General features: G+C 36.6%; 7 protein-coding genes across 7 annotated transcripts; 5 read left to right on the top strand and 2 right to left on the bottom strand.

The window, feature by feature from the left end:
* Positions 1–19,760: 19,760 nt before the first annotated feature.
* LOC150079501 (uncharacterized) lies at positions 19,761–27,959 on the bottom strand. The gene is made up of 5 exons (XM_090382530.1): positions 27,798–27,959; positions 23,369–23,592; positions 22,998–23,172; positions 20,521–20,640; positions 19,761–19,999 (listed from the first exon to the last, which is right to left on the bottom strand). The coding sequence occupies exons 1-5, from the start codon at positions 27,871–27,873 to the stop codon at positions 19,827–19,829; spliced, it is 768 nt and encodes a 255-aa protein (XP_090238656.1). The 5' UTR covers positions 27,874–27,959; the 3' UTR covers positions 19,761–19,826.
* Positions 27,960–28,324: 365 nt separating this feature from the next.
* On the top strand, positions 28,325–40,513 carry LOC150079500 (uncharacterized). The gene is made up of 5 exons (XM_090383343.1): positions 28,325–28,648; positions 32,798–33,021; positions 39,313–39,478; positions 39,852–39,977; positions 40,227–40,513. Exons 1-5 carry the CDS (start codon positions 28,570–28,572, stop codon positions 40,430–40,432), a joined length of 801 nt encoding a protein of 266 aa, XP_090239469.1. The 5' UTR covers positions 28,325–28,569; the 3' UTR covers positions 40,433–40,513.
* A 19,334-nt stretch (positions 40,514–59,847) lies between these two features.
* On the top strand, positions 59,848–71,000 carry LOC150079499 (uncharacterized). Its single transcript, XM_090383091.1, has 5 exons — positions 59,848–59,896; positions 67,734–67,951; positions 68,985–69,150; positions 69,743–69,862; positions 70,455–71,000. The coding sequence occupies exons 1-5, from the start codon at positions 59,848–59,850 to the stop codon at positions 70,739–70,741; spliced, it is 840 nt and encodes a 279-aa protein (XP_090239217.1). The 3' UTR covers positions 70,742–71,000.
* An 18,032-nt stretch (positions 71,001–89,032) lies between these two features.
* On the top strand, positions 89,033–92,506 carry LOC150079498 (uncharacterized). The gene is made up of 6 exons (XM_090383090.1): positions 89,033–89,154; positions 89,230–89,462; positions 89,873–90,038; positions 91,181–91,312; positions 91,418–91,595; positions 92,149–92,506. The coding sequence occupies exons 1-6, from the start codon at positions 89,040–89,042 to the stop codon at positions 92,504–92,506; spliced, it is 1,182 nt and encodes a 393-aa protein (XP_090239216.1). The 5' UTR covers positions 89,033–89,039.
* An 8,454-nt stretch (positions 92,507–100,960) lies between these two features.
* On the top strand, positions 100,961–108,159 carry LOC150079497 (uncharacterized). The gene is made up of 5 exons (XM_090382441.1): positions 100,961–101,173; positions 105,375–105,607; positions 106,000–106,168; positions 107,150–107,278; positions 107,398–108,159. Exons 1-5 carry the CDS (start codon positions 101,077–101,079, stop codon positions 107,976–107,978), a joined length of 1,209 nt encoding a protein of 402 aa, XP_090238567.1. The 5' UTR covers positions 100,961–101,076; the 3' UTR covers positions 107,979–108,159.
* Positions 108,160–112,020: 3,861 nt separating this feature from the next.
* Positions 112,021–116,308, top strand: LOC150079496 (uncharacterized). Its single transcript, XM_090384003.1, has 5 exons — positions 112,021–112,240; positions 113,405–113,637; positions 114,014–114,185; positions 115,216–115,344; positions 115,464–116,308. Exons 1-5 carry the CDS (start codon positions 112,144–112,146, stop codon positions 116,135–116,137), a joined length of 1,305 nt encoding a protein of 434 aa, XP_090240129.1. The 5' UTR covers positions 112,021–112,143; the 3' UTR covers positions 116,138–116,308.
* A 468-nt stretch (positions 116,309–116,776) lies between these two features.
* On the bottom strand, positions 116,777–120,958 carry LOC150079495 (uncharacterized). Its single transcript, XM_090383449.1, has 5 exons — positions 120,851–120,958; positions 119,696–119,922; positions 119,335–119,506; positions 117,319–117,444; positions 116,777–117,216 (listed from the first exon to the last, which is right to left on the bottom strand). The coding sequence occupies exons 1-5, from the start codon at positions 120,933–120,935 to the stop codon at positions 116,813–116,815; spliced, it is 1,014 nt and encodes a 337-aa protein (XP_090239575.1). The 5' UTR covers positions 120,936–120,958; the 3' UTR covers positions 116,777–116,812.
* Between the last annotated feature and the right edge of the window lie 19,695 nt (positions 120,959–140,653).

Below are 140,653 nucleotides of genomic sequence, written 5' to 3'. Positions count from 1 at the left end.
AGGGAATGACCACCGCCTATCCCAGAGCAATATGGCCTTAGTTGCTAATGCTCCTAAAAACCAAACAACAAACAAAGAAACGAACAATATGTATAATGTATTTAAGGAAGATAGAAGTGGTGGATGGGGTTATGCTTCTTATCAAAAGCAGCCTGAACACGAAAAGAGCTTTTAATGAGTGTAAAATTACATCTGCCAGCATAGAATCTGTGTGGTGTGAGTTAGTTGGAAGCAAAGGAACAATGATAGTGGGAGTAATTTTCCGACCAGAAGATTGTGAAGAATATGATGAGAGCCTTGCATGTTGATGGAATGGGCAAGCAAGTATGAATGTCTTATTATGAGTGACTTTAATTTGCCCCAGATCGATTGGAATAAGTGGAAGGAAACTTGCCATGGGGAAAATCTTTTTTAAATAAACTAGATGATTATTCATACCAACATGTTGGAGAAGGTACTAGGGGTGACAATATTCTTGACTTCATCATTACTAATGAATCAGATGACATCATGGGGCTTAAAGTACAGGAACCATTGTTAGGATGTGAATGTGCAATAGTCAGTTGGAAGATGAAGAAAGGTGTTGCAGTAAAGGTAAAAGGCATGGGTTTTAACTTCAGAAGAGGGGCAACTTTGATAGTTTAAGGCATTATATGGCATCTGTGAATTGGGAGGATTGCCAAGGGATGGCAAATACATTTGAATTATGGAATACTTTAAAGCAAAAATCACAGAAGCCATGAATGCATAACATACTTTTAAGAAAATATTGGAGGAGCAGGGTGCCAAAATGGATGACTGCAGAGCTGAATGGTCAAATAGAGCAGAAAAAGATAGCATGGGACAATTACAGAGCAATGAAGAATACTGAAGCCTACAGCAGGTACAAATTGATCTGTAATAGTACCACAAATAAGGTCAGGGAGGGGAATGTCATGTATGAGAAAGCACTGGCTAAGAGAGCAAAGAATGGGGACAAGGAATTTTTCATGTATGTGAATACAACAAAGAAGAAAGCTTATCAGATCGGAGCCTTGTGCACAGGGTATGGGAAAGTCTTAAAATAACCCAGCTGAAGTTGTAGATGAATTGAATAGGTACTTTTCATTGGTCTTTATTGACAAAAGACCCTTTGTGCTGAGAAGAGACGGATTGTTTGTTTGTTATTTGGTTTTTAGGAGCATTAGCAACTAAGGCCATATTGCTCTGGGATATTGAAAAAGTTCAAAGCCTAGAAAATATGGATTGAGATCGTCTACGATTATCTCAGTACAAGAATAGAATCCCAAAGGGTGTTTTCTGCTGCTAATCAAATACTGTATGCACAAAAATTAGATCCATTTTAAACGATCATACTATTGATTGCTTATGTTTCTTAAGAGCTCACTTTATTCGGACAGGTAGTGTGGATGCTTAAACATAACTAAACTTTGCAGTAACAATATGTATTTTTTTTGTATTTAGAATAACTATTTTTAATGATTTTTTTCAGAATATTAATTATTGCAATAAAAGTTTTTATTTAAAAGTTGAATTCAAGGAATTACAGTACAGCAGACTCTTGATTTACCGGGATCGGATTAATCGGGAAGCGGATTAACCAGGACACTTCAAGATTCCAAACTAAAAAAAAAAAAAAAAAAAACCAGAATCATAAAATTCAAGTAATAACTAGAATAGGTATAAATGTTTTGCAAGTCGTAAATAAGTGATAAGTGGCATTATAAGTCGTCATTGGGAGATTAGTGTACCTATTACCTTGCAACCCTGCTGTCTTCACATGCGCCGCTCAAAAAAAAAAAAAAAAAAAAAAAAAAGAAGAGAACAAATGTTTAGTTTGTTTTAGTCACGTTCCGTTGTTTCGTTATTTATGTCAGGGATGTTAATTTTTTTCCTTTTTTTTTTTTGTTTAGAAATCACAAAAATGATGGGTAAATGCAAAAGATTTGCACTTTCAGTTAAACAAAAATTTGAATTTATTCAAAAGTTTGAAAACGGTGCATCCATTAAATCTCTAATGAACCATTATAATGTTGGTGACCAAACCATACGCAACATCGTAAAAAATATAGGAAAGCTAGACTTAAAATCGACATCACAAAATAAAGGGAAGCATTGTATTGGACGCGCGAGTACTGCGTGGTAAGTTTTTTTTTTTTTTTTTATCTATTGCGATATTTTTTTACGTAGGTTGCTGAACATTTTTCGATGTGGTAAGTCCTTGACTTACGCAACTACGGATGTACATAATTTTTTTTTTTAGGATTGTAAAATTTAAAACAAAAAAATAAATAAAATAAGCAATCAATAACGACGATCACTGCACGCACAAATTGCACAAGTTAGATATGGAGTAACAAGCAAAAAAAATAGGAAAGAAGAGAAGGTTATTACAATTTGTTTTTTTTTTTTTTTTATGACTGAAGATTTCAGTGAACGGGCAACACATTTCACTATAATAACGTAAAAACACACAATTCCTGCTATCGGTATTATCGCAAATACAGGCAGTTCTCGCTTTACGAATTCTCGGGTTTACGAGTTTTTTCCCCCAAGAATCAAGTATCAACAAAATACACATGCATGGTATTTAAGTACCATGCATGTGTTCTTTTTTTTGTGTCGAGGGAGAGGATGCTGGAAACTTTGCTGTGGTGTAATCTTTTATTGCCTCATATGACTATGCAGAGACCATTATTATTATTAGTAGTAGTAATAGCAGCCAATGCTAAACAAAACCTGTAACTGACTTCTTTACTGTTATGATTTTTTTTAAATCTCTTTTCATCAAACTGTTTTATCACAAAGTGTAAAGGTATTCTGTACCACATCTCATCATTTATCAATTTCTGGTCTATGGAATCTTATGTTTCAGGAACCTAAATGCATAGATTGATTTAACAGATGAATTGATGTTCAGAAATTTAGAGACTATTGTATTATTTTATTATAATATTTTTAAAATGTTAAAATTTTCTCTCTCTCTCTCTCTCTCTCTCTGTTATCTTATTATTCAGATTTTAAAGAATAATCCACTAAAATCTCAAATAGTCAAAAGCTTTTGATATTAAACCACTGGCTTCCTTGCATAAAGTCCACTTAAATTGAGCCTTCTTAACAGTCCAGTGAGAAATGTTTTCACTGGTGTCCCCAGCAACCTCAAGAGATGGTGACATGACATTAGAGTTCTGTTTTGCTCTTAGAGCCAGATAATGATCTGTTCTGGCTGACATGGCCCTTGGGCGACCTTGGCCAGTTCTTGTAATGGTTTCTCTCCTGAAAATGCCTTCGTAGTGCAAGATGACAGTGACACATTAAGCCAATGTGCCACCTTTGTCTGCGACTGCCGGGCTTCAAGTTGTCCAACGGCCTGCCATCTCAAAGAATCATCTACATGATGACAACTTGCAATCCTGAGTACTGGAGATGCAGCTATCCCACTGAGCAAGCCAAAAAAACAGGAAGTGATGTCACTTTTTTATAGGCATGAATAATTTTTTGCATAATGTGTGTCACTGTAAGATAGTAGAATGATTTCTATTGGATACTCTGAATTTGCATGCTAGAATGTCTGTTATATCAAAATTCTCCTTCAGCAACTATTCGCAATAAAATATTAATGAGAAACATTTTATGCTGTTAATTTTGTCAAGCAGTGTGTATACTTAAAAACCAGAATAAGAGCACGACTTACCTGAAAGCGGCTAAGTACAGTTCGAGTGAAGAGACAAGAATTACTTTGGTTATGAGTGGGGTTGACACCCTGACCTTCAAATTGTGACAGCTGGGAAAACCACTTTCTGTCACTGTGACAGCAAATTTGAAGGAGACATGGATATTCCACAACATCACGTTGACTTACTTTTCATTACAACGGTAGCAAGATGTTACCAGATAGCATTGGCTAAGTCGTCCATGTTGCTGAGGGAAGTTAAAATCTTTACAAATTAATCAGTTCTCAAGAGCACCCCATGAAACACCAGTGATAAAATATCTTCCCTAACGTTTATAATGTTATAAACGTTTATATCTTCCCTAACGTTTTTTCAGAGAGCATGACCCAATACTGGGTCATGCTCTCTGAAAAAACAATTTTGTGGAAATCAGCTGAATGAAAGAATGGGACAGACATTTAAAGTTGAATTTGCAAATTCAGAGTAATCAGGAAATGGGACCTTTGGCAAACCCAACCGAAAATCGAAAGAGAATGTGGAAGGCGCTGAGGTTGCACTGCAGTAGCCTACTCTTAGTAGCAATGTTACCAAAAGTATGGAATCATTTAATGTTTACGGAACAATATAATGCAGTGTAGGGCCTTTATACTGTGACGCAACATCAGCATCTTCTCTACATTCAGTGAGATGTATAGAAAGGGTCTTCCCAATCTAACGACTCAAGTCACACCTGAAGTTAAAGGGCGCATATTCACAGCACACCTAAATAGTGATTGCCATCGAATTCAATGCAGTTTTTCTAATCTTGTGGCACACTAATCAAAGGGCCATGGCATACGATTGGGAACCACTGTTCTATGCCACTGAAATTTTAATATTTTTATTTTAAACAAATGACTACCACAAGAAATAAAGATTTATTCAAATTTTTTGAAAACTCTTGCTGACCTGTAGTTTTCGTATAGTTTTTGTTTCTTGCAAAACGGACAGAAATAAGTCACAAAGCTATACATCTGTGGTTTCAACAATCATATTTTGTCAGTGCTCGCAGTTGCACATCTTATCAAATATACCTTCATAATGGTAGAAGAAATGACAAGTGCCATTTCAGCCAGGACAACATAAGAGCACTCGTTATTTAGTATTTGTGCTAAGGCCACTAGGCAGTGATATAGCCCTCACAAGTAGCATAGTTGATATAATCACTATCCTCTCCACACCGGGTGGAAAATACCTAAGTGCGAATCCCATCAATGATACAAGTAACTTTTATTGGCTTTTATCATAATGTGGCTGAGTTGGTCGGTCTCAGGCTATGATAGTATGGTTTTTTCTCAGAAACTGTATTTTGCCCGTAAAGCAGAAAACTGATTACAGAACATAATAAATATAAACTTGGTGGAGTCACAATATACACTTGATGGGGTCGAAGCAGGGCCATTAGGCCCAGGGCCTACGAAGGAAGGGGAAAATTTTAAAAAAGAAAACACTTCAGTCTTTTCACTGTGACTAACGAAAAACAAGCTGATAAAACGTGCGCAATTGAATCTAGGAGCTTCAATTTAATACATACACCAGCTAGCGATTGTTCTCGAAACTAGAATAATCGAAGTGATGGTTGCCCCGTCAATTATAAGGTGGTTTATCATTTATTATGCTTGAAACTCGAGGCACGTTAATTGACGTGATTTGCAGCCAGAGTGTTAAAATATAAGAAACATTTTAAACCCCCCCCCCCCTTTCAGAACATTTCAGAATAAAAGTGCCTAGGGCCTACGAAAACCAAAATCCAGCCCCGTGGTGTTCTTTTGATAATTCATCGAACAATATTGTGTACAGATGGGGAGGTCATAATCTTACTGTACAAGGCAATTTTAAAACTACATTTGGAATGCTGTATCCAAGTATGGAGACTCTGTAGCACACAGTGTGCTACAGAGTCTCCATACAGAGTTTCCAAGCTCTGCAGCACACTATGTGCTACAGAGCTTGGAAACCAGGCACATTAGTGTGCACCTTATTGAGGTTTATAAGGCTCTGAGAGAGAAGTTAGTGAAAGGAATGAAGACGAATTTTCACTGTTACAAAGAATTTCAGAAGTAGTGGCCATAAATTTAAATCACAGGAGAAGAGTTTTCGACTACATTTTATGAAGTTTTCTTTTAGCCAGCGAGTTGTTGATTACTGGAACAAGTTGCCATCGCAGGCAGACAGTTTGAAGAAATTCTAAAGTTAACTAGATAGTTACTTACATGAGGAGAGAGGTGAATAATTTCTACTTTCTCTCTTTTTTTTTTTTTTTTTTTTGCTGGTGCAAGCAAAATCCTGTGGCTTTCTTGCACTATATTTCTAACACTAACTTGCTGATGCACCTAAAATCCTACAACCAAACAACCCATCAAAGAAGCGAGGAATTTTTATAGGCCTCTATCACAACATGGCTGTGTTATTTGCTTTCAGGCAAGAGTAGTATGTTTTTCCTCTTGAAAACTTGAGTTTTTCGTGGAGAAAGACAAATCGACCACAGAACCCTCAATTTACAAACATAATACAAATATACGGCGCAATATGAGCTATGCCGTTGATGCGCCTAGAAACCTAACAAGGGCATCAATACTTAATGGCTATAAATTGCTTGTATTCTTTGATGGGCTGACCGGTTTCCGCTTACCACCATTAAAAATACGAATTCAGAAGACTATTAAAGCATTTTGGGTTAACGAATACATGACAACAGTTTGCAGTAAATTTGGCTGTAACCTTTATATTATGGCTAAACAATATTTTGAGATATATCCAAAATTAATGATTGGCATGTCTACGTTCACTATATGCCAATTCTTGTGAAAATTTGCAGACAATATGAGAATAGTTAATACACAGTGCCAAATAGCGCTCCACCAGGGGTGGTTACATAAGTAGCAGCTATGTTTTAGTGTTGTAAAATGCAAGGCTTTATTCTTGAGAAGCCTTGGTAAGTAGCACAGTGTATACAAAATCACCTTCCTCCACCACACTGGGTGGAAAAGACTTTCACACCCAGAGTGAGGGGTGACGCTGATTCTAACCACTGTCCTTCAAAACTTTTCCACAACTTTGTCAGCCAGATTGTGAAAGGTTTTTTTTTCCCCACAACATAGTATGCCACTCAAAGAACACACACAAGCAATATACTGACGCCGCAGCTTTAGTTGCTTTGAATCCGAAATAACTCTTAGACGCGAGAGGATAAAATAAAAAGAAAACAGTAGAGGAAGAAAAGAATTTAGGGTTGAAGAGATAAGGTGGTTATAATTCCACTGAGTAAGTCAATTGTAACATTACATTTTGAATACCATGTCCATGTAGGAACAGAAGAGACGTCGAACATGTAAGCTATAAGGCTTGTTAAATACCGTAGAGTGGAGCAGATTAAGGTTTATAAGAATCAGGGGGATCAGTAAAGTGAATAAAGATCTAATTTTCATGATATTAAATGATGCTAGAACCAGGGAGCATAAATTCAAAATGAAAGGCAATGTTATAGGAGTGAACTACACTGTATGAATGTTTTCTTTAGCTACACTGGTTTGCAAAACTTAAAGACCAACACTATTTCTAAAGGTTACAACCACAAAATCTTTACTGATGAGAGCAGATTTAGTTTCGGCAGCTATTCTGGCCGTCAGATAATCTGGCGAGAGGTTGGCACACAGTATCACCCCGCAAACATCACTGAAAGGGATCGATATAGCGGTCGGGATGTTTTCGTCTGGGAAGGCGTTATCTTGGATGGACGTACACAACTCCAAATACTGGAAGGCAGTACTGTAACTGGTGAATGCTACTGTACTGAGGTAATCCTTCCCCATGTGTTATTCCGAGGTGCCATTGGCCCCGAGTTCGTGTTTATGGATGATAACGCCACACCTCATCGCACTACAGCTGTGATATGCTTTTAGAAAGTAAGGACATTGTTCGTATGGATTGGCCTGCACGTTCGATTGATTTAAATCCCATGGGATGCTCTTGGGAGATGCCTAGTGGCACGTCCACACCCACCAGAAAATGTTCACCAGCTGAAGATGGCGCTGACAGAGGAATGGACGATGTTACCGCAAGAACTTATTATTAACTATATAGTGCAAGGAAGTCTGAGGCTTATGCTGCACTAGTCAAAAAAAAAAAAAATTCCCGAGTTACCCTGAGAGAGAGAGAAAAATAGAAGAGAATCACCAAGAAAGAGAAGAATGATGATATCCAGCTCAGGACCCTGGGTGTACCAAGCCCATACTCACCAGATGTGAACCCCGGGGAACACAACATTGTTTTAAGTATGGACAGACGGTGCAAAGCCCGCATCGACATTAGGGGTGGTCATATCTCCTACTGAGGACCACCTCTTCCCTTTGTTCCATCTTTGGCAGTGATGCATCTGTATCGTGGTAGCAAGCAAGTGCTATGTTGCCATTTTTGAAAAAAGTCCCTCTGTACCGTTTTGTTTCCGTTGTGTCGGTGTTGTTTCCTTCATCATTTCTGTGCCTCACGAGGTTCCTTTGGTATGAATTTTTGTATTGAATACGGAAAGTGCAATGTGTACAGAAAAGACAAAAAAAAAAAAAAAAAAAACCCTGTTTTTATTAGGATCATCCGAAAACTAACTCATCTTCCCACGTGTAATATGTCCATAAATTGTGTGCTCTCTGTTCGATTTGCCTGTTTTTCTGGCGAAAAACTCGAGTTTCTGGGAGGGGGAGGACTTATTTTCACCAGAGAGCAGCTAACTTTGCCACGGAGGGAATAAAGCCCATAAAAATTCTTCGCCTCATTGACGGGATTCGCATACGCGCAGATTTTACTCATATGACTTGGTTTATAGAGATGTGTTCTGCATAGATTTCTGTAAAGCCAGTCATGTGAGTGAAATGTAGTGTTCGGTAATGTTTTTTGTGATGTCGCTTGACTACTTAGCTACAAGGAAGCAAGCAACCAGCCAAAAGACTTCTCGGCACCGTCCTTGCCACGAGGAGGTAGGTCTCGACAAATGCGTCAAGACCCACCGCCCGAAGGAATAAGAACAAACAAAGAAAAATATCGCACGAGCAGGCAAGTGCCACCTCACACACTTTCACACCCTAAATAAAAAAGAATGAAACAGGAGAGAATAAAAGAGTAAAAAATAATAAATAAATATACAAAAGGACAGGATGGTGCAGGAGATATACTTGTAGTTATGACATGTTAAATCTAAAGTAGTGCACCCAGTCGACATGGGTGGCCAGTCCAGTCGATATGGTGTGACATAAGCACAGGAAAAGGAAAAAGGACTGGGGTATAGGCCTAATGATTCTAACGAATATACAGAGAAACAGAGGGCCAATAAATCAGAATGTAATATAATGACAGATTTTACTTTCCAGATATTGACTGGAACATGTGTGTTGGTCACTCATATACTAGCAAGACTTTTGTGGATTCATTAATATTAGTAGTGGTAAATAATGCAAGAAAGCTTATATATAAATATGGTGCAGACCATATTCAATAATTTTAATAATTATCAACCAAAAATAAATAAACATTACATCATCTGACCATCCTCTCCAACTGTTCGCTTAGTTCTTCATTGAAATTATTCAAATTACTCGCTTCCACAATAATAGACAGAAGTTTGTTCCAACAACCCGCTGGCTGAAGGAAACTTTCCACATGTCTATCTTCCAACCATCCTTCCCAATTTGAATTGGTCCCCATTATGTGTGTTTTCTGATCAAGAGGAAAAATGCCATCAGCAATGAGATTAGTGAAGGTAACAAAAGGGTGGTCTTTCAAAAAGACTTCAGTTCTGCAAATTGAGGCGTATGGCGAGTGAACAACTTCGAAGAGATCAGATTGAGGTGCTTAAAGCTTTAAATGGATTGAGAAAACTCAACGCTGATGGCATTCTTCTTCTTCTCGCTCAGACTACACACACACATATGGGGGCATAACTTGAAATTGAGGAAGGATGGTTGCAAGGTAGAGTGAAAAAGTTTGGCTTCAGCCAGCGGGTGGTTGATTGTTAGAATAAACATTCATTTATTGTTGTGGAAGTGGGTATTTTGAATAAATCCAAGAAAGAACTATACAAACAACCGGAGAGAATGGGCAGGTGATGTTGTGGCAGTTTTTTTTTTTTTTTTTTTATTTTGGCTGATGCTTCATAAGCTTGCTTTCTTGAATCATTTGCCACTACTATTACTAATACTTATACACCACTCAGAATCTTCCAAATTTACATTTACAAAGAGAAAACAAAATGTGACGGATGTTCTGTACTGCATTTAGATCAGAAATGATTGCTCCTTTTGCAGTGTACGCTTGGATAGACTCCGATCTCCAGATTCTGGGGATTAAATCATATGGGAAGCCATATTCTAATTTATCAAGTTAAATCAGATGTTAAATTTTATTAGAGCGATGTCTAAAGTTTAAATAACCTTTTTCTAAAAAAAAGGTTGTTATTTAACCTTTAGATATCGCTTTGCAGGATAATTCACTGCGGGAATATATACTTCTGAAGTCTGCGCTTGTGCTTTCCTCTTCAGCAGTCCAACTCCTGAGGAGAATCATCCTTCTAAAATAGTTAAACTTCCATTTCCAATCACGCACTTCTGAAAGCCAACACCACAAAGCTAGTGCTTAACTTGGGCGGAAGGAAATGAAAATTACCACGTGCAACGTTAATTCACTGAACGTGGAGGGGGATAAGATTCTTCCATCCTGTACTCGCCGTCCTTTAAGACAAACCTGAGACGTCTCCTTATTACAATCAGATTCTCACATATTCAAATACTTGATGTAGCACAAGGATCGATATCGATTTACAACCTTTAGTACAGGATGCAAAATGCAGGAAGGATTTTGTGTAGTTTGCTCCCTGTTCTTGGCATAATTTGATTGTTTATCCCCTATCTGAAATGCACTCTGCTGATTAATGCCTTTAAACCCACCTAAACCCCGAAGAATGACCAGACTGTACTGAACCATCAATTTTGAATTTGCATTCCAGAAGGGAAGCTGGACACCTTGGTGAATAAGTTGTATACATCGATCTCGTTTCCTAAGCTAAACACACGTTCTGACAGATTTGAACCTTATGGTCCTGCTTTTTCTGAGCTAATGTCCCCATCTGTAATGTCCCCATTTGTGTTTTCACTCATTTTAGTGATATATTGTAACACGTACATCATTTTATACCTATACTTGCACAAATATACAAGAGGCGAGCTTTTTTAACGAGTTATTTAACATATAATTTGTGTTTCCTTATTACATTCGAATAGGGATAACACTCAAAAACACGAACTCTTCTTATATGACTTATGGTGATAATTTCATACCTTTTATGAATCATTTCGAAATTATCAGCATTTTAATTTTATTTTGATTATATAATGAGTTTTGTTGGGTGTTCAAATACATGTGTGTGTGTGTTTTATGTGGTATTTTACAATGCCATCGTTTCTTCAACTTTTTTGTAGTGTGCCATATTTTTTATTTTTCCATCGTTTTCGGTCAGTGATCAGTAAAATAATCTGGAGTTCCCTATCGCGTTTGTTTTATCTGTCTTATCATTTACGTGGTGTTATCATCCTAGAAGTAACCTGTTCCATTTCTCTCTAGTGTGAGTTTAGAAGATATCAAGAAGGGGATGAAATTTACTCGTGACTAGAAGTATTTTTAGGTGTCCGTGGTGATGTAGAATGGTGTCTCTGCCAGCACTGTATTGCACATGTTTGGAGTTATTATTGCTAGCTTGTTACGCATCATCAGTTGACAATATAAGTAAGTTTTTGCTCACTTAATTTTATAAATGGTAATTGTGTGTAGCAGGTAAGTCTGTTTTTATTATTTCTATTCTTATTCCCACTGGTTAAATAATGTACCTGGGACGTACGCTGAGGGAGGAATCAGGAGGATAACCCCACCCCCCCTCCGTGAATACATAGGTATATATGTATCAATGTCCTACTTGTATTATTATCTCTTTCTTCTCCTTATGGGTTTTTGCAAATTCCGCGACGGGTAATGGTATCAGGTACGTGGGGAAATTGTTATGCCCAGTTACTACTATTGGTAGAGAAGTGCCTGACTGTTCTACAGGTGTTTAGGATCACGGCTTTCTGGAGTTCCTTTTAGGTGTTCTCTAGGAGGCCTGTTGCTGCTAGGTTCTTTTATGAGCTATTTGGCACAATACCAGTGGTTTGGCGCAATGATCGGGATGGTTGTTATTTGTTTCATTTGCCACATCTCTTTGACTCCCTGTCTAAAGTCTGTGTACTTCCTGATTTTTTCCTCATAGGTTTTCTGGAGGTTGCTAGTGTTGGGTACCGCTATATCCATCAGGTAGGTAGTCTTTTCCTTCTTGTCAGTAAGAGTTATGTCCCGTCTGTTGCGCGGATCATCTTCTTCGTCCTTATGGCGCGGTTGGTAGTAGGAACCTTTGGACGGCCTGAGGTTCGTACTTGTAATATGTTATACTTTCCTTGACCAACTGGTATTTCTTTGCTAGCTTTCGTTGGATATATTATCCTTGCGACCTGGTCGTGCCTATGAGTACACTGTGTATGGGTGAGCACTCGGCACCCTTCGGTGATGTGCTGGATCGTTTTTGGGACAAGGTAGGTGGCATCATCAATATGTGTCATCTGTCACTCCGGAGCCCTTGTAGATGTATTATTATTATTATATTATTTCTCCGGATGGGGTTTTAACCCTGTGACTGATACTGATACCAAGTGCACAGGGTGGCAGGGTGGTTGTTATGCCTGCTATTACTGTTAACCGAGGAACTCTGTGACTATCCTACAGGTGTCCAGGATTGCGACTTTCTGGAGTTCCTTTAGAGTATGGCTTCACACCAGGGCAATCTATAGAAGAGGCGCTGTTTGACTTCGTCCTCCATCTTGAAAACTCCACAGCTAAATTTGAACTGGCCAATCTTGGTGGATTTTGAAGGTGCCTTCGACACTGTCTGGTGGGACAGTGCATTGGCACGCCTCCGCCTAGCTAACTGTACCTCCCATCTCTACAAGCTCTTCCAGAACTATTTCACAGAGCGCACTGTCGTGGTTAAATCCAATCTTCTGCATATAACTAGACCAACCTCTCGGGGGTGACCACAAGGGTCTGTACTGAAGCCCTTCGTGTGGAACATGGTCCTGCACAGCTGGCTTTCTAAATCTTTTGAAGGATGCAAAATTGTGGCGTTTGCAGACGAGCTGACAGTGGTTGCTTCTGGGAAATCACGCTCCGACCTTGAAAACAAAGCAAATCTTGTCCTAGCAGATCTCTTCTCCTGAACGGTTCTTAACAAGCTTCAAATCAGTACCAGCATAACAAAAATGATGCTTTTTAAATCAAAGCTTGACCTATGCCGCCCACCACAAATCAAGATCTCCGCGAAACAGCTTCCTATTGTAACACAGGCTAAAGTCCTAGGGGTGGTCATTGACCATAAACTGAGCTTCCTTCCACATCTACAGTACCTAGGGTTCAAAATGAAACGATTTTCAGCTGCAATCATGAGGATCTCCAAGGACAACTGGGGACTCTCCAACAAAACACTGTATTATAAAGCCGTTTTCATCTCCATTGTGACCTACGCAGCAGGAGCGTGGTTTCACCGGGTTCAACGAGTAAATATAAAAGTCAAGGTCAACTGTATTCAAAGTGCTATGCTCCTGGCCATGCACAGATTATGCCGAACAGTATCTACAGCTGCCATCTAGGTGATAGCTGGAACTTTGCCGCTTGATCTATTTGTAATCTTCAGAGGGCTTAAGTTCAGAATTAAAAAGAAAATACCAACGATGATACAGGGTCTAGAACTAAATCTCAATGCTGACCCCAAAGCAGAAAGAGCTCGCTGTTATAACGAACTCGTCAACATTTGGCAGTCTAGATGGAACACCTCAAACACAGGTTCCATTACCAGAAAGTTCCTCCCTGATGTCACTTTCAAAACCTCAAAAACGGTTAAGACCTGGCTTTCCCTCACCTTGAAATCCTCCTACTTGCTTACCGGACACGGGTCCCTCAAGGAAAAGTTACATCTACTGGGTTTGCTACCAACAGATCGCTGTTTATGCGGCAGGTCAGAAAATTGGAAACATCTTTTCGAATGCAGGTACGACGTCTTAAGAAGGACCCTGCTGAAGGCTGTGCCAGGTATCTTGGAACAACAACCAGAGCCTCTACTCCAAACACCTGACAATCTAAAGGCATTCCAATCATATGCATCCCAAGTCTTTGAGCGAAAGAAGCAGAGCTACATAGGTGTTACTGCACCTAACTATACCTCTTCAGTGACTTAGGGGTTCCATATTCGCATGCCACCACCTTCTTTCTTCTTTTTTCCCCCATGTACTCTTGTCTAGAGTTCCCACTCTAGTGCAGCTAGTTTATTTATTCATTTATTTTTATTATTATTTTTTAATTTATTATTATTATTATTTATTATTTTAATTTTTAATTAATTTATTTTTTAAATTAATTTATTTTTATTATTTTTTATTATTTCTTTATTATTATTATTTCGTTTATTATTATTTATTTTTTAATTAATTAATTAATTTATTATTATTATTTATTTTTTTAATTAATTAATTAATTTATTATTATTATTATTATTTATTTTTTTAATTAATTAATTAATTTAATTTTATTATTATTTTTTTTTCCTAACTGCACCACGGGTGGTTGTGTTTTTTTTTTCCCTTCCTTTTTACCTCTATTTTCCCCCTCTTCTTTCTTTTTCCTCCTCTCTCTGGAATGGGCCCCCAGAGGAATCTGGCCCACCTTCTGGCAACACTAGGTGGGTCAGAGTCTCTCTTGAGACAGTACGTGTTTTGCTGGGCCCACCTTCCCGTGGTGTGGACGAGTACCCAGAGTCATCTGTCCAAGTGACTGATGCTTCTGGGTAGCCAAGTGGCCAGAACATAACAGAACACATACATAATACACACAAACCTACGTCACACACATATCTGGCCCATTTGTAGTGATACTCTTCTTCACAGAGATACAAGGCGGAGTTGAACAAACGTGCTAGGTGCCGCCCTTACATATACACATGTCCACATGTAGGTGTTCTCTGAGAGAGCTATTGCTGCTAGACTGTTATGTAGGGGTCTTTGGCACCATACCAGTGGTTTTCACGATGATCAGGATGGTCGTTACTTATTGCATATGCCACATTTGATCTCCTGTCATAGGTACGTATACTTCCTGATATCTTCTTCATGGGTTTTCTGAAGGTTGCCAGTGTTCGGCACCGCTATATCAATCAGTTAGGTATCCTTTTCCTTCTTGTCGACAAGGGTTATGTCCAGTCTGTTGTGCGGGATTGTCTTGTCTGTTATTATGGCTCGATCTCAGTACAGCTTATGGGTTGGGGTATATGGTATGGTTTGGGGTTCGTATTGTCATGCGGTACACTTTCTTTGATGAACTGGTATTTCCTCGCTTATTACTATTATTATTAAATAGAAAAAAAATATAATAATTAGACAGAATTTAAGTCATTTATGATAGTATATTTAAATGTAAAATATTGCCATTTCCCTCACGGTTAGTAAACTGAATTTTCATCCAGCAAACAGGCAACACGACAATCGAATACGCGCTATTTACCCCTACATAATTCTACAAACATCAGTAACTATTACTTACTACTGTATTTCTATACTTCTGATCATAGTTTAATATTCCTGTTGCGCGGAAACATTGCTATATTTCCTAAACCGAACGATGGAGATAATTCCAAAAAAGTCTATTACCTATTGGAATCCATACTTGAAAAGATACAGTGAATCTGGTATTTGAAATGGGGAACGTCACTTCGAAGCCATAAGGGGGGGATCGTTTTATATTCCACTTCAAAAGTTTATAACAGAAAGTGTAGATATCAGTTGTAACAATTTATGCTTAGAAATAATATTTTAAAAACAGAAATTAAAAAAAAAAACAACAGAACAACAATAACAATAAAAAGGAGTCTTTTCAAACAGCAACTGAATATCTAATGAAATTCAATCAACAATTATATTTTGCCTTATTAGAAAAATATCAATGCCCTCCTCTAGAGGATTATTTCTCTAATAAAATACCAAAATATTAAAGAATTCTTTTATTTTTCAATATATTGGAATGTAGAAACAAGTTCATGTTCAATTATAGCCAATGCGAATGTCAACAATTCCTTCTAACCTACAGTTATACACTTTCCACTTTTGATTTTACAATGAATGTGCCTTTTACTGAAACATGGTCTAAAATTAACTTTATTTTTTTAAATAATAATAAGAATACTTCAATATTTTGTAAATTAATTTCTGCATCTTCCAGTATGATTCATTACATCACTGATACATTGTTTTCCTTTTTGCATAACAGTTTACTTAGAAGACCGATGTACCAAGGAAAATTTACGAATTGTTTATGAAGTCCACAAAACTGGAAGATATTCTGCTGGAATTTTCAGGCCCAGAAGGACTGAAACGTATTCACCTTCGAGGTCATGTAAGGTGACTTTCCAACCTCCTCATGGATTTGGAATTATTGCAGTTATGAAATCTGTGAACTTCACCAATAAGAATTGTCTTGATCATTTGCTGGTATGAAAAATATGAATATGAAATATCTCCTTTCCTCGATACTTCGCGACAGCATCGTGAGTCAACGTTCTATGGCGAGGTGAAGTTTTGTGTCGTTATGCAAGACAATATAATTAGATGAGCTTTGGTATCTACTGAACCGATTTGGAATAAACAATACCACATTCATAAATATTTGATCAAGTAACACCTTATCTATACCAAATCATTACTAAAAGTTTTGCATACAGCATGAGTAAAAAGTATAGAAATAATCTATACATAACAAGCTTTTTGTATTTTTAACAAGGGGACCAGTTCTTCGAATAGCAACTTGTTCAGTTTTCAATAAAGGTGTTGAATTATCGCATCAAGCGTAGCAAATTATCAACTTATATTCCCTCCATAAATATTTCCATTTATAAAATCCAATCATTGGAACTACATTTGGAACTAGATAAATAGGATGCTTCAATAGATTCAATATTGACTCACGATGCTGCAACGAAGTATAATTATGATATATTCAGGGCTGTCTTTAAGGAAAGCAATATTTACATACTTCCCCCACTCCTCAATAGGGAGTCGGCCATGGATGTACATAAATAGCTCATACGATTACTGAACTATTTTAAAATTATTTTTAGATATATCTTGAATATTGGATAAATGAATCTGTGGTCCAGTCTCCTTTGAGCACCGAATTCATACAGTAGCTATTTCAACATGATTATTTGGGTCATTTTATAGGTTTTAAACTATTTCATTAAGGAACTGTTGAAAAATAATATGCAATGAAGCTTAAAGTGCTCCAACACAACATAGAATTAAAGTACGTGTACTGTAGTATCATTAAAGGCTGGTCATAGTATCATGGCGATCAATATCTTCAATTTTTTCCCTCTTTCTTTCTTAGATCTATAACCATACAGATCTGATTTGGTTTTGCGGATCTGACAAGTATTTCAATGAGACAGTTTGGCTATCCACGCCGGGTAACATGACCATGCTATATAAAACCTGGAATGGAAGCTCATTACACGAATCTATTGGATTTCAACTAAGTTATTCTGCTTATTCCAAAGGTACGTATATTTTCAAGCGAATTTATGCAATTGCATTTCTACTACTAAAAGGTTAATAAAAATATAGCTTATAACCAAGTACAAAATAGTACGGTATATTTAACTGGCAAATTTAACGCTGAATTTATACAATATTATCAAATTATTTTTATTAAAATTACTTGAAATAAAACGAAATTATAATTTTAATATTAATTTTTAAAATAATTAAGCAATGTTTTAATATTTAAAATACTTTTTGAGTCCATATTGTATGTAGTACAGTAACTATATTAATAAACGTGTGGGGGGGGTTAATTTTATTTTTATTATTTTTATTTTTACAAGATTTGCCGTGCAGTGGATATGACAGATTTAAATGTAATAATGGCAACTGTATCTGGGAAGGACTTGCTTGCAATGGACAGAATAACTGTGGAGATGATAGTGATGAAGTCAAAGGATGCCCAAAGGGTGAGAAGTCTCACATTTTATACTGTAGCTCTAAACTAAGCAGAGTCGGACTGGTAGATTTTGACCCTGGCAACTCCCTAACAATGTTGGTCCCCCTTTCAATCACTTGTCATATCATGAATACCTAAGACCCTAATGGCCCCGAAGATGATCACTTTCGACTGCCTGGGCCAGTCCGCCCCTGCAATAAAGTATTTGTGTAAGGTTGTCTATGGATTGTGTTTTAAACATTGCGATTTTATTAAACTCTGTTTGGTTTGTATAATCTAATGTAACCGAATTCGATCTGTACTATTTTTGTAGGCAAGCAATATTACAGTATCCTTGTTATATCAGTGGTTACTATTGCGGTACTGGCTGTTGTCGTGGCCTTCTGCATTACCGACTACCAGCGTCGAAGGAAAACTCAATCAACTGCTGGATGTGGAATCATCGAGTTTCCTTTGAGAAACAGAAATCACAGCTACCAGCCAATTCCTTTGGACATTGATGACGAGCTGTGATTAGGAGTTACAGGTTGATGCCTATTTGGGATGGAAGAAATGCAAAGTGCGCTTTGTGGGAAAGATTTTTTGTAAGATTCATAAAGGAAAATGGATAACAGACGTTTACTTTCTATGATATATTATTGAGATTTTTCATTCTAATAAATTATGAACAACCAAGTACTTGTAATGTCCTTCTCTCAGCACAATAAATTATTTTACAAACATATTCTGTATATGTCACTTGAATTTTTTTCTGGTGCTCCACACAATCAACAAAACTTATAAGAACGACTAGAGATTGCGGCATATTACTTTTACTTTTCTTCAATCAGTTTCAAAACAAGTTCATTTGACAAGATTCTGTGCGTCTAATTCAATACGAGGTTAAGCGAAATTAGTTATGTCCAGCACGTATATAAACACAACATTCTACTCTGATCTCAACTCATTGGTAAAGGAAAAATTTACATACGTCCATGAACATAATGGGGAATTTGAATCCGTCTTTATCTTTTGAAAATTATAAAATTTTCTAATGATAAATTTTGATATGAAAATCTAATTTATTCTAAAATCTAATGTTTGATAATTTCTTATTTTTATAACTGGAATACCGGTGGCGAATATTTCGCCAAAACTGTTTCTGAGAAGAAGTAAAGATTAATATCCAAGTAACCACTCCCTCGGCTCCCTTCGCTGCTATCTAAGGTTAGTGGGACGTTAAGTTAATTTAATTAGATCCACAGTTAGTTAATTTAATCCAGAGTTAATTTTTAAACACGAAATTAAGTAATTGATTTGTTTGCGCAAATGACCAACTGAAATTGCAAATCAGATATTTTAAGCACTTCGATGTATTTATCAAATCCGGACGTAGACTTATTTCCTCCCCCCCTAACTCTTACTTTTTTAACTATTCCCTAACTTTTTGATCTTTAATATTACTGAAATCTTTAATTTAGTAATAAAATATTTTTGAAAATTAGATTTTTTTGAAAGCTATTGAGAATGGGTTCTGGGGGAAATGTTAGGAGTTCGCACTACAGTTATGAAAAAGAAGTTCAACATAAACATAAAAAAGGATAAGGAGGGGTTAACTTATGAATAAACGTCTTTAGTAACGTTACTAATTTCGTTACTATATTTATTAATATAGTAACGAAATTAGTGTTGCATAAAAGTTCGTAGTAGCCTACATGCATGATAATTTTCCCCCACTAGCACTTCAAATTGTATTGCTGTTTATCATACATTTATTTCATCTGTAGTAGTCATTTGCTGATAACCTAGTGATATCGCTAAAATTTCAAGAGGAATGTGTATTTAGTATTATCCAAAGAGTGCAAAGAAGCCACAGGCTTTTGATGCACCCGCAAAAAAACAAACACACTACTGGCATCGATGAGAAATACACCAAAACACCAAAGTATAACAAAATACCGAAAGATTGTAAAAATATATTTATTCCATACAAAAATGTACATTTACATTTGCATTCGGAATCTCCTATTATGCAACTACGGACGAATATTTAGATGATCTGCTCGCTGTGCTTAGTAAAGGAGGGCTGTATTCATTTCTGTGCGTGTGTCTGTACCAGAAAAAACCACAGATGAACGCGATAAGAACAATCAGCACCAATATGCAGCTCACAATAATCACAACAGAATGGCTCTTTTGGGCTGGAAGAAACAAATAATAAAGCAACGTTATGAAAATATTTTAGAAAACTAATTACCAAAAAAGAAAAAATAATAGAATTTATATATTGGCGACCTTTTCTTATCTTGGAGTGGGATTAATTTCTGTATTTATTATTAAATTACCATTTCCGGATTATAAGATGCAGAGATGTTTTAGAAGGCGAATTTTGGAAAAATATTTCATTGCATGTACCCAAAACACAAATAGCGAACAAAATGTTAGTAGAGAATGAATTTATTCGTCGTATAATCCCCAAAATACTGCCGCTCTCGTTATTTAGGCAACAGAAAAAAAAAATGCATCTTATGGTCCAAAAAATACGATATCAAAGATTGTACAGAGTACAACCTTCTCTCATTCCTTTTTTTACATTGCTTATTTTACAGAGTACAACTTGGAGATATTTAGGGGCAGGCATAGCAATGAGAGGAGATTTTACTCTGTATAATTAAGTTTAACAAGGTTCATTTGTTATACAGGAACCAATCTATATACTTACTGCTACATCCTTGTTCGTCACTGAGATCCCCACAGTTATTGTGTCCATCACATTTCAGCCCTTTCCAGATACAATATGCGTTTTTACACTGGAAATGATCTTCGCTATTGCATTTTTCATCTAAGAAACAATAACAAATATACTGGCGTCAAAGGATAAGGACCAAACACAAAACCTAAATAAACAGAATACCATTCATTACAATGTGAGAAAACTTTAGTAAGACATCGTTTAATTTATTTTAATAATGTCGAAAGACTAGACAGATTTCGATCCGAAATTAAAGACTTATGCAAGTGAATTCACGAGCAGCAAAACTTTGTCAATCGAAGATCCATGAAACACCCTGATAAGGAGAGTAATTTCCGTGGGCAGACATAGAGACGTGACATGACTCAGCAAGTTTTCTTGGGTATAGGATCAAGGGAACACAAACAGGTCGTCGTGCATACGTAAATGCCTATCTCATGAAGTTTTATTTAGACGGTACAACTAGATAGAGGGCTTCTTGTAGATTCAAAAAACTCGTAAGAAGTTACCATGGTGAAAAATGTTTATGACAACTAACTCTGACGGCAATCTTCTTGGAGCTGACACTAGGGCAAGTCATCGAGAGTCAGTCTGCATGTTTTGCAACTGCTTCCACAGTCTTCGTACAGAGTTGCGGGTCACATTCAGCTACCAAGGTATTTCAGGTTGAATTTGTCTTGCGTTCATTCTCCATATTACTCGTCAATTTAAAACATCCACATCCACCAACGCCAGAGTAAATAGGAAATCTCTAAAATACTGGTGTACCTGGTCTGCCTCCAGGAGATATAGTGTGGGCAACGGTGGGTCCCATTTGGGACCCAACGGCTAATAGACCACATGAACAATGGTACAAAACATTACACACCATAATATCCATACACTTTTAAACCTCTGGCCTCTACAGTGTTCTGTATCACACCACAATGTATACTACGCGGAGATGGGGGAAACCCCTGGTGATGAGGGGAAACTCCTAAATACACTATCCTCCATTGTGCGAGCGATAATGGCAAAATAAAGAAATTCAGAAAGGCCGCTTTTATCTGATTACACAATTTTCATGGTTCACGAAACCAGTTTACCAGTTTCGCATCACATAATACCACGGGTCCTTTCACTAATGGCATACGCGGAAGCAATTAAACCACGAGATTCTACAAAAAGCAGGGTTTACAATGTTCAACAAGCGTCTTAAATTGAAATTTTTGCTTCTTTATACCAAATACAATTACGATGATGCAAATTATATGAGTTAGGAAAGAGTCCATGTTAGAGAAGTTATTGCATTTGTTAATTATACTTCTGTAAAAAGGAACAGCACAGAAATATTTTAAGATTCCTTTCAGGGTTTCTTCTTAGCCCAAACTACGACGAAGTTAAAATGGCTTCCAACAAGAACATAAAAAGAAGAATGAGTTTATCGAACTCAAAAACAAGTAGAATTTTAACTGTATGTTTAGTTTTGGAATGATCACTATAGCACGTTTTATATTAAAAATAAATTAATTAGTAATATTTATTGTAAATTAATGCTATCCACCATGGTTAACAAGCACAGGAACATTACGTATTCATTAGGCCCAAGGTAAAAACTAACACAGAGTGTATTATTATTTTTTATTAAAGAATAATCAGAAAGTTAATATCAGGAAATCTCTTGAGACATTGTTCTGCTAAGAACAAAACACTTTTTGAAAATTTATAGGTGATAATGAATCCGTATTTTTAGAGTTTAGATGGGGGCAGCTTTCTTTGGCATACCTTAGTTTAAACCTTGAACTCGGGTAATAAAATTACAAGGATATTCAAATATTAATAGTATTAAGCTATTCAAAAATAATGACCTCCCAAGTTGATCAACAAAATTATACAATAAAAACTGTTATAATAAGGTAATCCGAGAACGAACTCATCTGCCCATGTAAGTTCGATAGAGAAACAATGAGTGTTTGAACAATAGTTTCAAAATTCCATATACGTTTGCTCCTTCCTTGAATACCATCCAAAGAATGTTAGTTTTGGACAGTACTTGGAATGAATGATAATTCCAAATCAATAAATATAGTTGAACTGTTTTTTTCTCTACGCCTTTTTCCTTTCATTATTACTTATCTTGATGTTATTTTCCCACTACAAGAGGGGTTTTTTCAGTAAAATTACTCATTTCATGAAAACGGAATTTTATTATAGGGGTAGGATTATTTAAAATAAGAAAAACAACTAAGAAATTCTAAATTTGTTCTTCCCCAAATTTAAAGAATATCCTTAATGACCAGAAGATGGATATTGAATGAAGAGCACTATCTGACAATCCCGGTGCCCTCACCAGGTTCGTAAAAAGACTAAATAAAAAACTCAAGTGCTTAGAAACATAAAGTTAGACTTCAGTTATCATAGCATATGTATACTGTACAATCTTCACAATCTGTCTAAACTTAACTTACTTATGGTGTAAGAGTTAAACGTAAATTGAAATCCGGTTGTGTTCCGGGTAATATTGTTGGATTTCGTCGAATAATCTACTTCAAGCATTGAGTTCATAGAGTATGAGCGACTTTCATCGGCAAAGAACTGATGGCCACACAAAACTGCAGGCTTCCTGGCATCGTATCGATAGACCTAGATTGGAATTTAAAAAAAAAAAAGCAATTTTACGGAAAACGTGGAAGAGGTAAAAATTACAGAAGATATTCAAACTTCCAAAATTTGATACGTCAGTATTTTCTACCTGTCATTATTATTTATATTAAAATGGACATTAAATTTTCTGCAGTGTTGGTTTTAGTTGAAGAGTCTGCGGTGCAGTGGTCCCTACCTGTAAATAGTCTTCGCAATTGGGATATTGAAAATCGATGAGTTTAATCGACACCACTACGCCATACTCCACTGGAGGAACCAAAAATGCAGCACATTTTCTGCCTGCACTGTAATTATTCGTTCTTCTGGGTCTTAAAATTGCCGTTGAGTTGATGCCGATGGCATCCAACTTGTATGAAATATTGTAAATACCGTCTGCAGTACACAGATCTTCTAGATAATCTGAAAGTAAATTGCTCTTATCAAAATTATTGTATTCAATTAAATTTAATTTTTTGGCTAAAATTTAAACTATGACAGCATTTTAACAGAACTTTTTAAATCTTCATTGTACTTACCTGTATTTTTCGTTTGGATTCTTGTAAACAAAATGTCGTGCTTTAGTTTCCAAGATTTCCGATTTTAAAACAGGTATCACTGCTACATGGGAAAAACTTTTATAAACAAGTTTATAGTCATTACATTTATTTGGTCTCATGTTTTGAACCTTTACAGTAACTTCTTCATAATGACCATTGACATTTTAATCAGCTATCACGAATTTCTTTTGGATCATTCCTTCGTTATCAGTTTGATGTTAACTCTTTGTTCCATTAAAGCAAACTTTTTCTGTATCAGGCAAAAATAAATAAATAATAATAATAATTCAAATAAAACAGAATATTCATACCGTTCCCATTCCCAAAGGTGAACATGTGTTGTATCGTATGTAGAGCGGTTCCTAAACGTTAGTTCAACGCCACCATGGTACACTGTGACGATACAGAACTTTGTAAATTGGCCAAGTGTGTGTGGTGCCATGTTTGTGAAGTGTGTGTGTGTGTGTGAGCGTTGTTAGTGGCTACTTTTCTACCAGGAAGGCGATCAACTGGAAAGCATGTCCAGTACCCGTACATGCCACAAGGAGGAGGGCCACAACTGTCACGTACTGACTTACGAACTCCAATTCTTCTTTAAATTTAGTCAGACTCATTGCTTCTACCACACTGGGAGGCATCTTATTCGAATGTTTGACAACTCATTGCTTGTAGGCGAAGTTCATGAGGTCATCCGATATTCTGTCATTCCCTGAGATTTTATACTTTGTAAATCTTGGTCCGTGTCTCATACATGAGAGCGAACAGATCTGCCTCATTTATTTTACTCAATTCCTTCAGTGCCTTATACACCTCTATTAGATCTCCTCTTATATGTCGCCCTTGTGAGTAGCAGAGTTGGTATAATCGCCGTCCTCCTCGCACTGCGTGGAAAAGACCTGAGTTCGAATCCCGTCAAGAATTTTTAAGGGCCTTTTTCGCAACGTGGGTTAGTCGGTCTCAGGCGAGGGTAGCATGGTTTTTTCTCCCGGAGACTAGGGTTTTTCGTCCAGCAAACAGCAAACGATCACAGAACACACGCAATTTACAAAAATATTATATACTGCGCAATATGGCCTAAGTTGCTGATACACATACAACAACAACGTCTGGATCTTGCCCCTTATATGTCGAGTACAGATAAGGACGTCATAATCCCATTATATAAGGCTATTGTTAGACCACACTTGGAATACTGTGTTCAAGTATGGAGACAGCAACTAAAGAAAGACATTGTGCTTCTTGAAAGGGTCCAAAGACGGATAACTCGCCTGGTGAGATCGGCAAAAGGGCGTCCTTATGAAGAAAGACTTCGAATATGTTGGTTGCAGAGCTTGGAAACTAGACACCTTAGAGCAGAGCCGTGCCAAGGGTGAGGCGAACGAGGCTCTTGCCTCAGGTTAAAAGATTAAATAATTTCTGAAATGAATGACGCATAAATAAATCTGCTATATATTTTTAATAAATACTGCTCATAAGAATAAAAATCATTTTAAACAGTTTTTATTTTATTTTTTGTCATCCTTTTATTTTTATTTAAACGTGTACCAGAAATGTATTTTAAATAAGTAATATTTTTGTTTTTAATTTAAATAATTTTTTTTTAATATTTTAGGGAGGGGGAAATTTTTCATTCTTGCCTCAGGTTCTAAAATGGCTTGGTTATAAATGGTTCTAGAACTAGGGGCCATAATTTCAAGTTTACGGGGGGGGGGTGATGTTTAGACTGGATTGCAGGAGGTTTTATTTTAGCCAAAGAGTCATAAATTACTGGAATAAGTTACCTACGTGGGTGGTTGAGGCTGACAGTTTGGGGAAATTCAAAGGTCAGCTGGATAATTACCTACGGGAGGAGGGAAACACATTGGTTGTTCGTTTCCTTTTCTTTTATTAATTATTATTATTTTAATTTTCTTCTTATTATTATTTATTTTTTTATTTTTTGGCTGGTGCAGCTTAAGCCATAGGCTTCCTTGCACCATATGGCCATTGCTAATGCTAATACTAATACCATGGCTGTCAAATTTGCAGTCCATGCCTTCTAATTCTTTCCTCATAGGTGCACACCTTTGCACTCAAATTCAATCTGGTCGATAGGACACATCATGTGCCTACCTATTTCCGTGTTTAAAATGTAAACTTTCATGTCAGATTGAATCATAACACCTAAATCTTTTTTCTTCTTGAACCTAACTTATATGTGACTCCAGGATTTCTGTACCACAATTTTAACGTTGTCTTTCCTTCAAGAGTAATTAAAAAGTATGCAACATTATGAAACTCATGTATGTGCAATTTTCGAATATTTTTTACAATAATTTTTCTTAAATGCAAGTAAAGAGAAACATTTGAACCTAAATAGTTTTAATTTGTTTTTGATATTATGTAACTTTAAATGCTCTAAATTTAAATGCTTTAAATTTAAATTTAATTCGTGCATTTTCATAGTTGAATGTAGAAAGGATACTTTTAGTAAAGTTAAGTAGCATTAAAAGCGCATTACTCAACAAATATTCTTTCATCATACACTTTACTTTTCCAGATGTTTTTAGGTTATCACAAAGTTAAGAATGTACTCTGAGAGAATTTTGAATTATTATTAACCTTTATTTAATAAAACTTAACAGCTCATTAGAGTGCAAGAGAGGATGAAACAAAAGGGTTACATTATAATAGTTTTTCTACAAAAATACCATAAAACATTGTGGAGAATATTGAGATCTAGAATACTAAAGGGAAAACGTCATGGTGATTGAAAAAAAGTCAATATCTATGGCATTAACGTCAATGATTAGCTATTTAATCATATCACGGAAGTTAGAAGGCAAAATACCGATAAAAATTCCACCTGGCAAAACATGCTATCCAGGATTGGGTTTTGATGCCTTTTAAAATTTCAGAAGGCTTTAAGTCATTTTTCTTTGAGCAATCAAGCTGTGGTTATTGTGAATATTTAAAATATCGATTTTAATTTTTGATCAACTTGCTACTATAACAAATTATGAGCGTACTTCTGAAGAATTCTATTTATTAAATTTCTTCTGTAGCTTTTTCCGATGAAAAGTTTTAAGAACGTATTCATCCAACAGGAAAGATTTTATCACTCAGGCAACCGGAAATTCAGTTTAACCAGGCCAACTAACACGATCAACGATTGCAATGATCACGATAAATATTCTTTAAAATAAGTATCGAGTTAGTTAAGATCTCTGTGATTACTAAATTGTGTATGTAAATTGTCTTCTGTGTTCGGTTTGCCTTTTATTTTGATTAGTGATTCATCGCATCACTAATGTTTCATAAATTGAAAGCACATAAAACCAAAACATAAAACCAAGTCATGGAATAATTCAAATTTCTGTCAATGTATTTCAACGTAGTGGTGTAGTCTGGCGATAATCTAAGCCTAACAAGTAGTAACAACTTTAAAAAGTACGAAAAACACTTACCACTTTAATTCCAACTATTATCCAAGAGATGACGTTGTTGATCGTTTGTGAAAGACAATTTATATAAAAGTATATTTATATTTACCCTTCTAAATAATTGGCCATATTTATCAACAATTAGTGCAAAACAGGAATTATTACAAATCAACACAGCGCCACCTCAATTTCATCAAAAACGAATGAAAACGTAAAGAAAATAAAGTAAATAATGTAGAAATGTTGAGAATAATTAACTGTAATCACATATATTGTAATAAATACTTAATCAAAGGATAAATAGCCAATAGACACCATAATTAATGTTAAGAAAAGCAATGCAAAAGTTTCTTTAGAGTTTCGTGTTGTGGATTTAACTGTGTCATAAAGCATTTTTATAGGAGATTTTTGTTCAAATTCTAATTCAGGCCACAAAGAAACTGCTGCTAATTATTCGATAATTCAAAGATATTCTATTGATTTTAAATGCATTAGTGCATTAACGCACAAAAAATGTGACCTACTTCGAATATGCATCATTATTTTAATGATAAATTGTCGTATTAACGCATAAAATGCTCACAAACACAATTCTCACAGCATGCATTTTACACGAATTCCAAGAACACTAAATTTAATGACTTACATGTGTTATAATTCAATTCTGATCCTACGGTAAGGGAAGCTGCCAAGGCAAGTTGAATTACAAATAAATTCATCATTAGCACTGAAGTCGAAGACCATGCATGGCGTTCATCTCATTGACTGCCCGAAAGTTATTTAAAAGTTGTTGCTGTTTAAAAGCGCAACTTCCTTCATCTGAAGTGCTTCTCATTATTTACGGAGCAGATCAAGAGCAGTGACGTCACCGGATTTCCTTTCGACATCACGTGTTCATTTAAAACTTCCCTCCGGCGGTTTGTTGGTTGTAGTCAGAAACGAAACTGTTTTTTTTTTTGTTTTACTAGAGCTGAAGAGTAAAACGATGTCACGTGTTTGTAATGTCACATTTCTATGAGTTTTTTGGTAGATGGTACATATTGTGGCTTCCAATAGGATTTCATTAGTAGACATGATTGCCAGCAAGCAGTCTTCTTAGCAGTTTCGCTCTCATAAAATATATCTTTTATTTTTCGACAAACTCTTTTATGTTACCAACTTATAGGAGAAAATAAACAAAAATGTTTCGTTAAATAAGCAGTCTCTTCTATCTGAAATGATGCTTCAATGTCTGTTTTTTTTAGGACTTTTCCATTTCTACGTGGAGGTAGGTAGCAAACTGCGGAATGATCCTTCGTAGAAATGATAATAAAATGTTTCCATAGATATCCAAGATAAATTGCTTCTTCTGTGTTGCGGCTAGACAATTGATTATCTCCTTCCTTGATGGGAGTGTTGAAGAGCCTTTTACACTTGTGATGTTCTCTTTGGGAGTGTACTTTATTACTTTTATTGCAATAAAGCATCATGTTGGTTTATGTGCGGATTATTCTACATGTGAGTAATAAATGCTATTAATGTGATTTTTTAACGATATTAAGTAATTACATTTTAACTGGTTCTTATCTTCTCTTATATTTCATTTTTAATGTCCCAGTTAGCTCACCGGATTGTTGATTTAAGAATTAAATCTTAGTGAAACCCCTTGAATTGGTGAATAAAGGAACACGCAGTTGGAGAGGTCGGGAAATCGAGTCGAATTCTAAAAGTTCTCTTCAGTCGAGGCTATAGTCGGATGATCTCAAGCGTAGAAAATATGGTTCCCTGAGTAATTCCGGATTTTCCAGCTCTTTTAAAATCCAAATCGTCCGAGAATACACACCTGTAGAGATTTATACACGATAAACCGTATGAACTGGAGTGCCATGTTTAACCTCCCTTTATTCCTGAACTCTGACCCATTCGCGAGTAGAATGCTCTGCATGATTTTATCGCTAATCTACAGTATGCTATCGTTGTTCTCCTTGTATGAGTAGCTAGGTGGTTCTTATTGGAAATTATCTAAATGTTTGAAGGCCCACAGTCATTACTTCATGAATTCTTTATATGAATATCTGTTGACTAATACATAGCCGATAATTGTAAATATATAATAGGTGGATAAGCAAAAAGATAAATAGTCGCAAGATACTAAGGGGGTGATTGGTGGGATAAAAACACACTATTCTGAAAAACCCAGCATCATATGATTGCAGCTATATCCTCGTCTTATAATTGCAGTAGTTGGCCGTGACAATAGAATTTATCATCGCTTATGCGTATATAAATGTCAAAAATATGTAAAAGTTGACTAAAACTTTTGCGGGAGTTTGATGAGAACAGTTTGTTCCCAATATTATTTTAATTTTTCTGAATCAGGGAGAAGGGCAGGGAACGGGTTGCTTAAAGATACATGAAGTTCTTGAATCACAAAATATAGAATACTTATTAATTAAAGTGTGCCATTTTTGAAAGCTTGTAAACAGAGCATAAGAATGTGATGCACCGAAATTTAAAATGAGTGATAGCTCCTAGCCCTTGAATATCCAGCAAACAGGAAAGCCAAATTTAGCAATGAACGCTTCATGCTGCCTCATTGCTTTTTTTAGCAGTCAGCAAAAATTTTTTAGCTGACTGCTAAAAAATTTTTTAGCAGTCAGCAAAAATTTGGCATCCTCCAAAAAATGATGAAGAAATAGTGGTCCCTTAAAATCAACTTGGAGCAAAGAGCTGATTAATCGAAACTTACTTGCATTTAGAGTTCTGACCAAGATGGATTTGGATGAGAAGAGGCCTTGGATTATTCAGTCGGACAAGGTCATTTCTAACTAGAGGAGCCAAGTGAATACTCGTAATTGTCGGATATGAGTAAACATCACAAGTTCTTCACAAAATTCATTTCAGACCTCATGTGTTATTGTATCGTGACAAGGAAATGTTATCATTGGACCGTTTTCTTTACGTCATGCTTCTGTGAAGGTATACGCCATTGTCATCTGGTCAGAAATCAGCATGATTCATGTTAGCTGAGGAAAGTGAAGGAGAAATTACTCCTTTGGGGTAATTTCCATTCATCATATTGTTAATGGCAAAATACTGCTAAAGGAAGGGGATTAAAAGGCACCTTTAAAAACGCTTTCTTGTTCACTGAAATTTAAACAGACATATGCAACAAACTTGGCCAAATATTTCAACAGTAAGTTCTAGCACCATTTTTGTCTTTGCGGTCCAATTATTTATTTTCATTTAATTTAGGTGCAGATAATGTTACTCAATCTCAGCATTGCTTACGAGAGATATTTTAATTTGGTATGAATGCGATCTTTCATACCGTAACTGAGTTAGCCGTTCTCAGGAAAAGACAACAAGTTCTTTCTCACGATATCTTGGGTTTTTTTATTCCAGAAAAACAACCAAACCGACCAGAGAACGCATGTAAGTGTAAACATATTACAGATCTGCGTATGAGTTTGTTCTTTCGGCAAACTCTAATAAGAAATGTTCATTTTATTTTTAATTAATGCGAACTTTCTCAGAAAATTTCTTCATGATAACAAATGTATAACTAGTGAATAATTACTATTTGCCTGTTTTTGATGCAATGCTGTATAGTCTAACTGCGATCGAATTTGCCCATCCGTGATGTACAGCGGGAACTTTGCAAAACGTGAGAGTTGCACTTTAGAACAATGGTTTTAAAGTCCCGAGTGGACCAAAAGAAGAAATTAGAACTTCGATTTTGCATAGCTTAACATCCACAACATCTACAGCTTCCGTTCATACCAGCATTCGATAATTATTGAATCCCATGAACAAACGTGCAGAGCTCGAGCAGGCAAGGTACGGTGATATAAAATGATGTTTTTCAATCTAAATTTACCAACCCAGATAAAACTTTCAAGAATTTAAAATCTACAAAGTGTGAATCGCTTTTTAGCTGAAATTCGACACAAAAAACAAATTCCCTCGCAGGACATCTTTGATACATAGTCCTTACGAGGAGTTGCATTTAGGGAATGGAAAACAGTTCCACAAGACTAAAAGAATAGAATTCAAGACTAATTATAACTTGCAGTCGAAAAGATTGAGAAAGAGAATATGTGCCAAAAGTACACCTAGTTTCTTATTGAATAAAGACACTAGATGTAGACCCAGCTTTGGCTCGAATGACAGCATCGATCTAACGTGGAACACTTCCCACAAATTCCTTGTAGAAAGAAGGAGGAATTTATGTCCATTTGTCTTAAAAATTTTTATCCAAAAATTTCTATTGCCTATAATGGTTCTTCTGTTGTTTTGCCTGTTAGATTGAGTCTTGGCAACTGGTTGCTGGAGAGAGGGGGGTTAAGTACACTCCCTTCCTTTAAACGATTGAGATTTTTGAATTTGTTTACTTGGCAAGGAATTAATCAATCTGAATTATGAATGACAGACCTTCCAGCTCGAAATTCCAGTTTCTTTCTAAAAGACGCCATCCAAACTTTAGGACATGCAACTTAGAGACTTAAACGCAGCAGGCGTGTTAGATGTGTCCTGTGTCATGGCATGCTTGTTGCCTTTATCTGGATAATCACTAAAACTCATAAGCAGAGTTCTTGAAGACATTTATGAAATTTATTTTTAAGCGCATTTCTCAATCTTAATAATGACTTTGAATAGTAGTTCTTGAAATTTCAGCTTTAGAAATTTTTGCGCAAATCCAAACTTTGAAAAGTATTTTTGTGCTGTAATTTATTTATTTTTAATTATTTATAAGAAAATTTGAGCATTATTTGTGAATCCCCAAAAATAATGCTAACAAATATATTATTTTTGCTAAAATTATAAAAAAAAATTAAATTAGACATAAAATAGAAACATCAATCTCTTAGTCTCTTCCATTTTAAATTTAAAAGACCGTTATGTGAGTGAAATTTCAAACTGCGCATACGCATATATTTCTGATTATTATGCACATTAATATTATTAAAATTTTTAAAAATATATTATGTATATTCAGTACTATTTGCTACTTCCATTTTCAGGTTTATTTCAAATTTGGTGCCCTTCAGAGCGCGCGAAATTCAAAACTACCAATGTTGCTTCCCACAGGGTAGCGGCCATTTTGAAAAAATACCAAGTTTCGTATTATCGTCCTTATGCTGCGAAAACAATAATAAATCTTTCAAAAACAACTAAGGCAAGATGGTGCATGTTAATCAACTTAGTAGAAAAGAAAAAAACAAGTTAACTGAAACTGTGAACAAACAGAGCATTGGCGTTTGCAAAAACGATGGCGGGGCATCTGACAGGTTCCAGCGTCCAATTTCTATAGGAAAACTGTAAGAAAATCAGTTCAAAAACTCCTGTACTTAGAATTTATCTATATTTAGGAAGATATTAAAAAAATCAGAATTTTAACTATTGCCTAATAGTTAATACGGGAACGTTATTTTCGAGGAGCACCTATGAGGTGCCGCGCCACTACTGGCGGGTGTACGTTCAGCGCACTTTACAATAATTGAAAATGGCATATAAAATCATGTCTACGTGTCTCCCCTTAATCACTTTTCTGGTTTTGGGGTTGTCCAAACCAAATTTACACTATAGACGAGAGTGCCAGGGTATCTATGTGCGAGCATTTTTTTTTTTAATAAATTTATTAAATTTCCTTTTTCTCATTTTCAGATTACTTAGAAGATAACTGTAAAACGGCTGAAGGGAAAACTTTTGACTATAATTTAACATCCTACGGTTCAACTTCCGCGGGCCTATTAAGACCAAGTAAAAATGACACGTATTCACCAAACAGACGATGCAAGGTTAACTTGAGGAGTCCACCAACTTATGGAATACTCGTGGCATTGGAAAAAGTTAACTTTTTAGGGAATTGCACTCAGGATAATCTAACAGTAAGTATTTGGCAGCTATTACAACGTATTAACGCAACTGCTTGCAATTTTAATGTCATAAGAAACAGAAAATGAAAGGCAATAAAATGTTAGCATGATTGAGCCAAGCCGAATAATTATTTTAAAAGAACTATTCGATCCCGAGTATCAAATGTTATATTTATTAACATAACTAAATATGAAGGCAATAATTTTCCTTCATATTTAGTGTCTAATGTCTGTCTTTTTTTTTTAATCTCTTTTGTTTGGTGTTTCCCAATTCCTCGCTGATGGAACCAAGATTTTCTGAAGAAAAAAAAAAAGCTACGTGGGCCTGCAAGGATTGAATCTACGTGCTCATCCTGCAACTTAATTTTTTAAATTTATTGGGACTACATTTTCGACAATACTGTCAGCGTTGCAAATCTTTTTGTTTTCCCATGAAGTTGTTGATAATATTTTCAGTCAATCCAGTCTTTTTAAAATTTTGTCATTCAAATTGCTCGTCGCATATTTACTCTCATCTGTGGCCCAAAGAAAATACCTTTGATTTGTATCAGTAAAGTTGGAAATTAATTGCAAAGATACTTAAAGAAATTACCATCCATGTTTAAATCTATTACAGCTTGCTTCATTAACTCTAATTTGACATGATGGGGAGATAATTGAACTTTCGTTAGGTCCGCAGGACTTTTCGAATTCATAATTCGAACCCGGTACAACGCTGTCTCTGGGTGGACACTGCTTCTTTGTCCAATGCAGTCAATGTCTACAGGAAGGGGTGGAGGGGTTTATGCTCTTAGTTAAGAAGCATATTAAATCTAAGGCAGTGCATCCAGTTGACATGAGTGACGAGTGCAATGTCGAATCATTTTGGTGTGATATAAGCACTGGGAAAACAAAACTGAGAATAGGAGTGTGTTATAGGCCTGATAACTGTGATGAGTATATCAAACATCTATTAGACAAATAATAGAATGGGCCAGTAAATCAGAATGTCTTAAATTGGGAGATTTTAGCTTTCCAGATGTTGACCGGAATTTGTGGGTTCATCACTTACAGACTAGCAAGACTTCTGCAGATTTCTTGATGACAGTTTTCTACAGCAGCATGTTAGAGAAAGGCAACAAAAGAAAGCAATACTCTTGATTGGCCATCAGCAGTGATTCTACATGCATTAAGAATCTGAAGGTAAAAAGACCCATTGGCTGGTAACAATCAGTGCGTACTAATATGGAATTTAATTAAAAACATAACTATTATCACGGATAAAAGCAAAGGCTTTTGCTTTCGAAAAGGTGAATACAGTAGTCCCAGATAGTTTTTAAGTTCTATGCAGTTGGACCAAATGATTACGTTACCAACAGTAACTTCTAAATGAGATGCATCCAGGGAACTAATCATAGAAACTACTAGGTTTTTATTCATCAATCAATCTCTTTTATCTTTGAATAGTGTTGGCATCAATACTGTGGTCATATGAATACGAAGAAATACTCTTCAATGCTTAGACCTAAATGGACGTCAGATAAACTATTGAGAGGCGTGGGAGAGAAGAAAAGTGTATGGGTTGCGTATAATTTTTATCGGGTGTAATATATAAATTAGCTTATGGTATATATAAATTACCCACAAGTCACAAAAGAAGTTGGGAAAGCTAAGGCAGATTATTAGAAGTCTGGTAAAAAGAATGCAAAGAAAAGCACCAAAGGCTTCTATGCTTATATTAACAGTATAAGGAAGGGGGTTGAACCATATTGGCACACTTGATGCCAATGCGTTAACTGTTGATGACCCTGCTCAGGTCGCTGAAAAATTGAATAGGTATTTTGCATCTACATTCACACTTTTGGGGAGGCAATGCCAGAAGTATATCAAACTCTAACGGGGAGCTAAATGACTTTGTGATAACTGAAGGAAAATGGAGGAGAAATTGTTGAAGCTGAAAAAAAAACAAACATAATTGGATAGATTCCATCCACTCGAGGATGCAATCTATCCAATTATATTAAGGGAGGCAGCAAAGGAGGTAAAAAAACCCTTAGCCATAATTACGAGAGCATCCTTGGATTCAGGGGAGATCCCTATGAACTGGAGATGTGCGAATGTATCTCCGATTCATAGAGGGGGGGGGGTAATTAAAGGATTCCAAGAGTAATTATAGACCTAAAAGGATGGAGTCACTGGTTAAAGAATTAATACAGGGCCATATGGACAGGAATGCAATTATACTGTAGACACAGCATAGGTTTGTTAAGGGGAAATCCTGTCTGACCAATTTGACTGGATACTACGATGTGGTCACGAAGGAACTGGATGAAAAATATAATTTTGATATGATATGCTCGGATTTCAGAACAACTTTTGATACTGTTGCACATAAAAGGCTGCTGTACAAACCGGAGCAATATGGCATTAAGGGCAAGTTACTGCTGAGAATAAAGGGATGATTAATTGGGCCAGTAAATCAGAGCCTTATAATGGGGGATTTTAATTTCCCAGATATTGACTGGAATTTGTGGATTGGTCACTTGCACACTAGCAAGGCTTTTGTGGATTTATTGGATGATTGTTTTCTACACCAGCATGTTCGTGAGGCAACAAGAGGGAGCAATACTCTTGATCTAATTATCAGTAGTGATTCTTCATGCATTAAGAATCTGCAGATAAATGAACCACTAGGTGGCAGTGATCACAGTGTGTTGAAGTGGGATTTACCCAAGGAGGTAACTACCATCAGAGGTAAAGGGAAGGGTTTTTGTTTTCGTAAAGGCGACTATGATGGTCTGAGACAGTATTTAAATTCTATACAGTGGGACCAACTGATGATGTTACCAACAGCAAACTCAAAATGGGTAGCATTCAAGGAACTAATCTTGGATGCTACCAGGCTTTACATACCAACTAAGAAATATTGTTCAAGGTTTAGGCCTAAATGGTTGTCAGATGAACTAATGAGACATGTGGCAGAGAAGAAAAATGCATGGGATACATACAAATTAATGGGTGACATGGAAGCCTATGATAGATATAAGTTGGTCTGTAACCAAGTCACAAAGGAGATTAGGCAGGCAAAGGCAGACTACGAAAAATCCTTGGCAAAGGATGCAAAGAAAAACAGAAAAGAGTTCTTTACCTATTTAAACTCAAGAAGGAAAGGGATGAATCAGATTGGTCCACTGGATATTGATGGTTCAACAGTTGAGGATCCTGCTCAGGTGGCTAACAATCTAAACGAGTATTTTGCATCTACATTCACGCATGAGGAGTTATTCAGGAAGGAGAATGATGTAGGTAAAGTAAACATTGGCAGTGAGCTGGATGATTTTGTAATAACTGAGAGGAAAGTGGAGGAGAGATTGTTGAGGATAAACATAAAAAAGGCACCTGGGGTGGATGGGATCTATCCAGTTATATTAAAGGAGGCAGCAAAGGAAGTAAGCAAACCCCTAGCCATAATTATGAGAGCTTCTTTGGACTCAGGGGAGGTACCCATAGACTGGAGATGTGCAAATGTAACCCCAATTCACAAAGGAGGATCAAAGGCTGACACAAGTAATAATAGACCTGTTAGTTTAACTTCGGTTCCAGGAAAATTAATGGAGGCACTGGTTAAAGAAGCACTGCAGGATCATCTAGACAAGAATTCAGTTATAGCTCAGACGCAGCATGGTTTTGTTAAGGGCAGGTCTTGCCTGACCAATTTGATTGGATACTATGATGTAGTCACAAAAGAACTGGATGCAGGGAATAACTTTGGTATTATATATTTGGATCTTAGAAAGGCTTTTGATACTGTTGCACATGGAAGACTACTGCACAAATTGGAGCAGTGTAGCATTGGAGGCAAATTGCTGCTATGGATAAGGGGATAGTTGAGTGGCAGAAGACAGAGAGTGGTAATCAATGGACACTGCTCAACGTGGACTAATGTTATTAGTGGAGTTCCTCAGGGTTCAGTGTTGGGTCCGTTGTTGTTTTCGGTGTTTATGAATGATATTGATGATGGGATATCAAGTTTAATGTCCAAGTTTGCAGATGATACAAAGGTTGGCAGGGTTGTTAAGGACACTACTGACGCTATGCTGCTGCAACAGGATCTGGAAAGGTTGAACAGATGGGCTGAGAGGTGGCAAATGAAGTTTAACATTGACAAATGTAAAGTACTACATATGGGAAACAGTAACCCCAGAGCAACATATCAACTCTGCGGTACTACACTGACAGTGGTGGAGAATGAAAAGGACCTGGGGGTAATTGTGCAGGCAGATATGAAGTTCTCTGAGCAGTGCAGACGTGTCTTGGTGTCTTGTCAATGATATACAGGAATTTTTCTAGCAGGGATAAGGAGGTGATTATTCCCTTGTATAAGGCAATGGTTAGGCCACATCTTGAGTACTGTATACAGGTCTGGAGGCCTCATTTCAAGAAGGATGTAGAGCTGCTGGAACGGGTACAGAGAAGGGCAACAAGATTAGTGAATGGAACAAAGGGTTGCTCTTACGAAGAAAGGCTTAAGTTTTGCAAATTACAGAGTCTGGAGACTAGGCACCGGCGAGGTGATCTGATAGAGGTGTATAAGGCTTTGAATGGTTTGAGCATGCTCAATGCCAATGGTATTCTTCATCTTGCTCAAAATAATCACCTCAGAGGGCATAAATTCAAATTGAGGAAGGACGGATGTCGGATAGATGTGCGGAAATTTGCCTTTGGCCAGCGGGTCGTTGGTTGGTGGAACCGACTTCCGTCACTTGTTGTTGAAGTTGATAGCCTAAACAAATTTAAGGCTCAACTGGACAGGTATTTCGAACGAACGGAGGGGTGAAATGGGAGTGGTGTGTTTTTTTTTTTGGCTGATGCTGAATAAGCTTGCTTTCTTGCATCATTGCCTCTACTAATGCTAATGCTAATGCTAATTAATGGAAGAAGACAGAGAGTGGTTATCAATGGGCACTATTCATCCTGGACTAATGTTATCAGCGTAGTCCCGCAGGGTTCGGTGCTGGGCCCATTGTTTTTTCAATATTTATTAATGATATTGATGAAGGTATATCAGGCTTAATGTCTAAGTTTGCAAATGATATAAAGGTTGGCAGGGTGGTTAACGACAGTAATCAGGGTGAGCTATGGCAACAAGATCTAGGAAAATTGTGTGGATGGATTAGGAAATGAACGTTGAAAAATGCAGTTGGAAAACGTCGGAACGTTGGAAAATTTTAACGTTGATAATTTATCAACTACGTGGGACTACACTCAGACTAGTGGAAAATGAAAAAATACCTGGGGGTAATTGTGCAGTCAGACATGTAATTCTGTGAAAGTGTAGAAATGCTGCCAGGCCAGCTCATAGGGTTTTGTCAATGATATTCAGAAACTTTGCTACTATGGATAAGGAGGTGATTATACCATTGTATAAGGCAAAGTTTAGGGCAGATCTTGAGTACTGCAAAGAGGTCTGGAAGCCTGATTCTAAGTAGGATGTAGAGCTGCTAGAACGAGTACATAATTATTATATTCGGGTCACCCGTAATTTAATACATCTACCCGTATTTGTGTTTGTAAATTGCGTGTGTTTTCTGGTCGGCCATGGAATGAAAAAAAGGCCACTAAAGTTCCTCGCGTCATCGACGGGATTCGAACCCGGGCCTTTTCCACCCGGTGTGGGGAGGACGGTAACGATACCACTGTGCTACCCACGCAGACTCTGGAACGAGTACAGAGACGCGCAACGAGATTGGTGAACAAAGGGGTGCTCTTACCACGAAAGGCTTCAGTTCTGCAAATTGCAGCGTCTGGAGATTAGGCACCCGAGGGATGATCTGATTGAGCTGTAAAAGGCCTTGAATGGATTGAGTAAGCTGAATGTTAATGGCATCTTGCTGAGACTAGACACATGAGGGGATATAAATTCAAGTTGAGGAAGGCTGGTTGCAGGTTAGATGTGCGAAGGTTTGTCTTCAGCCAGCCGGTGGTAGAGGGTTGGAAAAATTTCCATCTGTTGTTTTTAGCCAGCACAGCAAGTGTTGGTTTGTGAACAAACACACATACACATGTATATCGACTTAACACACGATGGACAGTACAGACTAATGCATTATGAAAAATTGTTAAAGAATTGTTTTTAGTTTTATTATATGCTGTTAAATTGTCTGCAAAACATATTATCACGTTTTTAATGAAATAATACAACTATATATCATTTTAAAATTATAATTAAACTTAAAGAGACTATTTTGTCAAGGAAAAAGTTGAAATTAGTAGAAATTTCAATTTACAGTTTTCTTGTATGACTCAATGTTAATATATTTATAGATCGAGAGTGGCCATCGTTCTACGACTCTTTGTGGTAGCCCATATATTCCCGAAGACATCAGGACCACAACGTCGTTAGAAGGTTTTAGTCTTGGGTATAATACAGGACCTGGAACCGTAAGAGATGCCGTTGGATTTCAGTTAATCTTTACGGCCTACACATACAGTTAGTAGTTGATTCCACTCTTAATTGCACTGTTTAATTTTTGGTGATGTTATTACAATTGAAATTGAGATCCCTGGCGGATGCCTAACTAAAATTTAAATATTAATTTTAAGAGTTGATAAAAAACTAAATTTTTGTTTATACTCTGTGGATTATCTCATTGAATTTGTGGTCATGAGAATTCCGAGAGGTGAAGTTTTAAGAATTGACTGTCCAATTCTTTTCTGGAAAATTGAACAACTCTCAAAGAGCGAGATGATTTAAATTATTCCTTAAATGATTTTATATGAGTTAAATGATTATTTAAAGGCATTTTTCTTTTGTAATAATTATTATTTTCTTTAAATTTTCAATTTTTTGTTTGAATTTCTAGACGAAACGGGCAACGGTACATACCAATTCCAATGCAAAAACCTGAGGTTCATCTGGATCAACCTAACATGCGATGGACACGACAACTGTGGAGATTTCAGTGACGAAGATGAATATACTTGTCAAAGTAAGTAAAAAGAGACAATAGAATTTTATTTACGTTTTGATCAGTTGAGAAAGAAACTAATTATATTGAATTTCTATAATTTTATATATGATTTCATTATGTTCATGGCTATTTTAGGAGACATTATAACTTTCCATTTAATGACTTCATTGTTACTTATACGGATTCAAACTGTTTTAATTAAATAATATTTCAGAATTAAATCATTTATTACAATGTAATTAACGGTGGTGTTATTTTTCTTTTCAGAAGAAAATGTTTCCCTGTTGGTGATCCTCTCTTTGATACTCATTATCCTGGATGTCATTCCAATTACTTTTTTAGTAATCATTTTTCGTGAATATTGGAAAAGTTGCAAACAGACAGAAGAGCCAGATGATATGGACGTTATTAGACCTGACGAATGTAATATTTGTCACATACAGAACTGCGAACATAACTTTCTCCAAGAATAAAAAATGTTGAAAACTATAAATCGATCTTGATGGAATATTGTGAACATCACAGATCATGGCTACCGTTCTTGATCATTAAATTACAACAGGACGATGAGAAGAATTAAAAACAAAGGAAGAATGCTCAATAAAAGTACTTATTCAAGTACAGCTTTTTAAAACTATGTGTATAAAGTTTAAAGTCGTATATGGTGTGAAACATTACATAGAATTATTTTATAATTATACATAAAGCTTTAAACTTTCATTTCCATTTTTAGCAATAAAAAGACATTTCTGTTACTTTCCTAATCCAGGGTTTATTAAGAGTCTCTCCAGTTTTATTTATTTTAAGTTGCTGGGAGGAAATGGCTAGTTTTAATTTTTAATACCGGCTGTGGTATGCTTAAAAGTATACAAAGATGAAAATTTCATGTATATTAGCCTGAAAAAAAAAATAGAAAACATGAATGCTCATTATATAACAAAGGACATTACTTAAAATATTTTCATTAGCAACATAAGCATTCATCTTAAGAAAATGGTTTGTGTTCGTTAATCTTAATTTCTGTCTATTATTAAGATAACAGTGACCACAATAGAAATATATTTATTATTAGTCTGATCTTGTGCGTTATACAATTCTGAATGCCAAATTTAATACAGGCTCACTGGCCAAAAAACTAGAAACATTTTTGCAATTGGCGTCAACAGATAATTAAACATATTGTATTCAAATGTAAGTGGCCACAGTTTCATAATATGATCACAAGTTGCTTCGTATCAGACGGTGAAATGTGGTGTGAGCCATGTGAAACCATGCATCCAGTTGGCCTCGTGTCCACCACTCAAGCTGCTGGAATTGGTATCATGGTATAGAGTTTGTTCTGTGGGTATAGACTGGCTCCGCTCATACCGTTAGAAAGTTGAGTTACCTCTAATGAATATCTCTGTCGTATTGGACCAATTTCACCCTGCAAGGCTTCATTTTTATCAGATTGCGATGATTCTTTGAAAACGACAACAGACTATCCACTGTGCAAAAGTCGTATGTGAATAGTTCGAGGAACATTCCCCAGATATCCAACATCTACCCTGGACGCTTAATTCTCCAGATCTGAATCCATTTGAAAATGTCTAGGATATATTGGAAAGGACAGTTCCACTTCGCAGGTCTCTGCCGACCACAATGTGCTTCAGCTGACAAATATCCTTTTGGAAAAATGGCCAAATCTAGAACTAGTCTTATTCCGAATTCATTCTCTGTGCTTTGCTGATTGTATTGTATTTGTCTGGACATGATTTCTTCCCTTCATAAGAAAAAGTAACAACAAGGTGGAAATATTCCGAAGAATGAACTATGTACATAATCGAGGTGAAAAAAAAAATCAAATTGAAATTCGATGGGAGATATCAAAACATCACAGAAAACGCCGACATGTAACACTGATGTTTTAATAAGGAAGGAAGTGATGAGCTGGAAGGAAGGAGGACATCGGTGTTTTAACACCGATGTTCTCCTTCCTTCCAGTTCATCAGTGAATCAGAGAATAAACAAGAAGCGGTGCTTTACTTCAGTCAACCAATTTTTGAATATAAAAGTTTGGCAGCCACCAGCTCGATCATCCCGCATATGGCAAGTACAAAATCTAAAAATGCTAACGCACCAACCCAATTTCTTCTTTTGGTTCCACACTGTGAAGTTTGGCTTCTTGTTGGGAACTAGATCTAGGACAGCAGAGTTTGTTATTCCTTCGGATATGCTTAGATAAGTAGCAATTATCCAGTTTGTTCACAAAACTCTTACCCTATAGTGTGTTTTTGATGCACGTAATCTACAAGAAGGTTGAAGTCGCCCATAATGAGACAATCGTACTTGCTAGTCCATTCCAACTGCCTAAAAAGATTTTTGTCGTACTCCTCAGAGTCATTTGGCCTGTAACATACCTCAACTATCATCTCCCCTTTACCGCAAAGCATTTAACATCACACTGACTCAACATCCACATACCACTAAATTAACTCAGGGAACATTTTTGCTGCCTCCAGAAGTTTTTTATTATCACTCTTCCACTCCTGGTATCTTTCCTGAACAAACAATGTTAACCGAAACGAAATCTTTCACCTCGTATCTCGGACTGGCACAATGCCTCAATATGCCCAACTACGTACATCAGAAACAGTTGACTTGATCAAAAGCTCAAATTCAATTCTCCCCTTTAAATGAACAGTTCCTATATGCTTTACCATGCACCCACTAATGCTATTGCAAGATGATAAACTGTTTGTTACATTCTCGATATTTGTTCCCAGTAGATATACTCCAATTCTGTGCCATCTATCTTTCTTACAAAATCGGTAACCTTTTACATTTGAGTTCCCAGTTAAGACTGTCTTCTGCGGAACCAAATCATTCTATACCGATTGATCTAATTGGGAAGTACGTGGTCCGCCACAGCATCAAACGATTGAGTCTCTGACGAGCCACCAGATTCAGTTTACTCCAGGGCATCAATTCTTTTCTCAGAGACATTCGCTATATTCAAAATTCGACACAGAATGTCGAATTTTGAATATAGTGAAAGGCACTCCGCTGACAACTCCGCCATCATTTAACTGTATCGTTTGACATATTATGACTAACTTTTTTGGTGAATGCATATAATGACTTTTAAACAAAATTTAAAATTACATAACTATAAATTCAGAACAGCACCAGCTAATTAAATTTTCTGTTTATACTCCGGCACGACAACCAAGTCAGAAGAGTTTACAATAAATCGTCAATACAAATATTTATCGTATTCACGGGCTTGAACCCCGGTCCACTCAAGGAACGCGCGCTATGCACTCTCACTCCTGACCACTCGGCGACGTCAGGCCTATATACATGCAGTATACACTCAGTGATCAATGATTTATGACCCACCGTACATCCTGCCCTCTATCCAAGCAGGTGGTGATGGTGGGTGGCCGTTGCTTATTATGGAGCATATTTTGGTGGCAAGAACCAGGAACCCTGGTTCGAATGGACCTACGTTTCAGTGGTGAGGTCTACCAGCTGCTCTTAGGAGACGATCTGCACCTTGCCATGTTCCATTTTTTTTCCCGGACAGAAATGAAATCTTCCATGACAATATTTCGCCGTGTCATTGGGCCGCACAGTGCACAAGTGGGTCGAAGAACACGATGAAGATATCATCCACCTTGATTAGCCTCCAAATTCGCGTGACCTCAATCCAATTGAACATCTGTGGGACGTTTTGGAACAGAAAGAGAGGCGTATGGATACACCATCATCTATTCCGATACTGTGCAAATCCTTGCAGGCAGCATGGCCGCAGATCCCTACGGACGTCTTCAGACATCTAGTAGAGTCAATGCTTGGACGGTTGTTTGGGGCCTCAAAAGCACTGAGCGAGCCTTCAAAATTTAAAGCTGGTACAGGATGAGTCCAAGAAGCATTCATGAGCTCGTTAAACTAGTAGACCCGTCCATAAAGAAAATAGATACCAGATTCAGGGACTCTGTAGGTGTTGAAGAAAGGCTCACGCGGAGGAAGGATGATTTATAATGATAGAAGTCGGTTATGCTGGAAGGATATTTCAAGAGTTTCGAGAATGGATCTTTGGATAAAAAAAAAAGGGTGATAATAATTTTACAAGAGAAAGATCACTTTGATAATAATGAAGTAGATTTTCCTCTTTACTTTGTAGGTGATGAAGCTTTTCCTTTACGTACCCATATAATGCGACCATACCTAAGGAAGGCACTTGATAACAGAAAAAGAATTTATAATTACCGTATTAGCTGGACCTGAAAGACTGTTGGATGCACATATAAAAAATTGTAATTTTTTTTATATGTGTATGTATTGTCGGGTTTGAATAACAAATTGTTCGTGTTTTTCTTAAGAGAAAGGACGTAATTTAGTTTAAAAGTGTTCATCCTCAAGAAATGGTATTGCTTTATACAAATGCATGGTTAATTACTTTTAAAAAGCAACTTCCAAATTTTTTGCATTATTGGTTACCATTGGGTCCACTGGTTCCCAGTGGGTCCACATCAATTCGTTATATGACAGTTTGGTGCACGAGACAATTTGGTGAATGACATTTCACTGTATGTGACAATTTGGTGAAGACAATTGGTGACTACGACAAGTTGGTGTGCCACATTTCAGTGTATCACACAGAGATCGGAAATTAACAAAATCCGCGATCCTCAGCACCTGTACTCAAGTAAAATGTTTTGGAAACATGAGAAATTTTGGAGACTTAGAAAGGAGGAATGCCGAAACTTAGAAAAAAGGAAACAATATATATTTTTATCCATTTTTTTTATCCACCGGGTAAAAACATCTCACTATGCCAGAGTGCTTTTCCATGTAGGGGACTCGTATGAAAAAGCTTACCCACCTACTTTTAACCTATCCACGGACGAAACCTATTACTAACTTCTTTCAATAAAAACTATAGCGCAGGATGCAAACTGAAAGTCAGAAAATGCGCGGTACCCAGCCAACATCCATTAATAATCTCTACTTTTGCTCTCCGGTACAACTCTCACAAACGCTATCGTGATCACTGAATTCACCATTTGCAGCACGGTATGTTGAAAGTTTGCCTTTTCTTTCTTGCTTGGCCATAACACAGAATTCTCCCAATTATCGAATTATCTTCACCGAATTATCGTACCCACTGAACTGTCTTTCAGCAAATTGTCATATAAAGCAAAATGTCATTCACCAAATTGTCTCGTTCGCAGAACTGTCATGCACCAAATTGTTGAACAACGAATTGACGTGATCCCGTTCCTAGATTGGAATGGGGCTTTGATAAGTTGAGTCACAATGACCTTGATAAGGTGAGTACATGATCTTACCAATAAGCTAAAGTATTGGATTTGCCAATGATCACCTTATCAAGGTCATTGTGACTCAACTTATCAAAGTCATGGTGGGTCACCTCATTCGTGTAGTAGATCTGTGTCACCTTTTGACCTAGATCTTGTGCACATGTTCCACGAATGCAATATTAATGATCAATCGTAATCCCATGGTAAAAGACGCTGTCAGAATAAGTCGAATTCTAAATAAATCATCGTTACCACTGCACGGTATGTGTTTTAATAAATACTCAACACCTTCAATTAATATTCAAGTCCAAGAAAACGACTTCATCTGCAGCGCTCAGTACTTGTTGATAAGGGACAGTGACGTCACTGTATTTCCTTATTACAGCTCATGTTCATGTACTGTGTATGCTCCTTTTAATAAGTTCTTTGGTTGCAGTCAGAAATGAAACTAATTCCCACATTTCAGATATCAATGTCACAGATGTTTTTGTTGAGTTTTCTGGTACAGAATACACATTGACTTCTGTAGGGTTTCATACAAGCAGGAATTAACAGAGACAAGGATTGTTAGTGATTATTTTTTCATCAGGTTTAAATTATACACCAACATTTTATAAAGGACCTATCCATTTTACGTGATGGGTGTACAGCAATCGGTGTAATGAAGAAATAATATTCAGATAACAAAGGCAAATCAGTTTATTTATGTGGGGCGTATTCGAAGACAATAGATTCACGGAATGCCTGACAGTGTCGTTGAACATCCTTCCACAGTCGAAATGCCAAAATTCTGTATTGCATTTATTATAATAAAGCATCATGTTAGTGTATGTGCAGATTACGCGACATATGAGTAACGTACGCTGTAATTAAGACATTTGTAAACATATGTTGTTAATATATTTTTAAAGTTCTTGTTGTACTAATAAATATTAAATGAATAGTTATTTATTTAATATAACTTGTGTAATTTTGCTGTGGAGTGCGATGAATTTCTTATTCATTATTTTGGATTAAACCTTCCACCTAATAGGCAAATTCCCTTGGCGATCAAACCAGGGACGTCCTCCTATTAGGTGGAAAGTTTTAATATTTGCATTCTGTGGGATCAGTTGAGTTAATCAGCTTTAGGGGAAAAATGACTTTTCACTGGTAATTTCCATCTCCTGAATATTAATTTTCAGGATCTCCTGAATATTAATTTTCAGGATCTCCTGAATATTAATTTTCAGGATCTCCTGAATATAACAGAAAATTTAAAACAGAAAAGACCATAGACATTAACATTTTTTAAAAGAAAATTATCAATTACATACATTAACAGTATCTATTATTCATTGCAAATTTGCAGTGATACAACCCCACCATAAACCTTGTGTTAATAAAGTATCATCCTATTGAATGGTATCTGCCACCTATCCACGCTTTCTGTACCAGTTCTCCAAGCTGGACAACATTCAGATAGCAGGAACATCAGAGTACCCATGCCCTAGACGTATTCTGTTGGAGTTAGACTACATGACATTGCAGGCCATGGAAGGACGTGAGCATTGTGAAGATACCTTCTTCTTCTTCTTCTTCTTCTTCTTATGAAACAGAAGTCACTTTTGTATATTTGTGCCATATGTGGGCACATATTGTCTTTCTAAAACATCGAATCAAGGAAGGTGCATATGAGTGGTAGAAGCATAGACCTTAGAATGGTATATGGGTATAATATTGCCTTCAGTAGTACTTTAATACTAATAGATTTAATATTACCTCTTTAATATTTTTAAAATTATACAAGTAGCAAAAGATTATGTACCGTCACCTTTAAAAATAAAGTAATTAAAAATAATACTGATTGTGTCTTCCTTTTTTATCTGTTTTTAGGAGAATAATGACAATCATTTATTATTATTATTATTATTTCTAATATTGTAGCTAATAGCATTTGAAAATCGCATATTATATAATTTTAGATTGTTGGAAAATTGTGGAAGTTGATGACAGAAGTTAAAAGGTAGGGATAGCTTTTTCTCAGACGTATACTATTGATGAAAATTTATCTCGTTATATTTTGTAAAATATTTTACCATATTAATATGAAATGAAATTTACTTAGAAGTGGGTACATTAGAATTGAAGGAAAGTACAAAAGTGCTCAAAATATAAAGAACAGGCACGAAAGCGTGAAAAAATCGAAAACCTTTTATTAGATTATGACAAAATGTTAGTGGCCAAAAATGACGCTTCGATAATGCATGGAATCATACTTAATATGGTGTATGATCTCAGTGGGATGCAACACACGTGACTTCGACTCCTTAGACAATGAGATCCATCAAATAGTGCTGGAAGTACCACGCCTCCACGCGGTAGCCCATGCTGCGTGGAGAAGGATCATCGTTTCCTTATTTGTCCTTGAGGGTTCACGGTAAACAGGTGGGTATGGGGGAAACAACCCAATTGAATTAGGATTACAGGAGGTTGTGAGGACAGTTATAGAGGTAATGGTCATTTTAGCTATAAGATCTCACCCCCTGGATTCAGGGTTACACTTTGAAGGTTCAGCAAGTTGATTCCACTCTAGAGGGATCTAGGGCGGACTAGTAGTTACTCCAACGGTAGATTCATCTGGCTGTTGATGGAGATTTCACCTTTGCAGAGAAAAAGTTCTTAAACGTCGCATCCTTGAGGAGGAAAGAGTTCGCGACTGTCCCATCCTAGGAAAACTTGGGATCTGCAGGTTTGATTCTACGCCGACAGGAGAGGATCTATCAGCATCTGCTGAATTAGGAAGGCCTAGCAGAAGGAGAAAGAACATGGACCTTCCTAGAAAATTAAATCCTATCCTAGGTTGCCCTGGGGCCAGCAGGCAGAAGCGTACCACTCCGAGAGTTGAAGGCGTCCATTGCCATTGACATCAGCTGTAATTCTATCCTTCTAGTGAAGGGTCTGCAAAGTGTGAAGTTCTGGTGGGGCAGAAACAGAGAAAGGAGGTGCAGAAGGTAGAGCTGGCATTGGATGAAGAGCCAACCATGGGAAGCCAAAAACCAACTAATATCCTACCCTTGAGAAACAAGGGTCTGCAACGATCTCATCACACGAATCCGTGGCATCAGGAAATTTGCCTCAGTTCTTGAATAAGGAATGATGACTATCAGTAATTCCAATTAAGCAGAGGCTACAAGTTTTCTCTAGGATGAAGTCTAGTTTCCTGTTTCCGCCAGATGAAAGTAACGTTTTGAGTCTGATTGAAGTTTACATCTCGACTCATTAGTTCAGAGCACCGTCGTCCACTGTTATTGGGTCTAGTCGGTATTCTGTTTGCACCAATTAAAACAGGTTGTTTTATATATAGGGTCCAAGAGGCACAGACAACTAGTCATCGTGCATAAACACGCTCTCATGAAGCCTTCTATAGACAGTACGTCTGTACTCAACCCATATGTAAATCCAAAGAGCTCTGAAACAAGTTGCTATTCTGTGAAATCTCTACAATTCCTCACAGTCAGAGCTAGATAATGGCATCTTGCGTGGAGATGACACTAAGACGGCCCCAAGAAGGTTCCACTCTCCTCATGAGTAGTTTGCAGTTAATTCCAATAGTCAATCACTCCTTGACTGAAAGAAAATTTTCAGACATCGAGTCTACAGTTTTCATCCTCTCAATTTAAATTTGTCCCTTTGTGTATTTCACGTGACCAAGCGTAAAAATCCCCTCGAAATTTCGTTTACTCAAACCATAAACATCTTCATGAAGTCAATCCACAGACACCTGGTTTCCAAACGCTGTAGTTCATAAAACCCATTTTAATCATAATAAGAGTAACCCTTACTCTTTTATGCCCTTTCGTTGCTCTTCTCTGTACCCTTTCCAACTGGTCCACATCTTTCCTAAAATGGAGTTTCCAAGCCTGTATGCAATATTCGGGGTACAGCCTAACCATTGCTTTACAAGATCTAATATTTATCTCTATTAGCAAAACTCCTATACATCATTGATAGTTACCATTCCTCAGTCCAACCAAATACAACATAATCCCAAGGTATCTGAAACAATTAGAATTGCTGATCTTCGAATAGTCGATATTAAACGCACTCTATCTGCAGTGGTCCTAAGGTGTCCACTTTTTTTTCACTGAACTATACAAAGAAAACCCGTATATGGAAAGTTAAATCGAAGTACTACACAAATAAAAATTTAAGGACTAAGAAGTATCAGAAAAAACAAACAAAACCTGAGTAGTTTTATATGTTTCTGAAAAACCCAAGGACGCATGAGTAGATCATCCAAAAAATTCAGAAATCGAAATTTCGGATAAATGGAATTCTTCTGTAATTTATCTAATTCTTGTTGAAGTAGCGCACTCACCACGATCATTAACTGTCCTGCCACCTTTATCGCCAGCACACTTAAGATATTAAACTTAAAATACCTGAACCAGTATCATTAATGAATATTAGAAACTTGAAGGGGACAAGAATAAAACTCTCTGAGATCTCACTCGTATAATTATTCCTGAAAAAATCCTTCTCCTTTTTTTTTCACAATACATAATCATTACAAGCCATCATGACATGTTCTCACTGAACACATGCGTTCAGACATTGCAAAAACATTGAATAAGACGAAACGAATCCGTATATCTATTCAAGAAGAAGGAGGACTCTTTCAGAAGAGCTAATTATTCATTCGTCTACTTTGAATTCTTTAATAAGGACTCATTTCGCTTTTAATGAATACAATACTAATTCCTAGATCTACTTTGTTGATCATCAAACAGTACAATCTCTTATACTTGATTGACCAACGTTCACAGTCTCTTGTGGAGTTTACAGCGTTAATAAACATGATGACGTCCAATGCTAGAAAATTATCAAACAACCACTTCTATCTCTACCCATTGCTACCTTTGTTTTATCTCATTAAGTGATATTTTTATCAACACCAAAGTTTGATAATTACCCAAAGCCTTCTGGGAGTCTCTGCTACAAAAGGAAGGATTATCTGGAAAAATGGTGGCCTCTTTCTGTTCACTTATATTTCCCGTAACGTTTGTTTTCCTCTATCGCACGTGTATATGTACATCATACAACAAAAGTAAGTTATTCTTTTACCATTAAGCTTCTGCTCTTTTACCTTGGCGTTTTGACTTGGGCAGGTGGACACGCATTAGCAATGTTTACCTGCTTTAGACATTTCATTCACTGCTAGACAAACAATCGCGATTATCCAGAATAAACCAGACCAAAGGTAACTCGGATAATCAATGACCAGATAAATATTCTAATTTAATCTTCGGTTATTGATGAAATGTTCGCACCGTCTTAATTATTATAAACATTATTATTTCTAATTTTTGATTAGGGGTAGGAAATCCATCACCACCAACAACAAGGGTTCGCTCTTTTATTGAAAGAACTTTATGCTAACTGTTGATTTGCTTCTTATCTGTCTTGCTGTCCCCCTATATGTTTCTCTTCATCCCTCTAAATTCATATCATAATGTCTAAGTGTAATTCAATGGTAATTTCATTCGTTAAAGCCATCTCTCTTTTACTTTAGTCTACCTGGAGGAGGAGGACTGTACAAATAGCCAGAGGTATCCTTTAACCTACAATTTGAAATCGAGTGGTTCCAAGTCAGTGGGAATAATAAGACCAACCCGATATTATGATTACAGTCATGGGATGAACTGCGCCGTGGTTCTAAAACCTCCAGATGGCTACGGGGTTGTTGTTTCTATAATGGAAATAGATTTCGCTCAACCTGATTATTTGTGCGTAGACAAATTAAAGGTATTTACGTTGCTTAGATACTGTTCAAATGTTATATTATTTCAAAGCTGTATTTCAATTGTAATACTGAATTGTTATTTTAGATAAAATATATTGAGCAATGCCTAGAAAGTTACAGTTCCTCCTAGTAATTCCATCAATAGTTTCATAATTTCCATTAAATAATAAATTGTTATACTATGACTATTATTAGTAAAACAATAGATGTTCTACAATCTATTATATTATATTCTTTAATATTATATTATAAAAGTGAGCCAGGTTAGAAGATATAGTTCGTATATGGTTTTAGTTTATACTCTCACTGCCCAAAAAAATTAGAAACCGTTATTTAATATGATAAACCTTTTGTCCGAATTACAGCCGGTACACCTGCTGTATTGGAGTCAGCAGAGAGAACTACAAAGTAGAACTGCCTCTCCAACATATTCCACACATTCTCATTTGGATTGGAATCTGGAGAATTAGACGACCTGCTAGTTGTTGGGAATATTGGAATCGTTCCACGAACCATTCAGATACAATTTTTGCACGGTGGATAATTGCATTGTTGTCTTAAAAAAATCCATATCAATCCGTATAAAAATGAGGCATTGCAGAATGAAGTTGTTCGGTTATGATAGAAAGATATTCATTGGAGACAAAACGACTTTCTAATGGCACGAGCGGTCCCAGTCTGTGCCAACAACAGAACTTCTTCCATACCATGATAATACCTTCAGCCGTTTGAGAAGTGGACATGAGACATTCTAAATCGAGACTCTCCAGACCATACGATCGTTTTCCACTCTTCTACTACCTACTCTTCACATTGGCGGCCCTAGAGGTCTGCACGGGCCTGGGCTTACTCCTTGGACCGAATTCGGACCTTGTAGCAGAAATAATCGGTCTCAGGTAGGACTGAGTAGCACAAATAACATTGGAGTTCAGGTACAGTTGGACAATATTTGGTTTCAGATTTTATGAAACGTTATAAGGAGTATTTCAGGCTTCCTTGAGCCATTTTTATTTCAAATAAAAAGTTATTTGTATTAGTACGTAGATCGTGAGAGAGAAACCCTAAAACATAAAGTTATCTGGAGTTGCAATCGAAGACAACACGTGGGAATACCCGTTGGTATTAGAGACAGGGTAAGTCCCAGATTACTATAAGCAGATTTCTGTCGATCCAATCAATATGGTATTCTTCTTTGTGAAATACAGGATGCAAGTGTCATGCAAAATCTTAAGTCCACGATGCCTGATTCAACTAGGTCCGACTAATCGGGAAGGCTAGGGTTTCCCTGGCTTGGGTCCAGTTAATGAATGTATATATATATAATTTATACCAACTTATACCAAGGAATTTGTGGTCATACCATGTGGCAACTTACAATTGCATATTGTGACTTTTATTATCTGTTGACGCATTTATAAAAGATTTCTAATTTTTTGGCCAGTTAGGGTTGGTTAAATCAGGCCTCAGAGTCATAGGATGTCAATTGAGGCACTAAAGAAGAAGTATTATATAGAAAAAATCTCGAAGATTCAGGAATGTCAAAATATATGAATGTAGTACAATGACCAAGGAACAAGGATATTATTGTTCTTGGAATTTCTGGCAGTATCACGAACGTTTTGATAAAAAAGAGATACCATTTATATCAGCTGGAATTCCCAAAACATATTTACATGATAAGAAAATACTTTAAATGTTTATTTAACTGGCATATGACGAAATTTAGCGAAAATGATTGGTCACTGTTCTACGAGAACTGTCAAATATAAATTTCAATGAATATACTTCTTTTTTCTCGATTATGCAAATTTCAATATTCATTTTGTTATTTACTAACAAGGAATGTGACTATGCAATATTAATACATTAATAATAATAATATCAGTAACTAATATATTTAATAATTAATTGGTTGATTTCGATTTTTTTGTCAGATCGTAGTTTCTGGTAAGACCACCACACTCTGTCACAATATGAAATCATCATCATCATCATCGGAGTTTAAATCCTATTCTAGTTTCAGGGAGGTGAAACTTATCTACACCACGGCAAGCGAAGCTTTATTTTATAAAGGATTTCATATTGGATTTCAAGCTGTTTTTACAGTTTACGCGTTAGGTAATTTTGATAATTTTGCATACAGTCTTCTTTGTTTATAATTATAATAAATATTAAGTACTGTGTAAAATGCATTGAACTGATGGCTTTTATTTGTACATCGGTTATTTTATAGGTTACTGCAATCCTACATATTGGTTTAAATGTTGGAATTCAAAGTGCATTTCGGTGGATCTTAAATGCGACAAATTTGACAACTGTGGTGATAATTCAGATGAATCTTATGAGATTAATGGTGGCTGCCGTAAGTATTAAATTTCTCTGCCTCTGTACAGCATTTATTTAATTCGCTTATGCTCCAAAACCCTACTACTGCATACTATAGTCTCCGATGGTATTTCTCAGTGAGGTTGATCTTGATCTCTTTGTGTTCTAACTGGTGGGCCTGTATAATCGCCAGTTATTTGTATGTCTCTCCCCCCCCCCCCCTGTCATGGCTTCAATCTCTTCACCGGTTTTCAACTAGTAGTTTCGTCCGACCGAATGTCCTTGCTGCAATCCATGGGTCTTCCATTTGTCTAGGACAAATTGCATTCTGATATCAGTGCTGAACTCTTCAGTGATTCGGAACAGCTGTTGGAGATTATTGTCGGTTACGGTATAGAATTTAATGTCATCCATGTACATCAGGTGAGAGAGGGTGTACAGGTTGTTCTCACCTTCTTTTAGGGTATATCCGTACTTGCTGCATTGAGCATGGTGGACAGTGGGCTAAGCTCCCACTGTCCACTGTCTTTTGAATACAGACATTTCTTCAAACGTTTCGGACTGATTATTATCAATTCTTCTTGAGTGCCAAAAGAACTTTTCATAAAAATGAGAATTTGCAGACTGTTGATCATTTTTATTATTTTTCTGAGAAAATTTCAATGATTATAGTAATTTGTAAATATTCGAAAATACAAAAGAAGCTCATGTTATTCTCATTTTATTCTATAGGTCCAAAAGAAATACCTTTCAGAGATACGCAGTCGATACACTGGCCTGCAATTATTGGTACGATCAGCGTAATAATTGTACTCACAACACTTGTTGGATTATTCTGGATAAAGAAGAAACTTCTTAACCAAAGGCCGAGAGAAACCAATGTTGGCCGTGGTCCACGTCGTCCTGCTGCACCTCCTCCATATACCATTAGCGAGAACGGACCAATAGCAGGCTACGATAATTATGGTTATATAGGTCCTCCTCCGCCACCTTATGAGCCCTGATTGAAATTTATTGCAATGAAACTTCTAAAATTTTTATTGTTTTTATTTTGAAGACTTCGCTTTATACATTTTGTAAATACAGAAATTGTGTTAAGGAAAAATTTAGTCTGCTGAATAAAACGGAACAATTATTTTTGTTTATATAAGTATGGATATCAGTCCTTAGTACTAGACATTTAAAGAATTGTCTAGTTACAAATAATGTCAGATAATCGCCATTTTATCCCATCAACACTTTAAAGGTGGGAGCATTATAGCCATAGTAGCTTATGCTCCATTAAACTCCCATAACAACAAAGGTGGGATTAATAGTCATCTACAAAATAATAAGTAAAGTCAGTAATTGGATCAGCCTGAACCCTGTGCTTAGATTAAAATTTTACGATTATATTTGACGTAATTATATTTTAAGAGAAATTATTCGCACTGGAAGCAATATTTCTTTTAGCCCTGATGTAAACTGAATCTGAAATTCTTGAAAGACTATAGACCAATGCAATAAGCTGCATTTCACGATCATTGAAAAGCTGGTCTAACGAATTCTTATAATTACTTAGGCCACCTTCATACAGTGATCCCAAGAGATGAACTACTACTAACTTTACAAAGCACTTATTAGAATCCAGAAAGTAATCGGCAACAGATCCCAGCTTGGAGGAATATTTCTAGGAGCGAAATCTGCCCTCGTGGGTAGCACAGTTGGTATTACAACAGGAAACTCGTGTTTTTTCATCCAGCAAAGTAAATGGGTCATAGAAAAGACTCAACATATTACTCTCAACATAAAGACATATTACATACGTGCAATATGGCCTAAGTTGCTGATGTGTGCCTTATGTGTGTGTAAGTGTATTCTTTGTTCTATTTGCCTGTTTAGCTAGAAGAAAAAACCTGAGTATCCCCGGGAGAGTGATTGCTGTCCTCGCCTGAGACCAACTCAGCCACGGAGTTAAAAAAAAAGGCCTGTAAAAGTTACTCGTGGCATTGACGAGATTCGAACCCAGGTCTTTCCCACCCAGTGTGGGGAAAGCGTTAATTATAACCACTGTGATACCGCGAGGATCAGTGAATTGACAACCAGGAATGTGGACTTCCCACAACTTTCTTGTGTCGCACTGTCCGTGCCGTTCGTTCTAATAAGATATTCAAAATTATAAACAAATCGCCCAATGAGATGGTCAGAAGCAGCCGCTTTGCCTATTGGTAAATTCGTTCCTGATCAACTTATCAATCATGAAATTTATTGTCGAGTTGGATGCTTTTTGTAAAGATCTAAAACAACAATTGATATCCAAATTTTCAAAATCAAAATTCATATACACATAACAGGGTCCTGCCTGTCCGTGTCCATAGAATTATAATTCAGGGTGCCTATAAATTATTGACCTGGTTATGAAGCTCTATTAAAATTTTATTGTAATAAATATTGTAAAATGGTTTTCTGAACTTAATAAAGCAACTCAAAGAATTTATCACACAACTGCACTTCAATAAACCTCCACATGGTCACCTTTGGTTGCACATAGATTGTCATGAGGGTAGCCGATTTCATTCCAAGTATTTTGAAGCATTTCTTGTGAAACTGAAGTCACTACCTGTTCAGTTTGGTCTTTTAACTCTGTGACGTTGTTAACTTTTTTTGCATACGCCTTGTCCTTTAGATAGCCCATATAAAGAAATACATAGGTCTGATATCCAGAAAACGAGAACACCATGGAATGGGACCATCGCGGCTGATGCATTGGTTAGGAAATTTTTATTAAGAAAGTATAGTAATGCTCCTCCATGTTGATAGAGCCCATGTGGCTGCATATCTTCCAGTTGAGGTGCAGCATACGATTCGAACATATCTAGGAAATTTGTAGAGTTCACAGCGCTTTCGTGGAAGAAAAATGGTCGCATCACCTGGATGAAAGACAATGCACACCACACGTTTACCTTCACACTATCACGCTCGTGTTCACGAACTGAGCGAGATTTTCAGATCCTTCATATGAGACAATTGTGCCTGTTAACTTTACCAGACAGGTGGAATGTCGCTTCGTCGCTGAAAAAGACGTTTTTCAGAAAGTGTTCATTATCCTTTATATGGTTGAGAATGTGAACAGCGAATTCCTCTCGTTGTGGTTTGTCGCGAGGCTGAATTTCGTGGATGATTTGCACTTGGTAAGCATAAAGTTTCAGTTAATTTGGAACCACCCTGTACAATGTTGCTCAGGCTATTTGAAACTGAAGGCTTGCCTGGCGGATTGATTTTTGTAGGAAACATTTCCCGAATTTCCAAAACTTTATCTGCAGATACACTAGGCCTACCTGCTCCTTTCTGGTGCAGAACACTGCCTGTTTCTTGAAACAGTTTCAACTGTCGTCTCATTAATTAGCATTAGCATTAGTAGAGGCATTTGATGCAAGAAAGCAAGCTTAAGCAGCATCAGCCAAAAAAAAACAAAACAAAAAAAAACCACTTCCACTTCACTCCTCTGTTCGTTCAAAATACTTGTCCAGCTGAGCCTTAAACTTATTTAGGCTATCAACTTCCACGAAAAGGGATGGAAGTCTGTTCCACCAACCAACGACCCGCTGGCTAAAGGCAAATTTCCGCACGTCTATCCTACATCTGTCTTTCCTCAATTTGAATTTATGCCCTCTCAGGTGATTATTCTGAGCGAGAGGAAGAATCTCATCAACATCGAGCATGCTCAAACCATTCAAGGCTTTATACACCACTATCAGATCACCTCGCTGGTGCCTAGTCTCTAGACACTGTAATTTGCAAAACTTAAGCCTTTCTTCGTAAGAGCACCCCTTTGTTCCATTCACTAATCTTGTTGCCCTTCTCTGTACTCGTTCCAGCAGCTCTACATCCTTCTTGAAATGAGGCTTCCAGACCTATATACAGTACTCTAGGTGTGGCCTGACTATTGCCTTATACAAGGGAATAATCACCTCCTTATCCCTGCTAGAAAAATTCCTATATATCATTGACAATACACCATGAGCTACTCTTTCAGCCCGTCTGCACTGCTCAGAGAACTTCATATCTGCCTGCACAACCACCCCCAGGTCCCTTTCATTCTCGACCACTGTCAGTGTAGTACCACAGAGTTGATACGTTGCTCTGGGGTTGCTGTTTCCCATGTGTAGTACTTTACATTTGTCAATGTTAAACTTCATTTGCCACCTCTCAACCCATCTGCTCAACCTTTCCAGATCCTGTTGCAGCAGCATAGTGTCAGTAGTGTCCTTGACAACCCTGCCTACCTTTGTATCGTCTGCAAACTTCGACATTAAGCTTGGTATACCATCATCAATATCATTTATAAATACAGAAAACAATAATGGACCCAACACTGAGCCCTGAGGGACTCCACTAATAACTTTAGTCCACGATGACCAGTGTCCATTGATTACCACCCTCTGTCTTCTCCCCCTCAGCCACCCTTTTATCCACAGCAGCAATTTTCCTCCAATGCCATACTGCTCCAATTTGTGCAGCAGTCTTCCATGTGCAACAGTATCAAAAGCCTTTCTAAGATCCAAGTATATAATATCAAAGTTATTCCCTGCATCCAGTTCCTTTGTGACTGCATCATAGTATCCAATCAAATTGATCAGGCAAGACTTCCCCTTAACAAAACCATGCTGTGTCCGAAGTATAACTGAAGTCTTGTCTAAATGATCCTGTAGTGCTTCTTTAACTAGTGCCTCCATTAATTTTCCTGGAACAGAAGTTAAACTCACAGGTCTATAATTACTTGTGTCAGCCTTTGATCCTCCTTCGTGAATTGGGGTCACATTTGCACATCTCCAGTCTGTGGGTACCTCCCCTGAGTCCAAGGAAGCTCTCATAATTATGGCTAAGGGTTTGCTTACTTCCTCTTTTAATATAACTGGATAGATCCCATCCACCCCGGGTGCCTTTCTTGTGTTTATCTTCAACAATTTCTCCTCCACTTTACTCTCAGTTATTACAAGATTCTCTAGGGTACTGCTAGAGTTGAATACACCTCTGGCTTTCCCCTCGCTAAATAACTCCTCATGTGTGAATGTCGATGCAAAATATTCATTTAGTTTGTTAGCTACCTGAGCAGGATCATCAACAGTTGACCCATCAATATCAAGTGGACCAATCAGATTCATCCCCTTCCTTCTAGAGTTTACATAAGTAAAGAACTCTTTGCTGTTTTTCTTTGCATCCGTTGCCAAAGATTTCTCGTAATCTGCCTTCGCCTGCCTAACCTCCTTTGTAACTTGGTTACAGATCAACTTGTATCTATCATAAGCTTCTGTGTCACGTGTTAATTTGTATGTATCCCATGCATGTTTCTTCTCTGCCATATGCCTCATCAGTTCATCTGACATCCAATATTTCTTAGTTGGTATGTAAAGCCTAGTAGCTTCCAAGATAAGTTCTTTGAACTCGTCCCATTTTGAATTTTCTGTTGGTAACATCATCAGTTGGTCCCACTGTATAGAATTTAAATACTGTCTCAGTCCATCGTAGTCGCCTTTACGGAAGCAATACCCCTTCCCTTTACCCCTAATGGTAGTTACCTCTTTCAGTAAATCCCACTTCAGCACACTGTGATCACTGCCACCTAGTGGTTCATTTATCTGCAGATTCTTAATGCATGAAGAATCACTGCTGATAATCAAATCAAGAGTATTCTTCCCTCTAGTTGCCTCCTGAACATGCTGATGTAGAAAACAATCATCCAATAAATCCACAAAAGCCTTGCTAGTGTGTGAGTGACCAGCCCCCAAATTCCAGTCAATATCTGGGAAATTAAAATCCCCCATTATAAGACTCTCTGATTTACTGGCCCACTCTATTTCCCTGTACAGTTTCTTATTATACTCACCAGAGTCATTAGGACTATAGATAGGTTGATCTTTCTGGAATTTCCGATGATAAAACGTCTCTTTACAGTTACTGAAGATTTTGTAACCCACAGCCACAACGCGCACATCGCTTTTTCCTGCACTGTCGCCATTTTAATTCTGTGTTAAAGTTTTCTGGGATCAAGGCTGCAAACCGCATGAGAAAAAAAACTAATTGATTTGCTCTGATAACTTCAGTAAACCATTTTAAGATATTTATTACAATAAACCTTTAATCGAGCTTCATAATCAGATGAATAATTTATAGACACCCCGTATATATCGCAAGAAATGATTCATTTTATTAAACATCAATTTAAATCTATCGTAAAAATCTATTATTATTATTATTATTAATGAATAAATCAGAGATAATTTCTATTACTACTATGTCTGACGCATTACACGCCCTCACAAATCGTACGTTTATTATGACCTTTAATATTCATAGGTAATAAGTGCGCTTGCGCATACAGTGACTAGTCTAATAGTAGTGTTTTTATTTACCCCTTTAATTTCAGGCCCTTTTAATTAGTGTTTAAGGCCTGGAACGTCCCTTTTCTGATCGGCTTTCACCTTCCTACATGAGCCTTCGCGAGCAGTCTTGTCATGATGATGTTATAGGACATCAAGGTAAATATTTCGCCATTTTAAACTATCACGAAATTTTCTATCCATTCTAACGCCAAGCTACAGTCGTGATGTTTCTCTATACTTGACTTTAAGAAATGTCCTTGACAGCAAAACATTCACAGTTACTGTACTTCTGTAGGAACCCGTTGACAGCTGCATTATGTTAGTCAACTCTAACGATTTCCGTTCATATTTTCTTGGCTGTGTATCAAACGAAATTTCCTTTCAACTCCATCTTGAGTCGGCCATAATCATTTTTCCTTTGACTTTATAACAGAATTCCAAAGCGGAATAAGAAACGTAGTAGAAATAAGCAATTAGTTTAGAACATTGAATGTTCTGGATGTCGGATTTCTCAACATTACAGACTCAATAAACAAACTGTTGCTTTCAAAACGTGCAGTTAAGATATTAATTAATTTAATCTAATTTGAATTGTTAATTCTCTCGTCGTGACTCTCGATGCAAATTCCCTCTCCGGACTCCCTTCCACAGCTTTCTGACTCTTTTTTGAATAGTCTTCTTCCTAGGATTCAATCACTCGCCGCGAACCTCAAGAAATTCCTCTGCGACAAAAGTTACCTTCAAGAAATCCTGTGGTGTATCTAAGAATAGATATACTGTACACAAATCCAGGCCAAGCCCCTGTATCTGGGACGTCCGGACACCCCTCCATGGATGGGGAAGTAAGTTCTAAGATATTGTTGATGGAGAGAGAGAGGTGCGGTTGATTAAAGTATTGTCTGTCATTAGGAATTCTCGTAAGGTTTGTATATAAAGAAACAACGTCAAAAGACGCTGATGTCTTCACTGGAAATCATGGTAGTATTTATTTTTTCAAATGCTTGATTAGTGTTACTAACTTTGAATTTTGAGAATCTTGTGAGGGGTGGTATAATTTCTACTAAAAAGGTGGATAGGTTGGCAAAGGCAGATTTCCATCATCAATATCTTAGAACTTGCTTCGTTTTTACTGGATGCTAGACACTTCCGGTTCCATTACCAAATATTTCAACAAACATTCGGCCTACCCATGGGTCTAGGAATTTCTGCTCCCTTATCTGAGATTTATTTAGCAACCATAGAAAACCAAATACTACAGCCTTACCCTTCAGGGATTAAACTATATATACGTTATGCAGACGACATACTTATAATAGGAAATAGAACTACAACTGATAATCTTTTTATTAAATTCAACTCAATACATGATAGACTAAAATACACACTTGAAACAGAAGTTAACAAACAAATCAGTTTCCTCAACCTCACAATATACAAAACAGGCACCAAACTGGGAACCAAGATTTTTAGGAAAAATACACACGCAGGTAAATATCTAAACTTTGAATCACACCACCCACTTAGTACAAAAAAAGCTGTTCTTTATAACAAAGAACAAAGAACAAAAACTTTATAACAAAGAACAAAGAACAAAAACTTTATAACAAAGAACAAAGAACAAAAACTTTATAACAAAGAACAAAATTCACAACGCTATTAAATACAACTCTTCACAAGATGACTTATCTGTTGAACTACAATATCTTACAAAAAAGTTCATGTCCAGAAAATACCCGTTTAGATTAATCCAACACATTATTTCCGTCGCCAAAAATAACATTAATAGTTCACCCAAACACAACACAAAAGGGAGCACGCGCACCATTCTCCCTTATCACAGTAGTCTCACCAGACAATTCCGTCAAGTGTTCGCAGGCACTGACATTACACTTATATTTTCCTCATATAACAAACTTGGGTCACTATTTAATACATAAAAAGAAACATATAAATACCCAATAAATGACATGAATAATGTTGTATATTTAGTCAAATGTCAGCAAAATTGCAATGCCTGCTACATCCGAAGCACCACTACCAAGTACGGTTCCACAAAAACCTCTAACACACGGGCTTATTACCATTACAATAATTTCAGAACAGGGCAATCCAGTACCGAGCTTACACTACACGTACATTCCCACAACCACACCCCTTTCTTTGATTCAGCCATTACCATCATAAAATTAAAATCTAGTTACAAAATTTTTCAATACGAAGCCCTTATCATAGAATGGTTCCACCATCACTCCAAATTAAATGTCATAAATGCGAAACTACCCTCCAACCTTTCTCCGGTCTGGAATCTCACGCACCTGAGATTCCCGGATGTCACAAAAGAGCATCACGGGAACATAGAATTTAAAAACACGCGTTCTTTCTTCACCTAGTATTGCCAACTGAAGACGTAAAAAAAACGAAAGTCAGTCGTTATGACTTTTGGTTTCACCGGTTCCATATATTATTTCCATATATATTTATATATGTAAATAAAAGTATATATAATAAATAAATACATATGAAATTAATATAAATTAAGAGATGTATATTGAAATACATTTTATATATATATGATATTTATACGATATATTTTATATATTTTTATTTTTATTTAATATGTTTTAATTAATATAAATTAAAGGTATATTAAATTAATTTAAATATAAAAATATATTTTATACTTAAATGATATTTAAGAGCTACATTTATGCGTACATATAAATAAACACTGTTTGACTGATGCCAAAAATTTAAACCGAGCACAATAAGTGTATTTTGGTGCTAATCCTTTATAAGAACAATATTTTATCGAAATAATTCTGTGGTAGTGTTTAAAAATTTCCATTATACAGTAATTAAAATTTGGATTGAATAAATAATTATTAGTGGAACCTATAGATGGCGCCAGAATATATTTGAAACTTCCTTGTCAGTACCGTAATCCTGATACTTATGATAAAACTTTTGAGAATGCTTGAGAAGGTTATAAATAATATAATGACGTTAAACAACACAAATTATTAACTAAATCAAGAGGATAAAATGTATGGGCAATATTGGTTTTGATATTTAAATCATGAAACGAAATGTGATATGGTCCGTGTAAGATCACATCAACTGGATCGATCAATCACTGTTTTGTGGTTGATCGATCCAGACCACAGCCCAAGACCCAACGTCTTGGGCTGTGGAAATTCTTAGACTATCCGCTTTGTTCCCCTTGCGACTATTTCCATCTATAAATTGTTTTCCAAGTTTTAAACAATGCGTTTTTGGCATACTTAGCCATTTTGGATAACAAGATTGTGACTCCTTCTTAGAATCTTCATATGGACCTCAAACATCGGGACTTTTCTAAGGTTATGGCTTTATTATTTTCAGATATAATTAATTGGAAATTTCTGTAAAATGGTGAATCGTTTTATCATAATTTAACTATTTAAAACAGCGCTGGAATGTACCTTCATTTTTCTTACCAGCATTGTCTTCCCTAGTAGGTGATCACATCATTCACGATTGTCTAACTAGCAGAGCGCGTGAACTTGTCAGTCTTGGACGATAGTTGGATTTTGCTTCCGGATGCAGTGAATTTCTTCCGAAAAACAGGTAACACTCTTATAGAATGCACACATGCTACTTCATGTTCTTAGTTACTTCGGTATTTATTCCAGATAACTCAAACCATCTACGCCCAGTGTATGAAATCAGTGTAGGACACTAGGCAATACTAAATCGTAAGATGATCTTCATCATATGATGCAACATACTGCTATCTTATTTACTGCGTAGAGAAATTGTCCCCTTTAGACTTCCAAGCAAGGTTCCAGCTGTTTCCCCATTCCTTCTATATGTAACATATAGAAGGGATATGATCTTTAAATGTCAGAGTTACAGAGTGTAAGTTGATGTGAAGCTAGCTGATACGTAGTAGGTTAAAGGAAAGTTAAAAGTAATTCTCGAAGGAGGCTTCCTATTCCTCTAGTAATTACCCCTGCAGTCATTACTCTATAAACTCCTCGTTGGAGGAGTGCTTAGTATTGGTGGTGTACAAGTGACAGTGCTCAAGCGACATTTTCTGAAGGAACTGGATAGCCATTTTCATTTTAGGTTGTATTTAAAAATGTCATCACATCATAAGTTTCAATAAACTTTTATTTCTGAATCATAAACGGCCAAACAGGCTTATCTGCGATAAATTTGCTGATTCTCTTAACAAATAAACCAATCTAGCCTCAATTCTAATCTCAATGAAGTTCATTTCTCTTATCAATTTTCTAAACACCACGTACGAGCAGTTTTCTGTAAGGAATGTCCTTGCAGCTTGCATAGTATTATCATTGCCCTTTCATAAAGTGCTGCCTTTCATTTCCATAAAGGAAAAACCTTTATGAGTTCTTTTTCACGTGGTATTCAAGTTAGTGGGTCTCCTAAGAGGGTTTCATGCGTTGTTTTTTTTTTTTTTTTTGCCATGTACTATACTGGCGCTACATTGCCACGGCGCTATAACCTTGGAAGACAAAAACAGCAATTCTAACGATTTTCACTTGTGTTGGTTTCAGTTGCTGATATGATTTTTGCAAAGGCAACCAAACACATCAGTGTATTATATTTGTAAATCGTATGTGTTATGCAGTTAGTTTAATTAGTTTCTTGGGCGAAAACCCGAATTTTCAGGTTTTCGTACAGAAAAATATGAGGTTTGGGATAAGCAAACTGTTATTCTACGAGTTTGTCTCCTTCATGGGGAGTACGCTTGCATAATCACCGTCCTTCCTATACCGGAAGGGAAAACCTGCGCTCAACTCCCGTCAACGACAAAAGGAACTTTTATGGGCCTTTTTCACAAAATGGTTGAGTTAGCCGGTCTTAGATCAGACTAGCATAATTTTTTATCCCAGAAACTCGGGTTTCGCGTCTAGCAAAGAGCAAATCGACCACAGAACACACTCTGTATACAGACATATTATATATGGCGCAATATGACTCAAGTTGCTGATGTGCCTAAAACCCTATAACAACCAAATAAACCAACGTACGAGTTTGTCATCCATTTTCTGCAATTGCATAGATTTATTTAGCTCGCTCTCTGGGCATCGTACTAAACATGAGGATAGATGGAGTTCTGTCTTCGAATGTTTCAATCATTTTTCGTTGGTAAACTTTGTTCTGCGTAAAAAAAAGGAGATCTTCCACAAACTCCTGAAATGCGAATTTGTAGATTAATTGTAATTGGTGGATTTCTTTAACACATGAATCTTCTAAAATTCAACCTTGTATCTGTCTTATTTTCTTCAAAACTAATCAATGCAACCGTTACTTTTGCAAAGTTTTCATTAGATTCTTAAAGAATAGTCTTAAACAAATACGGAATAACTATGGAAATTGTTTGAAAAGATACTGAATGTGCAGTAACCATGTTTCGAGGCCACAAATAAATTGATTCCATTTGAGAAGTACTACAAAAAATGCCAAAAGGGATGACAGAGAGATGAAATAATTAAATGAGCGAAAGTAGCATGATGTTTTCTCCCGAAAACTCGGGTTTTTCGTCCAGCAAACAGAAAATCGACCAGAGAACACAAGCAATTTTCAGACAGTTTATACGGAGCAATATGGCCTTAGTCGCTGATGCTCCTAAAACCCTACTATAACAACAACTACTCATATATGATGCAGAAGCAGAAAGTAAATTTGATAGTTCATTGAAAGATCATAGTAGCCGTTGCATCGGCAGCCTAGTAGAATGGCGGCCGAGTTAAATAGATGTTTTTCAACTATCTTTATTTTTGAAATCACATTAGTGTCAAGGAGCGACAGTGAAATCAAGTCCTATCTTCAAAGCTATTGAGAATGACTGAGTGCAAATCCCCAGGCTAGGTTTATGTATCCAGCTAAACTGAAAAGGCAGCAGGTAAGTGCATGTTAATGAGATCTCCATTACAGACTAGAGCAGCGCTAATGTATCCCCAGTCCATAAAGCAGGAGCCAAAAGAAGTGATACCCAATTATAGACCAGCGAATTCTCACTTGTCAGTGAGATAAGAACTAAAAGGCACAACTGTAAAACTTTAGGAACCAACAGCAGAATAGATCTTATGAAATTTGTCTTCAGGCAACGTGATGTGAAACCTTGGAATAAGTTGCCTGGAAAGGTGGTCGAGGTGGGGAGTTTGGCAAATTTCAAGGAAGAATCGGATAGCCCTTACTTCTCTCAAAATCTTCTTTTGAAATAATTTTTTTTTCCTATTTTTGAAAAATCACAACGAACCTTAGAGAACCAGTCGAGGAACTCCAATATTTGTTTAAAAATACAACGAATGCATTTAATAGCTAGCATGATCCAAATTTGCGTTTCGAAAAAGGTATGGAACGAATAGTTTGAAAGATTGAGGAACTTCAATCGGCATAATTAACTAACAAGTTCGGTAATGTTCGCAGTGCGTTACATTTCAGGCGCGTTAAATATTTTTCTTAAATTAATTAATTAATTTAAAAAATTTTTCTGTGATTAATACAAATGTAAATTAATATATTTATCTCTATCAGTTAATTACTAGGATTGTAACTCAATAGAATACGTTCGCTAAACTTAGCCGTTCAATTTAATTACAACTGTATTATATTCTTCGAGTGTTCCTCCCTTCCTGTAGGCAATTCCTAAACCCACTTAAGAATGTTGCGAGAACATGATTAAGTGCCTTTTTTTTATTCAAATTATCCGTACGTAGAATAGCAAGGATCCCACAATCGTCTTTGCTTCTCTCTGATAAGATTACACCTGCTTGTTTACTGACTTTATCCAACATACTGATAAACTGCATTTCATCCCACTGTAATTGGTTTTGGTTTTAGTCTTAACTTTCGTTTTATAAGAATAGATGTGTATGAAGTGTATGAAATGTGTATTAAACGATGTTTTAGTTTTTAAGCTTTTTGACAGAAGTGACTGACAATATAAACCTGACTCATCTTTTTTGAATATCAGCGCATGGGCATGGTGATTCGCAGTTACCACTTTCACTATGTTGTTAGAAGGTGTAAGATCCTAAACTGTGTTGTTTCGTAAAAGACAAGGGCAGTGTGCAAGGTTGAGATAGCTGTTCATAATTTTATTAATGAACAAGTTAATTCCAATTTGCTTCAGGAATTAAGGGTCCGGATTATCCTTTGTGTATTAGTTTCAGTGGAAATATGATATCAGACCTTGTTCATTATACTTGTCTGTGGTATACTGTTTTTATGGTTATTGGCACAGCGTGTGAAGGTGTTATTTATAACGAAGGTGAGTGATATTTTGTATTTTTATGTTTGGACTGAGGTATTTGTTAGTTTAATTTAAAAAATTGTTCAAAACAAAATGACTTTATTTTAACCTACTCATATTTATTTCTGTTTTGAGTTCTCACGAAGTTTTGCAACGGTTTACAATCTGGAAAACAGACAAACAGGACTTGGAACACAGCATGATTTAAAGATACAGCGTACTGACACACGTCGTAGATATTAATGTGTCCAAAAAACAATGCTAATTCAAAACAATAGTAATCTTAATTTTGAAACGTTCGCGTCCAACGTGAGTCAGATGCCTATAATCCTGATCCCAACAAACTGCACCCTGAGGCTGCAGGCCATAAAGAAAGGACAGTATAGAATATCAAAAAAGACAATAACTAATCACAGTAAGCGTATGCGTGGTACTTAAAGATATATATACTTGTAGTAAAAAAATGTAGTTTTTACAGAAATATTCAAAATGGGATTTTTTAATGGAATTTTAAAGCTATATTTAGTTCCAAATATTGCCGGAGAGGGCAGAAGTTTCACAAAGTGACGTCAGAGGACGTACAGATGACTTTAAAATGCATATTGGTTACCCAGAAATTTTAATCAGTGATTAAAATTTCTCGACACTTTGTTACGTCTTCTCTACTATTTAATAGAATTTTATTTTTAAAAAAAATTTCTTACTAAAAATTTATTTCTTTTCTTTTAGTATACTTGGAAGATAATTGTAAACAGCCGAATTCATTTGTTGTCTATAACATCTCTTCAAGCCAATGGGCATCAACGGGGATTATAAAACCGCGGTATCCTAAATGGTACAGTGGTGGAATGAATTGCACGTTTGTTCTCCATCCTCCGGTGGGTTATGGAGTGGTAGTTGCCATAAAGACGATTGACTTCATTAACATCTGTACAGACAACCTAACGGTAACGTAACAGTTCATGTATGTCACCTTTGACTTTCTTGTATATGATCTTTAACTTTTTTCCTAATGGTCACATTAATATTACTTTTCTATTCTACTATCATTTTTCTTACATACAAGCTTTCCCAGAGGCACATAAGCTTTCCATAACAGCAAGACACCTATGGTATCTTGCTGTTATGGAAAGAACATTCTGATAGGCTGTGACTTCTGGCCAATTTTGAATTTGCCTTCGAGACGTCTATCGTGTCTTCCAATGCTGTTGCTATAACCTTGAAATTATCACTTTTGTTGTATGGCACTGTCCACATCTGCTTGTGACTCTCCTGTCCTGTCCTGTCTTCCAGCGCTCAGAACCCACCAGATTCCTACGTTACCTTCTACAAGAAGAGAAAATCTAATCAGAAAACATTCTTTACTTTATTCCAGAATAGAAATCATTGGTGTAGTTGCAATGTGCACTTTAAATCCCCGCTTAATTTGCATATTCGGCACTTAAAATGATCCTACTGTAACGCCATGTTGTGACTACGACATTAAAATACACTAGAACGTTAAATTTCCTCTAAACTTAAGAAATTTAAAGAAGGATTAAAAAAAAACATGGCTGGAATTTAACATTTGGAACCAACGAGGTGAAAATTACAAAGGCGATTAACCATATATCTTCTAACTCACTGAGATATTGCCACTGGAATCAAGATTAACTTGATTGTATCATAGTTGAGATAACTCACTGAGATATTGCCACTGGAATCAAGATTAACTTGATTGTATCATAGATGAGATAACTCATAGTTGTAGATCTTAGAACGAGGTTAGCTAAATTCCTTCGAAATCCTAATAGTTTTCCCAAGGGTCTCTCTAAAGATCTGAAATCCTTCTATCAATTTAAAATTAATGAAATATTTAAATATTTTTAAATAATTAATTAATATTCCAATACTAATTCAATATTTAAATGTTGAAATACTTACCGAAACTGCTTTTATCTTTAAAATCCTGAGACAAATAATTATTTTTGTTATTTGCAGATCATAGACGACAAATCTAGAACTACGCATTGCTATCGAGAATATTATGCTGACGAAAGGAAATCCTACTCCAGCAAAAGAGATATAAAACTTATCTACACCACAAGACCAGGTGGAATCCAATTTTCCTCTGGATTTCAATTAACTTATACAGTTTATTGGAAGGGTACGTATATCATTTTTTGTGTTTATCATAATATAAACGAGATAGAATCTACAACAAACACACGAAAATAATCATATTACTAATTCTTCGTTAAGTACATACGCATTTGAAGATCTAAATATAGTTTGGAGCCATTCACAAATCATTCAGAGAATTTATTAAATTTAATAAAGTAGCTAATAAATTTACAAAACTAAAACCCGAATTTAATTACGCATATTTTCTTTAAATATTAATCACAATATTAGTTTAATAATGAAAATTTTTGTAGAAGATTTTCTGCGCATTAATTTCTGTAATGGCCGTTATATAATTTGGTTTTGACACTAGGTGATTAACGAGAAAATCCCTTAAGGAGAGAAATAAGTTAATAATACAAGAAAGCAAGTAAAAATACGACTGTAATGGAAGAGCCTTTAGATAATTAAAACGAAAGAATAACGTAGTTAAAATAGTAAGCTTTAAACATGAGTTGCAATTTGAATTTATTTGGTTGTATTTTGAATATTAATGTGGCAATAATGGTGATGGATATTTTTGTTTATTTTTTTTAATATGATTATTGAAGTAATATTTGATGTATGATTTGCAGGCTACTGTGATGGCTTCCTTAGGTTTCCATGTAGGAATCGAAAATGCATTTGGAATAATCTGAAGTGTGACGGACATAACAATTGTGGTGACCTTTCTGATGAATCCGTTGAGATTTGTGGTAAGTGGAAAAGTCTGTAGTCTAAAACCCGAAAACTGAATATTTTTTAGAGATTTGGTCTCAGACGAAAATCGTTGTTTTTTCCACCAACGACCTTTAGAACAAACACAATAAACAGACATTACATTGACATAGCGGGTTGAGTTTCCTTCATTAATATTTGCATAGGATAGTAAGAAAGGTTAATTAATTAAATAAATATTTGTCTATACAGTTGAGATTGTGAACAACGAATTCCTCTCGTTGTGGGTTATCGTGAGGCAAACTCGCTATGATGCATGTTCTAAATGTGCAAGAAGCAGTGAATGGTTTGTCCAGAAATGAAAGAAAAGTTTGATTTTCCTTTAAACTGTGGTATTTAAATAATAAATTACTTAATCCACCACATGATATAATAATGTAGTATATACCAATTTATCAACATAATAATGAACAATCACGTAGACCCAAAAGTAATCATAGCGATTTATTCATTTTACTGAATGTGTCTTTTAAAAGAATGCTATATTTCATGTTATATATTATTTTCTTTCTTGATTATATTTCATTTATTTATTTAAACTATTGATTATATTTTTGTTTTCTTTCACAGCGATCGAATACAGAGATATGGGAGGCGTTGTTGGAGGTGTGGTAATTGGCATAATCGTTGTCGTTGGAGTGCTCGCTGGTGTGGGAAGATCCTGGACACGACGAAGAAGAAAAAGAAGCAAAAGGAAAAATGAAGGACGTCTACGTTTAGGACTTCAGCTGGATATGCCCATGATTACTTCCCCTGTGTTTGGTCCAACTCCCAGTGCTGTTCCCATGCATCAATTTATTCGCTCTTATGGCTCTGTACCTGTTCACATAAACGCTGCTCAACCCAACAACTCTTAACCATCTCCAAATTCACAATGACAACAAATCATTGTGACCATTCGTTGTATTAAGAAGAAGGCATCACGAAGGATGTATCATCTTTGCCGATAGAAGCGTTCTCTGCATTAAGACGAAGGCATCGCGAAGTAGAAACATCAGATCGAAACAAATTCCACTGAATCTTTGCACGCCTCATAGTTGAAATCCTCAAGTACTCCCTCTTTCATAATCTTTGAGAAAATAATTTTTTTAGGTCACATGGATGACGATTCTGAAACATGACATTTGTAATCTTCCCCTAACGCCTGTCTATAGATTGCGGCCATGTCATTTTCGTGTTCCCTTTTTTTGTTAACTATATGCAAATGTTGATAACATGTTTGTCTCTGTTGTTGAACAGCTATTTTAAAAAGAAATAAAAATTTAAATTTTGTTCAGTGTTCTGTTTGTTATTACGAATAATTTATAACGGGATATCAAAATATATAATTAGACAAAGTACAAGCCTAAGTTGGGCAGAGTAGTGGAAACGAGTCGCCTTGGGTTCACTATTTAAGGAGGACCCAGCATAAAAGTACATAACATTTCAAAATCGTGGACGTCATATATAGGGATACATTTTATACTTTTACTGAACATGAGAGCGTATTATCTGTCTTGCATGTGCAGAGAATGATGCACAGCAGCAGAGACAGTATGGCGTTACCACTGACGGATGCTTCAAAGCCAGAGGAACCACAGGGTTTTTGAGTTTCTTAGCGTGGAGATGTCGTTCCAACAGAAATTCAGCAGAATATGGAAGACGTGTACATCATACTGTGTGTCAGACCCAGGAATAGATACTAATCCAGCACACCCCTTGGTGAAGTGGTAGATTACGTATCGCTTCCCACTTAATTGCATTTAACCTTCTTTAAATGGCATCTTGCTTGAATTGTGCAGAAAAGGCTGTTGTTCTGATGGTGACTGGATGAGACTGAACGTTGAGTGCATGCTGCAGTTTCTGAGAGAGAGATGTCAAGTGCTAAAGATATATGGTCAGAGATGAACCTACAGAAAATCTGACGAAGATGATTCGAATTAGAAGAGACCAAGCCGAAGTTCTGAAGACCTCTAGTTGGCAGAGCGTTAAGTCGATTCAGGCCGATGGACAAACATGTCCTGTTAAGTGCTCCCTAAGCACCCGAAAGCGTTGTAGAGGTATGCTAACTTCTCCTTCTGGGACGATGGTTATTAAATGTTCAATATGAAAGGAAATCTAACACCTAGCCTTTACTGTTGTATCATGATTGTGCTCTAGAGCAGGGGTGGCCAACTTAATTTGTGCTGTGATCTACTTATTTTCTTCAAAATGTGCCGCGATCTACCATCTCAAGAATTTCATTGCACATGGTTAAAAAAGTTAATCAACACATATTGAATCATGTTGTTTATAAATTTTAAAATTAAATACAATTAAGAATTTTTGCTTTAAATTCATATGTATTTAAATTTTTAATTTATGTGAAGTTTATGACTTCATGTCATCTTCCAGGCTTTCAAAATCGGCGATATACTGTGATAAGGCCAATAGTAAAGAATCTTCTGTATGCAAGTCCGTAAGAGTAGTGCGATTTTTCGTCTTTTTTTGTTTCAAATACGAAAGGGCCGATTCACATAAATATGTGGAAAACCAAAACAGGAAGCACACTGCATATTTTTTTTACATTTGGGTACTTTTCTCGGCAAACATATTTCCAAAAGTCCCTTTTTGATGATCTGGCTTTTAGGAAGATATCGTTTTGCAATGTAATAATTTCATTTTAATTTTATCCTTGTAATTCCAAATTCAAATCACTTCATTTACTGGTAAAATCTGCCAAAAAAGCCAGATCACGCAACCACTCCATATCTTGTAGTTGCTCATAATCATCACCCTTTGATCAACAATTTTTTTAATGTCATTCAGCAAATTTCAAAATCTCTGTAGAAACTTACTCCGACTCATTCACCTCACATCTGCGTGTAATATCAGATCTAGTTCGTTTTCATCCAGTTTCACTTTGAAAAGTCTCCTATAAAGAAATTGTCCTCTGATGGAATTCACGATTTTGAAAGATATGTCCATAACACTTTTAGTATTTAATCTTTTGCTGGCTAACAATTTTTGGTGGATGATAAAGTGGTAACTCAAAAAATCTGGGAATTCATTTGGCACAATGCGATGAATCCGTTAAGATGCCCCGTCATTGCTTTAGCTCCATCTGTTATTGATACGAGCTTAAATGGCGGGAATTTATTTTTTCTAAGGTCACTATTAGGTGGAAAATCCTATTGGTGGAGCGAGTTGAAGTGCCTTTCTAAATTTCCTTTAGAAGGGTTTTAAAATTAATTTAAAAGGGTATTAAATTAACGTATAAGTACTGTCCAGTTATTAATATTAATAAGCTAAATAAGAATTCGACACATACACTATGCTTAAAATTAATCACGCAGTTATGTTGTGCTGTCCACAACATAACTGCGTGAATTTTCACTAGAAAAGCCTAGCGACTGTCTCTAAGGCAAGGTAGTCACGTGGTTCAACGGATTTGTAATAAGCGTATGCAGTGGGGCGCATAATAATAATAATATTTAGACTTTGACTAATCTATTTATTATATATATTTAAAATTCGTCGTGATCGACCGAAATTAAAGCCGCGATCGACTGGTAGATCGCGATGGACCTATTCGCCACCCCTGCTCTAGAGGAAGGTAGACGAGTCATATCTGGTTGTACGTTATTTCATTTCACACACTTACTATAATACATAACGCTTCTTAATTGGTAGTTTTTTCTGTGATAATGATATAGATACTTGCTAGTGAGGATAAGCACTCCATAAGGCTTCGTGTGCTTTCATTATGAAGGCAATGTAAGAGGCGCTGTCACCAAAATGAGAGATTTGTCTCGTGAGAGTCATGTTTCAATGAGGCAAATCACAGAAAATTATGCCAGTAAGAGGGTCTGAAACGAATGGGATTTGCTCCTAATATTTTGGGTAAAAGATGCTAAGTTCCTCAGTGTCGTGGGTATGTTGCACGGGATTTAGCAATATTATGTCCTCATGGGTAGTGCAGTTGGTATATTTCTGCATATTGGACGGATATACACTGCCCTACCATTAATATCCGGACACCTGCCTTAAACAAAAAAAAAGAGCTTTAATTGTGTCATTTAATATTTTGTGCTGAAACCTTTTGCTTTCGTAACGGTCTTCAATCTCCGAGATATACTCTCAACCAGCTTTTTATAAATGCCAGGCGATATATTCCTCTACTTGGCCTTTAACGCAGCCTTATTCTTTGGGCGATCTCGACTTGCACGTACCCGACGATCCAATACATCCCAAAGATGCTCGATAGGGTTCGGATCAGAACTCTGGGCTGGCTAATCCAACTTTTCTACACACATCTCCTCAGACCACTCTGTTACGACCCGAGCAATATGTCATGGCACGTTGTCTTGCTGATACAGGTATGGGCCTTCCCCGAAGTATTGCCATAATGTTGGAAGATCATAATTGTCCTGGTATTGCACAGAATTCATGATTTTGTTGATAACTTCTAATGGGCTCAAACCAAACCATGAAAGGAGCCCCATACCATGACACTGCCTCCACCAAACTTTATTGTTGAGAGGATACAGTCAAGAAGGAACTGTTCCCCTGGCATTCACCACACCCAGGAACGGCCATCAGACTAGTAGAGTGCGAACCTCAACTCATCTGTGCAGAGAACTATTTTCCACTGCTCTACAGTCCACGATTCCTGCTCCTTACATCATGTTAATCGGCGTCTAGCATTTGTCGAGGTGAACTGCTGAGGTTATTCTGTTGAACGTGTCATCTTGCATACCCAATTTTGCAATTGTCTGTTCGAAGCCCAGTGTGCATATTTATAGCAGGTTCTGTGACGTGTTGCATGCATAGGACCTGTTTCCCCATCCACGAAGGGATGTCCGGATATTAATGGTATGGCAATGTATAAAGCACGCATCTCAGTTAATCGGAATTAGAAGTAACTGAGTCACCACTGATACACACTGTATTAGTAATCTCGTGTTCTTTTGGGAGTTTTTGGTATCGATTGCAATTCAACGTGCTTTTAAAATATCAGTGGATCGATTCGTCAGGTAGCTTTTGTTCTGCGTGCAGTGATTGCACAATTAAATCTTGCGGACAGTCTTTAACTCTACTATTACAGAAAACATTTGAAAGTTTTCTCATTGGTCTGCAGATCAGAGAATTACTGAGACGAACAGTTTGAAAGATCTTTGGAAGTGGAAAGTTGCAAGTGCTTAAAGAAATTTTTCATCCCACTTGAGTCGAACCGGCCACAAAATGTATTCCATATTATTTTCCCACAGCAGTTGTCTGTGGCGCAATAATACAGTATCTGTTATCAATCCTTGTGCTGACTCAATCCTGGCCCGAGGCAATATTTGGTAGGAATAAGACTGACATCCTTGCACTGTGTATTACTGACTTTTCTTTAAATTATTTAACCTTAGGAAATTTAAATTACCCTTGGAAGTAAAACAAGTTTATTTTCTTAGGTTATTAGTAATACTATATTATCTAAACTTAAGATTGATTAATATTCACCACTGATTTTTTCTCGGTTTAATTTCACCAGTTCAAATTTTTTCACCTGTTGAAGGAAAAATAAAGTTTGTCTTAAATTAAAAATGACTGGTTTTAAAAGATTTTAAAATCTTTACACGCAGAATAAATTTATCACTTTTAGAAAACTTACTTCTTTATACACAAAAGAAACTTTTCTCCCATCTGTGTGGATAGAAATATATAACATTATTTTTAACCGAAACCTTGACCTTTGTACCGAAGACAGAAACCAGATACTTCTTTCATATTTATACCGCGCTGTATTGATTTTTACTAAATGAAATTAATTTTATTTTAAATAAAATAAATAACAGTTTAAGTAGTTCAAAAATGAAATTCTTAGAAGACTTTCCAATAAATATCTTTGGTAGCCGAACCCCCTGACTGTAATCGTGGATTATAGTCAAGGAGCTTGGCCACCAAAGACGAGTCCTGGTTTACTATACTGAATAAAATGAATCACCTAATGTGATTTCTAATTGGTCCTTTCCACCGGTCATACTAACTTGAGCATGCGCACCTACTTGAAACTGCCCTTTCCCTGTTTTGCCGGAGGGTGTCTTATGTTCCCCAGACACACCGGCTATTGTGCTATAAAAAGGGAGCTTTAGCCGACAATAGCAGTCTGCAGTTTAGGTGGTAACTTCTAAGTCTGGAGGAGTTGTTGTCCAGTGGTAACATGGCATCAGTCGTTGGCTGTTTGTTAGCTTTTCTGGCTGTCTTTTCTCTTATTTTTCACTGCACATGTGAAGAGATCGCATATGACAAAGGTGAGTGACAAATACTGTGTTTTTGAATTGAATTTTTTAATTATAGAATAAATTTCATGATGTTGGTGGATGAAAATTCGCCAAATAAGAAATTATTATTATTGTTATAAATGGAACTTTCCAAATACGAAAACGAGCTGTCAAAGACTTGCATATTATTTAAATAAAATATAACAAATGTTCAATTCAATTTTATTTTAGTGTACCTGGAAGAAAAATGTGCTTGGACGTCTCCTGTTATCTACAATCTTTCTACAAACCACCGGAAATCTGCAGGAATTATAAAGCCTCAAAATCTTGATGAGTACAGTGGTGGGATGAATTGTACTTTCATTTTGCGACCCCCTATCGGTTATGGTGTAATACTGTCCATAATGAAAATTGATTTCGCTAACAGATGTGGAGATAACTTAACAGTAAGTAACTCTTTGTATATTGTGATCTTTGAGTTTAGTGCATGTGAAGTAGGCCTAGGTCTAAATGTTCAATCTAATTTTTCTTTTACGCCTTCAAATATTTTAAATCCCTTTTATGTGGCCCCGTACTTATTTCTAAAACGTCCTACGATTAAGGAAATTCATGTTTTTAATTTATGTAGCTTCCAATAATAAACTGATTCTCTTATATTTATAGATTGTGGATGACCTGTTCGGTCCAACTCACTGCTCTTACGAATACTACCATGATGAAAGAAAATCTTTCTATAGCGAAGGAGATATGAAACTTATCTATGTGACCATGCCTGGTGGAAACCATTTTTCGGTTGGATTTCGGTTATCTTATTCCGTGTATTGGAAAGGTGAGTATTGCTTTGCTTTTAGGTTATGACCAATTGAAGGATCTCGTCAGAGTCCGCCATAATGAAATGTTTGATGTTTATTATTCTTAAAATGTTTCTGAAATTTTAATTCTAAAAACTCATTTATGTATGAAACAACTAACACATTTTGGTTGTGATTTTTCAGGTGAATGCAATGCTTATTTCGATTTTAAATGTACAAATCAGAAATGCATATGGAATGATTTGAGATGCGATGGCCATAACAACTGTGGTGATAGGTCGGATGAATCCATTGCCACATGTGGTAAGTAGTGTATTATATATGCAATAGATTTCGTTAATTATATTAAAAAAGTAAATTTGCGCACTCGCGATAAAAATAGTATTTTTAATGTTTTGAATAATAGGCTCCTTTTTCAGAGTAATTTGCAGTTCTTTTTTTTTTATTTAACAGCTCTCGAGTACTGGAGTGTAACATGTATGATCACCATCGTAATAATTTTCGTACTCTTGCTGTCTGTGATACTTAACAGAGCAGGTAAGCTATGGAGAAAAAGAAATTGCTGCTGCCGAGGACGACTTAAAAGCGCCTACCCTTCACTCAGTCAGACTACTGTATATACTGAAGTTGAAATAAATCAACAATTTCCTGTTGAACAGTATGATTCCAGTTCATTAACCTCAAGAGAACACGGTGAAAGCTGTTATGAATTATCTCCATTTTTAGTAAACGATTCTTGTTCATTGATGGAGAGAGAACCCAACCAAACTCGCTTCAACGTATTCCCCGTTGAAGTGGACGAGCAAGAACCAGAAGAAATCGGCTACGAACTGTCGGACATTGAAAGGGAACATATCTCAACCTTAACCGAACCAGAATCTGATCAAACAAGTTATGAACTAAGCCCTGTTGAAGTGGAAAATTCTGTTTCGTTAACCGAGGGAGGACCAAATGAAATGTCCCATGTGCCAAAGGGTGTGAACAGTTCCAATTCGTTTACCGAGATAGAACCAAATGAAATGTGCAATGAGCCAAATAGTGTGAACAGTTCTGATTCATTTACCGAGATAGAACTAAATGAAATGTGCCATGAGCCAAATAATGTGAACAATTCCGATTCGTTTACCGAGATAGAACTAAATGAAATGTGCCATGAGCCAAATAGTGTGAACAGTTCTGATTCGTTTACCGAGATAATACCAAATCAAATCCGTTATGAATCATGTTCCATTGAAGTGACCAATGCCTTCATGGAAATAGGAGAATGTCCGCTCCACTGTGTACTTGTGGTGTAAATAATTAAACTTAACCTATTACTTTGTGTTCATACCACATTTGATTAATGTAAAAACCTGATAGCAAATTTCAATATTTTGTGGAATATGTATAGTTTTATTTTTGTGAATATGTAGTATGTATCCATTAAGTTTTTAATGGCAGATTGTAATTTGTTAATAAATGGAGATTCTAACAGTTGATAAATCTTAATACAAAACTTATTCACAGACAGAATTTTATTCAATCCATTAACCCAAAGAAAATAAAATTATTATTATTAAATTGATCCTTCCCCAGTACAAAAATATTAAATTACAGAATACTTTTTTTTCGTATTATTATTTTTAAAGTAAATATTTCTAAAAAAAACCCATAAAATACTTGTTAAAATGTAGTATAAATTTGTTTCTATGGTGCAAAACATTAGTGTCTCAAATAGATTTGCTGCTAACTACTGATTAAGTCGAATTTAATACAAGACTAACGATAATGGACGTCCAATCTAAGAAGGATGGTTGTTGTTGGGTTTCATCAGCAACTCATGCCATATTACGCCATTTATAATATGTCTGTAAACTGCATGGGTTCTGTGGTCGGTTTACGAAACCGTAAAACCCGAATTTTCGAAAGAAAAAAATCACTCTAACTTCGCCTGAGACCGATTAACTCGGCCAAGTTGCGAAAATGTCCCATAAAAATTTCTGGCGTCATTGACGGGATTGGAACCAAGAGCTATTCCACTCGATTTGGGGGGAACGGCCATTCCCAACCGTGCTGTCCATGATGGCCAACTCAGAGAGTGGTTAAAATACGACGCGGAACGCTTTACCAGGAGATAAAACATCTTACGATATCCGAGACTGTGCACATGCTTTCAGGTGGAAATGAAACTAGAATAATTAATGTAATTCCTGTTAAAAAATAATAGGTTTTGTCTAATTAAGATGTATCGATATTGTTTATGCAATCTATGATTTCTTCAATTTATTTTTTCAAATAGTGGCAGTCTACCTTTGCACCTATAAAATGTCATATCACCTTCACAAGTGATTGCCAGCTTTATTTCATTGATAAGTGTAGCTTCAGGATAACAGTGTACTTCAGACAAGATTTCTTTCATTGTAATGGATAACTATTGAGTAGTTCACAATAACAGCGAAAGGTTACAAAGATGGGATACTACAGTGCTGTTTCATCGATTTCTTTGGGAATAATCTTTGTTTCCCTCTGTAGTATATGCGAATGTGTCGATTATCGAAAAAGTGAGTATAATCATACTGGCGTTTCTATACTGCTGTAAGGTTTACTTTGTGCTGATAGGCGTAGCATTCTCTTGCACCTGAGGTTGCCTTTTTTAGCGAATAATGTGTGTTTTATGATCCTTAGTTTGAGTTCCTTTTAGAATTATCTTAGAGTAACCTTCCTTAGAGTAAAAGCAGAATTTTGATGGATTGCTATTAGATTGCAATAATATAGTCGCTTAAACTTAAACTGAATAATCTACTGTTTAAGAATGATATCTTTGAAATAGTAAATCAAAGTATTTGAGGTCTTATTCTATTGAATGAAACGAAATGGATTCATACAAATTAGAGAGTCAGAAATGTTTATAATAATATATTATAGATGTTCTTCATATGAGTCTATGGTTTCTAATAATTTGGTTGCGTTTTAGCTCCATGATGGATTTTACATATAAAATATTAAGAACACAAAATTAACAAAAATCAATGAGAGTTAGTAGATTCGGAGATAGTGTTCTAGCGCCTGTATGGAAACGGGAGGCTAAAGCTGGAATTTCTTTAGACCAGATAAAACATAATGGAGATAGAATTATCACTTATTGATAGATATTGCGTGGATATCAACTTAGTCAAACACCCTGAAACCGCTATAAAAATATTACTCGAGTGAATTGGAGAGGTACCAAATGCAAACGCCACGTTGGTCTTCTTATAAAGAATATATATATATAAATACATAAAATAAAAGCACTAAATAAAATAAAATATAGTAAAAATAAAATTGAACCAAACTTCACGGTTCGTTTGGTTCAATTTTATATTTACTCTTAACAGAAAGTTCAAATCATACCTTCAGTGGATATATTCTCCTCAGATTCTTCAGTGACTATAATCTTGCAGTTTCCTCACCAAAATAATAAGTTCAAGTACTTGAACCGAAGATAAGCTTAGCAACGTGCAGTTCAAATATATCAAAAAAGATATAAATTTTATTAAGTGAGCTGAAGATCAAAAAATATCAGAAATGTACTTTATAAGACAAAAACAAAACTAAAGTATTTCGAGGAATATTATCAAAAATATATAAGTGAATTAATACTATTAATTTTCTTAATAAAAGTAGTAATTGGCTTTGTAATCAGGGTTGTCTTATACGCTTTGGAGGTGTATCAGACAAGATAATCTGTAGCTGTGGATTTTCTCTTTTCTTAGTTGCTTTGGAAGCCCTCTGTACTCAGAACGTTTCGCTGATTTCCTATAACCTCTCCTCAAATACACGAGATTCAGCAGGAAAAATAACACCCAGACTCAATAAGCAATACAGTGGAGGCAAGAATTGTACAGCTGTCCTAGTTCCTCCACCACATCATGGGATTGTGATATCTTTAAAAAGAATCAACTTCGTGAATTGCAGTGACTCTTTAAGGGTAAAGTATGCTATTAAAAGTATCTAATTTGTTTTTATTTTACATGAGGATTTCAAATTAGATTATTTTTTCAAAATGTGTTTTTTATTATTTCCACAGATCGGTCATAACAACACTTTGAGTCCAATCTTTTGTGGAACTAAAACAATTCGAAAGAGGTCATTGATCGGCAAGGAAGGGGAAAATATTACTCTCATCTACTCGACGTTATCTGGTAGAATGCGCAATTCAGTTGGATTTGAATTGATTTATACCCTCTATACTACAGGTAAGGTGCTTTTATTATTATTATATAAAAAAAGACTTTCTCCTTGACGGGTACTTATACCAAGTGCATGGGATGGTTTGTTGTGTCCGGTTACTATTATTATTGTTGGTCGAGGAACCCTCTTACTGTCCTACAGATGTTCAGGATTGCGGCTTTCTGGAGTTACATGTAAGTGTTCTCCGGGAAGCCTATTGTTCTTAGGTCCCTATGGAGGATCTTTGTCACTATGCCGGTGCCAAAGAGCCTCCATGATCGGGATGGTCAATACTTATTCCATATACCACATATCTTTTACTTCCTGTCTTAGGTCTGAGTACTTCGTGTTCATTTCCTCTTATATTTTCTGGAGGATGCTGGTGTTGGGCACTGCTCTGTCAATCAGGTAGGGTAGCCATTTTCTTTTAGTCGATGAGGGATTGTCGAGTTTTACTGGATCGTCTTGTCGGTCATTATGGCACAGCCCCAGTATAGTTCTGTGAGTAGAGGTCTCTAGTGCAACCTGAGGCTCGTGCTTGTAATATGGTAAACTTTCCTTGATCAGCTAGTAGTTTTGAGCTAGCTTCTGGTGTACTATCTGTGAGTGCAATCCATATGGGTTATTACCTTGCATCCTGTGGTAATGTGCTGGATGGTGCCAGGTGGCATTGTCTACATGTGTCATCTGACATTCGGGGCTCCTTGGCGATGCATTTTATATAGTTGATGATTACTTGGTCTCGGATGGCGAGCATGAATAAATTCACTCTCAGGGAAGAGAGTGCCGCTCGTGAGCCATGCATTAGAAGTCATCTTATCTATGTGGTCTTGATGGAGGTCGTTATAGTATCTACCATGAAGTGTCTTCTTTGACCATCTTTCAGGCTTCGCTTGCTCCATCTGGACAGGAGGAGACTCCTTGCTTAAGTTGAGTGGAGTATGCAGCTTGTCTAGCTTCCTTATGGCCTACTAGGGTGCGGCGGCTGCTGCTGTGTTTTTCAGGTTAGCTATCGCTGTCTTCTGTTGCTCGATGAGGTCTATCAGGCCCCTGACTCCTTCTTTCCGAGCTATTGTCAGTCTCTCCACGGTTGACTTCTGGTGGTGTTGGCCATCATTGTTCTCATCTTTCTCATGATCCTCCAGCTCGCTGTTAGTCCAGTCTCCTATTCACCAATTGTGGGACTTCTTAATCGACTGTTGTACTTCTACCTCCCGAATCTCCAACTCCCTCATCTCTTGTACATCCTTGGTTTTCTTCGGTTCTAGTTCTGTCCGGGGGCTCGGCTGTGTTGTCTTACTTTACTGCCCAGAGCTATTCAATCTTCTTCAGGTATAATCTCTTGCTGAGTTTGAGTAGGTTTAGCTTCAGTATGTCCAAGTATTCTCTGTTTTTTGGGCTGTGGGCTTTGCCTCTCTCTCTTGAAGATTATCTTTTCCAATCAATTTCTTACTGCTATTACCCCGTTGGTACTGAGGCTTGACTTGTCTTCTCTATTATTTTATCTTCTGCTGAGTTCTGTTGTGTTGTGCTGATTCTCATTTTCTCTTCTACTTCTTCTTTTCGAAGCTGGCGGTTCCTTGTTTTTTCATTTCTTCTGGTGCTGGCTTTTTGTTTTTCTTTCATTGATCCCAGAGCCTGTTGCAGCACAGTATACAGCTGTGTGGATGGCCTCTAGTGTTGTTGTTGTTGTTGAAGTAATGTCGTACTATTTGCCGATGAGGTGGTCTGTGAGGTATTATTTTCGATGAAGTGGTCTCCACATGATCTGCTTCAGTATCACGTGGATCTTTGTGGGGTCCATTCCATCGAATTCTGTTAGGGCCTTCTTCCACTTGTCTTCTATTATGGATATCATGACCTTGTCTCTTTCCACTTCAATTGTTCTGAGTAATATTTCTTCTTTTTGCTCTTCGCCTCTTAATAAAGCAAGTCGCTCAAGTCCTGCTTGATTTTTCCTAAGATTTCAGGAGCTATCAGTTTCTTAGTGATGACGGCCCTTCTTTGGTCTGCTATTCACTGTCCTGAATATCAGGGAATCATTACAACCAATTGATATGTAGTCGCGACTGTACATTGACATATCGGTCTCTATTGTTATTCGCATTATGTTCTCATGATGAATGTATTCATTTCGATGCTCCACTTGCATTGGCGTTTTCTTCCTTCTTGGGTGGTCACTAGTGCAGTTTCACAGGAAGCACTTCCAGTTGGTTGGGCTGGATGATGTTGCCCTTCCGTAGCCAACGGTAGCCATACGGGGGACAGCGTCACTTGCTGCACTGCCTTCTCGGGAGACCGTCTCTGAATTTTTGAGCCGATCCCCCTGCCTAAGGCCTGAACCCTAGTGACTTGATTCTGTGCCACTCTAGATTCAGTATGGGTATATAACTGCTCTTCGACCTCATCATCTATCTGGAGGTGGACCTGTTTAGCTTCGGCTTACGTTCGATGGTAGTATTAGTTCTTGGAAGTGACACCAGATGGCGCAACCTCCTGTCTCAACCGTCACTTTTACCTCGGGGTAAAGGTTGGTCTGCTGAAGCGACTTTCGCGCTGATTTTTTTTTTTATTATTATTGAAATTTATTACTATTTTTATTATTATGTTGGTCTCCCAGTGTAATGGAGATGCATTTGTGAAAGAGGGACTCGAGCTCGGATCCATCAAGCTGGAAGTCGAGTGTCGTAACTTCTAAGTAATGTGCCCATTATTATTATTATTTCTCGCTGATGTGGGGTTCCACCCCGTGACAGACATTATTATTATTATTATTAATAAACTTTTGATTTATCAAGTTCAAATTCATTTATTTCAAGCAAGTACCTACTGCAGTCTATTCGTTATTTGTTCTTAAGAGGTTATTACAAGTAGTGCAGTGGACAGAGTCGCTACACATACTTCCCATAAGGCCTTACTACAGATTAAATGCAGTTTAAATATTTACGACTCTTAAGGTGTAACTGTACACAGAAAATAATATGCTTTTGAATTTTACACGATAGCCGAATAATAATGAGTATATTTTTTGAGCCTTTACTTGTTCATCTTGATAAAATACAAATAAAAAAATTCCTCGCTGAGTTTTTCAATATGTTTCAGGTCGATGTAATGACTACAAGCAGTTCCCGTGCTGGAATAAAATATGCATTTGGGATAAACTGACGTGTGATGGATACAATAATTGTGGGGACAATTCTGACGAGTCTTTTGCCAGCGACGGTGGTGGATGTGGTAAGTGGTATATAATTTTAAACCATATTTGGGTGAACGATTCTTTGGTAATTCAGTACGAACACAAAGGAGTTTCAAATATGAACGGGATGTCAGTTCTTCTTTCACTTGGATAATTCAAATTGGAACTTCTCGTACTCCCTTTAGAGATCCCTCAAGGATAGGACAGTGATTATAATCACCATCCTTCCCACACCGGATGAAAGGCCCAGTTCGAATTCCGTCAATAACAGAGAAACTTTTATGGAAGTTTTTTTATCAGGTTACTCGGTCTCAGGCATGGACAATAAAGTTTAACCCCACCGGAAACTCGATTTTTTCGTCCAGCAAAACAAGCAAATCGACCAGCGAACACTCACAGTATACGGGTATAAATACAGACGGATTTTTGTTGTAATAAGATTTTAGGAGCACTGGTAATTAAAGCCATATTGCTTTGTGCATACTGTGCGTGTTCTATGGTCGATTTTCTGTTTGCTGAACAAAAAACTCGAGTTTCCGGGAGAAAATACCTGAGAATTCTGAGACCGATTAACTCGGCCAGATTGTGAAGAAGGCCCATAAAACTTCCTCCCATCATCGACGGGACGCGAACTCGGGTCTTTTCCACCCAGTGTGGGGAGGTGGAGCTCTTTTGAAGAAGATCATCACCATGTGGAATATTTTTTACTTAAACATAGTTATTCTACTTTCATATAGGATGTTTCCATTATTTTGTCCACCAAGCTGTAGACCTGTATTATACAATTATATGGTTGTTCTACATTTTACTGGGTATTACAATTCAAAAACAAATATCATCATTTCGTTATGATAGTAGATGGGACTATCCTGATATATGAAAAACCCGATCTAGTATCATATCGAAATAAACTATATAAATATACACATTTTGAAATTTTGTTAAAACTGAAGATATATCCCAATTTAAAAAATATCTCTGCTTTTTATGAATTTGTTAATCAATAGTTAATTCATTAATTTGTTAAAGTTGCAAAATGTGTTGTATTTTTCCTCTACAGGGTCCATTGCTTGGCCTCATAGAAGCGGTCTGGTAACCGGTATAACTGTTCCTATAGTCGTAATCATCATCATAGTCATTGCAGTCTTTTTCTTTTGGAGACGTCAAGACAGAGGGTAAATTATATAACCAAAAACTCCCAGTTCTACAACTAATTGATAGAAAACTTAGGAATTTGTGAAGCGATTTAAAGATCCGATAGATTTATGATCAAATGTTTTTAATATCGTTGATGGGTTGTTGTTCATGTTTTAGTGGCCAATAAAAGGAGTAAAATATTATTGTACTTGTTTTAATTGCAAATACCGAAAGGAAATACAAGCATTCTAATTTTAACGGATTGATGTTTTTATTAATCACATTAACGATGATTTTTTGGTATTAGTGTTTTAAATAAAAAATTAACAGAGCACGTGTTGCAGCTTGCGATGAAGCGGGACAAAATTTGGTTTGGTGGTGTGTACCATAGAATAACGATGAAATGAGGAGAAAGCCAGAAACTTGACAGGTATAAGGTCTACAAACGTAGAGGTTGTATTAGAATTACCAAAAAAGGTCACATTACACATGCAAGATCATCGAAAATATGGTCACATGATATAAGTACTGCGTATGATCGCCTTCAACGGCTAAACAGGCCTAACAGCAAAGAACCGTGCTCCCTATAAGGGTGTCTAGAAGATTCTGTGGTAACAAATTCTTCCATTATTCCATGGCTTGCCTTGGAATAATGGGGTTTGTTGGCTCACCAAGTGACCTAGGAATTCGCTGCCGACGTGCAATGCAAACCCAAGGTAGTTCCCAACACATGTGCGATCGAATTTAAGTCCGTGATCGTGCTGGCCACAGCAGTCGTTGGATATCTTCAGTTTCAATACATTCCTCCACCACATGAGCTTCTATTTGCAGTGGCGTTATCGCACACGAAAAGAAAATCTGGGCCAACTGCACCCCTATAAATTCGCACAAAGGGTTCGAGGATCTGTTCTCATTAACTCTGCACAGTTACAGCGCCCTTATCAAAAACTAACTTTGGAGTAATGGTATCACATTGCTCGTTGTCTCCAGATGAAATAATCTTGTAGACTAAAACGGGACCCATCAGAGAACAGAACTGTTCCCCATTTTTCAGGGCTCCAAGTCACATGTTCATGGTACCAGTTTCGATGAGCTCCGTGGTGGTTTGGGTTAATGGTATTCGAATCACTGTCTTCCTTGAAGAGCCCACTTGAATTGAGGCCTGTTAACACAGTCAAGTTGAAAATGTTTCACCTGTGGCCTGGCCGTAGCTACCTGAAGAGGCAATTGATGACAGGACATCGTATGGTTCCGTCTTGCTGTTAGAGCCAAATAGCAGTCTGTTCTGGTTGACGCAGCCCTCGGAAGACTTTGGCAGCTCTTTTTGAATGGTTCCTGTCTCCTGAAACTGCTTCCATTGTGCCGAAACGACACTGCTTGACAAATTAAGCCAAAATACCAATCGACTGCTTCGCTTGAAGTCGTTCAACGCCCCATCATCTCAAAGAATCATCTAAACGACGATGACTTGCCATCCTGAGTACTGGAGATGTGGCAATCGCACTGAGCAAGCCAAGAAACGGAATGACTTGGTATGGTCGCAACTCGTGTTTTCCTAAATGGTGATATCATTTTTATATCCATGATATCATCCAACGCGAAACTGTTTTCATCCGGTTAAACGTCAGGTTTTAAGGTATGTTTCAGTACCAACTACGAAAGTAGACCTGCAAGTGGGGATGTTATGCCTTCCAGAGAGTTGTTCCCCAACAATACAAGGAGTTTCCAATTTAGTATCAGGCGACACGCAACTCTCACTTCTCATGAGTTTCATATCCATTTCCACATTCCATTGTACTCCCTCTAACGCCAACGAATCTCTTGTATGAAACGGGGCTCGTCTTATCATACTTCTAGTGTCGATTGTTTGAGAGTGCAGCCTTGGAATGAGGAGTATTCTCTAAAATATTCCGTTAAGTTATTTTTTTATTTGTGCCTTGCCTAAAAGTCAACCACTTTTTGTAATCTAACTCATAACTCATCTCAAGCATGATCTGTGCGTTGTTCCACATGCACCAGGGGTCCAAGTTCCTGCCAGTGAAACATGCTCCACACCATACAACCGCCTCCATCGGCCTTCGCTTTTGAAACCATGCATGATGAATCAAGAGCCTAATGTTGTTGACGCCAATTCGTACACGACCATCCACGGTGTGAAGTAAATAACGTGACTCATCCGACTAGCACACCTCCTTCCAGTCTTCTAACGTCTTGCAGTTTTGCCGTCGGATCGTTGAGCTCCCACAATCTGTCCTTTATCAAAGTCCGGTAAATCCTTCCTTTTACTCATCACGCTCAGAATTTTACTACCTACTGAACCACTGGCACCTTATCTGTGCTACGTAGGTCGACTAACTCCGCACTCTCGTACGTCACGTGGCCAACAGATCGTATTCAGTTTTCATAGGGGTCATTGTAATTCAGTGATCACTCTGTGTAGATGCCACAGATTATCTGGATATTTTTTCTGACCAGGCGTTACCTTTAATGCTTGTAGTGAATCCATCTGCAAAGGGTTTCTTCTAACAGGATAATGCGCCACTCCACAAGGGCAGAATTGTACAGAACTGGTTCTAGGAACACGAGAGTGAATTCAGCCTATTGCGGTGTACTGTCAAGTCACCAGATACTCAACTAAACTGAGGTCTATTTGAGCATCTGTAGGATGAGGTGAAACGAGCTCATTAGAGAACCTTTGCTACCAACCAGTTTGCGCAACTGCAAGAAGCAATTGACAGTTCGAGTAAATGCAAGAATAAATCCAGACTCTTCTGAGGCTGTCCTAGCCTAATCTAACCTATCCACTATTAGGCAGCTGGGCCCTCAGTAACAGTAAATTGGTTTCTCTACTGTCACTTAGAGAGGTAGGGGCCCCACTCCCGTGAATGCCTGGAGGAATTTCTAAAGACATCTTCAATCAGGGCTGTACCGAAGATGGAGTAGGGTTTTCTCCGTGAGTCATTTTGTGTTTTCCAATGTGAAATCGGCCCATGAACACAAGATTGTACAGAAATAATTTTCAACTGAGAAATATGGCCTAAGTTGCTGATGCTCCTAAAACAATCACCACCAACAGCCATTAGGTAAGTGTGCTTAATAAAGTGGCCATTCAGTGTATTTAACCACTGTACGTTACGCCCTTTAGTTAAGTATGATTTACGTGACTAATAATACAGTATCTTTCTTTCAGTTAAACTTCCTGCTCTCTGTTTACTGCAAATGCGTGAATTGTACAACTGCAGCTAGAAGGAGTAAAAAGCTCTCGGGAATAATCTTTATACGTTATTAATTAATTATCTATAATTAATAAAAATAAATTAATTTTAAACCACGAATAACACAGTTTGTAAATTTATTTATATAATTCCTGAAACGAAATTAAAAGTATTGTTCTATCAAAAATTGTACTCTACTTCTAAATATAATTTCGCCTGTACACTGTGCTTGTGAAATTTATACGCAATCGTTGTTTCCACCTGTACTATCATAGAAACTGCGTATTTAATATTCACTCTGGAAAGAATAGTAGCAGTAATAGTAGTACAAGTGTACAGTTCAGTACAGTTTCCGAAAATTATGATTACATCAAAATATGGGAAGACTAAACAGATGGATTTATATAACTTATGGATGTTGTATCTTATTGTTGTCTTCACCAGACATCCAGGGTCAAACGTTTCATTATAAGTACGAAGATTATGATATAGGTAAGTACCACGTTGATCATCCTCAATTATTTTCTCTTTGACGCTACTAATTAACCAGATATCTCCCATTTTTAGTGTACCTTGAAGACCGATGTAGTGGGTATCAAACATTCGACGATTTCCCAATTGTTTATAACATATCTGCAAATGGACGGATGTCAGCAGGAATTATGAGGCCGCAAAGAACAAGAATCTACCAAACTGCAAAGAACTGTACTCTAATTCTAAGACCTCCTGGGGGCTACGGAGTTCTTATTTCCATAAGAAGAATCGACTTTTTTGGATCAAGATGCCTGGATAATTTAATGGTAAAAAAACATCTTCAATCAATTAGTTAATTTCAAAATATTAGTTTTTCGTTGCATAATGCGAATTTTTCTAGATGGTGTACCGAAAAGCACCGATAGAAACGGTTGTTTGAATCTTCCACGACAGCCCCATCTGGATACAGCAAATATCTGTGAACAAAATTTGACTATCTTTGAGATGATTTAATTTATCAATCTCCATTACTATTTTTTGAATTAAAAACTAAATATGGAAAAATCTAAACTGATTTTATGAGTTAATGTATGAAAACGAAACAAATTTTAAAAAAAATTTAAGTTATTGTCTTAGACAAATAATATCAAGAATTCCATAACATGTTTAAACGCGTGTCGATTAGTAAAAACCAAATGTGATTAATTTAAAACTTACGGCTTTTGTTTATTCATAGATTATCGGGGAATCCTCGTCTACTCTCTGTTATTACGAGGATTCACCCGATGAGAGGATTTCTTACTCCACCAACGGTGACCTGAAACTTATTTATTGCACTGCACCATACTCACGGCCTCAGAACTCAGATGGATTCCAGTTAACTTATACCGCATATTCCGAAAGTAAGTGTTTATCTCTGCACTTTGCATTGGTTTTGTATTTTGCTTTGTTTATATTACAATTTGATGGAAAATTTCGATGAAATTCAAGTTGCTTTGACAATGATAAGGCCATTGATCACACTTGGCCTAATGGTCTTCTAATCAACCTTCCTATCTGATGGGTAGCCAACTGTTTTTTGCAGTTAGGTAACAAGTTTTTTCTGCGACCGGTCTTTGCGGGTGATTGTAGACGGTTCTCAGTCTTCTAATACAGTAATGCTGGTGTCCCCAAAGGTTCGCATTTTTTTATATACACTTTTTACTCCTGTATATTGAATGATCTTCCATTAAGTGGAAATCCTATCCATAGGTTTTCTGATCATAGCGCACCACACTAATCGCTAATCGATGTCCATTCTTTAAATGGACATCGATTAGCATCCCACACACTTTGTTTGCCTTTCTTTGATCCTAGCTAGAAACTCTGTCTTTCTTCGTGTGTGCTTCCCACACCTGAAAACAAATAATGCGACCTAAATGCAATCTCGCCATCTTCTCATAAAAATCGACAATGGCATCGTTTTTCCTCTTTGCGAAGGTTCTGTAAATCATAGACCGGACACCATGTGCCTTTTTACCCGTCTGTTTACAATGCATCGTAAATTTCATATCTGATCCTACCATAACCGCTAAGAATTCATCCACCCTAACCACTTTTAGCTCTTTTCCCACCAGCTTTTAAGTAACTCCTGGATTTCTGTTCTCCAAATGCATAAATTAAGATAAATGGCCTGATGCCGATGTAAATCATCAGCAAAGATTGACAATTGCTCCTTCACCAGGGGAGTGAAAGGGCAATTGTCATTAAGGAAGATTAGAAACAGCAGTGGCTCCAGAACTAATCTCTTAGGGATTCCACTTCTACACTCTGAGGAACGTCCATTTATGCGTACTTTCTGTCTCGTCTTTTTCGCTTTCGCAATACTTGATGATTGATCGTTACCTGATAGTCCCTCTTCAGTCACTTCAAGTAATGGTCCTATGGTTCTTGTTTAAATCTGTTCCATAATTATAACATGCATAACGAAAAGAGACACAGTTTCGTATTTATTACCAATTTCTTACTTAATCTTTCTATTCTGAGATCTGCTATTAATTTTCAGCTGACTGCAAAGCCAACGACAGATTTCAATGCCAAAACAAGAAATGTATCTGGAAAGGATTAACATGCGACGGGCACAACAACTGTGGCGACATTTCTGATGAATCATCTTCAAGTGATGGTGGCGTGTGCAGTAAGTAATAAATCCAAACATTAATCTGGCTATGGATATGAAATAACACAAATACCATTAGCACTAAACTCATGTTATCCAATGTTCTTTTGTTTTCTTCAACAGAAAGTCAATATGGAACTGAGAAGTCTTTATGGAAGCACTTGGGACACACAACTCATCCTCCTGTCTACAGTTTCGGAGGAACAACTGCTGCAGTATCATTTGGTATAATTTTTCTCTTAGTACACTTTGTATGGCTGTACAAAGTGATATGTAAAAGACATCGTAAGGATCAGATTATGTACGTGAGATGTTATTATTTATGTGCGATTACGTATGTGAGGGATTTTGTATGCGAAAGCTACTGAATTCACCATAAATTTATAAGAGGAGTCATTAAATAAGTTAAAAACAAAGGGAGATTAAAAAAAGGAAGCAAGAGCTAATATTCCACTTATTTTGACACTTCCAGAAAACATTTTACTTTTCCTATTGACTCTCTTCCCCAGCTTTAAATTTCTTTGTTGGTATCGAATCGGGATGCTTCTATTGCACTCTGGAAAGTTTGAATCAGGTTGAAAGCGGTGGACATACAAAATTCATCACACACTTTCATGAAATGGTTGAAAATGTAATTGGTGAATAGATGACGTTTTAATAACAATCCATAATATGATAAACGGATGGCAGAAGCGCATAAAAATATTTTTGGCCATCGTGTTCAATTATACCACACTATGCCAGGGTCAATTTTCTTCTTGCTTCTTTTTTCCCTTACTTTGTGACTTACAGACTCTCTCATGTTATGTTTATTGCTACTGTTCTAATCTGTCATTCTTCTTTTACCGCATTAGATGCCCTTCAAAGTCCCAGATAGTTCGTTGCTTGAATAATCATCGTAATCGGAATCAGCTGAAGACGGCACATGAAGGATCAGATAATAAAAACCAGCTTCTCTGTGACGAATCCAGTTCAGTGTGCGCCTATGACATAGGGTCTGTAGATGCGATGCTGCCTAAACCAGGTGATCTTACTTTTATAAATCATCCAGACAAACCAGCAGCTGCTGGTAGATATCCTCTAGCACTACCAGCCTATAGATCAACAACTGGCAATGAATGTCCTCCTCCAAATGAAACCTCGTCTAATTCAGGAACTGATAACAATTCAACGGATCCAAATCCAACACCCCCACATCCATATTCAGAGTAATCTCTATTTGTCGAAGAAGAAGTGTTCCGATTCTTCGAATGTATTTCTGGGAGATCTAAAAATACCATAATAAATACATATTTTCTCCCTCTTTTTGAGAATTGAGTCATTTATTCATAGAACTGACTTTGATTTTTGGGAATGTTATGGAATGCGTTATTTTAATAAATAACAATATTTTGAAAAATTCCTTGCAACTGTGGTGAAGTAAGGTACATTGCTATCAGGAAATGCATGAAGGGTTCCTCTTAAAACAGAAGGTTTTTCAGCTGAGCGTAGATAATATTACATTCATTCTACAAGAACATTCCACCAATACATCAACGGGGTTTTGATCAAATTAATATATTTAATCAGAATGAATAATATGCTTCTATTAAATCCAATTTTATTATGTTATACACTGTCCTGTCAAAACATTAGTAATATCCCAGTGTTTTGGCAGTTGGCCATTTCTTCTTGCCAATTGGCACGCGGGTCATGGTGAATACCGGTAAATTTAATCTGCTGGTTCGTGGCATGCGGTCATGCGAAGCACTTGGGCAAATGATGGACAGAGTCAAGGGACGTGATCTGACGGACTTCCAAAAAAGGATGGTTGTCGGGTAGCGGTTGAAGGGTGGCAGTATTACGAAAACTAGGAATCCTTTGGGCTTTTCGAGGAGTGCCATAATTAAGCTGTTCCAAGAGTGGACGGAAAGCGAACAGAGCAGCAAACGCCGAGCTAATGGCGGGTGCCCCCACGCTTAATCGATAACTCTGGTCCCGCCTGATATAAGCACATAGACGGTGGAACGACTAACCATGGACTTTAACCAGAAGACAGCCGGCCGCCTTATGGTTGCAGAATTATGTGCCCAGTCAAGTCGATGGATGGCTTACGGCCATCCATCGCCAACTACGACTAAAATTTGCATCTGAACAGCCTTCATCGGGTCATTGACGAGCGGTTGCCTTTTTCCTGCTATGCCACGTGGACAGCGACAAATTGCGGAAAAGGATTGCTTCGATGTTTCGGTCCAAGAGAAACAGTCTCTAGGAATGTTTATCCCAAAATCTCTTGGAGACCTCATATCCCTATACTGCACTCTAACTGCTAAAAACTCCTTATCCCTTGTCCTCGCGGATAGCACAGTGGTTATAATTGCCGTCCTCCCCACACCGGTTGGAAAAGACCCGAGTTCAAATTCTTGGAAATGACGCGAGGAACTTTTATGGTTTTTTTTTTTTTTAACTCGTTGGTTGAGTTATTCGCTCGCAAAGCTGGGACAACAAGGTTTTTCCTCCGGAAACTCGTGTTTTTTCTTCGAGCAAAACAGTGAAACTGGCAGAGAAAACCAACAATTTATGGCCATTTTACTCATCGGCAGATTAGTTGGCTTTCGGGTAACTCTAAAGTTTTTATTCATTGTGGCTGATCAGGTCACCCTTTCGTAGTGACTGTCTTCCCGATGGTGCAGATGTTTTCCAGCAGGATGTTGGGCTCTGCCAAGTTACCGGTGTTGTTGGAGAGTGGTTGACCGAACATGAAGGTGAATTCTGCTACCGTGACAACCGAATTCACCGAACATGAATCCCATAGAACATCTTTGGGATTATGTGGATTGACAAATGCGGTGTCAGGATCTTCCACAGGCTCGCAGATTTGTGGGACTCAGTCCTAGGAACATATATTCTGCAATGTCAACATATATTCTGCAATGTCAGAGTCCTTCAGCGTATTCTGTTGGACGAATCCGAGTTATCGCTACGTTCATTGGAAATCAGGAGGAGTAAGGAGTTTGGTATGTATACAAATGTTCAGTTGCTTGAATTCGATGTACGTTTACAAAATTTAGATCTCTCTAAGCATTGGAACCAGTGAATACATGGGCTATGTAAGGGTAACTAAGAGTGAGAACGTGTTCATGTACACACTTGCATTTATAATAATGCTAGAAACATGTACGAATATGTAGGAGATCATTGTAAATAAATTTGATGTATTTAAGTATTGATTTAAGTAATCAAATGCAGACATTGTAGGAATAGCAGAGAGAGATGGTGTCACTCAGACTTAACTGATGCTGAGTTCGAATATGGGGAGTACAATATATACAGAAAGGTTAGATAGGACAAGAGGGGTTATGCTCTTAGTTAAGAAGCACATTAAAACTAAGGCACCCAGTCAACATGGGTGACCAGTGCAATGCTCTGTCAGTCTGGAGTGATATAAGCACTGAGAAAACAAAAAAAAATCAGAGTAAAAGTGTGTTATGTGCTTAACGATGAGTATACCAAACAGTTCTAGAGAGAAATAGAGTGAGCCAGTAAATCAGAGTGTCTTATAATGGGTGATTTTAACTTTCCAGATATTGACTGGAATTTGTGGGTCGGTCACTTACACACTATCAAGACTTTTGTGGATTTATTGGATGATTGTTTTCTATATCAGCATGTTCGGGAGGCAACCAGAGGGAGTAATACTCTTGATCTGATTATCAGCAGTGATGACGCATGCATCAGGAATTTGCAGATAAAGGAACCACCAGGTGGTAGTTATCACACTGTGCTGATGTAGGATTTACGATTTACTTAAAGATGTAACTGCCATCAGGGGTAAAGGGAAGGGCTGTTTGCTTTCGTAAAGGTGATTAGAGTGGTCTCAGATCGTTTTTAAATTTTATATAGTGAGATCAACTGACGATGTTACCAAAAGAAAATTCTAAATGGGAAGCATTCATGGAATTAATTTTGGAAGCTACTAGGCTTTTCATATCAACTAAGAAATACTGATCAAGGTTTAGACCAAAATGGGTGTGAGATGAACTATTGAGACTATTCGGTACAGAAGAAAAGTGCATGGGATGCATCTAAATTATCAGTTGACACAGAAGCCTATAAATTAGTCTGTAATCAAGTCACAAAGAAGGTCAGGCAAGCTAAGGCAGATTATGAGAATTCTCTGTCGAAGAATGCAAAGAAGAGCAGCAAATACTTTTGTTTACATTAACAATAGAATGAAGGGGTTGAATTCCATTTGGTCACTTTATATCAATGGGTTAACTGTTGATGGTCCTACTCAGATTGTTGATATATTGAATAGATATTTTGCACCTGCATTCACAAAGGAAAATGAAAGAGAAATTATTCAATTATATAAAGGCCCCTTGGGTGGATGGGATCTGTCCAATCATATTAAAGGACGCAGCAAAGGAGGTGAGTAAACCCTTAGCCATAATTATGGGATCATCCTTTGATTCAGCCGAGATTGCTATGGACTGGAAATGTGTGAATGTGTCGGCAATTCACAAAGGAGGATCAAAAGATGATATAAGTAATTATAGTCCCGTTAAAGAAGTAATGCAGGACCTTCTGGACAGGAATGCAGTTATACTGCCGTCACTGCATGGATTTGTTAAGCAGCGGTCTTATCTTACAAATCTGATAGGTTACTATGATGCAGTCACCAAGGAGCTGGATGCAAAAAATAATTTTGATATTATATACTTGGATTTAAGGAAGCTTTTGATACTGTTGCGCATAAAAGACTACTGTATAAACTGGAGCAAGTTACTGCTATTAAGGGCAAGTTACTGCTATGGATATACCTTGATGAAGGTATATAAGGCTTAATGTTTGAGTTTTCTGGACGAAACTCCGAGTTTCCAGGAGAAGAAACCATGTTACCCTTGCCTGAGACCACTAACTCAGCCACTTTGTAAAAAAGACCCATAAAAATTCCTCACCTCATCGACGGGACTAGAACTCAGGTCTTTTCCACCCGGTGTGCGGAGGACAGCGATTCTACCAACTGAGCTACCCACGAGGGCTAAGAAGGTGATATCCCTTTATACAAAGCCATGGTTAGGCCGCATCTAAAGTATTGTATACACGTCTGGAGGCCTCACTTTAGGAAGGATATAGGTCTGTTGGAACGGATGCAAAGAAGGGCAACCAGATTGGTGAAATGAACAAAAGGGTGCTCGCACTTACCTGGAAAGGCTTCAGTTCTGCGAATTGCAGCATCTCGAGACCAGGCACCTGCGGGTTATCTGATTGAGGTGTTTAAGGCCTTGAATGGATTGAGTAAGCCGAATGTTAATGGAATTCTTCCACTTGCTGAGACTACACATATGAGGGCGCATAAATTCAAGTTGAGGAAGGGTGGTCGCAGAATGGATGTGCGAAGTTTGCCTTCAGCCAGCGGGTGGTTGATTTTTGGGGATGGTGTGAATAAATTCAAGGAAGAACTAAACAAATTCTCGTAGTGTAAGGGTGTTCGGACGTCGTTATATAAAGGAGATAATCTGTTCTCATTGTGCAAGGAGCGGACACTCTTATCAGGAATGTTCATATAATGAATCATTCTTCGTCCCATTCTGTTCGAATCATTTTGTGTCCATTCTTCCGGAACACTCTGAAGTTGGTCAGGAGCAGGACAGAGACTGTTTTGTTTATACTTTAGGATACATGGACTTACTGATTTGTGATGATTCAAGTTCTGTACTGAATTTGTTTCCCTCTACTACTTCTTTCTTCTTCTACTATCTTTTGTCTTTCCTGTTCTTTTCTTTTCTTTATTTGGTTTCATCGGTATTCAGATAGCGTATCCCTGGTCGCCTCTACGTGTCTGGGCAACGTAGGGTCCAACTAGGGTGCCATTCTGCCAAATTCCAGAACACGACAACAAACCCAACGCAATGCTTTACATATAGAACACGCAACACTTTTCTGACATTTACAATGTTGCTGTATTTCAACACAAGTGTACGTATGGCGCAGATGTGGTGGCAAGGAGAGGACATACTCACTGTGCGGTAGGTGGTCATAATGATTTTACTGGACCGTGTATATTTAACGCATGTTATCTTATAAACCAGTTTTGAATTGTAGATTTTGTACATAATAATGCCAAACAATCAAATAAGCCAATTTATTTTTAAATTTACTGTTTGAATTATGTGTCATACTAGCAGTCAACATTATATCTCTCTGGAGAATGATCCAAATCGGCAACGAACTAAACTTGAACAATCGAAAACTTCATCATCATTTTTTAACATTTAAAACAGGTATAGCTGCTTAACTTCAGAATTACGTATATACGTGTTTATATGAACTGTTTTCATTGTTTTCAGGTCCTGAATCGCTCCTGAAAGTAGGACACCTTTCAGGATGTAATTTGTTATCAAAACTCTGTATACAGTGTGTTCGTAGCAGTGCTGGTTTGTAATTATTCTTCCAAACTAAAAGAATAAGACCATCGTAATAACCTTGAATTAATGAGTCAAATATTGTTTTGTTATACCGCACGTGTATGTCTATGTCTATGCAATGGAGTTATTTTTGTGGCAGTGTGTAATTTCCTTTCTTTCTCAATACCTAAATTCTCCCCGGTTCTGAGATCCCCATTATGATATTAAGCCGCAGTCAGTTTGCGAAACAATATGGCTGCCCTGGAGCCTATATATGGAAAGAAGATATTAAATCGTAGTGACTCAAATAAATATTTTAATTTATCTTGAATTACTCTTACTTCAACAAGGGCTTAAATTTTATTAAAATATCATAAAAAAAACACTTGATTTTAAGAATAAAACAATCTTAATGAAAAAAAGAGGTTTTTTACAGTTGGCAGTCACAATGAGTGGATTAACTCAAGACATCATGCACTCTGCGAGGCTTTTGGGATCGTGGCCTGCGCGTTCAATTGTATCCGGAGACTGGACAATAGGTGTAAGGGTCTTTGCCGATGTCATTCTGGAGGACTTAGAGATTAAGGTAAGTCCTAGTTTGGGTGGGGAAAGAAGTATTATAGATAGGCATTTAACTGATGGTATGGGTCAAATAACGCTTGCATGTCTCAAGAATTCTAGTATGTAGCTGCAAGCTTTATATTGACAAGAAATGACCGATAATGATCTTTCAGACCAACGAGATGTTGGTTGGGAAACAAGCAAACATACTTAGCCTGAACTGCGTATACAGTTAGTGTCAGGAGTACCGTGAATAAAATGAGAGAATTTGAACTCCTGGTTAGGGCAAGAAATGCTAACATAATAGGGCTAAAGAAAATATGGTGCCAGCCAGGTATAGGAATGATGGATTTCATAATAGGTATGTACCATGTATTTAGGAAACATAGCGGAAAACAGAAGGGGTGGTGGGGTCACACTTCTTATCAAAAGCATTCTGGTAAGAAAAGAACTTTTGCAGATCCAGAAGCTACGCACCTCAGCGTAGAATCTGTGTGTTGTGAAAGCAAAGTTGGATGCAAAGGTAAAATGAGAGTGGGAGTAATCTACAGACAAAAATATTGTGAAGGGGACTAAGAGAGTCTCTAAATGCAGATGGAATTCGCGAGCAAGTGTAAGTTTCCTATTTTGGATGATTTCAATTTGCTCATATTGAGCTCTTGTGGGTAGTACAGTTGGTAGAATCGTCGTCCGTCCTTCAACGGGTGGAAAAGAACTGAGTTCGAGTTCCGCTGCTGACGTGAGGAATTTTTATTGGACGTTTTTTCACAACGTGTCTGAGTTAATCGATCTCACACGGGGACAGCATGGTGTTTTTTTTTTCTTTCCAGAAACTCGGATTTTTAATCCAGCAAACAGAAAATCGACCACAGAATACGTGCAATTTACGTACAGCATATACGGAAAAATATGGCCTTAGTCGCTGATGTTCTTAAAACCTTATTACAACAACAACAGTACCTAATTAATTAGAAAAAGTGAGAAAGAAGCTCGCCAGGGTGGACAATATTTTAAAATACATTATTAAATACTAGATGATTGTTATTTGTATCAGCATGTTAGAGAAAGTATTAGGAGAAAGAATATTCTAAACCTGATTCAAAACTCACAAACCAAATGACATGATGTGGCTCACAGTACAGGAATCATTAACAGGCAATGATCAAGAAGTTCTAATTTGGGTGATAAGAAGAGAGTTCGCAATTGTTAAAGAAAACCATGGTTTTAATTTCAGGAAAGGAGATTATAACAGTTTAAACCACGACAAGATGCACAAAGGAGATTCTAAGAGTGAAGTGGTCTCAAGTACATACCTGTCAGTTTCACTTCAGTGGTAGGAGAAATCATGTTTAGGTTTAGGTGTTAGGTTAGGTGTATGTTAAGCGCCAAAGAAACTAAGGCTATGTGGTATCTATATATTGTGTCAGTATTTGCTTGTATTTTTCGGTGGGTTTGCTGTTTTCTGGATGAAAAACCAAAGTTTTTAGGAGGAATTATCATTCGACCATCGCGTGAAATCGACTAACTGAGCGTTGTGGAAAAATGCTATAAGAATCTAGCAAGCAGGGGAATGCTACATTATCAGGAAAAATAGGAAGGGTTTTTTATAAAAGAAGTTAATTACCACAGATTGTGTGGTAATTAAAACCTTTTGCACAACAAAAAAATGATGAGGCGTACTCAAACTGAGACTTCACGAACTATTCCTATCTCTTACGATTTACAATGATTCGATCAGCGTCAACATTCAGCTCACCACACCTCAAAACCTGGGTTTTACTTCCAGAGAAACAAGCAAACCGAAAACAATACAAGAAAAAAAGGCGATTTCATGGGCCCTTTAACTTGAGAATTATTTATTACGAAGAGTATTTTTGTGATAGAAAATTTTTCCATCAGATCAATAAAATAGTTTGTTTGGTTAACTTAACTATACGGAAAAAGGAAAAATTCATTTTCTTTTAATTAGGGAACAGACAAACTACTAACAAGATTTGAGTGATATTACAGAACCACCCGGATTCATTACAATCTACACAGTATATGCAGGTAGCCTAAACGTGAAGGAAAGCCTCACGCAGTAATTTCTGAGACAAATGCAACATCCAAGAAATAAAGTTTCATATCTTATCAACCCGTTTATCCACTCTACATTAAGCACCCTATTGAACAAATTTTACAAAAACAAACTTGTGCCTTCCTTCCTTTGAAAATCCACCTTATCTTTATACTGTAAATGTGTGATCAGTCTACAAATGCCGCTAGAGGAATCCTGAAAATTATCGGGAATAATATTAAATATAAAAGCGATTTATTATTTCGAATCATTAAAAGAAAATTATTATTAGACAATGAATGTAATTTATAAATTTATATAATATATTTAAATGAAATCAAAGTTAATTAAGAATGTATAAGTTGTATTAAATAATTTTCTAATTATTCAATAACATATTTTACTGACCTTTTTGTTTCAACTGCTTCGTTTGTGCGTATACTGATTGACTCACTGATTAGCCATTATAGAAAGTTGGCCAGTAGTAAACAGGATGTTCAATGCTTTGTCCCCCCCCCCCTTTTAAAGGGAACTCTGAAACGTTTGTGCTGTCTCTGTTCAAAGAGTGTACCGTACTTTGAAATAACGTCATTTGATTGAATCAATAAACTGAACGCATGCGAAAGTTGCTTTGGCAACAAATCACTTCCTTCAGCGCCATCAGAGAAACTACATGCGTGATATTTATTTATATAACGTTTTCACTTATTGTGGATAAACTCGATTAATCTAATAGCAGTTCGGTACAGTTTCTGAAATTACAACTGCCAAAAAACATGGGAATATCCAAAGCATTGGTTTATTTAATTTCTGGATGTTGTATTTTATTGTTGATGTTACGTACTATACATGGATTTGAAACTTATGAAACAGGTAAGTTATGCTCACATTGCTACAGTTTTCTCCCTGTTTAACAGCCCTCTTGGATTTGCATTAAATGTTTGAGAGTGATACCTAGACAACTTATTACCAGTTATTTTTTATCATAAAATTAAGATTAATTCTTTGAATATTACGAATTTAAAAGTATTATGGGATGGAGTCTTTGCTCAAAATAATCTGATACACACCACCGCGGCAATTCTTAATTTATCCAGGGTTGTTATAAGTCCTGCACCGGTTTTAAATTTTAATAATTAAAGTTAGACAAACGATAGAACCATTTAGTAAAAATTATATGAAAGTTCAAGTCTTAAAGTATTTTATATAAGAATTTCATCCATGTAAATCTGATTTTTCTTTTGTTGTTTTTATATTTTCTCAGGTCTTTTATTTGCAGATATTGAATAGTGCCAAATGGGAAACAATTGAAGAAAACGTTTTCTTCAATTGTTAAGACTTGAACTTTAAGAGTTGAACTTTCTTATAATTTTTACTATATGATTCTATCATTTGTATAGCTTTAGTTATCAAAAATTAAAACCGGTACAGGACTTTATGGCCACCACATATGGGATTCGCATTCGATTTCAGCTATATATATCGAACTATATGGCTGCAAGTGAGTGCATTGAACCATTGGGGCTAATTATACGAACATCACTAGACTCTGGGGAGATTCCCTTGGATTGGAAAAGTGGCAATGTATCTCCCATACATAAGGGTGGCTGTAAGAGTGAAGTGGGAAATTATCGACCTGTCAGTCTGACTTCAGTAGTAGGGAAAATCATGGAGGCAATGATCAAGGGTGGAATTCAGGATCATTTGGATCGAATTGAAATTCTCAAGGATACTCAGCATGGTTTTGTAAAGGGAAAATCATGTTTAACAAAACTGGTTTGCTATTTTGAAAGGATCACTCACGAGTTGGATTTAAGGAATAATTTCGACATTGTTTATTTAGATTTCAGCAAAGCTTTTGACTCAGTCCCACATGAGCGGTTGCTTTATAAGCAGGAACAGGTTGGAATTACTGGGAAAATCCTTAGATGGATATCAGGATGGCTTCAGGGCAGGAGGCAGAGGGTTGTGATAAATGGCTATTCCTCAGATTGGGTTGATGTAAGAAGTGGGGTTCCCCAAGGATCAGTATTAGGACCACTGTTGTTTTTAATTTTCATAAACGATATCGATGAAGGGATAGAGGGCGTGATGTCTAAATTTGCAGATGATATTAAAATTGGTAGAGTAGTTAATGATCACTGTCAAGCTGAGCTTCTTCAGCGAGACCTAGATAGACTTCAGGAATGGTCAGAAAAATGGCAGCTATGCTTTAATCCAACAAAGTGTAAGGTATTACACCTGGGAAACAGTAATCCCAAAATAACTTATTCACTTGGTGGAGTTCAACTAAACCCAGTACTGGAGGAAAGGGACTTGGGTGTTACGATACGGTCAGACATGAAATTCTCTGAGCATTGTAAACAGGTTTCAAGGAAGGCCCATGGTGTCCTATCGATGATCTATCCAACTTTTGCAAGTAGAGATAGGGACATGGTAATTCCATTATATAAGGCTTTTGTTAGACCACACTTGGAATACTGTGTTCAAGTATGGAGACCGCACCTAAAGAAAGACATCGAGCTTCTTGAAAGGGTGCAAAGACGGGTAACTCGCCTGGTGAGATCGGCAGAAGGGCGTCCTTATGAAGAAAGACTTCGAAAATGTGGGTTGCAGAGTTTGGAAACTAGACACCTTAGAGGAGATTTGATTGAGGTGTTTAAGGCTCTGAGAGGCATCAGTAAAATGAATGAGGACAAAATTTTCACGATTATAAATGATGCTAGAACTAGGGGACATAAATTCAAGTTACGGGGGAAATGTTTAGATTGGACTGCAGGAAGTTTTATTTTTGCCAGCGAGTTATAAATTACTGGAATAAGTTGCCTACATGGGTGGTAGAGGCTGCAGTTTGGGGAAATTCAAAGGTCCTCTGGATAGTACCTTCGGGTGAGGGAAGCGCATAGGATGATAGGTTTAATTTCCTTTTCTTTTATTAATTATTATTTATTTTTTTCATTGTTTTAATCGGTTTTTTTTTTTTTTTTGGCTGGTGCCGCATAAGCCATAGGCTTTCTTGCACCATGTCGCCATTACTAACTATCAATATTTTTGTTTTGTTATGGTGACTCAGATTTAATATTTAAATTCCATTTTAATTGTATCTGCAAGATAATTGTATTATAATTCAAATGCAATTCAATTTTTATTAGCATTAGCATTAGTAGAGGCATATGATGCAAGAAAGCCAAAAAACAAAAAAAAAAAAAAAACGCTCCCATTTCACCCCTCCGTTCTTTCCAAATACCTGTCTAGCTCAGCCTTAAATTTATTTAGGCTATCAACTTCCACAACAAAGGATGGAAGTCTGTTCCACCAACCAACTACCCCCTGGCTAAAGGCAAACTCCGCACATCTATCCTGCATCTCTCTTTCCTCATTTTGAATTTATGCCCTATCAGGTGATTATTCTGAGCAAGAGGAAGAATCCCATCATCATTGAGCCTGCTCAAACTATTCAGGGCCTTATACACCTCAATCAGATCACCTCGCAGGTGCCTAGTCTCCAGACACTGTAATTTTCAAAATTTAAGCCTTTCTTCGTAAGAGCAACCCTTTGTTCCCTTCACTAATCTTGTTGCCCTTCTCTGTACTCGTTCCAACAGTTCTACATCCTTCTTAAAATGAGGCCTCCAGATGTGCATACAAGGGGATAATCACCTCCTTATCCCTGCTAGAAAACTTCCTGTATATCATTGGCAAGACACCATGAGCTACTCTTGCAGCCCGTCTGCACTGCTCAGAGAACTTCACATCTGCCCGCACAATTACCTCCATGACCTTTTCGTTCTCTATCACTGTCAGTGTAGTATCACAGAATTCATACGTTGCTCTGGGGTTACTGTTTCCCATATGTAGTACTTTATATTTGTCAATGTTAAACTTCATTTTCCACTTCTCAGCCCATCTGCTCAACCTTTCCAGATCCAGTTGCAGCAGCGTAGCGTCAGTAGTGTCCTTAACAACCCTGCCAACCTTCGTATCGTCTGCAAACTTGGACATTTAGCTTGATATACCATCATCAATATCATTTGTAAATACAGTAAACAACAATGGACCGAACATTGAACCCTGAGCGACTCAACTAATAATATTAGTCCACGAAGAGCAGTGTCCGTTGATTACGCTCTCTGTCTTCTCCCACTCAACCATCCCTTTATCCTAAGCAGCAATTTGCCTCCAATGCCGCACTGCTACAATTTGTGCAGCAGTCTTCCATGTGCAACAGTATCAAAAGCCTTTAAATCCAAATATATAATATCAAAGTTATTCCCTGCATCCAGTTCCTTTGTGACCACATCATAGTATCCAATCAAATTGGTCAGGCAAGACTTCCCCTTAACAAAACCATGCTGTGTCCGAGCTATAACTGAAGTCTTGTCTAAATGATCCTGCAGTGCTTCTTTAACTAGTGCCTCCATTAATTTTCCTGGAACAGAAGTAAAACTCACAGGTGTATAATTACTTGGGTGAGCCTTTGAGCCTCCTTTGTGAATTGGGGACACATTTGCACATCTCCAGTCTGTGGGTACCTCTCCTGAGTCCAAAGAAGCTCTCATAATTATGGCTAAGGGTTTGCTTACTTCCTTTGCTGCCTCCTTTAATATAACTGGATAGATTCCGTCCACCCCGGGTGCCTATTTTATGTTTATCTTCAACAATTTCTCCTCCACTCTCCTCTCAGTTATTACAAAATCATCCAGCTCACTGCCAGAGTTTAATTCACCTCTAGCATTTCCCTCTCTGAGGTGAATTAAACTCTGGCAGTGAGCTAGATGATTTTGTAATAACTGAGAGGAAAGTGGAGGAGAAATTGTTGAAGATAAACATAGAAAAGTTAAAAATAAAAAAGATAAACATAAAAACATAAATATAATCCCGCAATAAAATTCTACAAACTATTTTTTAAATACAGATTTCTAAGATAAATTTTTTTCTTCGGTTTTTTCTATTCTCAAAATCATTAAAAATAGACCAATCAGTCAAAATAAATGAATTATGCCACATTAAATTACTCCTTAATGATGGCTTTCGGCTTACTGTTAGTAATCAATTTTGGTTTAATAATTTTTAGTGTACCTTGAGCAGGGATGTACTGAACCATCAAACCTCCATCCAATTGTTCTTGAGATACCTGAAAATGGACGAAAGTCGTCATTAATTATGAGACCGCAAAGAAAGGACGCCTACGAACCTGGAAGGAACTGCACCGTAATCATACAGCCCCCACCAGGCTATGGAGTTGTTGTTTCCATAAAAAATATCGATTTTGATGACTCCTCTGGAAAATGCAGAAATAGCTTAACGGTAAAATATCAAGTTTTGTTTTCATTTTTGAATCACATAATAATTTTACTTCTTTGAAATAGTGGTTTTCAAACTTGAGGTTGGGACACTTTTAGGGTACCATCATATTGTAGACAGTTTGAGACCTGAATAAACCTTTTGATTCAATTCACATATCTCTTTTATTAAAAATAATTACAACTGTAGACTTAATGGTTCTTTAATTTATTGCCAAAGAACTTGAATTGTTTAACAATTTCTCTTTTTGATTGTAATTCCATTTTATTTAAAATTAAACTTTATTGTATTGTATTATTATATATTACGCAGTTCGTAGAAAAGTGTTAATTATTATGAACCAAAAAAACTAAGTGATAATTTTTTTAAAAAATTCGATTTTTCTTAATTTATAGATTGTAGCTGGGGAATCTTCATTTACTCTCTGTCATTATCAATTCTCGTTCAATGAGAACATCTCTTACTATGCCAACGGTAACATTAAGCTTATTTATTACACTGAATTAGGTGGCTGGATCAAGTATCGGATTGGATTCGAGATAGTTTTTACAGCATATTCCGAAAGTAAGTTTTAACATTTTTTCACTTCGCATTATTTCACAGATCTTGTAACAGGGTTCTTCAACTGGCATTCAGGGACCACATCCTATAAGTTCTTCACTTGTTCTTATGACCACCACTGATTGTTTTTTCTTTTTTATTTTTGCTTAAAAGCCATTAAGGCTATGAGGCATCAATGTCGTGCATTCTTCGACCGACTAGTCCAGTTAAAGGAAATCCAAAATTAAGTGATGAAAAACTCAAAGAAGGAATCTTTGTTGGATCACAAATTAGAAAAACGTTGCATCATAGCAGTATCGAAACAAACTAATTGACTGTCCCCCAACTTTACACTATCCCCTAACTGCAGAGGTGACTTTACAGACCATACATATACATGTTTCTTTCGAAGACACCCGACAACACAGATTATTTACAATGAATTTTACAAAAAGAATATGGTAGGTTTGGTCCATTATGAGTAATATGTAGACTCATTGATGAATTTAATTTGGTACCTTTTATAAACTTAACAGCTTTAATTAATGATTATAAAAATTCAGTAGGCCAATGATCTTATAACTTCATTTTTTGTTATCAGTTCTCCATAGTTTAAATTTATTCTCTGTAAATTGAAACATTTCATTGCACAACTACTATTTAGTTCATGGTTCAGTATTTTATATTTCCTGATTTTAACTTCACGTTTATAATTAAATTTTATTTCTTCTTTTGAATATGGTTATTTAATATTTAAATATTATCAACATTTTATTTTGAAAAGAATTCGCATTTTCAGTTTCAAGTTTATTTTATTCCCATTTATACCTTTTTATATGGAAGCCATGCCCTTCTTATTTCAAGAATTTTGTATTCACAGGTTTTTAGTGTTATTTTTCCTGTTTGCATACATTTTATGTGGGCTTCAGTCTCTGATAAAACAGCGATTGAAACCCTTATTTCTGATGTATAGCATCGAATCTGAGATCTGATATTATTTTTCAGCTGACTGCAGTGCCAGTGACAGATTTCAATGCCGAAACAGTAAATGTATCTGGAAGGGATTAATATGCGATGGACACAACAACTGTGGAGATCTTTCTGACGAATCCTACGAAGGTGGGGGTGGCTGCAGTAAGTAGTAATTGTCAAATCATAAATCTGATTATATATGACAAATATCGAAGTTCGCATAAATTTACTTTAGTTCTAACTATCAAAGTAATTATTGTTCTTTTGTTTCTTTTCTACAGGTTATTATTCTCAAAATCGCAGATTATTCATTGCTGGATTGTCTTTTGCTGTACTTCTTGTCATAGGCATAATCATCATAGTTGGAATCTGTTGGAGGCGCCGTAGGTTGGGTCATACAGTACAAACCGGCTTTGTGACAAATCCAATTCAATGTTCACCTGTGACATACGGCTCTGTGAGTACTGTGCAGCCTATTGCTTCTGGATTCACTTCAATAAATCAAGCAGGCTTTAAATCAGCAGCTGCTAGTGGATATCCACCTGTAACTCAGCCAGGCTACGTGTCAGCAGTTGCAAGTGGTTATCCTCCTGTAACTCAACCAGTTTACAAACCAGCAGCTGATAGTGGATATCCACCTATAATTCAACCAGGCTACGGGTCAGCAGTTGCTAGTGAATATCCTCCTGCAGCTCAACCAGTCTATAATCCAGTTGCTAGTGGATATCCTCCAACAACTCAACCAGCTTACAATCCAGTTGCTAGTGGACATCCTCCGACAACTCAACCAACCTACAATCCAGCAAATGGTAATAATTTTTCCGATCTTTATCCACCACCTACCCCTCCATATTCAAAGTAATCCCGATGAGGGTCATCGAAGAAGAGTAGAAATATGTGATACGTTTTCTAGAACGAAGCCTTTAGTGGACAAACGATGGCGTTTCTCAGTTCTGTCGACTACTGAACTGTACTGACACTTTCTCAAAGATGTAAATACTACAATGAAAAGCTAGTCAATATTTCTAAGCCAATAATTTTTTATCAATGTTTCTATTTCTTTTGTTGCACTTCTTATATTTTGTACTGTAGATGGAACTGTCTGTGTTTATCGAGAATGTAATGGAGTGGTTTTATTGTAAATAAAAATACGCTGAAAAATTTCTAAATAAGTTGATTATTTAAGTAGAATAATTTCAAAACACACTACCTCAAAATTGTGCACTTTTTATTTATTTGTTTTATTAGCAAAGTACAACAAGCAGTTTCAATAATGTTTCGCTCTTCATCAGCTTATTTAAAACGGAGTACAGTTCCATTCACCAAACTTATTTACAATTATTTTCTTGCTTTTATTTTGGACTAGTTGGCTGCACTGCTCTTTCAAATGGTGAATCATAAATGCGGAAAAGAACAAAAGTTAAGTTTTCCTGTAACCGTTTTAGCAATATTAAACGTTGTTTTTTTTAGTTCCTTAACTTGCAAGTAAGCGTCATAATTCTTGAAAGTATCTATGATGGTAATAAAAGCTTTTCATATCAAAATTGCCAATTATATGAACTTTTATTTCAGTTATTTTTCATAAGGAGGCGGAAGTTTACCATCCATTGGTGGAGCATTGAAATTAGTTGGCGGAGCATTGAAATTCGGTGACGGAGAATTGAAATTCGTTGGTGGAGTATTGAAATTCGTTGGGCTACTCAAAGACGCATGTACATCCGTATGAGCAGTCGCATGCGGAGTAGTTGGCGGAGCAGTATTTGGCTTTGTGATAGTTCTGGTCTGTCTGCTTTCATTACGTCGTCTTGGAAGCTACCCTCTTTGTGGTCTTGCTTCATTTCTTTTATTACGCTTTACGAATAAAATTACCAATACAATTAGTGTTATTACCAGCACTCCAATAACACTGGATATCCCGAGGATACTCCGGTAAATTTACTGTTTGAATTATTTATCATACTAGCAGTCAACATTATATCTCTCTGGAGAATGATCCAAATCGGCAACGAACTAAACTTGAACCATCGAAAACTTCATCATCATTTTTTAAAATTTAAAACAGGTATAGCTGCTTAACTTCAGAATTACGTATATACGTGTTTATATGAACTTTTTTCATTGTTTTCAGGTCCTGAATCGATCCTGAAAGTAGGACACTTTTCAGGATGTAATCTGTTATCAAAACTCTGTATACAGTGTGTTCGTAGCAGTGCTGGTTTGTAATTATTCTTCCAAGAAATGCTAACATAATAGGGCTAAAGAAAATATGGTGCCAGCCAGGTATAGGAATGATGGATTTCATTATGGTATGTACGATGTATTTAGGAAACATAGCGGAAAACACAAGGTATGGTGGGGTCACACTTCTTATCAAAAGCATTCTGAGCGCGAAAAGAGCTTTCGCAAATCCAGAAGCTACGCATCCCAGCGTAGAATCTGTGTGTTGTGAAAGCAAAGTTGGATGCAAAGGTAAAATGAGAGTGGGAGCAATCTACAGACAAAAATATTGTGAAGGGGACTAAGCGAATCTCTAAATGCAGATGGAATTGGCGAGCAAGTGTAAGTTTCCTATTTTGGATGATTTCAATTTGCTCATATTGAGCTCTTGTGGGTAGCACAGTTGGTAGAATCGCCGTCCTTCCTTCAACGGGTGGAAAAGAACTGTGTTCGAGTTCCGCTACTGACGTGAGGAATTTTTATGGGAATTTTTTCACAACGTGGATGAGTTAGTCGATCTCAAACGGGGACAGCATGGTGTTTTTTTTTCTTTCCCGGAACTCGGATTTTTAATCCAGCAAACAAAATCGACCACAGAATACGTGCAATTTACGTACAGCATATACGGAAAAATATGGTCTTAGCCGCTGATGTTCTTAAAACCCTATTACAACAACAACAGTACCTAATTAATTAGAAAAAGTGAGAAAGAAGCTCGCCATGGTGGCCAATATTTTAAAATACATTATTAAATACTAGATGATTGTTATTTGTATCAGCATGTTAGAGAAAGTATAAGGAGAAAGAATATTCTAAACATGATTCAAAACTTACAAACCAAATGACATGATGTGGCTCACAGTACAGGAATCATTAGCAGGAAATGATCAAGCAGTTCTAATTTGGGTGATAAGAAGAGAGTTCGCAGTTGTTAAAGAAAACCATGGTTTTAATTTCAGGAAAGGAGATTATAACAGTTTAAACCACGACAAGATGCACAAAGGAGATTCTAAGAGTGAAGTGGTGAAGTACATACCTGTCAGTTTGACTTCAGTTGTAGGAGAAATCATGTTTACGTTTAGGTGTTAGGTTAGGTGTATGTTAAGCGCCAAAGAAACTAAGGCTATGTGGTATCAATATATTGTGTCAGTATTTGCTTGTATTTTTCGGTGGGTTTGCTGTTTTCTGGATGAAAAACCAAAGTTTTTAGGAGGAATTATCATTCGACCATCGCGTGAAATCGACTAACTGAGCCTTGTGGAAAAATGCTATAAGAATTTAGCAAGCACGGGAATGCTACATTATCAGGAAAAATACGAAGACTTTTTTTATAAAAGAAGTCTCTGCAGTTCAGCACATTTTACCATCATTTCAGAGAACTCATTGTCCCTCTTTATAGAGTGATGCAAATTACGAGCCGATATTGACAACACATTGGATAATGGATCAGTTGGTAAAGGTCATTTCAAGAAATATGTTCTAGAAAGTTGGGCGGGATGTAAAAAATTGTCATTTGGATAGATCGGAAAGGAAAATAGAGATACTAATCCATTCTGATTTCACTGTATGTTCTGAATATCAGATGCAGATTGTGTGGTAATTAAAACCTTTTGCACAACAAAAAAATGATGAGGCGTACTCAAACTGAGACTTCACGAACTATTCCTATCTCTTAGGATTTACAATGATTCGATCAGCGTCAACATTCAGCTCACCACACCTCAAAAGCTGGGTTTTACTTCCAGAGAAACAAGCAAACTGAAAACAATACAAGAAAAAAGGCGACTTCATGGTCCCTTTAACTTGAGAATTATTTATTATGAAGAGTATTTTTGTGATAGAAAATGTTTCCATCAGATCAATAAAATAGTTTGTTTGGTTAACTTAACTATACGGAAAAAGGAAAAAATCATTTTCTTATAATTAGGGAACAGACAAACTACTAACAAGATTTGAGTGATACTACAGAACCACCCGGATTCATTACGATCCACACAGTATATGTAGCTAGCCTAAACGTGAAGGAAAGCCTCACGCAGTAATTTCTGAGACAAACGCAACTTCCAAGAAATAAAGTTTCATATCTTATCAACTCGTTTATCCACTCTACATTCTGCACCCTAGTTGAGCAAGTTTTACAAAAACAAACTTGTGCCTTCCTTCCTTTGAAACTCCACCTTATCTTTATACTGTAAATGTGTGATCAGTCTACAAATGCCGCTAGAGGAATCCTGAAAATTATCGGGAATAATATTAAATATAAAAGCGATTTATTAATTATTTCGAATCATTAAAAGAAAATTATTATTAGACAATGAATGTAATTTATATAATATATTAAAATGAAATGAAAGTTAATTAAGAATGTATAAGTTGTATTAAATAATTTTCTAATTATTCAATAACATATTTTACTGACCTTTTTGTTTCAACTGCTTCGTTTGTGCGTATACTGATTGACTCACTGATTAGCCATTATAGAAAGTTGGCCAGTAGTAAACAGGATGTTCAATGCTTTGTTCCCCCCTTTTAAAAGGAACTCTGAAACGTATGTGCTGTCTCGGTTCAAAGATTATACCGTACTTTGAAATAACGTCATTTGATTGCATCACGAGAATAGAAATTCCCGTGTACACTGAACGCTTGCGAAAGTTGCTGCCTTCCTCTGGCAACACATCACTTCCTTCAGCTCCATCAGAGAAACTACACGCGTGATATTTATTTATATAACGTTTTCAATGATTGTGGATAAACTCGATTAATCTAATAGCAGTTCGGTACAGTTTCTGAAATTACAACTGCCAAAAAACATGGGAATATCCAAAGCATTGGTTTATTTAATTTCTGGATGTTGTATTTTATTGTTGATGTTACGTACTATACATGGATTTGAACCTTATGATACAGGTAAGTCATGCTCTCATTGCTCCAATTTTCTCCCTGTTAGGCCACAACACACAATATAGATTAATAATTAAGCCTTTTCCTTCCTTGGCGTTTGGTAGTGGTAGTAGCGCCCTCTTGGATTTGCATTAAATGTTTGACAGTGATACTTTATTAACAGTTTTATTATAAAGTTAAGATTACTTCTTTGAATATTACCAATTTTAAAGTATTATGCGATGGGGTCTTTTCTCAAAATAATCCAGGTTTGTTATAAGTCCTGCACCAGTTTTAAATTTTAATAATTAAAGTTATACAAACGATAGAAGCATTTAGTAAAAATTATATGAAAGTTCAAGTCTTAAAAGTTTTTTATATAATAACTTCATCCACGTAAATCTGATTTTTCTTTTGTTGTATTTATATTTTATCGGTTTCTCTTTTATTTGCAGATATTGAATGACCGTAAATGGGGGCAATTGAAGGAAACGTTAACTGCGTGCTTTGTCTTGCAAAGTTTAATTCAATAACAGCTGTGAGAAGAAAGTTCATTACTCTTTATAAAAAGGATGCACCCGATGAGTAGGTGGATGAAAAATTTTAAAGAAACTGGATTAGTTAATGACAAACCACGATTTAGTGGTTTGTCATGATGGCGGCCATGTTGAAGTGTGGTAATTGCATTAAGAATAAAACTTTAAGATTTCAATTTTCGTATAATTTTTACTAAATGTTTCTGTTATTTGTATAGCTTTAGTTATTAAGATTTCTGTCACATAGATCGAACTATCACTATTTTAGTTTTATTATGGTGACCCAGAATTCATATTAAAATTCTATTTTAATTGTTTTTACAAGGTAATTGTATTATGATATCATGACAACAACAAAACTCTCCGTCTAAGTTTAAAATAAAATTATTGTTATAAGTTAAATCTTATAACTTCAAATGAAAAAAAGGGACCGATAAAATATAATTCAAATAGAATTTTAATTCCAGCAATAAAATTCTACAAATTATTTTTTAAATACAGATTTCTCAATTAAATTCTTTCTTCGGTTTTTTCTATTCTCAAAATCATTAAAAATAGACCAATCAGTCAAAATAAATGAATTATGCCACATAAAATTACTCCTTAATGATGGTTTTCGACTGTTAGTAATCAATTTTGGTTTAATAACTTTTAGTGTACCTTGACGACCGGTGTACTGGATCATCAAACCTCCCGCCAATTGTATATAAGATATCTGCAAATGGACGAATGTCAGCAGGAATTATGAGACCGCAAAGAACGGACGCCTACCAGTCTGGAAGGAACTGCACCGTAATTCTACAACCCCCAGCGGGCTATGGAGTTGTAGTTTCCATAAGAAAAATCGACTTTGATTACATCCCTGGAATATGCGCAGATAGTTTAACGGTAAAATATCAAGTTATGTTTTCATTTTTGAACCACATAATTAATTTACTTCTTTGAAATAGTGGTTTTCAAACTTGATGTCGGGACACTTTTGTTGTCCCATCGTATTGCAGAGAGTTTGAAACCTGAATAAACCTTTTGATTCAAATGCCACATCTCTTTTATTAAAAAAAAAATTACAACTGTAGACTTAATGGTCCTTTAGTTTATTGACAAAGAACTTGAAGTTTTTAACAATTTCTTTTTTTTATTGTAATTCTATTTTGTTTAAAATTAAACTATATTGTATTGTATTATTATATATTATGCAGTGCATACAGAAAAAATGCCAATTTTATTTTAAAATTTTAAAAAGTCGACTTTTCTTAATTTATAGATTATAGTTGGTGAATCTTCATTTACTCTCTGTGATTATGAGAACTCGTTCGATGAGAAGACCTCTTTCTCTACCAACGGTGACATGAAGCTTATTTATTACACACGATCAAGTGTCTGGACGACCAGGTATCGGGTTGGATTCAAGATAGTTTATACAGCATATTCCGAAAGTAAGTTTTAACATTTTTTCACTTCGCATTATTTTACAGATCTTGTAACAGTGTTCTTCAACTGGCATTCAGGGATTACATCCTATAAGTTCTTCACTTGTTCTTAGGACCACCACTGATTGTTTTTTCTTTTTTATTTTTGCTTAAAAGCCATTAAGGCTATGAGGCATCAATGTCGTGCATTCTTCGACCGACTAGTCCATTCATCTGCTGTGATTCCCAAACAGATAGCTTTAACTACTTAAAGGAAATCCAAAATTAAGTGATGAAAAACTCAAAGAAGGAATCTTTGTTGGATCACAAATTAGAAAAACGTTGCATCATAGCAGTATCGAAGCAAACTAATTGACTGTCCCCCAACTTTACACTATCCCCTAACTGCAGAGGTAACTTTACCGACCATACATTTACATGTTTCTTTCGAAGACACCCGACAACACAGATTATTTACAATGAATTTTACAAAAAGAATATGGTAGGTTTGGTCCATTATGAGGAATATGTAGACTCATCGATGATTTTAATTTGGTACCTTTTATAAACTTAACAGCTTTAATTAATGATTATAAAAATTCAATAGGCCAATGATCTTATAACTTCATTTTTTGTTATCAGTTCTCCATAGTTTAAATTTATTCTCTGTAAATTGAAACATTTCATTGCACAACTACTATTTAGTTCATGGTTCAGTATTTTATATTTCCTGATTTTAACTTCACGTTTATATTACGTTTATAATTAAATTTTATTTCTTCTTTTGAATATGGTTATTTAATATTTAAATATTATCAACATTTTATTTTGAAAAGAATTCGCATTTTCAGTTTCAAGTTTATTTTATTCCCATTTATACATTTTTATATGGAAGCCATGTCCTTCTTATTTCAAGAATTTTGTATTCACAAGTTTTTGGTGTTGTTTTTCTTGTTTGCATACATTTTATGTGGGCTTCAATCTCTGATAAAACAGCGATTGAAACCCTTATTTCTGATGTATAGCATCGAATCTGAGATCTGATATTATTTTTCAGCTGACTGCAGTGCCAGTGACAAATTTCAATGCCGAAACAGTAAATGTATCTGGAAGGGATTAACATGCGATGGACACAACAATTGTGGAGATCTTTCTGACGAATCCTACGACAGTGGGGGTGGCTGCAGTAAGTAGTAATTATCAAATCATAAATCTGATTATATATGACAAATATCGAAGTTCGCATAAATTTACTTTGGTTCTAACTATCAAAGTAATTATTGTTCTTTTGTTTCTTTTCGACAGGTTATCCTCAAAATCCCGGAAGATTCATTGCTGGATTGTCTTTTGCTGTACTTTTTGTCATAGGTATAATCATCATAGTTGGAATTTGTTGGAGGCGCCGTAGGAGGGGTCATATAGTACAAACCGGCTTTGTGACAAATCCAATTCAATGTTCACCTGTGACATACGGTTCTGTGAGTACTGTGCAGCCTATTCCTTCTGGATTCACTTCAATAAATCAAACAGGCTTTAAATCAGCAGCTGCTAGTGGATATCCACCTGTAACTCAGCCAGGCTACGTGTCAGCAGTTGCAAGTGGGTATCCTCCTGTAACTCAACCAGTCTACAAACCAGCAGTTGATAGCGGATATCCACCTGCAACTCAACCAGCCTACGAATCAGCAGTTGCAAGTGGTTATCCTCCTGTAACTCAACCAGTTTACAAACCAGCAGCTGATAGTGGATATCCACCTGTAATTCAACCAGGCTACGGGTCAGCAGTTGCTAGTGAATATCCTCCTGCAGCTCAACCAGTCTACAATCCAGTTGCTAGCGGATATCCTCCAACAACTCAACCAGCTTACAATCCAGTTGCTAGTGGACATCCTCCGACAACTCAACCAGCCTACAATCCAGCAAATGGTAATAATTTTTCCGATCTTTATCCACCACCTCCCCCTCCATATTCAAAGTAATCCCGATGCGGGTCATCGAAGAAGAGTAGAAATATGTGATACGTTTTCTAGAACGAAGCCTTTAGTGGACAAACGATGGTGTTTCTCAGTTCTGTCGACTACTGAACTGTACTGACACTTTCTCAAAGATGTAAATACTACAATGAAAAACTAGTCAATATTTCTAAGCCAATAATTTCTTTTGTTGCACTTCTTATATTTTGTACTGTAGATGGAACTGTCTGTGTTTATCGAGAATGTAATGGAGTGGTTTTATTGTAAATAAAAATACGCTGAAAAATTTCTAAATAAGTTGATTATTTAAGTAGAATAATTTCAAAACACACTACCTCAAAATTTTGTATTTTTTATTTATTTGTTTTATTAGCAAAGTACAACAAGCAGTTTCAATAACGTTTCGTTCTTCATCATCGTATTTAAAACGGAGTACATTCCATTCACCAAACTTATTTCCAATTATTTTCTTGCTTTTTTTTGGACTAGTTGGCTGCACTGCACTTTCAAATGGTGCATCATAAATGCGGAAAAGAACAAAAGTTAAGTTTTCCTGTAACCGTTTAGCAATATTAAACGTTGTTTTTTAGTTCCTTAACTTGCAAGTAAGCGTCATAATTCTTGAAAGTATCTATGATGGTAATAAAAGCTTTTCATATCAAAATAGCCAACTCTTTTCAGTTATCTTTCATAAGGAGGCGGAAGTTTACCATCCATTGGTGGAACATTGAAGTTAGTTGGCGGAGCATTGAAATTCGTTGGTGGAGCATTGAAATTCGTTGGCGGAGCATTGAAATTTGTTTGTGGAGTATTGAAATTCGTTGGGCTGCTCAAAGACGCATGCACATCCGTATGAGCAGTCGCAGGCGGAGTAGTTGGAGGAGCAGTAGTTGGCGGAGCCGTATTTGGCTTTGCGATAGTCCTGGTCTGTCTGCTTTCGTTACGTCGTCTTGGACGCCACCCTCTCGGTGGTCTTGCGTCATTTCTTTTATTACGCTTTGCCAATAAAATTACCAATACAATTAGTGCTATTACCAGCACTCCAATACCACTGGATATCCCGAGGATACTCCGGATCGATGTTTCTGTAAAACAGATATTTTCATCTTTTGAAATACATATCTAAGAGTAAATTATAGTTTTTCCAGGAGATTAAAAATGCAAAATAATATCACATTACTACTTACTGCATACATCATTACCGGACTCGTCAGATCTATCACCACAGTTATTATGTCCATCGCACTTAAGCTTGTTCCAGATACACTTTAAATTAGAGCATTTAAAACGATCTCCAGAATCACAGTCATGATCTGGAATAAGCAGAAATCAGACAATAATAGGGCAGACCGAGGGAACGAAAACAAAATAATAAATACAGACATAAAATGTTTATTGTCTTAAGTAACTTCATTATCTGCTTCACTAACTGTTCCACACATCAACCTCAGACCAGAATTATGAGAAGCTTCTCTAATAAGTGTCCATTTCGATTCAGAAAGAGCTCAGGTGTTTGCTGCGACTCCTTAAAGATATAAACTGAAGCAGTCATTAATTACATATATGATGAATTCAAACTGGCATACAAAACTTCTGTAACCAAACGCATGATTGGTATTATCTAAAAAGGGCAAGGAAGCCACACGCTCTTCGCTTCATTACCAAAGAAAAAAAACAAAACAAAACTAAAAATGTATAAAAGTAAATAATAAAAATTAAAAACAAAAGTAGAAATAAAAATACAAAAGAAAATAAACAACATGTGCGTTTTCCTGCTGAGTTGGGTAACTATCTTTGGTTTTCTTTGATTTTTGAATTTCCCCAAGAAGTCAGCCTCAACTATCCACGAAGGTAACTTAATTTCACTTACTTTGATGACTTTCCAGTCACTTACGAGGGGAGGTGGTTCAAAAAAGATTTGTATTCATCCAGAAGTAGTTATGATACAAGGTTGAATCAAACACCGCTTATTACACTTTTTCAACATAGCCACAAGGAAAAATTTTGCCACCTCTTAATATACTTCCGCAGGCCAGTTGTAGAAATCCTCTGACTATCCTTCAAACCACGATTTGATAGCAGAAATCACCCCATCATCAACAGCAAAGCTTTTTCCGCGAAGAAAGGGCTTCAGGGGCAAGAAAAAGGAAGAAAAGAAATCCGAGAGTGAAAGCTCTAGGAGGACACGGCAGTATTTCAGTATTTCCTGACACATCGACAACATTTCATGAGAACATTGTGCCCTTTCCTTCTTCTGGTAAGAGGTCAGAAGTCTGGGAACTCAACTAACAGACACTTTACTCATATACAACTGTTGAGGGATGATGTTCTCCATAGACTCTACACTCATTTGGAGCTCTTCAGTTAGTTCTTTGACGCAAATGCGGCAATATTTGAGGATTAATGCCTGAATTTTTGCAACGGTCTCTTCTGTTGTTGGGCGACCTGGAATTTTGTTGGGCATTCTAGGATTTCTTCATCATGCACTGAGGTCCTTCCACATTTGAATTGTTTATCCCAATGTGTAACAACACCTTACATGGGCAGTGTTCTCCATAAAAAGTAACCAGTTCTTCGTGGATTGTTTTGGGTGTTTTCCCTTGCTGAAAGAGGAGCAGAATCACTGATTTGTATTCCACTTTATCCATTGTGGCACTTCATTCAGTGCTGCAAAGAAAAGAAAAAACAATTTTCAGATCTAAACCAAAATTTGTATGGTTGCTAAAAAGATTTCAAGGTTCAAGGTATCAAACAAAAAAAATTCATCTTTCTGTCACAACTATTTCGGAGTGAATACACATCAACCTCATAGATTTTTTGGTAATTACAGGAAGTTGACAGTGCGAAGCTATTTCGAAACTGCACGCTGTTTGATCAGCTGTATACGTAAAAATTGGTCGAGTCCACTTTGAGCTTATACTTGTACCTGTATTCGTATCTTCCATTATAAAAGTTGCGTTTATTTTCTTATACAAATAATACAAACCATAGAAACACCTCAATAAAATTTTGAATCTGGAGTAGTGGATAACAAGATGGATGAGGGATGCATGTTGTATATAGAGGTAGAAATCACCCTCTGGAAACAAGGAATCGTTGCCAACAAAATTCTCAGCTCTTCTCACTTATTAGCTGCATCACTTTAGTAAATTTTACAAAGTGACTCAGTCTAACAAATATAGATCTATTAAGAAATGACTTACTTATTGAAAATACTGTGAATATCAACTCAAATCCCCCGGTATTTTTTCGTTGTTGTGGTTCAGTGGAATAGATTAAAGTGATGGGTCCGGTAGTGGTAGAATATATTTTAGTTTCTTCGGGCGAGTAGTAATTTTTACAAAGAGTTTTCCTAGAATACCAGGAGGTTATTATCTGCGAAAAAAAAAGAAAAGATAATTGCATAATTAGCTCGACATGGTAGTATAGATACTATATATATATAGTCGTCTACAGCATCTATTTAACGAGATAGATTTTAAAACTGAAAATACAAATATTAAATGTAGTTGAACTGTCGAAATTTAGAAATCATAAATAGAGGAACACAGCATGCATTTTTACCGTTATGTTATTCAGACACATTCCTTCGTTATTCAAGTCGACTTTTCTGACAGCAACTGTAATTCCATAACTGGTTGGTGGTTGAAGAATAACAGTACAGTTTTTGTTGCCTGAGAACGTGTCTTCAGAACGTGGTCTAATCATCCCAACAGAGTTCCATCCAGTTGAAGTAAGACCGTAGATTATAGGTTTCAGTTGGATACCAACACAACTGGTTTCCAGATAGACTGAAAGAAATTAATCAAAACAAAAAGCAATGTGCATAAAATTTTCTAGGGAACAGTAGACTAGAAGCAGCAGAAAGGACGTACACAAAAGAAGGAAGTCAGAGGATAAATCAATCTACCCCTGAAGGTTTTGGGAAAGAAAAGTCTTTATGTCCCATTCCGAATAAAATTTCTACCAAACTTAGTAATATGATTAACATAAAGTCTCTTTTTAAAGATCTAATGTTTGATATATCTTATTAAAGATAACAAATTAATTGAAAACACTGTTATACAATAAAAAAAATTAACTGCTTTATTTTGATCATAATTTTGGACTCATAATCGAAATTATGAGTCCAAAACTTGCATTTCAAAGCCAAATGTTCCTGCCTCCATCTAGCGGCTGTTTGCCACATTATTACTGGAGCTATTTTAATTACTAGAATTGGGACTTCAATTGAGCTAACTATTTAACATTTTTTTAAAAAATTAAATTATATTAATTTTTTTCAAAAGAAAATTACAGAACTACAATCAGATTCCAAAAGTGGGCCAGAGAGAGAAATATTAAATTATAAACGTTAAAAATAAAATTTAAATATAGTTTAATTTTTAATTTAATATTTATAAACCGTTCGCAATGGAAATCAATTTATTAAAAATAAAATAAAAGTATACCAAGCAATTTTAAAAATAAATAAATGTATAAATAAACAAGAAATAAAAATCTATACATTTATTTATAAAAATTATAAAGGATATTATAATCATTTTTGAAAATATATTATATGTTCGATTTTTAAGAATGCTATCTAAAGGTCAAATATATTTTTTTAATTCTCTCAATTTATTAAGAGTATACCTAGGGCATAAGGATACAAAGCAGTTCATATATAAACAATAAAAATAAGTTTCGGTTAAGAAACACAACGTCATAATGACTTACTTGTCCAGTACTCGCATTGATACCCATCATAAAACGTAAAAACTAAAATGGCTGAAAATGTAGAATACCACGAAAGGTCAGACATAATCAGAAAAGCTGCAAAAATAGGACTGCGGGAGAATTTCGACTGTTTAAACATAAGATGGAAGTCATAAGTCCCTTCTGATGACAAAATACACTGCTGAAGGAAATGCTACGCTAAAAGACAGCTGTGTACGCAGTCACGTGACAAATGTAGTAGACGCAAAACGTAAACATGTGATGAGAAATTCTACAAAATGAAAAAAAATATCGTAGACACACGCGCGATATTAACCATCAATTTTTTGTCTTATTTATTTCACAGCTTTAAGACGCTCGTATTTAAATTTTAAAGATAAACTGGTCACTTATAATTAGGTATATTTGCTTATATATTTATTTATTTATTCTTAATTATATAATAACTAATATAATTACACAATACAGGTATTTGTATGTACAATATAACAGTCAATAATGCGCATAATGTACAGGATATAAAATTTCATTAGACAAAACACAGGTGGTTTATATAAGTACATACTACTAAGGGTTTTGTTAAGATGGCCAAACAACAGCTTAGAATTGAATAACACGCTTCGTGCAAATCACGTGCGTGTAATCAAAAGTCTGATTACGTGCTATTGTCTCTCTTATGATCATGATTTATCGAGTTACTAAACAAAGTTAATAAAAACTTCTCGATGTGACATATTATAAGACAATAGGAGGAAAGCATAAAGTTCAGACGGTGTTAACTGCAAGCATTCGATATTACAAGTCCCATTGGGGGATATATCCACCCACTTAATGTTTCGTGGGAGCGTATTACTCTTGGTTTTATTTACGTCTCTATACAGCACATGTAGTTGCCTGTTTTACAACACAAGTAAGTATTAATAATTTATTTCGACGCTAGAGGGAAGGTATGTTCCGAAATATTACCTCCTTTTTCTTCACGCACGCGATTTTTAATTTATTATCATTATTATCTTTCAGTATTTTTTTCTCCTTTTTTATTTTTAGCTTACTTAGATCATGATTGTAATTACTGGACTTTTCCGAAGATATTTTATGTTTGGCCAAGTGGAATTAACTCTGTGGGAATTTTGAGACCCGAAAGAACGAATACATATCGAGGAAATCGAAATTGTTCTTACCTGCTGGAACCCGTTAACGTTTATGGGGTGGTTGTAACTATAAGGAAGATCAATTTTACAATTAATGACTGTAAAGATAATTTGACGGTAAGATATGACAGTTCTTACTTGTGATTCGAATATATTTCTTAAATATTAATTAGAAATATTTTCTAAAATATATTTATTAAATATTAATTGGAAAGATTTTCTACATGAGATATTATAAGAATTAAATAGCTTAGTTCCAAGTTCTTTTATAGTCTGGATAATATACTGTATATATATATATTTTTTTTTTTTTAATAAAAATACAAACACGGAAGTACAAAAAAGGACCAATAGATGGCAGTGTAATATAAATTATAGTAATACAGTTCATATATCTATGCGAACTATTAAAAAGTTTATGTTATTGTGAAACTAATATAAACACCATCTCGCGCACAATCTTCTAAGATTTTGCGCACGATCTTCAAAGAGTGTGCGCAAAATTTTTATCATTTCTAAAATGCGCTTTTCTTGAATTTTTTTTTCAAAATCGTCTTGAGTGCATTTTGTTTTGGTGTAGAGTTTTATTATTATTATTATTATTATTATTATTATTATTATTAGTGAAATTATAGTAGTCTTATAATACCGTGACAAACTGACTAAAAAAATTGAATGGCAAATGCCTAAAAAACGGTACTCACCTTGTATAAATCTGCAATAAATTTATTGGTAAATGGTGGCTGAATTTAGTTTGGAAGAAGCATTAAAAAGAACTAAGGCAGAGAATGGGGTAAAAATATTTTTAAACAAATTTTAAAATGAGCGCAAGGAAGTAGAAGTGCAGATCTCCAATCCTTGGTTGTCATTAAAAGGTTGAAGGACGCGAATGAAAGAAAAGAGAGGACCGGTGGTGCCAATAGTCGTTGCGAGAGACTTTCGTTAAATGAACCGTCATCAGTTGGCAAATGGAAGAGAAGTGAGCGCGTGTTGTATTTAAAGTTGGTCTATACTCTCGTGATGCTCTTTTTGACACGTGGGAACTTTAGCTGCGAGAGGTTCCAAGCCGGTGAGAGGTTGAAGGGAAGTTTTGCGTTAATAATATTGAGATCGGAATGGTGTCGGTACCATTCGATGGTGAGGGCTTCATATTGAAGAATTCTGTAGCTCGATCTAAGTTTAATAATAGTGATGGCAGAGTCAATAAGGGGGGTGTGGTTGTGGTTTTGGGCATGGGTTGTTAACTCAGTGCAGGATTGACCTGTCCTGAAACTGTTGAAGTGGTAGTATGCGCGGGTATTGGAAGTTGTGGAGGAACCGAATTTGGTGGTAGTGCTGCCGATGTAACAGGTGTCGCAGTTTGGTTGGCATTTTATGAGATATATTATATTATTGAGATCATTGATGGGATACTTGTATGTTTCTTTATAAGAATTAAATAGGGAACCTAGTTTATTATAAGTAGAGAAAGTGAGGGAGATGTCGGTATCTTTGAATGTACGTCGGAATTGTGCTGCGAGTTCACTATGGTAAGGGAGAACTATGCGAATATTTGTCTTGTTACTGTGTCTGATGGGGTTATTAATGTTGTTTTTAACGGTGGATATTGTGTGTTGAATGAGTTGAGGGGGATAGCTCCTGGCTATGAATTTATCAGTAAGGTATTGAAAGTTCATTGTGTAGATCGTTTTGTGAAGAGCTGAATTTGATAGCATTGTAGATTTGGTTGTATAGGACGGCTTTTTTGGTACTAAGGGGATGATGTGAAGTGAAATGTAGATATTTACCAGTATGCGTGTTTTTTCTGAAAATCTTGGTATTTAAATTTGTGTCTGTTGTATAAATAGTGAGATTAAGAAAATTAATTTGGTTGTCCGTTCCGATTTCGAGGGTAAGTTTTAGCCTGTCATGTATTGTGTTGAATTTTAAAAAAAGATAGTCTATGGTTGTTCTGTTGCCTATTATTAAGATGTCATCGGCGTAGCGGATGTACAATTTAATTTCAGAAGGGAAGGGAAAGGGAAAGACAGAACAAAGAAATCAATCTCTTTACTTTACAACAGATAGGTATTCGCAACAACATTCTGCCCCACATGTTTGGAATAACCAAGCTACACAAACCTGGCCACCCATTAAGACCTATTGTTTCTTTTAGTAGATCAGCCTTTGCTAATTTATCCACCTTCCTTGTTAAAATTATATCCCCACTCACTCGATTCTCTACATTCAAAATTAATAATACAAACCAAGCGTTCCAAAAAATCAGCAACACCACCATATCCGACGAAGACATATTAGCTTCTTTTGACGTCATATCCCTATACACTAACGTGCATATTCCTTTCACCCTACAAGCATTACGCGTACTTCTAACAGCTGATGACACTTTAACGAAACGTACCTCTCTTTCAGTTGACCACATCCTTGAACTTACCACTCTTTTACTTGACGCTAGATATTTTAGATTTAATAATAAAATTTATCGACAAACATTCGGTTTACCAATGGGTTTAGGCATTTCTGCTCCCCTTTCTGAAATTTATCTCGCCACTATTGAAAACCAAATTTTACAACCTTTCCCTTCTGAAATTAAATTATACATCCGCTACGCCGATGACATCTTAATAATAGGCAACAGAACAACCATAGACTATCTTTTTTTTTAAAATTCAACACAATACATGACAGGCTAAAACTTACCCTCGAAATCGGAACGGACAACCAAATTAATTTTCTTAATCTCACTATTTATACAACAGACACAAATTTAAATACCAAGATTTTCAGAAAAAACACGCATACTGGTAAATATCTACATTTCACTTCACATCATCCCCTTAGTACCAAAAAAGCCGTCCTATACAACCAAATCTACAATGCTATCAAATTCAGCTCTTCACAAAACGATCTACACAATGAACTTCAATACCTTACTGATAAATTCATAGCCAGGAGCTATCCCCCTCAACTCATTCAACACACAATATCCACCGTTAAAAACAACATTAATAACCCCATCAGACACAGTAACAAGACAAATACTCGCATAGTTCTCCCTTACCATAGTGAACTCGCAGCACAATTCCGACGTACATTCAAAGATACCGACATCTCCCTCACTTTCTCTACTTATAATAAACTAGGTTCCCTATTTAATTCTTATAAAGAAACATACAAGTATCCCATCAATGATCTCAATAATATAATATATCTCATAAAATGCCAACCAAACTGCGACACCTGTTACATCGGCAGCACTACCACCAAATTCGGTTCCTCCACAACTTCCAATACCCGCGCATACTACCACTTCAACAGTTTCAGGACAGGTCAATCCTGCACTGAGTTAACAACCCATGCCCAAAACCACAACCACACCCCCCTTATTGACTCTGCCATCACTATTATTAAACTTAGATCGAGCTACAGAATTCTTCAATATGAAGCCCTCACCATCGAATGGTACCGACACCATTCCGATCTCAATATTATTAACGCAAAACTTCCCTTCAACCTCTCACCGGCTTGGAACCTCTCGCAGCTAAAGTTCCCACGTGTCAAAAAGAGCATCACGAGAGTATAGACCACTTTAAATACAACACGCGCTCACTTCTCTTCCATTTGCCAACTGATGACGGTTCATTTAACGAAAGTCTCTCGCAACGACTATTGGCACCACCGGTCCTCTCTTTTCTTTCATTCGCGTCCTTCAACCTTTTAATGACAACCAAGGATTGGAGATCTGCACTTCTACTTCCTTGCGCTCATTTTAAAATTTGTTTAAAAATATTTTTACCCCATTCTTTTTAATGCTTCTTCCAAACTAAATTCAGCCACCATTTACCAATAAATTTATTGCAGATTTATACAAGGTGAGTACCGTTTTTTAGGCATTTGCCATTCAATTTTTTTTATTATTATTATTATTGAGGAAGAGAGAGAAGTGGAAGGGAATCAACAAGAAAGAGAAGAATGATGATATCCAGCTCAGGACCCTGAGTGTACCAAGCCCATACTCACCAGATGTGAGGCCTTGGGTTTAATCATAATATAGAGAGATTCTTTTTAAATGTAAACGCTCGTCATTAAAAAATTCTCTAGCAGCCCATTCCCGAAAGGAATTTATACTGGGTCATCGAACTAAAATGCAACCTCCTTCGCCAAAATTTTATTCAAAACGAATACAGAATTTAATTAAAATTGATACCTCGCTGGAAATGTCTTCTTCCCCTTGTAGAATACAATTCACTCTTTTTACAGCCTACAAAACTTTCGAGCATACAGGCCAGTAAGGCTCCTGGGGTTGATGGCATATACCCTATAATTTTAAGGGAGGCGGCAAGTGAGTGCATTGAACCATTGAGGCTAATTATGCGAGCATCACTGGACTCGGGAGTGATTCTGTTGGATTGGAAAAGTGCCAATGCGTCTCCAATACATAAGGGCGGTTCTAAGAGTGAGGTGGGAAATTATCAGCCGGTTAGTCTAACTTCAGTAGTAGGGAAAATCATGGAGACAATGATCAATGTTGGAATTCAGGATCACTTAGATAGAAATGAAATTCTGAAGGATACTCAGCATGGTTTTGTAAAGGGAAAATCATGTTTAACTAATCTGGTTAGCTATTTTGACAGGGTCACTCAAGAGCTGGACTTTGAGAATAATTTCGACATTGTTTCTTTGGATTTCAGCAAGTCCCACATGAGCGATTACTTTATAAGCTGGAACAGGTTGGAATCACATGGAAAATCCTTAGATGGATAGCTGGATGGCTTCAGGGCAGGAGACAGAGGGTTGTAATAAATGATTATTCCTCAGATTATTCAACAGTGGCCCTAATACTGATCCCCAAGGATCAGTATTAGGGCCACTGTTGTTTTTGATTTTCATAAATGGCATCGATGAAGGGATAGAGGGCGTGATGTCTAAATTTGCAGATGGTGTAAAGATTTAGAGTAGTTAATGATTGCCGCCAAGCAGAACTTCTTCAGAATGACCTACATAGACTTCAGGGACGGTAAAAAAAAATGGCAGCTATGCTTTAATTCAGCAAAGTGTAAGGTATTGCACCTGGGGAACAGTAAACCCAAAATAACTTATACACTTGGCGGAGTTGAACTAATGCCGGTAGTGGAGGAAAGGGACTTGGGTGTTACGATACGGTCCGACTTTGTTCTCTGAGCATTGTAAACAGGTTGAAAGAAAGGTCCATTGTGTCCTATCGATGATGTATCGAACAATTGATAGTAGAGATAAGGACGTGATAATCCCATTGTATAAGGCTATTGTTAGACCACACTTAGAATACTGTGTTCAGGTATGGAGACCGTACCTAAAGAAAGACATTGTGCTTTTTGAAAGGTTCAGAGACGGGTAACTCGCCTGGTGAGATCAGCAAAACGGCGTCCATAGGAGGAAAAGCTTCGAATATGTGGGTTGCAGAGCTTAGAAACTAGGCACCTTAGAGGAGACTTGACTGAGGTGTATAAGACAAAATGAATGAGGAAGGAATTTTTAAGGTTATAAATGATGCTAGAACTAGGGGACATAAATGGAAATGTTTAGATTGGACTGCAGGAAGTTTAATTTTAGCCAGCGAGTTATAAATTACTGGAATAAGTTGCCTACATAGGTGGTAGAGGCTGACAGTTTAGGGTAATTCAAAAGTCAGCTGGATAATTACCTAGGTGAGGAGAGAAACGCCTAGGTTGTCCATTTCCTTTTCTCTTATTTATTAATTATTTTTTCTTCTATTATTATTATTATTATTATTATTATTATTTTATTCTTATTTTATTTTATTTATTTTTTGTTATTTTATTATTATTATTATTATTATTATTATTATTTATTTTTTTATTATTATTTTTTTCTTTTTTGGCTGGTGCTGCATAAGTCAAAGGCTTCCTTCCATCATGTGGCCATTGCTAATACTAATACTAAAGGTTACTTTTATTTCGCAGATTACAACTGATTCGTCGGAGGAAACACTTTGCGGTGCTGATGACTATTCTAAGGAAAACAAATCTTATGCTTCTGTTGGGACACTTAAATTCCACTTTGCCACAAAATCAAATGTAACCCAGAATACATCTGGATTCGAACTGGTTTTTTCAGCTTACTCTGATGGTAATTATGTGTGACTTATTCCATATAGTATATGCGAATTAAGGATTAGAATGATACATGGATGATAGTGTTTTTTGCGTGAGTCCGCTAATATTATAATCTAGTACGATTCTAATAGATACGTGAAACGGTCAGAATAGCTAGTATCCATCTACGGACATAATTTCTTTTGGAATTATTTTATTCAGTTATTATTATTATTATAACTTTTTCTCCTTATGGGATTTTTTCCAACCAGTCATGGGTACTGGTACCGAGTGCATGGGGTGGTTGGTTGTGCCCAGTTACTATTATTATTGTTACTACTGTTGGTTGAGGAACTCTGTGACTATCCTACAGGTTTCCAGAATCGCAGCTTTCTGGCGTTCCATGTAAGTATCATGGTGCCAAAGAGTTTCTTATGGAAACTCTTTGGCACCATGCCAGTGGTTGCTACGCTGATTGGGTTGGTCTTTACGTGTTCCATATGCCACATTTCTCTGAATTCCTGACTTAGGTCTGTGTACCTCCTGATCTTTTCCCCGTAGGTTCTGTGGAGGATGCTGGTGTTGGGCACCACTTTGTCGATTCAGTTAGGTAGCCCTTTCCTTCTTGTTGATGAAATTTATGTCTAGTATGTCATGAGTGGTCGTCTTGTCCGTTATTATGGCAAAGTTCCAGTATAGTTTGTGAGTAGGGGTCTCTAGTACGGCCTGAGGTTCGTATTTGTAATAAGGTGCACTTTCTTTGATTAACTGGTAATTTTTTGCCAGCTTCTGATGTATTATCCTGGTGACCTGGTCATGTTTGTGAGTGTACTCCGTCTAGTGATCACCCAGCACCCTGCTGTGATAAGCTGGATAGTTTCTGGGTTCTGGCGGCATCGTCAACATGTGTCATCTGTCACTCCGGGTTCCTTGGAGATGTATTTTCTGTAGTTTCTTTTGCTGATCTAATCTGGATGGCGAGCATAAATTCTTCGGTTTCGAGGAAGAGCCTCCCGCTGGTGCGTTGGAAGCCATCTTATCTATATAGTCTTAATGGAAGTCATTATAGTGTCTGCCATGAAGTGCCTTCTTCACTCATTGATTTTTATTACTGCACAATTCTTTATTTCTACCACAATCATTGATGCAGATAGAAAGTTAACCAATAATGAAGGAATACAAAAATATTTATTAACCTTACTCTTATACATATTTCAATTTTTAAATTAAAATTTTTTGGTGAAAATTTACCCCCAATGTCATTGCTGCTGGGTTATATTAGTGACCAATTTTCTATGACCTTCATGTGGCATTTTCCATCTCTTTTAACCTTCATTTATGACATTTACCGGCTCCTTTTAACCTTCATATGACATTTACCAGCTCGTTTTAACCTTCACATGATATTTATCACGTCTTTTTAACCTTCGTATGACATTGAACCATTGATAAACAATACCCACGCATTGGTTTCAGATCATATTTCTAAATTGCTTCTGAGATAGAGAGAGAGAGAGAGATTATTCACAAAAACTGACTTGAAAAAATAAAAAGTTTGTTTGTTTTGTGAAATATCTTTAAAACAATTTATGGTTTCAGTGGAGTCTTAAAAATTCTCGTGGCTGTTTTTGATTATAGTCCATCATAATAATATCGGTTTACTTTTGTGTCTAACTCTGATTTTTTTAATTTTTATTTTCAGATGATATTTGCATTGGCAAGGATCGATTCAAATGTGAAAATGGAAGGTGTATCTGGAGAGAGCTCACTTGTGATGGCCACAATAACTGCGGTGACCATTCTGATGAGCAGTGCTCCACTTCATTTCAACCTCAGAAAAGTAAGTACATTGTTTATACACATTAATTCACGTGCCAATTGTTCGATATTTATTTCATAATAATTAGTGTAAACGGTTAATTTAAATATTATTATTCATTAAACAAAATTCCAACAAGATTCAGTTTATTGGTGATTAATATCTTTGCGAATTTTAATTTGCTGATTGCGAATATATGTTTACTTTTTGTATAGCATCAATGTTTTGCCATAATACTATATTAGACTTATTTAGAAGCAAGACTGTTTCCTGGAACCAAGGATTGGTTGCTACACTGGGTGCACAAGGCTTTAATTCAAATCTGGCAGACCGTTCTCTTCTCCTGTAGTGCTAATCTACTTCTCTGCTGTCCCACAGGCAACAAAGCAAGGGAACGTAGTGAATCCATCTGGAAACCCAAGGAACTCCAGCACCTTGTCTTCACATTATAAAGTGCCCAACAGACATTCCATTTATACTGGAATGTCTGTTGAGCACATATGCTGGTCATACGTGGTCTTCTCTTATATGCCTCCATAGTATGTAAAGTAGTCTTCTTTAATATGAACAGAGTACGCAACATTGTATATTCTATTTGTAAATATTCCCATATCAAAACGGCTTTCATAACTTTAACTTGAACTGTTGTCTGTTGAAAGATGCCACTCTTTTGGAGTGGCATCTTTCAATTACAATGAAATTTTATCATAGGCCAGAGAGTCTGGTACGCGTTTATTCTTTAAAGAGAATGCCAGAATTCCAGTGTTAATATTAACATTTTTTTCAGTATTTTCCTTATTTGATAATATTTATGTGTTCATCTATCTTTTCCAGATCCATCCAAACTGTCGGCAGGGGCTGGTGCAGGTATATCCCTAGCAGTGGTAATTGTCTTCGTACTGTTTATTAGTAACGGTGTTTATTGTTATCGACTACATCGAAAACAGCGCTTAATAGAAGAATAAAATGTTGAATCTGTCATTGTCCTTATAAAAATCAGTTTGGATTTACAAGAGACCATGTGGAAATCCACTGAATATTATAAAACCCCATCTAAATATTATTAATAAAGCCGTAGTGTCTCAAGGCTTGAACACGAACTGACATGAATTCAGCAAGACTCTTGATCACTGCAACGTCCTTTTTGACATATTCAGAAACTTGGACATATAGACTATTATTAACCAATGCGATCGAAACTAGCTAAACCCTGAAAATATTGCAGATATTCTTGTTTATTGCACAACAGCTTTTGTGAAGTGAACTGAGTCCCTCTATTTTTTAGTTAATCTGGATTCTGCTCGTCTTGATTGATGAATGATTGTTTACATCTCAGTTCTCTTCTGAAAGATCCAACGAGAAGGATAGTAGGACTCGAAGATTTTCTCCTCCTTAACGAGGAAATCCTACCTTGTCAGTCGTCCCACTTGAACGAATTATCTTATCAATTTGCAATTATAGAACAACATACCAGCATGAATGACATTGACACTCTATTTATTATACCTGCAGATGATGGAAGACAATCGTTCATTTCTAGGGCCAATATCTCTTACACTTGTAACTCCGACCACCCAAAGAACAGCTAATTGCACAATACAGATGCCAGCCGTATGCATTCTCATGCTCTGAAATTAGTATACACAGGAATGCAAAAGTTTCAGTAGCTCCTGCCAAAGCTCTCCAATAATGACACTATACTCGACGTCTTCAAAGTTTCGTCGTGTCGCTGAGTTCTCCAGGTTACCTACACTGAGTGGACAGAAATCATGGGACACCAACTTAGTAACGGGTAGGACCACCTTTCGCCCAGATAAGAGCAGTCACAAGGCGAGGCATTGAGTCCACTATTTCACGAAAGCGTTCAACAGGAATTTCCATTCATGCTTGCTGCACAGCTGTCCATAATTCTGTCGCATTCCTGGCTGGAGGATCCAAATCGTTAATGGATCTTTCCACAACATCCCAAAGATGTTCCACAGGGTTCATGTCCGGTGAACGGGAAGGCCATTCCCTGGCGGTAAAATCTGCAGAATGATCCTCAAACCCTGTTCAGGTCACCACGGCTCTGTTGGGAGACGCATTGTCCTGCTGGAAGAATCTATTGCCCTGTGGGTGCACGATGACCATGAATCGATGTAGATGGTCTGCAAAGATAGACATGTAACCTGGACCGTTTATAGATGCGTCTAGACATACCAACGTGTGCCAGTTGAACACCCCCGCGCCTCACCATTACCAACCGTCCACCTGCCTGGAAACGGAACTCATCGAACCAGGAGACCCGTCTCCAATCATTCAAGGTCCAGTGCCGATGTTCTTTCGCCCAGTTGAGGAGTAGGGTTCTATGTCGTGGTGTTATCAACGTGACTCTGGTAGGTCAGCGGCTTCCGTAACCTATTGCGGCTAATGATCGCCTGATGGTCTTGGTGGAGACGTTTCTGGCACCTTCTTCGTTGAAGTCAGCGGTGATTTGTGCCACTGTCGCTCTCCAATTGGCTGAAACAATGAGGCAAATGTCCACGGCCACGTTCATCCACCACCTTTCTCCGTCCACAGCGCTGTCCACGATGAGTTGTTATTCTGGAAATGGCGTATTCCCGATACGCTCTTGATACTGTCGAACGGGGATAGTGCAATTTCTGTACCATCTCCGCGATAGAGTGACCCATGCGTAGGGCGTCCACAATCATCCCTCACGACGTTTATCCATACTGATATCGAATTACAGTCTATGTGGATGCAGTGTACCTATATACCTGCCAAGCGGTGGGTTCGTCCACTAGCGAGAGGGGTGACAACGTCGTTTGCCCAGGAATCAGGTGTCCCATTAATTCTGCCCTTTCAGTGTACACGCGCACATCAAGTGGATCGCTTTCATAAGCTCCCTAACACATGTGATTGTGAAAGCCATTGACGTCGTTTAATTCTAAAGAAGACAATATGGCCAGGCGTATTGATAACTAAAGTGTTAGGAAAGTTTTTAACTGCTGCATGCACGTGCCCAATTTGTGTTGTTAAATTTTTTGTTTATAATTTTTTGCCGTTCTGTATGTATTTCATTGTTTATATTTTACATTTTTTGTAAAAATTTGTAAAAAAATAAAAATAAATTGTTAATTGGTGATTGGATATTAATGATTATTTATTAAATATTACGAAACTTGTTTATGAAACACAGATCGCCCATGTGTTTTAATTTCTTTCCCATTCATTTAAAACATTTCCACTCTCTTCACATCTTTTGAAATCAGAAGACGCTTTGGATTTTGTGGATCTCACACAAGAAACTTTGAGATGGCTGCATGTATTACTTTATCCACATCACAAAAATTGTGCTCTCTCTCTCTCTCTCTCTCTCTCTCTCTCGATTAGCAGGTTCCCCTGTATCCTTAACGCCTCCTCATCGCCACAGCTACAGACTCTTGCTGCATTCTTGTTCAAATGTGTTCCATCTCTACGAAATAGATTCCTTCCAGATAACAAACCATTCCACGCTGATAAAAATATCCTCCAAAAGCTTAACAGAATCTCTCAAGTATGGACTCAATCCACAAAGCTTTCAGACATAAAGTCCCTCCTATCATACCTAGGTAGAATTGCAAACACATTTACAACTTCACTGCATTTTTTTCAGCATGGTTCTATAATTACCCACCAAATCATTAGTTACTACGCAATCAAAATTGTTAGTTTCCATTTGATGATTGGCTCAGATTAACCTTCAGAAGCGTGTAATACGTCTCAATAGTTACTGTGGATCTTTTGGACAGAAAGCGATCCAATGGTTACCACAGTGGTAGTGATTATCATCCTTCCACAACATGTGGAAAAGCCTGGGTTCGAATCCCGTATCCACGGAAGGAACATTTCTTGGCTGTTTTCATATCTTTGTCGATTTAGTCGGCAATAGCGTGATTTCTTCATTTTATCATCTAGAAACTCAAATTTTTCTTCCAGTAGAACGGACAAACCGACAATACAAGCAACATACAGAGGGAATACACGAACACACGTAGCCTTAGTTTCTTCCAATCAAATTATAAACAGCTCCACCAAATTTAATTGATGTAGGCGTCCAGTGCAATATTACTTTCGTGTGACATAAGCACTGGAAAAACTAAATTGACAGCAGGAGTCTACTAGAGGTAGTCTACTACTGTTAATTATACTCGTCTCAGTCAAATGACTGAGACGAGTATAATTAACAACTGTGCAGAAAGGTAGAGCGGGCCAACAGAGTGGATTGTCTTAAAATGGGGGATTCTCCAGATATTGAAAGAATTGTGAAAGTTGGTCACCCATATAGTAGCAGAAAGTTTCTGGATTTATCAGATGACTGGTTTCTGCTGTAGCATATTAGAGAAGCAACAAGAGAAAGCAATACCTTGATCTGATTACCAGCAGTGACTCGTATCATGCATAGCTGTTGGAACGAGTACAGAGAAGGGCAACAAGATTAGTGAATGGAACAGAGGAGTGGTCTTATGAAGAAAGTCTTAAATTTTGCAAATTACAGTGTCTGGAGACTAGGCACCTGCGAGGTGATCTGATGGAGGAGTATAAAGCCTTGAATGGTTTGAGCATGCTCAATGCTGATGGGATTCTTCCTCTTGCTCAGAATAATCACCTGAGATTGCATAAATTCAAATTGAGGAAAGACAGATGTAGGATAGATGTGCAGAAGTTTGCCTTTAGCCAGTCTTTAGCAGAATTAAGCTTCATATGGTACTGCTTGAGTTGTAACGGACTCATTTGACGAGATGAATATCGAAAAGTTTGACTGGCCAGTTAAGGAGGCTAGGCGAGCTAATATACATTATGATAAATCCTTGGCTAAGAAAACAAAGAAAAGTAGCAAAGTATTCTTTGCTTATGTTACCACTAGAAATAAAAGGATAAGCCACATTGGACCACCAAAAATAAATGGCATAACTATTGATGAACCTGCTCAATTTTCTGACAAACTGAATAAATATTTTGCATCTGCATTCCAGTGTGAAGACAGTTTAGGGATGGAACACTGAAGTATTCCAAGTGATAACTGGGAGATAAATGATTTTCTTATAAGCGAGAAGAAAGTAGAAGAGAAATTGTTGAAGATAAAAGTAAAAATGGTGTCTGAAGCTATTCGGATCTATTAAAGAAGCATAAAAAGAAGTAAACAAACCATCTGCCATAATTATGAGAACGTCCTTGGATTCAAAGAAGATTGCTACATATTGGAAGTTTGCAAATCTCTCGTGTTCAAAAAAAAAGGGGGAGATATGAGAGCAATTATAGACCTATTAGCTTGATTTTTGTTAAGCTAGTATGTATTAATCCTAATATAATCCCTGTGTTAATGCTAGTACGTATTAATCAAATTTTTATTAATACTGGTACTAATAACTGAAGACAACTATGTTATTGGATACAAGTTCATTATGAAAAGAATTCAAGGGATTTATTATTGAAATATCTGCTTTTGTTCCAATGGAGATGTCTCACAAAAGAAAGGTGACCAAGTTGATAACCAAAGAAGTTAAGGGCTTAACTTAGCAAAAGAAAAATGGCACAGGATAGCTACAAACCATTGCGAGATATTGCTTTGTATGGGTATTATAAACGTATATGTAACCATAATTGGTTAGTGATTTATTCCAAGGTCTTCTGTAAATTCTAAAAGCTTTTCTACCCTTCTGAATTACAAATAACCTAAAACCAATACCGGAAATTATTAGTAAGAGGAGTACCACGCCGGAAACCTCGGGAAAATTGAGACACGCTTACCCCGTTATGGGTATTGTGCTTAGGGACAGTAGGATCCCAGCGCTAACATCTATGATAAGAACACAAGTTTGACAAGTATTTCCACTGGCACATATATGTGTAAGAAAACCACTAATGGAATAAGACAGGCGAAAGCCAAGTACGAGAAATCACTAGCAAATAGAGGAAAAGTGGAGACCAAGAGCTCTTTTCCTACAAGGATACAATACAGGCGCATCTCAATAGGAATGGTATCCTTAGTGGACCACCACAGCATGGGTTCATGAAGAGGAAGTTTTGCCTGACCAATCTAGTTGATTATTATGACGAAGTCATAAAATATTTGGATGCAAGAAATAACTTTGATATTATTTACCTTGACTTGACTTCAGTAAGTTTTTGAGATGGTTCCACCACGAAATGCTATTATATAAGCGGAAGAAAATTGGAATTGGAAGAAAACGAGATATAAATTGAGATTATAAATATTAAGAGCAAAGTGGAGGAGAAATTGTTGAAGTTAAACATATGGAAGGCACCTGAGGTGGACGAGATCTATCCAGTTATATTAAAGGAAGCAGCAAATGAAGTAAGCAAACCTTTAGCCATAATTATGACAGCTTCCTTAGACTCAGGGGATGTCCCCATGGACTGGAGGTGTGCAAATATATCACCAATTCACAAAGGGGGTTCAAAAGGTGACACAAGTAACTACAGACCTGTTAGTTTAACTTGTGTTCCAGGGAAAATAATGGAGGCACTGATTAAAGAACCATTGCAGGATCATCTAGACAAGGCTGTACTAATAGTTAAGACGCAGCATGGGTTTGATAAAGGGAGGTCTAGTCTGACCAATTTGATTAGATATTATGATGTAGTCACAAAGAAACTGGATGCAAAAAATAATTTTGATATCATATATTTGGATTTCAGGAAAGCTTTTGACACTGTTGCACATGGAAGACTGCTGCACAAATTGGAGACGCATGGCATTAAGGGTAAATTGCTACAATGGATAAAGGGATGGTTGAGTGGGAGAGGACAGAGTGGTAATCAATGGACACTGCTCTTCGTGAACAAATGTTATTAGTGGAGTCCCACAGGGTTCGGTGTTGGGTCCACTGTTGTTTTGTATATTTATCAATGATATTGATGAAGGTATATCAGGTTTAATATCAAAGTTTTCAGATGATACAAAGATTGGCAGGGTTGTTAACGACAGTAAAGACAGTATGTTACTCCAACTGGATCTAGATAAGTTGGGCAAATGGGCTGAGAAGTGGCAACTGAAGTTTAACATTGACAAATGCAAAGTACTGCATATGGGTAGCAATAACCGATGAGAAACGTACCAACTGCGTGGTACTACACTCAGGGAAGTGGAAAGTGAAAAAGACTTGGAGGTAATTGTGCAGTCAAATATGAAGTTCGCTGAGTAGTGCAGACGGGCTGCCAGGGCAGGTCATGGAGTCTTGTCAATGATATATAGGAATTTTGCGAGCAGGGACAGGGAGGTGATTATCCCATTATACAAAGCAATGGTCAGGCCACATCTTCAGTACTGCGTACAGGTCTGGAGGCCTCATTTTAGGAAGGATGTAGCTTTGCTAGAACGAGTACAAAAAAGGGCAACAAGATTGGTGAGGGGAAAAAAGGGGTGCTCTTACCAAGAAAGGTTTAAGTTCTGCAAATTAGCGCCTGGAGACTAGGCACCTGCGCAGTGATCTGATTGAGGTGTATAAGGCCTTGGATGGGTTGAGCAAGCTGAATGCTGATGGGATTCTTCCTCTTGCTCAGACTAAAAACCTGAGGGGGCACAGTTTCAAATTGAGGAAAGAGAGTTGTAGAATAGATGTGCAGAAATTTGCCTTTAGCCAGCAGGTAGTTGATTGCTGGAACAGACTTCTATCTGCTGTTGTGGAAGTTGATAGGTTAAATAAATTTTAAGGCTGAGTTGGACAGGCATTTGTAACGAATTGAGGGGTGAAATGGGAGGGTTTTTTTTTTTTTTTTTGGCTGATGCTGCATAAGCTTGCTTTCTTGCATCGTATGCCTCTACTAATGCTAATGCTAAATGGACGTATCTTAGGGTGGACAGTCTAGCAAGTGGAGTACCTCAGAGATCTATATTGGGAAAACTTCTATTTCTTATTGTCCTTAATCACAGTGACGAGCGAGTACAGAGGAAGTTATAAATCTGTCGATAATTTAAAGGTAGGAAGAGTAGTTAATGACAAGAATCAGGCCATTTGCTTCAGAATGATTTAGATCAATTGCAGAAACGGTCTGAAAAATGGCAACTGAAGTTTTAATGCCTCTATATGTAAAGTTTTTGCATCTAGAAAACAGAAACCCAGAAGTTACGTTACAACTTTGGAGGAATGGAATTAAAAGCGGTTAAGAGGAGAAAACATTGAGGATTACGATTCAGTCATACAAGAAATAAATTTCCACTCAATGTAATCAGGCAGCTAGGAAGGCACTTGATGTTTTGTCAATGGTACCTAGGACCTTCAGAACTAGGGAAGAGGATGTCATCATACCTTTGTAAAAAGTGACGGCGAGACCTCGTTTAGCACTTTGTGTTGTAGGTGGAGGCCACCACACTTAAAGAGAGATATAGAACTTCTACAAAAGATTCAGAAGAAGACAACCAGATTGATAAGGGCTGCTAATCGATGTTCATATGAAGAAATGGCTTATGAGGTAGGGACTGACAAGCTTGGAATCTTAGAATTATCTTAGAAGGGACCTGACAAAGGAATGGAATTAGTAAAATGGACAATGGAGGTAAATTTTACAGACAGAAGGGACTCGTGAAGAACTCATGGGGCACACAAAAAAAAAGTGGTGAGTAACAGAATGCTGGTTCTTATGAAGTTTACTTTCGGGTATCGTATTGTAGTGGAAGCGGAGAATTTGGCAAGTTTAATAACGATGTGTTTGAACAAAATCTTCCATCTCTAGATGACGTAATTTTGAAATTTTCAAAATAACTTTGAATTTATTTTTTGTATTATGCATTTTAAAATGAATCTTGTATTTATATAAAAAAAAACACTGTTCATATTTAAGTTTAAAGTTTGGGAATGGATAAGAATAGAAAGGTCAATGAAATCACTCTTTCAACAGACAACAAAAACTAATCAAGAAAACTTTGAACTAAGTACACCTACTTCTAGATGAAGGAATAAAGAGTTTAGATAAAGAATCTTATCACAAAACCACAAGAAAATCAAAGCACAGAGAGCAAATAGATTTTACTTCACGTGATATTAAAGAAATTTTCTGATAAATACGTTTTAAGATGAAAATCGAAGTAAAAACAATTTGTGCGTAGTTGGGACATCTTAGAATGTCTGGAAGTCAATTTGTTCAATAGAAGTATGCATCATGGTGTATTCAATAGCGATGTGTTTTTTGTTTGTTAATTTGTACAACAGCTACGAAGGATTAACTTATAATAAAAGTGAGTATTCAGTACGAATTGATTCCTCTGATTCTGATCTGGAAGGCGTTTCTTTTGGTCTTTGGCTTCTGTAAAGCAGCAAACTTTGAACTAAATTTTCTCAAATACCACGAGTTTCATAATTATTGAACATTAATGTAGAAAAGTTCGAATACCATCTATACAAAAAGAAAATTTGATGGTTTTTTTTTTAATGTTGAGCTACTTATTCGATTTTATTTGAATAAAAGTGTACTGTAAATTAATTTTATTATGATAACAGACTTTTATAAAGCCGCGTGTATTTTTTACAAGTTACTGCATTTCAATGCCAACTAATAATTGCTTTTAATTTTTAAATATTATGTTTAGCGTGTGTTTTTATTACTTATTTTTGAAAAACACTCCAACCGTTTTACCCAATCAATCCGTGACATATCCTGTCAATAATTTATTAAAGATTCTTTCTGGAATTTTAAATTATGTGAATGAATCGCAAGAAATGTGAATCTTCTTTAGCGTTTGTATACTTATTTGGTAATATCTTTGTATAAAGAGAAGTTAAATCTTTGATGATCTGTAATTATTACTCCTAAATCTGTAAAGAATTACTTCTTTTCTTTCCTATAACTGTTTCGTAGCCTATTTGGGTTCAAAATGCAATCATTGGAGTTATCCTGAACGCTATTACGTTTGGCCCACTGGAATTAATTCGGTAGGAATATTGAGACCTGATAGAGAGGACACATATGGACAGTGGAGGCAAAGCAACTGTACCTATGTCCTAGTTCCTGTAGGAATCGATGGGGTTGTGGTTTCTGTACGAAAGCTGAACTTCACGGACAACAACTGCAAAGACAACTTAACGGTAAGAACTCTTTTGGCAGGTCTCCACCTTTTTGATTTTCAACCGTTAATAATTTTTCTGAATACCAAATAACCTTGGCTTGAAAAGCATTTCTTTTTCGTAGATAACAAGGGGCTTTCCAAATGAAACATTATGTGGGACTGAACGCTATTTTGATGAGAGTAAATCATTTGCTTCTGAGGGAGAATTCATATTTCATTTGGCCACAGAAACAATTGGAAAACAAAACTCCTTTGGATACGAGTTGATATTTTCGGCTTACTCAAACGGTAAGGAGAAATTCTTTTAACTGTGTTATGTCATTATTGTTGTTGTTGTTGTTGGTTGGATTTATTGGTGCAAGGGCTACTAGGGCCATAATGCACCTATTACAATATTATTTAATATAGGTTTGATAAACAGGTGGATTTAGATTAGATGGAATTTGTTTATTGTTCTCAGGAAGATAAAGAAATCATTTATATTTTATCGGTCTCCAAGAATTTTCTGTAAAGTAAGTTGATGGGTGGAACATAGATGTGAAAAAGCTGTTTGTCGTTCTGTTAAGTATAATGGGCAATCAAAAATAAGATGTTTTACTGTGAGTTGAGTTTGGCAGTTGCTGCATAGTGGAGGATTGTCCCGTGTGAATAGGTAACTGTGAGTTAGATGGGTATGCCCAATCCGCAACC

The sequence above is a fragment of the Mastigoproctus giganteus genome, chromosome 10 (assembly GCF_048544385.1).
Source record: "Mastigoproctus giganteus isolate SK-2022 chromosome 10, ASM4854438v1, whole genome shotgun sequence".
NCBI lineage: Eukaryota > Metazoa > Arthropoda > Arachnida > Uropygi > Thelyphonidae > Mastigoproctus > Mastigoproctus giganteus.
The sequence above is the reverse complement of the archived record's forward strand: the minus strand, read 5'-3'. Positions and strand labels throughout refer to the sequence as shown.

Excerpts from the sequence above, each read along its gene's own strand:
- LOC150079496 (XM_090384003.1), top strand. The coding sequence starts at position 112,144 with ATGGGAATATCCAAAGCATTGGTTTATTTAATTTCTGGATGTTGTATT. Across the intron at positions 113,638-114,013 it reads TATGCGCAGATAGTTTAACG|ATTATAGTTGGTGAATCTTC; the intron begins GTAAAATATCAA and ends CTTAATTTATAG. Across the intron at positions 115,345-115,463 it reads CGACAGTGGGGGTGGCTGCA|GTTATCCTCAAAATCCCGGA; the intron begins GTAAGTAGTAAT and ends TCTTTTCGACAG.
- LOC150079499 (XM_090383091.1), top strand. The coding sequence starts at position 59,848 with ATGAGCCTTCGCGAGCAGTCTTGTCATGATGATGTTATAGGACATCAA. Across the intron at positions 69,151-69,742 it reads TTATACAGTTTATTGGAAGG|GCTACTGTGATGGCTTCCTT; the intron begins GTACGTATATCA and ends TATGATTTGCAG. Across the intron at positions 69,863-70,454 it reads TGAATCCGTTGAGATTTGTG|CGATCGAATACAGAGATATG; the intron begins GTAAGTGGAAAA and ends TTTCTTTCACAG.
- LOC150079500 (XM_090383343.1), top strand. The coding sequence starts at position 28,570 with ATGTTCTCTTTGGGAGTGTACTTTATTACTTTTATTGCAATAAAGCAT. Across the intron at positions 28,649-32,797 it reads ATGTGCGGATTATTCTACAT|ATTACTTAGAAGATAACTGT; the intron begins GTGAGTAATAAA and ends TCTCATTTTCAG. Across the intron at positions 33,022-39,312 it reads GCACTCAGGATAATCTAACA|ATCGAGAGTGGCCATCGTTC; the intron begins GTAAGTATTTGG and ends ATATATTTATAG.
- LOC150079501 (XM_090382530.1), bottom strand. The coding sequence starts at position 27,873 with ATGATGAATTTATTTGTAATTCAACTTGCCTTGGCAGCTTCCCTTACC. Across the intron at positions 20,641-22,997 it reads GTTTAACTCTTACACCATAA|ATGAAAAATGCAATAGCGAA; the intron begins GTAAGTTAAGTT and ends ATTGTTTCTTAG. Across the intron at positions 20,000-20,520 it reads TGACGAACAAGGATGTAGCA|CCCAAAAGAGCCATTCTGTT; the intron begins GTAAGTATATAG and ends TGTTTCTTCCAG.
- LOC150079497 (XM_090382441.1), top strand. The coding sequence starts at position 101,077 with ATGGGAATATCCAAAGCATTGGTTTATTTAATTTCTGGATGTTGTATT. Across the intron at positions 101,174-105,374 it reads ATTTGAAACTTATGAAACAG|TGTACCTTGAGCAGGGATGT; the intron begins GTAAGTTATGCT and ends AATAATTTTTAG. Across the intron at positions 105,608-105,999 it reads AATGCAGAAATAGCTTAACG|ATTGTAGCTGGGGAATCTTC; the intron begins GTAAAATATCAA and ends CTTAATTTATAG.
- LOC150079498 (XM_090383090.1), top strand. The coding sequence starts at position 89,040 with ATGGGAAGACTAAACAGATGGATTTATATAACTTATGGATGTTGTATC. Across the intron at positions 89,463-89,872 it reads GATGCCTGGATAATTTAATG|ATTATCGGGGAATCCTCGTC; the intron begins GTAAAAAAACAT and ends GTTTATTCATAG. Across the intron at positions 91,596-92,148 it reads CATCGTAAGGATCAGATTAT|ATGCCCTTCAAAGTCCCAGA; the intron begins GTACGTGAGATG and ends TTACCGCATTAG.
- LOC150079495 (XM_090383449.1), bottom strand. The coding sequence starts at position 120,935 with ATGTCTGACCTTTCGTGGTATTCTACATTTTCAGCCATTTTAGTTTTT. Across the intron at positions 119,923-120,850 it reads TCAATGCGAGTACTGGACAA|TCTATCTGGAAACCAGTTGT; the intron begins GTAAGTCATTAT and ends AATTTCTTTCAG. Across the intron at positions 119,507-119,695 it reads TGTGTCTGAATAACATAACG|ATAATAACCTCCTGGTATTC; the intron begins GTAAAAATGCAT and ends TTTTTTTCGCAG.